Raw genomic sequence first — 105,495 nt, forward strand, 5'->3', positions numbered from 1 at the left:
TCAAACCACAAGAACACTTTGGGCCACTGCAAAGGACTCCTTCCTCCAACCCTTTGGTGCAAAGGAGTTTAGCTGGGTAGACAGGAGAAAAGAGGGGGCCGTCCTTTTATTTCAAGCCTTATTTATTTATTTATTTATTTGACACAGAGAGATCACAAGTAGGCAGAGAGGCAGGCAGAGAGACAAGGGGAAGCGGACTCCCTGAGGAGCAGAGAGCCCCATGCCAGCTAGATCCACGACCCTGAGACCATAACCAGAGCTGAAGGCAGAGGCTCAACCCACTGAGCCACCCAGGCACTTGATTTCAAGACTTTTTTAAACTTTTATTTTTATTGTTATTTTTAAAAATTTTATTTATTTGACACAGAGAGAGAGAGCACAAGGAGGGGAAGCTGCAGAGAGAGGGAGAGAGAGAGAGAGAAGCAGGCTCCGGCTGAGCAGGGAGCTCTACGTGGGTCTCCATCCCAGCACCCGGGGGGTCCTGACCCGAGATGAAGGCAGAGGCGTCATCCACGGAGTCCCTCAGGTGCCCCTTTCTTAAACTTTGATGTGGATTTATTTAATGCTGAATTTCATCCCGGCCCATAAGCGCTTGTTTCTTCTGTAACACCTTTTTCTTCCGCGCAACCTCTACTCTACTCTGGTTTAGGAACACCTCTTTTTCCCCGTAAATCGGCCTTTTCAGTCCCCGACCTGCCCATGGGGCGGTGGCCCGCAGGGCAGGGCTCCAGGGCAGGGGCGGCCACCCCTGCTGAGAGGACCTGCCTCCTTCCTTCCGCCTCCCGAGGGCGTCGCTGCGCGGGGCGGGGCCAGCAGGGCGGGGCCGGACGGCGGGGCGGGGCCTCGGCGGGGCGGGGCCTCAGCCCGCCGGGCAGCCCGCGCACTCTGCAGGAGCTGCAGCTGCCGCCGGCCGCGCCTTCAAGGTCTCACCGCTTCCTCAGCAGAGACCCGGGCTCGGCCGCCATGTCCGCCGCGGACGAGGTTGACGGACTGGGCGTGGCCCGGCCGCACTATGGCTGTGAGTGCGGGGGCTCCGCGGCGCCGGGGCTTGGGGGCCGGGCTCGCTGCCTCCGGGGCGCCGGTTTCCCGGGGGCTCGCGCGGGCGGGAGGGTGCGGCAGGGCGGCTGCGGGCCGCGCGGACCCGGAAGAGCCGGCCGGGCCGGGCGGCGGGAGGGAGGGGTGGCGGGCCGCGAGGCGCCCAGCCGGGTCTCCGAGGCGGTGGCGAGGACGCGGGCGGCCTCCTCTCCGGGACCGGGACGCCGCGACCCTCGGCCCCACCCAGCGCCTCCCGCCTCGGAGTCCGCCTCCGGGAGCCGCCGAGATTTGGCGCGGGGGGGACGACCTCGGGTGAGGTGGCAGGAGGCCGGGGCAGGGCGTGTCCCGGAGACCCGGGCTCCCTCGCGCTTCGCGGGGAGGCGCTGCCCCGACTGCTGCCTGCGAGCTGGCCTTGGGGTGCGGACCTGCCGGGCCCCAGGCCGGCGGAGAGGGGCGGCCCCGGGCGGGCCACTTCACCTTTCTCGGGTTTAGTTCCCTCGCACAATTTCAAAAATTAAAACAAGAAAGAAAGAAAAAAACCAGAACCCAACCCCATGACTTCCTCATTTTCTGAACCTCATTTTCTGCCGCTGTCCGTGGAACGTCATTGAACTGTAGGAGGTGGGAGAGCTGTGCCACCGGCCGAAGGCGAGCCCTTCGGAACCTGGAGATTTCGTTTTTAGTGTGTGTTCTCGGGATAAGGGTCCGTTTTTAGGATCATTTCACCCAACAGTTAGGTGTGCGGTACTGTGTCACTTTGTGAAATTAAAGATGAGTAAGATCAGGCCCTGCCTTCCAAGAACGTTTTAATCAGACAGTGACAGGTGTACAACCTAATGACAGGCAGGTGCCATAGAGATAAAAGGGGCAGAACCGGCCTGGCAGTAGGGTCGTGCGGAGGAGGGTCTTGGGGGAAGGCAGTGGGAACACAGGTAGCCTTCAGCAGCGAGCCTTGAACGCAAAGTCCGACGGGGCAGGGCGGGGTCAGAGAGGAAACTCGAGGAAAGAGCGTGAATTAAGGTCTTGAAGGGTAGAAGGGCACAGTGGTGGGATGAGAAGGGGCAGGGAGAGGGAGAAGAGTTTCTAAAAATAGTTGGGGCCAAACTGGGAAAGGCCTTGAGTGCCATCCCAAGGAATTTGGAGTTTATGCCCTACCCTGGGTGTCCATGAAGGAGGCAGGTTGACACGGATTGCCTGGGTTTGAATCTGGAGCCAAGCGCTGATTAGCGGTGGAGCGAAGAGCAAGCCAGCCTGTTACCTCATCTGTGAAACAGGAGGGATGATCACAGGACTGCTGTGGGACTTCAGTGAGAGGATGCACGGAAAATGCTTCGCACAGTACTGCCATTTAGTTCTCAGTGATTGCTGGCTTTGGTTATTAATAAAAAAGGGAAAATGACATGATCAGCTCTGTATCAAGACAGAGTCTGGCAGATAGACCAGAGCAGATCTGGGCCAAAATCTCAAGTCCGTATACTTTTTTCAAGTTACAATAAAATTTATTGTCTATATAGTAAACAATGTTTATGTTATCATAGGGGTTAGATGAATGTACTTGAAACCCCGTAATTGCCGTTCTAGGAAAGTCATTGTAGTACATCTGGCTGTCCATGTATCTCCACAGGTTACCCTGCCTCTTTCGGTGACTAACAGGAATTTGATGCTGTGGCATTCTTTTATTGCTCAGAAGGGTTATAGGTCCTTGTGTTTACATTCTTTTCTTTCATGTTTTAGCTGTCCTGGATAATGAGAGACTCACTGCCGAGGAGATGGATGAGAGGAGACGTCAGAATGTGGCTTATGAGTACCTTTGTCATTTGGAAGAAGCAAAGAGGTAAAGATTGGCGGGCTGGAGAGAAGGGAGCTGTTATGGTGTGAACACAGATAGAGATCTCTTTGAATGTGTTGTAGGTGTGACTGGAGGAGGCTGGTAGTTTGAAGGAGTAAGTATAGGTAGGGTATTTATTCATGGGAGCAAGTAGCCTTGATGGCAGTTTATTGTGAAACTCTTTGATGGGCACTTAAGTATTCTGAAAAATTTCCAGATATGTGTTGTTTGGTTTTGTGCTTATGATGCACATTTTGGGCACTACCAGCTGTTTGGGAGAAATAACAGTTTTTTTTTTTTAACTTTTCTTTTCTTTCTTTCTTTTTTTTTTTTTTTAAAGTAGGCTCCATACCCAACATGGGGCTCGAACTTAGGACCCTGAGATCAGGAGTCACATGCTTTATGCCTGAGCCAGCCAGGTGCCCCAGAAAGAGCATTTTTGAAGTTTGAAGTTCCTGGCCTTAATGTTTCACAGGTTCTTCACTGGTTTTAATATATGAATTGGATTCATTTTCTGCTTTGGTAGTGCTCTGGGAACAGGCCCGTCCATTTGGCAATGTCCAAAGTTTACCAAAGTCAGCATCCTCTGCTTTCTTTGTAAAGTGGGTGTATAGGGCAGCTTTTATTTTTCAGATGCTCCGACACCTTGCCGTCTTATTCTTGGAGTGTCAGTTCGCTATCAGTGGTTCATTTCTTTTGTTCTGTTGCCTGTGCTTCTTTACAAGGCCCCAGGGCAGATAGATGTAATTACAGATCATGTTTCCTATATGTGAGCTTTGGTGGAAAAGGCCAGTATGGGATAATGGAAGGTATTTGTGATCAAAGTCTCATGAAAATCAAGGGTGTTTCAAATGGTGCTAATAAACAAAGGTATTTTTGTTTGGTTTGGTTAATACTGAAAATCTTAAAGCAGTCTAGGAAAGTTCAGAGAATAATACAAAAAAAAAAATCCTCGTATTTCTGAAGTTACAAGTGTTAGTCCTTTTCCTTTTCCTCTCAAAAGACCCAGTTGGAGTCCCTTTTGTGCCCCTCCCTGGTCCCGTTTTCCTTTTTCTGTCCCTGGTGTTCCCTCTGGCGTGCTTTAGGTGTCTTGAATCGGGGCTGCTGCTTTTCTGAGCTTTAAAGCTTTTCCTTTAGACTAGGGGGAGGGGATTAATGATGGTTTAGGTGGGAAGAATGATAATAACACTTATTTTTCTAAATAGAAGGTTTAAACAGCAGGAAGTGAATATGTAATTAGAAAAGGGGATGTTTCCAAAAAAAAAAAAAAAAAAAGGAGGGGGATGTTTCTCATACAGAGTTTGTAAGGGCCCCATGGAGGGGGAGAAGGTTAAGTCCTCTGTTACTTAAACTGAACTAGATCTGGTTTTGGAAGGTCAAAGAATCTGAAAGCTGCAGCTGGCATCTGGGAGACCATCTTGTGCTCTGTGAAGCCTCTGGTGTCTCTGTTGAGGTGACTTGGGAATGAGAGGGAAGAACCCCAGCGCCCTTCCTTCCTCCATCTGAAGCACTTCTGCTTTTGTTTTAATCTTGGGTTTCCACACTGAAATTCCCTTTTAACACAGGCTCTCTTGGCTGCCACTCCCTTGCTCCACTGATGTAGTTCAGCTACTCCTCTGCTTGAACTCTTTCATTTCAGCGAGGACACCAGAGCCTGCGTTTGCATGGTCTACTTGTAGTTTTCTTGACTGAGCAGTAGCTTTTTTAAAAAAAGTCAATTCAGGGGTGCCTGGGTGGCTCAGTTAGTTAAGCATCCGCCTTCAGCTCAGTTCCTGACCCCAGGGTCCTGGGATCCAGCCCCACATCGGGCTCCTTGCTCAGTGGGAAGTCTGCTTCCTCTCCCCACTGCTTGTGCTAGCTCTCTCTCAAAAAAAAAAAAAAAAAAAAATCAATTCATACAGTTAGTTAGATCATCTGGGGAACTTAAAAATACAGATATTTGGGCCTTACCATAGAGATTCTGGTTCAGAAAATCTGGGCTGAAGGTCTAGACATCTGTATATTTTTGTTTTTATTTATTTATTTGTCAGAGAGAGCATAAGCAGAGGGAGCAGCAGGCAGAGGGAGAGGCAGGCTCCCTGCCGAGATTGGGATTCGATCCCAGGACTCTGGGATCATGACCTGAGTCAAAGGCAGTTGCTTAACTGACTGAGCCACCCTACATCTGTATGTTTTAAAGGCTTCCTGTGGTTCTGCTGGGCCCCCTTCACTGAGAAGCAAGATCCAGAAAGCTTTTAGAACTCGGCCTTATGCTGGGTTATGACAATCTGACCAGAATGGTGTTTTCTGTCAGTCACATTTCCTTCTCCGAGTGCTGTGGCAGCAAGGCACATTTCCATCTGCTCTGGAGTGCATTCCTTTCTGTCAGGTGTTTTTCCCAGAATTGAAAAGCAGCCTATTTCCTTAACATCCATGATCCCCTGGAGGGTTCTTTAGCTGGACGCTTTTGCAAACTTAGGAAGTGCAGTGAGACATTGGTTACAGTCTTTATTTTTTACGCTTTGGGTTATAAGGAAGGGTAAAATCGTGGCACATTGCCCTCTTGGCCTGGCGTTGTGGAAATGTGCCTGGTTTGTTTTATGGAGGCAGTCACAGGATGCCGTGGTGGTGGTGGTTATTGTTGAAAGCTTTGAAGAGAAAATCAACTTTGGAGGCGTGTATTTGGATTTTACTACCAGAAAGGGCTTGGAAGAATCCCCTAGAAAAGAAGACTACGATCTCTACTGGCCATCTGAAGTGGGTGCTACCACCCCTAAAAAGCGTTTGAGGTAAACCACAGGCAAATCACCTGCCCTTCCGTATTAGCTGGGGCTTCAGCTCCTCTTGGGTTTTCTGCCCTGGTGAACCGGGCTCCACCTCCTGTGCGGTGAGGGCCACACTTTCCCGTCCAGCTAGAGCCTGGCTTACCTTTTCGGATTGGCCCGGATCCTGTTTCCTTCACAACCTCCACACCTCCCAAGTTGGAGGAGCCCCAGAGTCTGGAATTTACACCCCTTCCAAGTCCAGGGGGAAAGATCAGAGAGATCCAAGGGAGAAAAGGTTCCCCTCTTTGGTTCTATTTATAATACCGATGCTCCTCCCCTTCGAGTACAGGGGCTCCATTGTGTATCCTAGGACACTCCGTTTTCTCCCGTACCTGTAACAGAGCTCCTTCCCGAGAAGAGAGGAGATTGTGTAGAGAGCATGAATATGAGTGTGTGGAAACAGTGAGTGGAAGGGTGCTTATAGAGAAATGACAGTGTGTTGTGGTGTGGGTTTACGTTTCCCTCAAAGGTTAAGTGGGATAATTCAGGAGTGGTTGGAAAAAAGAGAATATAGAGATTCTGCTTTTTCCTATGTTTTGGAGAGTAGCTTTAATATGGAAATGAATAAAATATCATCTGAGGATTCAGGGCTTTTTGCTAAGGACTGCAAAGCAGACCAGGCATTTTAAATGTGGGTTTATTTTTTTAATTAAAAAAAATTATTTATTTGACGAGAGAGAGAGATCACAAGTAGGCAGAGGGAGTGGGGGAAGCAGACTCCCTGCCAAGTATAGAGCCCGAAGTGGGGCTCGATCCCAGGACCCTGGGATCATGACCTGAACCGAAGGCAGAGGCTTAACCCACTGGGCTACCCAGGCTCCCTAATGTGTGTGTATTTTTATGGGTTTATTTTTATCTTTTTGCCTGTTCTGATGGGCCTTACATTTGTTTTGGCTAAGGGGCAGTTGTAGAGGTGAATAACATTTCCATTTGGGGAGGCAAAATTTAAATGCATGAGGTACAGGAAGTGCTTGAGTCTCGGTCAGAAGGAAGTAATCAAGGGAAAGGTCAGAATGTCTACGTGAGCAGTCCCAAGAAGAGAACACATCGGGCCTGGCAGAGCAGGCAGCGTGCAGGTGAGGACAGTGCCTGAGCGGAGCCAGGAGAGAATTCAGTTAGGTTAAAGGTCACAGTAAGAAGGGTGATCGTAGGGGCTCCTGGGTGGCTCAGTGGATTAAAGCCTCTGCCTTCGGCTCAGGTCATGATCCCAGGGTCCTGGGATCGAGCCCCACATCGGGCTCTCCGCTTCGCAGGGAGCCTGTTTCCTCCTCTCTCTGCCTGCCTCTCTGTCTACTTGTGATCTCTGTCTGTCAAATAAATAAATTAAAAAAAAAAAAAAAAAAAAAAAGAAGGGTGATCGTAGCAGTCTTTGAGTTTGACGATGAAGTGTGCCTTCTTTCAGAGGCTTGCTGTTTTGGGCCACGTTCCTTTTGCTGTGTCCCTACCCCAGCTGAAGGGGCAGGGTACCCTAGCCCCTTGTAGAAGGGGAACTAAGGGTTCCAGCTGGTTGGAGACCGCCAGAGATGATATGGTGTTAACAAGAGCATAGCACCAGATAGAAACACTCTTCCTTCTCTAGTTTGGGGAAATTGAGAAAGGATCGTGAAAACAAATCCAGTCTTGAGAACAAATTCTCTTTTGTGCATATGTCTTTGTTGTTGACATTGAACAGGATGGGCTCTTCAGATCTCTCCTCCTCTTCATGGGATCAGAACTCCAGTAACATCTGGATATATCCAGGCTGGTACACCGCGATCATGAAAATAAGTTAAAGACGTTTAATTAGGCAAGAAAATAAAAAATGGTAGGTGAGGTGGCTCAGAAGAACAGCTTGCCCACCGGCTTCTAGAATCCCCAAATGGAGGAATATCACTTCATTTGTAGGAGGCTGATCCATGCTCTCCTCTTACAGATGGGAAAACTAATTTAGTTGCCTCATGAGACCCTGTGTGAGTAACGGGGCCATGTAAATGTCGTTACTTAATGGCACGTTTGACTGCAAGCTGGGTATACTCATGTATTCATAGTTATTAAAGTATGGGGTGGGATTTAGTCTTAATTTTTTTTTTTTTAAGATTTTATTTATTTGACAGAGAGAGAGAAGAGAGCACAGAGCAGGGGGAGCGGCGGGCAGAGAGAGAGGGAGAAGCAGGCTCCTCGCTGAGCAGGGATCCTGATGTGGGGCTCGATCCCAGAACCCTGGGATCATGACTTGAGCTAAAGCAGGCACTTAACTGACTGGCCCATGCACCCCTAGTCTTAACTCTTAAAATGATGACACAGATGAAAAAATCCCTATTCTCTTTTCTGAAGCTTACCTTGGTGCACCTGCTTTGGATAGACTTACTAATAAGAAGTTGGTTGCATTTAAAAGTGTAGTGGAGCACCTGGGTGGCTCAGTGGTTAAGCATCTGCCTTTGGCTCAGATAATGAGCCCAGGGCCCTGGGATCCAGCCCTGCATCAGCCTCCCTGCTCAGTGGGGAGTCTGCTTCTCCCTCTCCCTCTGCCTGCTGCTCCCCCTGCTATTCTCTTTCTCTCTGTCAAATAAATAAATAAAATATTTTTAAAGAAGTATTTGTTAAAGTTCAAACTAAGAGTGCTTTTGCACATGGTAATAATGTTACAAATGGGAAGATTAGCTCCTAGTGTAGCCAGGAAAATGTTTTACTGCTGTTTACCCTGTGGTGTAGCTGAGACACTTAGCAAAAGTTACAATTTACAAATGTGGAGAGTAGGGATGCCTGGGTGGCTCAGTCAGTTAAATGTTGGCCTTCGGCTCAGGTCACCATCCCACAGTCCTGGGATGGAGTCCTGTGTCAGGCTCCCTGCTCTGCGGGGAGCCTGCGTCTCCCTCTGCCTGCTGTTCCCCCTGCTTGTGCCCACACTCTCTTTTTCTCTCACTCTGACAAATTAATAAAATCTTTTTAAAAAAATCTGGAGAGTAACTTGATACATATTAGGCAGTCATCTGTTAGTACTAAGCACTAAGTACTAAGAAAGGTCATATGACTTTAGTCTCATAATACTTATAATTAAATGAAACAGATATTTTAAAAGTCTGAACAAAACGTTTTTAAAATCTTGACGGTTGAGATACATGAAGTGAAAAGAATGAGGACTTTCAGTTTTGGCAGGTGTGATTTTTGATTCTGGTTTTGCAAGTTGTTTAAGTTGCAAAGTGAGTTGGTTAAGCATCACCTTTGGAGTGAGCCCAAGTTTGTACTTTGCAGAATGGAGACGCCCCGCATCTTACGGAGGTGCCTAAGGTGCCGTGAGGGCTACTTGCCCGGCACAGTGTCTGAGCTATGGTAGGGCTGCAGTGAACACTCAGTGGGTATATTGTCTGTCCTGGTCCCTGGGGCAAAAACAGATGTAATACGAAGATGATGACGTGTTAGTAAACATTTCTGGAGAATTATCTGGGCACTTTCAAGGTCTTAACGGTTGGTAGCTCTAGTTTTTCACTTCAGATTTAAGCTTTTGTTTGGAAGGAAACACCAGAAATAGAGGCTACCTCTAGGGAGTGGAGTGTGGGGGTGGAGGGTGTGAGAAGACTTTTCCTTTTTATTTTAGAACACTTTGGTATGTTTAAAATGCTTTTTACAGTGATCATAAATTTTGTAATACAGAAGAAAGGAAGGGCTTAAGTAAAAGGAAAAACCATCTATAAAATTTTTAGATAGTGGCATTCACAAAGCTAGACTTTTAAATTGCTATAGTATTGTCTTAATTACTATTTTCAGTGGTTACATAACATCCGTAAGTTATTTAGGCTAATTCCAGTTTAAAAATCATTGCTTTGATTGCTGGATAGTTTAAACATTTTTCCCATGTACCTGTTATCAGTTTTATTTTATTGTGCAAACTGTTGATGATGTTTGTCTAGTAGGGTCATGAGGTTAACTTTCATGAACTGTCATAATATGGACATCAATGTTCTCTTGTATTTTTTTTTTTAAGATTATATTTACTTATTTGACAGACAGAGATCACAAGCAGGCAGAGAGGCAGGCAGAGAGAGGAAGGGAAGCAGGCTCCCTGCTGAGCAGAGAGGCCGATGTGGGGGTTCGGTCCCAGGACCCTGGGATCATGACCTGAGCTGAAGGCAGAGGCTTTAACCCACTGAACCACCCAAGTGCCCCCCTTCCGTTGTATTTACTACCAACATTTTCTCTTGGTTTTCCATTTTTTTAAGATTTTTTTTTTTTTTTTAGGTTTATTTGACAGACAGAGATCACAAGTAGGTAGAAAGGCAGGCAAAGAGAGAGGCAGGGAAGCAGGCTTCCCAATGAACAGAGAGCCTGACTTGAGACTTGATCCCAGGATCCTGAGATCATGACCTGAGCCAAAGGCAGAGGCTTTAACTCACTGAGCCAGCCAGGCGCCCCTGGCTTTCCATTTTATTTATTTTTTTCCACTGTATAGAAGTTTTACTATTTTAATTTTTTCTGACTATTTTATTTTCATTTTATTTTTAAGTAATCTCTACACCCATTGTGGGGCTCCAGCCTACAAACCCGAGATCTGGAGTTATGTGGTCCACTGAGCCAGCCAGTCATCCTTTGTACAGAAGTTTTAAATTTTATGCAGTTGAGGTGTTAAATCTTTCTCTTTGTAATTTCTTCTATAAATTCAATGCTTAGGTAGTTTCATTTCTCTAAAGCCTTGCTAAAGTGTGAAGTTTATATTGTTGGCTTTTCTTTGATTTAATGGTTTAAATTTTTTTTAGAAATCTAGGTCTTTAAATCTTACGGTGTTTTCTAAATTATTCTGTCACTCGAAAGCAATCTTGGGGCGCCTTGGTGGCTTAAGCCTCTGCCTTTGGCTCAGGTTATGATTTCCTGGGATTGAGCACCCCCAGTTGGGCTCCTTACTCAGCGGGGAGTCTGCTTCTCCCTGTCCCTCTGCCCCCCCCACCCCATGCTCTCTCTCAAATAAAAACAAAAAACAAAACAAAACAAATAACCCACAATCTTTTTACTAGCTATTAGCAATTGATATCTACTTTGTCAAATATTAAATTGTGTATAGTTCTGTTTCTAGACTCTTCATTCTTCTATGGCGAAATATATTTCATTTTCCTTTTTTTTTTTTAAAGCTTTTATTTATTTATTTGATGGAGAGAGATGACAGCGAGAGAGGAAACACGAGCAGGGGGAGTGGGAAAGGGAGAAGCAGGCTCCCTGCTGATAACGGAGCCCAATTCACGGCTCAATCCCAGGACCCTGGATCATGCCTTGAGCCAAAGGCAGATGCCTAACGACTGAGCCACTCAGGCACCCCTTCTTTCTTTCTTTTTTTTTTAAGGTTTTATTTATTTTGTGGGGAGAGGGGCAGAGGGAGAGAGAGGGAATCCCAAGCAGATTCCCCCACTGTCCGCAGAGCCTGCCCCAGAGCTCAGTCCCACTACTGGAGCAGAAACCAAAAGTCTGGTGACACTCAACCCACTGAGCTACCTGGGTGCACCTGTATTTCATTTTTCTTGAGAAAATGTGTTGGACTTCATTTTCTTGTACTTACTGAGAAATATCTAAATGAAGCTAACTTGATTTATTTTTTATTTTTTTCAAGATTTTATTTATTTGACAGAGAACACAAGTAGGAAGAGAGGCAGGCAGAGAGGGAGAGGGGGAAGCAGGCTCTCTGCAGAGCAAAGAGCCTGCCTGCGGGGCTTGATCCCAGGACCCTGAGACCATGACCTGAGCCAAAGACGGAGGCTTAACCTACTGAGCTACCCAGGCACCCCAAAGCTAACTTGATTTTAGCGCCGTACAAGTAACTTTTTTTTTTTTTTTTAACAATTTTTCATTATTTGAAACTTGGAAAATTCTTGTTTCTCAGTGTTTCCTCAAGTTACATATTAGAGTTGATGTTGGCTTGGTAATTTTGCCTGTTATGTGGAAACTCTTGATTTATGTTATCTTTTTTGTTTTAGCTCTAGGAAGTTGTTGAACCTTTGTTAGTTGGTTCTGATTTTTTATTCTGATTTATTATTGGTTATTATTGGTTTTATTTTGGGGTGTCTGTTGGTAGGTTAGATCTGTATAGTTTGTTTTATGGCTCTTTATCATTTTGTCTGTTTTATCAGCATTCTAGATATGTGTCTCACATCTATCTTCTGATTTACTGATTTGATTTTTTTTTAAAGATTTTATTTATTTATTTGACAGATCACAAGTAGGCAGAGAGGCAGGCAGAGAGAGAGGGGGAATCAGGCTCCCCGCTGAGCAGAGAACCCGATGTGGGGCTCGATCCCAGGACCCTGGGATCATGACCTGAGCCGAAGGCAGAGGCTTAACCCACTGAGCCACCCAGGCACCCCCTGACTTGATTTTCTAATGTCTTGATTTTTTTCCTGGTCTGTTAATGACAGTTGCTCTGTCCTACTGTAGTTTTCATTTTGGACTGTTAACTCCTTTTCCCTCTCTGTTCTTGTTAACAGATGAAATGGTCTTTAATTAGTTCATGAAGAATAGTGTGACACATATAGCATTCTTTTCAGGCAGAAGAAAGGAGCTTGCAGCCAGGAGTTGGGTTTAATACTTCACCAGTTCCCCTTATTTTCAGTAAGTCTTGGAGTGGGTGTGGCCACAGGAAACCAGTGTTAGTTGGCTGGCTAAGTGTATGGATTGTCCAACAGTCAAGATTGGGAAAGTCTAACTGGGCTAAGTGGGCCATCCATCTGATCAAATTTGGCATATATTTCTTGTCTTCAAGGTCAGAGTAACAGTTGTGTTTATATATTTTAATGTTCCCAGTGAAAAAATAGTAAAAATCTATTTGAGGACCTACATTGGCATGTTTAAGGAATTTAATTTTCTGGCTTTGCATGGTGACCTGTCCCTGATTTCAGTGTAATTTCTTCTGCTTCAAAGTTTAGCACTTTGGGGATATCTGTTGGTAGCAGGACCTGTTTTGAACATTTTTAAGCCATGTGGCATTTGATAAACTAATTCCTCGCTGTTTGCAATTGAGCTGCTGAATAAACTCCTTCACGGGAAGTATTTGTATAAGAAAGTGCTGGTAGGCAAAGTGAGACCATCCGGAAGTGATTCATCTGACTGGGGCTGTTTGTTTAAAATTTGGGACTTGGTTGCCTAGAGACGGTATCTTTGAGCAGACTGAGTGAAGTGCCACTTGAGTACGGAGGCTTGCCTCCCCACCTGATTGAATCATGACTCTGCCGCTTGGTTTTTCTCCCAGGTTTTCTGATTTGATCCCTTTGCCTTGACGTGTGTGATTCAAACATCATAAACATATAATAAGTGGAAGATCTGGTTAATGTTTTACCTTGGAGAAAAAGTTTACTTGCTTAAACTTGGATGTTTTTAATTTTTTCTTCTAATTCTATGTCAGGAAGAATTACTTTGTCATTTTTTAATAAGGCATTTTATTACAGAAACCTCAATAGATACTTTTACAACAGCTAAAAGGAAACAGACTAAAACCCCAAAACCCAACCCTGCAGTTTGCAAGGACGTCATACTAGAAGGTATTTTCTGTCTGCCTCAAGATCACGGTCCTCCTCTGCCTCTTCACTGTCACCCTTGGGACCATTTGTTACTATTTCGTGAGCAGTTACTGCACTCCTGGCGCTGTGCTTACTGCTTTCCTTGTGTGCTCTGACCAGCTAGTCTGGAAGCCCCTCGAGGTACTTATTCTTATCTACATTTAACAGAACAGAAAGCAAGGCTGGAGGCTGACTTGCCCATCCAGTAAGTGGTAGATCCGGATTTCAGGTTTGGCAAGTACTTACAGGGTCAGTTTGCCACTTAGTTCTACTGCTTCTAAAAATACTGATAGCAACCATCACTACCGGTAATGCAGCAGAATGATGATGGACTTGATATACAGCACAACTGTGAGATAGGCATTATTTTTACAGAGGGGGAAAAATGAGTTAGTATCCCTCGCCTGATAGTCTTGTAACTCTCCGTGCACTTCTGAGCCTGCTCTGGGTGACCCTAGTACTACTGGTGCTGTCAGCCTCTCTAGGCCTGGAAGGGGCGACATGTCAGCCCACCGTTTAAGTCTACTGGTTCCTGGAGTTGGTAACTGCCAGGCTGTCCTACGGGCGAGGTACTGTCTGCGCCTGCCTGCTGCTTGCTGCGGTCTCTGGCTTGCCCCTCTGACTGTCTCACGACAGTTCTCTGATTGTCTCATGTCTTTGTTTTGTTTTGATTTGTCTCATAGCTTAGTGTCTGACTAGAGTGTTGGATTTTGTCTTATACTTTCTTTATTCAGTGGAGAGCTAAAGATAGTGATGGACATACGTAAGTAGCTATTAAATGTTTGTTGATCTGGGAGGGGCGCCTGGGTGGCTCAGTGGGTTAAAGCCTTTACCTTCTGCTCAGGTCATGATCCCAGGGTCCTGGGATTGAGCCCCACATCGGACTCTCTGCTCGGCAGGGAGCCCGCTTCCCTCTCTCTCTCTGCCTGCCTCTCTGCTTACTTGTGATCTCTCTCTGTCGAATAAATAAATAAAATCTTTTTAAAAAATGTTGATTGGTAAAAGATTTATTCATGCTTATGAGAGACGTAGTAAACATAGGGCCTCGTGGCTGGCTCAGCCATGAACATGCAGCTCTTGATCTCAAGGTTGTGGGTTTGAGGCCCAAGTTGGGTGTAGAGATGACTTAAAAAATAAAATCTAAAAAAAAAAATATGATGAACGTAAAATCTAAGTTTAGGGAATTTTGTAGGTGTCTAGAAGCATGATACTGGCCTGTGACAAATGTGTATGCTTAACTTTTTTGACCTAACTCCTGCTCACAAAGACTTTTCCTGGAAATGGAAATGGATGCAATAGAGATGATGGAGTAAAATACGGGGGCTCTGGGGAGGCCAGAGAGTTCCCAATTGGTTTCCTTGTTCACAGCCTGGGATCTATTTTTGATTTAGCTTAGAAAAGCATTTCTTCTTCCCACTTGCTTTTTTTTTAAATAATGACCTCATGCAGACAGGAGTGGCAAACTGGATTGGAAATTGCCTTGGATCGTTTGGCAAGAGCTGTATTTTTTGGTGTTGTGGGTGGAGGAAAGTCCTGTCTAAAGGCCTCTATTTCTTCTTTACTCAGAATACCTTCCTGTTGACTCACTGGAAATCATAACGAAAAGCAGAAGGAGCACTGGAGAGGTAGCTGCCAGCCCAGGGCTTGGCTTCTGTTGGGGCAGATGTCTGGGGACTGAGAGGATGCTGGCTTGAGGCAAAATTGTAAGACTTTTGTAGTGGAAGGAAAATACTATTGTTGTAATGGGTATTTATCCATAACGTAGAAAATATCTGTTTCTGGGGATAATTACTCAGCCACATCAAAATCAAAATATTCTCTAGAATAGGATTAATTAGTGTTCCTAAAAACTGAAGCAGAAGAAACTGAAGTATAAAGGGAGCTAATGGGGAAAAATTAGAAAAGGAAAAATTGAAAAGAAGGAGGAAAAACCGATGATCATTGTAGTAAAATGATATGAAAATAAATAGAAAAAGCCTCGGGGCACTTGGGTGGCTCAGTCTTTAAGTGTCTGCCTTTGGCTCAGGTCATGACCCTGGAGTCCTAGGATAGAGCCCTACATCATGCTCTCCGCTCAGCAGGAAGCCTGCTTCTCCCTCTCCCACTCCCCCTGCTTGTGTTCCCTCTCTTGCTGTCTCTCTCTGTCAAATAAATAACAAATCATAAGAAAAAGCCTCACAGTATAGCCAGTCATTTCATTATGAATAACATATGCCGGCACTCCTGGGTGGCTCAGTCAGTTAAGCAGCTGCCTTCTGCTCAGGTCATGATGCTGGGGTCCTGGGATCAAGCCCCTTATCCAGCTCCCTGGTCAGCAAGGAGCCTGCTTCTCCCTCTCTCTCTGCTTGCTGCTCTCCCCACTTTTGCCCGCTCTGTCTCTGTCAAATGAAATCAAATCAAAACAAAACAAAACCCAAATAACATGCAGGTCAGATGACCTTTAGAACAGCTATAAGGAAACAAAATATACTTACTACTTACAGGACTATTGCAACAAAATGTCTTTCTGCCCTGAAAACATACTGTTCTATCATTAGTCTGGACAGTGTTTCTTAATCATTGGTTGAATTGGTAGTGCTAAGCAGTGGTTTGACTCTGAGGGTTTTCCTTTAAAAACTTGAGAATTCCCCCAAAAATATTTTTTAGGTAGATTTTAGTTTTTTAACTAAAACTTTTTTCCTAATCATTAAAAAAAAAAAGAGAAAGATAATACATGAACCTGTCTTAGAGTCTATGCTGGGGTATACAGTGAAAAGCTGTGTCCCAGCCACCCAGTTTTTCTCCAGATGGAACCACTGTCATGAATGCATGTGCTTCAGTATTCAGTATGTAGAGATACAAGTCACTTTTATTTCCTTCTTTAGAAGCGATAGTGCACTGTACATTTTGCTTTGCATCTTGTGACTTATTCCACATGAGTACATTAGAGTGCCGCATTTTTTTAAAAGATTTTATTTATTCATTTGAGAGAGAGAGACAATGAGAGCAAGTGAGCACGAGAGGGGGAAGGTCAGAGGGAGAAGCAGACCTCCGCTGAGCAGGAAGCCCGATGTGGGACTCCATCCTGGGACTCCAGGATGATGACCTGGGCTGACAGCAGTCGCTCAACCAGCTGAGCCACGCAGGTGCCCTAGAGTGCCACATTTTTATCTCCACATTTGCACGCTCTTCTGTGTATAGATTTAACCTACTGGTGCACATTTCCCCCAACTTTGTTATTATAAATAGTCTTCTAGTTAGCAACTTTTTGCGTTTGCCATCTCATGCTTGTGCATATTCTTGGAGGGTAAATTTCTAAAAGTGGAATTTCGGAGTGTGTACATTTAGTTTTGATAAATATTGTCAACTTTCTCGGTGGAGGGTTGTTCCATCCTCAATATATGAGAGGGCTGGCTTACCCATAATTTTACCAGCCTGCAGTATGAATAGTTTTTTTGAGTATTTGTGAATTTTGGAGGTGAAAAATGGTATTTCCTTGTAGTTTCATTTTCAGATTATCTAATTTTGAGTGAAGCTGAGCATCTTTTAAAAAAACTTTAATTGGGGCGCCTGGGTGGCTCAGTGGGTTAAAGCCGCTGCCTTCGGCTCAGGTCATGATCCCAGGGTCCTGGGATCGAGCCCCACATCGGGCTCTCTGCTCAGAGCAGGGAGCCTGCTTCCTCCTCTCTCTCTGCCTGCCTCTCTGCCTACTTGTGATCTCTCTCTGTCAAATAAATAAATAAAATCTTTTAAAAAAAATAAATAAAATAAAAAACTTTAATTTTTTCTTTCTTTCCTTTTTTTTTTTTTTTTTTTAAAGGTAGGCTCCACACCCAATGTAGGGCTCAAACTTTTAAAACCATGAGCTGAAGAAAGCATGTGCTCTGCCAACAGAGCCAGCCAGGCATCCCTGAGCATCTTTATACGTGTCTAAAAGCCAGATGTATTTCTTTTTCTGTCAGCTGTTTTAGTTGAACTCTTTGCTCATTTTTCTGTTGAGTCATTGACTTTTTTTTTTATTTTATTTTAAAGATTTTATTTATTTGAGAGAGTGTGCAAGAGAATAAGCACAAGTGGGTTGGGGGCAGAAGGAGAAGCAGACTCTGCTGAGCAGGGAGGCCATTGTGGGCTCGATCCTGGGATTCCAGGATCATGACTTGAGCCAAAGGCAGGTGTTTAACCAACTGAGCCACCCAGGCACCCGAAGTTCTGGCTTTTCTTACTGACTTGTAAGAGCTCTTTATATATTGAGGGAATTGACTCATTAATAGAGTCAATAGAGAATAAAGAAATTGACTCATTAATAGAATGTGTTTTAACAACATAGTTTTATTTCATTTTGTTCAGGTTTCCCACTAATGCTATTTCCCATTAATGGAACTACTTTGTCCTGTACCTAGATACTCCATTTGCAACTATACCCCAGTATAGGATGTCACATTTTATCACTATTAAAGCTCATCATTAGATTCAAGGTATTTTGAAAGCAGAACTGTCATGCAGTGTATTAACCCATCACTCCAGCAATAAGGCAAACTCAAATTCAATCAGTACATATCGCTGATAAGTGCCAATAAAAATGTTTTACCTGTAACACTCCCTAAAGAGCTTTCTTTGAATTTAAAACCTAATAGCTCCTTTCTTCATTGAGATAAAATTCGTAACATAAATTTGCCATGTTTAACCATTCTAAAGTATGCAATTCAATACTTTTTTTCGGTATATTCACAATGTTGTGCAGTCACCATGACTATTTAATTCCAGAAAATTTTCACCCCCAGAAAGCCCACACCCATTAGGCAGTCACTCCTCATCTAGCAGCTCTTTTTGAATATGGTTTATTCAACTGGCTCTATATCTTAACCTCCTTACAGCTTAGTCCACATTTATCCAACCTGTCACTGAAGTTGCATGAGACATACTTGTAAATGCCTTGCTAAAACCTACACATTACTGTGTTTCTCTGATTCACCAATCTGGTGACCCTGTCCAAGAGGAAATGATGTTAATGTGAAAGGGCTTGTCTTGAGAAGTCCTAGCTGAATCCTAAGTGTGACTTCTTTCCTCACTAAGTGCTCATAAGCCATCTGTTTGACGTTATGCTAGGAATTCTGCCCGAGACTCATTTGCTAGACAACAATTTGTGATACCTTCTCTTCCTTTTTAATAATTAATACATTTGCCCTTCTCCACTTTTAAAAACCACATTAAAACCAAAACAAAACAAAGCAAAAAACAAACAAAAAAACAAAAAAACCACACTTCTGCCTAATGCCTTAAAGATTACTGATGACAGCTCATCAGTTATACCTACAATAATGGCTTTAATTTAAGCTAAGCCAAGAACATGAGAACTCTGAAGAATAGAAAGAAACTGCAGATAAAACATGTAACAGTTGAGAACTGACCATAAACATGCCCCAAATTCTTATATGAAGTAGTCTCTCAAATCCATCATTCTGGCAAAGAACAGCATTTCTCAATCCAATATATACTGGAACAGGAGTACCTGAGTAGCTCAGTTGGTTAAGCATTGGGCTCTTGGTTTGGGCTCAGGTCAGGATCTCTGGATGGTAAGATCCAGCCCCTGGACTGGCTCTGCGCTCAGCAGGGAGTCTGCTTGAGATTCTCGCTCTCCCTATGCCCCCTGCTCAGCTTACAGTCTCCCTCTCTCCCTCTTTCTAAAGTAAATAAATAAAATCTTAAAAACAAAACCCCACAATTGTGGAACAAGAGTCCTTTTAAGAAGGATGGTCTGTGAGAAGAGTCTGATAGTAAACTAGGTTTGAGAAATACTGTTTATACTATCTTCTCCCTTGGAGAGTCAGAATTTACAGCCCATGATGAAGATTAACCCACAGAGGAAATAATCTCTTTAATTTGGCTTAATCCATGATTTCTGAAGTTTGACTACTAAACACTTTCTTTCTTAATTCCATAATACTCATTAGTAGAATATACCTCAAAAAATAGTGATCTGGAAAGTCAGCCACACAGTGTTCAAATCCTGAATTGTATTCTCCTTTAGCACAAAGAATAAATTATGTAGCTTGGCAAGTTGATTCATCTCTAAACAGTATATATGCCAAAGCTGTTAATTTAAAACCTGTTTCCTCAATGCCAACTTCATTACACACTATTAATCTTTTTTTTAATGGCACAATACAACTTGCTTGAATGTACTCTGGAAAATTCTAGCTAATTTCTCTAAAATGATCTTTTTATGTTGAATTAATAGAAATGTGGCATATGCAAAAGGAAGAGGTTCTTTCACTGTCCTCTGTGTTGGTCAGGGGCTACCTGAAGTTGGTCTTCAGGTCTGGAGGCCATAATTTAAGAGGGATCTTGACAATAGTCTAGAGTAGGGATGGTAGATAGTGGCGGGATTCTTTCACACCTGCAGCAGGCCCTGCTGATAGATCAGAATCCTTTTCAACATAAGACCTGAGGAGCCACTCCCAATCAGTGGGAGTTGGTCCACTGGTTGAGACACGATTATTGCTCAAGGACTAGGGCATGTTGAATGAGCCTAACCAGAATGATCAGAGGTCTATAAATTACGATGTATGAGGAATCATTGAGAGGACTCAGATTATTTAATATGGAGACAGGAGTTAGGGGGACTCTAGAAATGTAGAATCTCAGAAGTGCAATAGTCATCCAGTATAGGAATTCATTCAACTGTTAACATCTTGCCTATGTTATTTTTTAAAAGATTTATTTATTTGAGAGAGAGAGTGTGTGAGCATGTGTGCAGAAGGGAGGGAGAGGGAGAGAGTCTTAAGCAGACTGTCCTGGGTGCAGAGCTCGATCTCATGACTCTGAGATCACGACCTGAGCCAAAACCAAGAGTCAGATGTTTAACTGGTGTGCCACCCAGGCCCCCCAACATTTTGCATACATCATTTAAAAAATCCCTGAAAAATGGAAGAGGGGTTCAATTTGTCACGTGTGGTCACAGAGGAACAGAACCAAGCAATGGAAATCTGCTTAATATGAGGAACTTTTTTTTTTTTTAAAGATTTTATTTATTTATTTGTTTGTTTGTTTATTTATTTATTTAAGAGAGAGAGAGAGGAAGAACAAGTGGCAGATAGAGGGAGAGGGAGAAGCAGGGTCCCCATGAGCCAAAGTAGATTCTTATTCGACTGAGCCAACCAGGAGCTCCAAATACGAGGAACTTTATAACAATAAGAATAAAGATATGGTGGGGCACCTGGGTGGCTCAGTCGATTAAGCGGCTGCGTTTGGCTCTGGGCATGATCCCAGGCTCCTGGGATCAAGCCTCGAATCAGACTCCCTGCTCAGTGGAGAGCCTGCTTCTCCCTCTCTCTCTTCCTGCTGCTCTCCTGCTTATGCTATCTCTCTGTCAAATAAAGAAATAAAACCTTTAAAAAAAAAAAAAAAAGAAAGATATGGTAAAATCTTTACCAAATATAAGGAACTTTATAATAGTAAGAAATCTCAAAAAAAAAAAATTCCCAAAAAATGTGCTTTGGAAAAATCCATGTTGCAAAAGATTTTTAAGCATAGACTGTACAATAGCTGATGGAAGATTTTGTTCTAACCTAAGTACTTCTTGAGTTACTCAAAACAGTTTTTATTTTCATTTCCTGTGTTACTAAGAGGTACTTTGATTTTAAATGAACATTAAAAAAAAAAAAAAAGATTTCATGATTTATTTGAGAGAGAGAGAGAGAGCACGAGACAGGGGAGGGGAAGAGGGAGAAGCTGGGAGCCTGACCGACGTGGGGCTGGATCCGAGGACCTCGGGATGGTGGCCTGAGCTAAAGGCAGATGCTCAGCTGCCTGAGCCACCCGGCGCCCCTAAGTAATTTGATAACATTCTGTTGCTCTTCTTCTTCTTTCTGACATGGCTGAAACACTGGGGAAAAGCACTTTGTATAAAATAAAACAGGTAGAAAGCATTTCTGGGCTCTGTTCAGGCCCCTCTGAACTAGAACTGCAGAAGATGACAGCAGCTCAATTCAGCCTGTCCTTAGTGGGTGTGCAGATTGATCGGACGGATAGGGCATCACCATTTCAGAAGTTACTCAACATCAAAGGCTGAAAGGTCTAACTGATGTCACAAGACGACCTACAGCTGCCAGTGAAATGATGCAGTTAAATGTGTGAGAGTTTAGATGAGGGAAAGGTTATTTTATGGCTGAGTTTTGCAAGATAAGCTGAAATTAGAAGGGAGAGAAGGCAAAGTATAAATACACATGTTTCTGTCTTCCTTTAGAGTTGAGACTGTCTTTTTCTCCTTGGTATCCAGGAGCGCCCCTTCCACAGGGCTTTTCCACAAAGTAGATGCTCATTTGAATTGGGGCAAAGTGTGTGGAGTGTGGGCGTCGGGGTGGTGAAGGGACTTTCAGTGTTGTGGGGATAGGAGCTTATGATGATATTAGTATTAGTACTTGGTTATGATTGAGACCTCAGTACTGTAGTCCTGAAGCCAGAGGGAAGGAACACTTTGTGTCGTTCAGTTACTTACCGAGCCCCATGCTTCAGAGATAAATCAGAAAAGGATTCCACCCTTATATACTTAAATAACTATATTAAGAGGTTAAGAGGTCAAGTTTATTTATTTTTTTAAAGATTTTATTTATTTATTTGACAAAGAGAGCACAAGTGGGGGAGAGGCAGGCAGAGGGAGAAGGAGAAACAGGCTCCCTGCAAAGCAGGGAGAGCCCAATGTGGGACTCGAACCCAGGACCCCCGGATAATGACCTGAGCCGAAGGCAGTTGTTCAACCAACTGAGCCACTCAGGCACCCAGGAGATCAAGTTTAGAGGGAGTTTGGAGGAAGGAGATCTTATTTCCAAGGGTAGATCATGGAAGAGTGCATGGAGGAGGTGACTTTTGAAAGTAACATTTGAATTGTCACATGTGAGGCTGATCAAAAATTTTACCAATCTGTATTCTCAGTAGTCCCCTCCATCCCTAGCTTCTCATTATGGCTTGATGACCTTCACTCTCTCTACAAGCTCTCTTAATTTCTCTGATCCTAACAAATTTATCCCATGTCATTTAGCCTTCCAGCTTTACCTTCCCTGTAGCAATTGGAGAAGTATCTTTCTTCCTCTTTTTTTTTTTTTTTAATTTTATTTACTTATTTGAAAGAGAGAGCACAAGAGCAGGAGTGGAGGGGTGGGGTGGTTGCAGAGGGAGAGGGAGAATCAGACTCCCTGCTGAGTAGGGAGCCAGATGTGGGGCTTGATCCCAAGATCCTGGGATCATGACCCGAGTTGAAGGCCAGTGTACCTGACTGAGCCATCCAGGCACCCAAGTCTCTATCTTCTATGCATGGTTTGGATCCTATCCCTTCTGTCTTCTAGGGTTGTTATTCCAGTATTGTTTTCTTAACTATAACTAAGGTTTTTTCTGCTGATTCTTTTCTCTGTAGTAATAAACATCCTCATCCATTCAAAATCTACTCCCTTAATACTAGGCCCTACTCTGATTATATCCCTTCTTTTTTTCTTTTAGGAAAAATTTGTCTTTACTCCCCGTTGTCCACTTATTTATCTTGAACTCCTGTGGGTGTGATTTGTGTGCCCTCTTCCCCCACTGAAATTTCTCTTGCTCGAATCACTGATGACCTAATTGTTATGTCCTTTGGAAAATTTTCAGTACTATTTGAGAGAGAGAGAAAGAGAATGCACCCACACACACACTGAGAGGGGAGGGGCAGAGGGGGAAGAAGAGAAAGCATCTTAAGCAGGCTCCACACCCGGGGAGAAGGCCAGTGCAGGGCTCAGTCTCCCGACCATGATTTCAGCTCATGGACCTGACCTGAAATCAAGAGTCAGATGCTTAACTGACTGAGCCACACAGGTGCCCCAATATGTAGCTTTCTTAATCTCGGTGGCATATGACACTCTACTCTGTTCACTTCATGAAATTTTCTCCCCTTTAACTGGGTGGCTTTTATACCTTTTTTTTTTTTTTTTTTTAAAGATTTTATTATTTGTCAGAGAGAGAATGAGCACAGCGGGAGGGGGGCAGCAGGCAGAGGGAGAAGCAGACTCCCCACTGAGCAGGGAGCCTGATGCAGGACTCCATCCCAGGAGCCTGGGATCATGACCTGGGCGGAAGGCAGATGATTAACTGACTTAGACACCCAGGCCCCCCAGCTTTTTATACTTTTGAATTTTAACCTTTGTATATATATTGCCTGTCAGAGAAAGTAAAGTGAAAGTAGCACCTCCTCCAGGGAACACACTCCCTTACTCCAGGTCTGAATTAGATGTTCCTGTCTTGTGTTTCTGCCACTCCTCACCACCGTATCTTTTTTATATAACTTTTCACAATATATTATAAACGCCTTATACTTTTCTCTTCCCCAATATACTGTGAGCCTCAGAGGGGAAGGAGTATGTCCTCAGTGAGTATGACAGTTAACCTCTCCATGATCTGTTCTCACTAAGTACTAGATCTGAAAATTAAATTTCTGACCCATGACTTGTTCTGCAGGCTCCCCTTGTTCCCCCAGGGCTCCAGCAGCTGCAGCCGTAGGCGCTGAGGACTGAGAAGTGCTTTTGCGAAGAAATAACTAGCTGTCTGCTGCCTCATAGAGGACTCTGTCCTGGTCCTTTTCTCCCATGCTGCTCACGGCCAGCCGTGACCGCAGCTGCTGAGATTTCGGATCACCTGAGGTCAGCTCAGCTGGAACATTTATTTTATTTTTCCACTTAAGGTTAAAAGGTCTTTCACGCTTTGTGATAGATGGTAAAGTAGAGATGGAGGGCTTGGTAGGTCAGCGTGGAGGTGTTTCCCTGGGGTCTGCATCTGAAGACTCTGGGAATGTACAGTTAATCCTTTTAGCTCAGGGACTCTAAAAAAAACTTCATTGAAGTAATAATTTACATGCCATAAAGTTCTCCTATTTTTTAATGTACGACTTAATGATATTTAGTAAGTTGACCAAATAGTGCAGTTGTTACCTTAGAGTAGTTTCCATCACCCCAGGAAGAAAGGGGCTCTTGAAAGAGGATAACCATTAACGTTTAATTTCTGCCTGTGGACTTGGTACACTTTATCTGGTTCAGCAAAGAGTAGTTTCTCTTCTGTTTCTCACTCTTTCTTACAGCTGTTCAAATTGGCTTAATTCACACTAAAGTTTCTTTTAAAGGAGAAATTGTCAAGGTTTCTCATGTGCTTGCAGGGCTTGGAAAACAAGCCTTTATCATTTCTTGGATTACGGCTGGTGCTTCCCTCGATCTTCCTCACCCCTTAGGATACCTCCTCATCCATATGATCCGTACTGCTTGGAGTGACCGCTCAAGTTATATCCGATCATTTCATTTTTTTTTTTTTTTTCAAAGGAGCCTCCTTGCCCAGTGTGGAGCCCAGTGCCCAGTGCAGGGCTTGAACTCAGAACCTTGAGCTCAAGACCTGACTGAGCTGCCCAGGTGCCCCTGATCATTTCATTCCCATTTCAGATCCCTCAGAGGGTCTGCACATTCTCTCCCCTTGGCCTGACTTGTTCGCCCCCCTGACCACCACCACCCCCCCACCCCACACATAGTCCTTCAAGACCTAAATGCCCTTCTCTCTGAGAAAGTAGCGCTAATGCCCTTCCTTCTTTAGCTGGTCAGTTCTCAGTCGAATACTCTGCCTTTGTTTCTCTTAAGACCTGTTCCTACCATGCTGGGTTGAAATTACTAGGCTTTTTCCAGTGCCTCAATGGTGCTTAGACATGTTAGCGTCTGAGTAAAATCCTGATTGCCAGGAAGAGACTGCCCAGCTTGGGACGTTTTCAGCAGCGAGTAACCCTGGCATGTGGGGGTATCTGCTGTGCAAGCGGGGTGTGGTGACCAGAGGAGCGGCTCCTGGAGGAACCGAATCTCGATGGTTTGGAGTAGTCATTTCCGGCATTGGTATGTTCCCCTCTGTATTGCACCGAGCTGGGAAACCACTGAAGTCACGTGCTCAGCAGAACCCGTTCAACTTGTTTCCTCCTCACAGACCCCTAATTCACATTCCCACCCTGATTGTTTTCTCCCAGTGCATGCTGGAGGTCTGGGCTTGTTTCAGGGCTTACCGCACCAGTTCTCTGAATACTGGTTTCTTTGTCTTGCTGCGGGCTGGAACTGGTAGGGCCCAGCCTGCAGTCCCTTTGACGGATGCTCTCTGCAGGACAAGGAAGGTAGGGTACTGGGTGTTCCTGGGATCTGGCTCTTGCACACACGTCCTCCTGTATGTGGAACACGGGTGCACAGCGCCCATGACTTAGGGCCATGGGTGTGGGTTTGCATATAGCATCTCAGTTAATGCTCACAACTACCGTGTTTTTACGGACAGGAAACTGAAGCTCAGAGAGGCTAGTTAGGTAAATTGTCATTCTTACTTCCTTCCCTCATTACGCAGGGAAGAACTGGGTCTGTTCCTCCTCAATAACTAGTGCCCCCGTGTTCTCTAGAACGTTGCCTTCTTCCTTGGCTCTTTATGTCTCGTCTCTTCAGTCCCCTCAGCACTTGTTGCTTTCTTGCAGCCTGCAATTAAGTGCCTCCTCCTGAGTCATAAAGAGAGAGAGGTGCCTTCCTAGGACATGCCACCACCTCAGACCAACCCTTTCTCCATTCCTCCAATTTCTCTTCCCTTCTTAAACTTCCTGAAAAGGAAGTCTGCCTTGGCTGTTTCTAGTTCCCCCTAGAATTTGCTTTTCTGGTTGTAATCTCCCTTCCCCTGCTCACCACTCCACTAAGATGCCCCTTCATGGGGGTCACAGATGGCCTTCTTCCGTGTTTGGTACATCCTTTTCCCTAGGCCATCCGTCTCTCTGCAGCGTCGAAGTTGGTGACCTCTCCCAGCTTCCGGCAAAGTTCTCCTTCCCTGTGGTCATGCGATTCTCTCATGTTTCTCATTTTACCTTAGTAGCCCCTGTTTGTAATACATTTAAGTATTGGTGTTGGTGTTCTCTGAGGCACAGTCTTGACTTTTTTTTTTTTAAGTTATTTATTTATTTATTTATTTATTTATTTAAGTCACCTCTACACCAAACATGGGGCTCGAACTCACGATCCTCAAGATCAAGAGTCACATGCTCCTCTGACTGAGCCAGCCAGGCATCCCCTGGCCGTATTATATGTTGCTTTACAGTCCGTTTCTCTGGTGAGCTCATCCACCCCCCTACCCCCCCATGGTGTCACTCTTCACGCCTTGTCTCCAGCTGGGTCTGCCCCCTGAGTTTTCCAGACTTGTGTTTCCACTGCCTGCAGGTTGTTACCACCTGACGTCCTGTTCGTGTTTCGAGCTGAACACGTTTCCGGCCTGAATTTATCATTCTGGCCTGCTTCTGCCGGTGGCCCCACCTCGCTGCCTGGCATCCTCTTTCATTTAGTCATCCGCGCCACAAGTCACCACATCATCTTTTAAAATAAAACAACCAAAAAAAAAAAAAAATAAAATAAAAAAAATAAAAAATAAAATAAAACAACCTTTTGCCTTTTATAGAAGTTTCTGAAAGTTTACTAAACATGGTACATGTTGCCAGATTTTCTTCTGGAACAGTGTGAGAATGTGGGGTTTCCCCACATATTGGACAATAATAAGTCACTATTGTTCCTTATCTTTGCCAGTCTGGTAGCCAAATAATGGTGTTATTGTTACTTTAATTTGCATTTCTTTGATTAGTAGACTAAGAATTTTTCCTGTAATTATGGCCATTTACTTCTTTCATGAGTTGCCTGTTTCTGTTTCTATATTTTTCTAGGGAAATACTTGTCATTTTATTTATTTCAAGCATTTAAAATGTATATAGGAGATTGTTAATTTCTTGTTATGTTGCAGAGTTTTCCCTCCAGTTTATCTTTTCTCTAAAAAAAATTTTTTTAATTGCCTTAAGTTTAATTTTTTAAAAAATTTATGTATTTACTTGTCAGAGGGATAGAGAGAGAGAGAGAGAGCATGATAGTGAGCACAGGCAGGGGGAGTGGCAGGTTGAAGGAGAAGCAGGCTTCCTGCTGAGCAAGGAGGCTGATGTGCTACTCGATCCCACCACCCTGGGATCATGACCTGAGCCAAAGGCAGACACTTAACCAACTGAGCCTCCCAAATGTCCTGAAGTTTAACTGCTTTTTATATAGCCACTTTATTCCCCCCTCACTTTTTCTTTTCTTTTTTTTTTTTTTTTGTAGAGCCCAACACAGGGCATAAACCCAGGACCCTGAGCTCAAGATGTGAGCTAAGATCCAGAGTCAGTTCCTTAACTGACTCAGCTACCCAGGCGCCCCTCCCTCTTCCTTTATATCTGCTGCCATAAATTTGTTTGAAAAGGCTTTTCCCATTTCAGGATTGTACAACCATTCATCTGTAATTTTTCCCTCCTTTTATCTTACTCTTTAAATTCTCTAATCCATTGTTTAAATTTAAATTAAAATTTTTTTCAGTTAACTCTACCCCCAGCTTGGGGCTGGAACACATGACTGAGATGAAGAGCTGCATGCACCACTGACTGAGCCGGCCAGGCCCCTTGAACCCGTTTGATGTTCTGTGTCATTAGCAAGATGTGAAGTCAGGACTTAACTTTGCTTTTTTCCCCCCCTTTTTCTTTTCCTGTTGTCTATAAAGCCATTGTCTCCCACTCCTAGCCCTTACTCCCAGCTGTTTAACCAGCTGTCAGGAGGGGTCAGTTTTTCCCTTGTAATTGCTCACCAGTTTTCTTTCCCTTCCCACCATTGCCCTAGTCAAGGACCTTACTGGATTCCTCTGACCAACCCACTCTTCTGTTCGAAAACTTCGGTGGTTCCCACTGCCTGAGAATTAAAATGCTGGTGCTCCAGATACATCTCTACTACAGTAACTCATCATTCCCCAAATACACCATTTATTGTCATGCCTTACTTATTTATTTTTTAAAAGTAATTTCTACATCTGATGGGGGGCTTGAACTTTCAACCCTGGGATCAAGAGTCATATGCTCTGCCAACTGAGCCAGATGGGCGCTCCTGTTTTTGTACCTTTTTGCCCTTCATTTTTGCTTTATCTCAGATGTCTCCTTTTCCCATTTTTCTTCTCTCCAAATACAATTTATGTTATAAAGCCTAGTTGAAATATCATCCCATTGTAGCTAGTTGTTTAATCACCTCTGTTCCCGGGGGGTGATCTCCTTGAAGGTGGTTGCAGGCATTTAGCACATCTCAAGCTGCTGATAGCTCTTGCATGGTGTAGTCTATTAGAAATGTGTCCTACAGGGGACAAGGGTGCCTGGGTGGCTCAGTCAGTTAAGTGTCTGCCTTCGGCTCGGGTCATGGTCCCAGGGTCCTGGGATCGAGCCTCACATTGGGCTCCCCGCTCAGCAGAGGACCTGCTTCTCCCTCTCCCTCTGCCTGCTGTTCTGCTTACTTGTGCTCTTTCTTTCTCTGTCAGATAAATAAATAAAATCTTAAAAAAAAAAAAAAAGAAAGAAAGAAAGAAAGAAATGTGTCCTGGGGCACCTGGGTGGCTCAATTGTTTAAGCGGCCCACTCCTGATCTCAGCTCAGGTCATGATCTCAAGGCCCTAGGATTGAGCTCTGGCTGCACTGGGCTCCGAGCTCTGCGGGGAGTCTGCTTGATTCTCTCTCTCCCTCTGCCCCCGCCACTCTTTTTCTGTATATATAATAAATCTTAGGGGTGCCGGGGTGGTACCCCTAAGCATTTGCCTTTGACTCAGGTCATGATTCCAGGGTCCTGGGATCGAGCCCCAGGTCGGGCTCTCTGCTTAGTGGAGAGACTGCTTGGCTCTCTCCCTCTGCCTGCCACTCCCCCTGCCTGTGCTTTCTCTGTCAAATAAGCAAATAAAATCTTAATAAATAAATATGTATATAAATAATCTTTAAAAAAAAAAAAAAAAGAAAGAAAATGCTGCCCTGAATGGATGTGTAGCCGTCAGAGTGGACAGGTGTTTTTTTGAGAGGTGATTTAAGGGGCGCCTGAGTGGCTTAGTCGGTTAAGCTTCTGCCTTCTCAGGTCATGATCCCAGGGTCCTGGGACTGAGTCCTGCGTCAAGCTCCCTGCTCACCGGGGAGTCTGCTTTTCCCTTTCCTCCCCACTTACACTCTCTCGCTATCTCTGTCTCTGTCTCTCACATAAATAAGTAAAACCTTTAAAGAAAAAAAAGTTGATTTAAAATATGTATAAAACAGAGCTCCATAGAAATAGGCTATATGTGAGAGGTAGATAAGATTATTATTTATGAGAATTGTGATCTATTTATATTAAAAATAAACCTTTATATAAACTCTCATTTTTCACACTAATTGTGTCATTGTCACCAGTGCTTAGTGTTTAATGGGCTTTTCTCCGGGTGCTTGATACAGGAAAGTCCACTGATGAGGTTGGGTACTGTGGGGCAGGGTGCTTCAGGAAGTCCAGCTTCAGAACCTGAGGTTTTGTTAGTGAATGTTCTGAGGTGGCAGCTATTACAGTTATTGAAGGAGACAGTAGATTGTAACAAGAGTTTGGGTTTTATTTATTTATTTGACAGACAGATCACAAGTAGGCAGAGAGGCAGGCAGAGAGGGAGGGGGAAGTAGGCTCCCTGCTGAGCAGAGAGCCCAATGTGGGACTCGATCCCAGGACCCTGAGACCATGAACTGAGCTGAAGGCAGAGGCTTAACCCACTGAGCCACCTCAGCTCCCCTTGTCATTCCTTTTTAACAAACAAAGAAACTGGCTACGTGACTGTCTTGATAAGGGACAGGTTATAAATCCGCGTCTCTCTCTCTGTTTATTTTAACTCTTTTTTTGAAGATATATTTATATATTTTAGAGAGAGAAAGTGTGCAAGTAGGGGAAGGGACAGAGAGAAGGAGACAAGCAGATTCATTGCTGAGCAGGGAGCCTGATGTGGGGATTAATCTCAGGATGCTGAAATCATGACTGAATCAAAACCAGGGGTTGGATGCCCAACCAGCTGAGCCCCTAAACCCAGGTCTCTTAAAGTCCAGTGCAGGCCACGTTATATACATGTGTGTGTGTGTGTGTGTGTGTGTGTGTGTGTGTACTACATATATTTCTTTTAATTTAAATTGTGTATCATGCATCATTGGTCTTGGATATAGAGTTCAGTTATTTGTCAGTTGCATATAACTCCCAGTGTGCTTCATGGCCACATTATATTTTGAATTCCATGTGTTGTCTTGCTCCACAGGGCGGCTTAGGGTGCCAAGGGGGAACAGGTGCTGGTTTAGTAAAAACTTCTGGCTGGTAGAATCCAGAAATGAACGTTTGGTTATACATCAGCAGCAGTCAGGCTCATGAGAGGATTTGAAAGCATTCAGGCATGAAAGTGGTTGAGTAAGTGGGAGGTGGAGGGAGTGGAGGAGTTGGGGCAGAGGAGGAGGTCTTTTTTTTTTTTTTTTTTTTTTTTTTTAATTCATTTGACAGACAGAGATTACAAGTAGGCAGAGAGGCAGGCAGAGAGAGAGAGGAGGAAGCAGGCTCCCTGCTGAGCAGAGAGCCCAACTCGGGGCTTGATCCCAGGACCCTGAGATCATGACCTGAGCAGAAGGCAGAGGCTTAACCCCCTGAGCCACCCATGCGCCCCAAGGAGGAGATCTTTAGTGAGATTTCCACCCGAGGGATTCTGTGATGAACATAAGAACTGGCAAAAAGTTGTGTTACCATTGATTTATAGAGAATGCATAGGCTGGGGGAAGGGCAAGGGGAGAGGGAGAAGCAGGTTCTGCACTGAGATGGGAGCCCCAGGCCGCAGGGCTCTACCCCAGGATCATGGGATCATAACCTAAAGGGTTATGATCATAACCTAAGGGTCTAAAGCAGACGCTTAGCCAACTGAGCCACCCAGGCGTTTCTAGGTTTATTTACTTTCTAATTTTTAGCTTTATGTGGTATAATTAACATAAAATTGTAGGATATTTAACATGTACAGAAATAACGTGTACATTGTGATTTGTCATACGTGTACATTATGAAAGGTTTAGGTTTTATTTTCTTTTTGTGAGAATGTTCAAATTCTACTCTCTTGGCAAATTTTAGTTACACAAGAATTGTGGTCCACAACAGTCCCCGTGTTTTACATTAGAGCCTCAGATCTCATCCTCTTATATGTGAGAGTTTGTACCCTTTTGGCAACCTCTCCCTATTTCCTTTACCCCATGGCAACTACTTTTAGACTGTGTTTCTATGAGTTTTCTTTTGGTTTTTTTTTAGATTTTATATATGAGCAATACTGTGAAGTATAATGCCCACAGGTTCATCTGTGTTGTCACAAATGGAAGGATTTCCTTCTTTCTCATGGCTGAATAATAGACCAGTGTGTGTGCACGTGCGCGTGTGTGTCACATCTTCTGTATCCATTCATCTGTTGATGGGCACGTCTCTTGTTTCCTTATCTTGACTATTCTGAATGATGCTGCAGTGAACACGGGAGTGCAGATAATCTCTTCCACAGTTGCTTTCATTCCTTCGACTATTTACTCAGAGTCGGGATCGCTGGATCGCAGGCAGTCCTGTTTTTAATTTTTTAAGGAAATGCCACATATCTCCTTAGTGGCTGTACCAGTTTACACTCCCACCAGTAGTGCACACGGGTTCTCTTTTCTCACATCGTTCCCAACACTTGTTGTCTCTTGCCCTTCTGATGACGACTGTTCTAAGTGTCAGGTGATGTCTCGTTGAGGTTTTCATTTGCATTTCATTTCATTTGCTGACAGTTAGCACCTTTTGTACATCTTCTTTGGGAAAATGTCTGTTCACTTTCTCTGCCCATTTGTAAATTGGATTGCTTGTTTTTTTGCTCTTCAGTTGCATGAATTCTTTAATTTTTTTGGATATTAACCTTTTATCAGATACATGATTTGCAGATGCTTTCTTCCTTTTCGTAGGTTGCCTTTTCCTTTTATTGGTGGTTTCCTTTGCCTGTGCAGAAGCTTTTTGTTTGGTGTAGTTCCACTTCTGTTTATTTTTGCTCTTGATGCCTTTGCTTTTGCTGTCAAATCCAAAAATATTATTGCCAAGACTGACGCTAAGGAGCTTACCTGTGATATTTTCTTCTAGGAGTGTATGGTTTCAGGTCTTAACGTTAAATTTGTAATCCATTTTGAGTTGATTTTTGTGTGTGGTGTAAGGTAGGGATCTATGCAGATTTATTTAAAAATGTATTTATTAAGCAAGGGGTACCTGGCTGGCTAATTTGGTAGAGCATGTGACTTGATCTCAGGATTGTAAGTTTGAGCCCCACAATTTGGTGTAAAGATTACTTAGAAATAAAATCTTTAAAAAAATAAAATGTATTCAAAAAGCTAAATTAAATGCTTATGTTTTATAAGAAAGCTTTGTGTCTGAGTTGAAAATCAGTGTGAACTTACACTAAAATACCTAAAACCCCATTTAGTGGACAGAATCTGGAGAGATACTAGACTTTTTCCTGTATAGGATACCTGCAACTTGGTCCTGTTCATTCTGCTCTGTGGGGCTCAGCCCTGTTAGGTTTTTGGAGTGATGGGATAAGAGTAACAGTGGTCTAGTGAAGAGGATTATCAACTAGGAATCAGGGACCTGATTGATTCTGCCTTTGCCGGTAGCTAGTAGTTGACTTGGACAGATAGACCTTATACTTATAAAATGAGGGGGTTGTATAAGTAGATACAGCCTTTGGACAAGCTTTTGAACAATAAAAAAAGTTTCTTTAATGTTTATATTTCTTTAATTTTGGAGTTAGACTTCTAAGGTCCTTTCCTTAGGAGTTAATTCTAAATACAGCAGAACATTGTGCACAAAGATGTTCCTTGCAGTATTATTTAATACCTGAAACTGTTTGGAAGTGACATAAGTGTCCAACATAGGTGGCCAGTTAAGCACTTTGGAGAATTTTTGTGTAACTCAGTCTTCAGAAATTATATAATAACATGGAAAATATTCATAAAATATTGAGAGGTGTCTACTAATTTTCTTTAATGAATATGTATTATTATATTGAAAGAACAAAGCAAAACCCAAAGGGATTTGCCCTAGAAGTGCTTTAAGTTCTTGGCTATCATCTTGTGATTCTGTGGTTTAGTGGCAGAGGGGGAAATCTCAGATGGGCTGTGGAGGACCGAAAGGGGGGTTTGTTGAATCTTCTCAGGATTATAGTAGAATCTCTACTTCAGCTAATATTAACAATTAGAGTAACATAGCATCCTACTGAGTGCTCTTCATTTTTCAAAGCAATATGGTCCCAATTTAACTTACTTTTTAAACTTAATTCTTATAAATGAAACCCGCTGATACTCTCTTGTGAGACAGAGGTTCCCACCCTGTGTGTGGAATATGGAGGGCAGCTTTGGGTTTGGGGCATGGAGAGACACTTCTGTATTTTGCCTGTTTATTCTGGCTCTCCCTTACCCCTTTTCATCAGATCACAGTTGCCTCTTCTTCTGGCCTGACATTTCTGTGATGTGCAAGGTATTCTCTTCCACTCTACAAAACTAGCTGTTAATCAGGCCTGCTATACAGCAGTTTGCCTCAGGAAGGCGTGGATAAAAGCTTGTGGGAGATGACGCTGTGGTTCCTCCTTTGACTTTGACTTTGATGTAGTCATCTCAGAGAAGAACCGAAACGCCTTTGGTAGCTAGCCTCATTCAAGGCAAAAGTATTGCGCTGTGCTCTTTATCCACAGTCTATGTGTTTACCTTGTTTTGAGGAGAAAATAAGTAATTTTTTCTTCATTACATGGTGAAGGGCTGTTCTTGGATTAGACTGCAGTTGTTCTAGGCTTGTTTCTGTTAATGAGAACACAAGTTCCACTGTCCCTTGAGAGCTGGGATTGGCAGGAGCCATTTGCTGTATCCTTTTTAGCAAGAAAATATTGGAAGGCTGGTAACAGGAGATGAATCCTGGACTACAGCTCTTTTCCATACCAGTGAGCTGTATTCTTTTCCACTTTGCCCTTCTGGTCGTTGGGCTCTTGCAGAGGTTTGGATTTTGTAGCTCTTACCCATTGGTATCTGTCTTAACTACCGTGGCAGCCCTTCTGGAAAACTCATTTGTGTGCTCCTACCACCACCCCCCGCCCCCACCACCTCCAACCGCCGTGATTTAAGTTCCCAGTACCTGAAAGAAAAGCCAGAGGTAAAAACTTATTATCACTGGGTATAGGGAATGATGAGAAAATTCTCTGGCCCATGCATACACCCCAGCCAGTATTTATTTAAATACATACTATGACTATTTTTAGAACTTGAGAAACACAGAGAAATTGTTCCTTTTCCTTACTGTTTTGTAAAAATTCTGAGCAGTAACCTCAGTTTGGAAAGTCAGAATTAATACAAGAAAGTCTATTCTGAATTATAAAAGTAGCAATTTATAGAACTATCATAAATCTAAGGTCTGTTGTGTATCATTCAAGCAATTTATTAATAAAAGAATTACATAAACATGCATACGGGAAGCCTGGGTAGCTCAGTTGGTGAAACATCTGCCTTCGGCTCAGGTCATGCTCTCAGAGTCCTGGTGGTCCCAGCATCAAGCCCCTGCTCAGCAGGGAGTCTGCTTCTCCCTCTCCCTCAACTCTCTCCTCGCCCGCCCCCTTGGTCTCTCTCTCTCAAATAAATAGTCTTTAAAAAAAGCAGAACCATCGGGGTGCCTGGATGGCTCAGTTGTTAAGCATCTGCCTTGGGCTCAGGTCATTATCCCAGGGTCTTGGGATCAAGCTCCACATGGGGCTCCCTGCTTGCTGGGAAGCCTGCTTCTCTCCCTCTGCTGCTCCCCCTGCTGTGTTCCTATTCTTGCTCTGGCTCTCTCTGTCCAAAAAAAAAAAAAAAAAAGCCAAAGCATCGCCTTTAAATGACTTTTATTTTCCTACACGTATGTTGATAGAAAATACATGCAGATGTGCATTGTTTTATCTTGAGCCTCCCTGAAATCTCTTGAGAAATGTTTTAGGGGGAAATGCAGTCTCCTCCCCCACCTCTGACAAACACACATTCATTTTTACTGCATTTCCTTCCCTGTTTCAGTTGAGATCATAGACTATTCATGTAACCCCCAAACAGCCTTAAAAGAATTTCTTAAAAGAAATTCTTTGTGGATTCTGAAACTGGAAGAGAACATACATTTGAATTTTTGAACAACTGAAGTGCTGCCGTCAGCTACACATGGCTTTTCTTAGGAGTTCTGCAGGAGTGACCTCGGGTTAGGGCCTGAGGTTTCTGGGCAGTCAGGGGCTGGGGAGCCAGTTGGCTCTACTGCCACAGAAGAAAGCAGGGTAGAGAAGAAGGTGGCTTTGTTGCTCGGGAGTTTTCCAGTCTTTTCCTAAGACTGGGTCAGGACAAGGATGTGTGTGAAATTGGATCTTAAAAGAGTGTTGCTTATGTGGAACTTAAACTCCAGGGAGAATGGAAATGAGTCTCAAAAGTCTCTTAAGGAGGGGATCAGACCCTTCCTCTGTTGTCACGTCCTCTCCCTTTCGTGCAGGTGGATGGAAGCGTGCCTCGGGGAAGACCTGCCTCCCACCACAGAACTGGAGGAGGGGCTTAGGAATGGGGTCTACCTTGCCAAACTAGGAAACTTCTTCTCTCCCAAAGTGGTATCCTTGAAGAAGATTTACGATCGAGAGCAGACCAGATACAAGGTGAGTCCTTCCTTGCTTGGGGCTTAAATTTCCTTAAACTTGAAAGAGAAGATTTGTGGACTTTATCCTGTCCCAGAGTTATTGAGAAATATGTGTGAGTGTGTGTGTTCCTTTAAAATAAAACACCTGGTGGAGAGTGGAGAAGATAATGCAAAGTCAGGTATAGTAATGAAAGGTGGCTCTCTGTATTTTTTTTTTTTAATTAAAGATTGTATTTCTTTATTTGAAAACAGAGATCACAAGTAGACAGAGAGGCAGGCGGGGGGCGGGGGGAAGCAGGCTCCCTGCTGAGCAGAAAGCCGATTCGGGGCTCCATCCCAGGACCCTGGGATCATGACCTAGCCGAAGGCAGAGGCTTTAACACACTGAGCCATCCAGGCACCCCAACTCTCTGTATTTTTGATACAATTCCTGTGATGGGGTATGTCTGGAAATCTTTATGGTTTGTGATGATTTTTTTTTTTTTAATTTCTTAGAAGGTAGAGGAAGTAACTAGGGGGAATTACAACTTTAATTTTAGCCAAGCACTGAGATCTATTGGCAAATTAAAGCAATAACCTTGCAACTTTAGGGGGAATAAAGATCCCTCTGTGACATTAAAATTTGAGGTAAATTGGAAAAGCAGTCCAATTTATCGAGGTCAGTGAGAGGCTTTGATTCTTGTGGCCCAGGGCCCTGAAAAAGAAAAATCAAGTTGGGATGTTGACAAGGACCAAAATCTGCTGTGGGGGAGCTTTCTTACGAGCAGCTATTTGGAAAAGGATGAGTGTAAAAGATAGAGGAAGATTGCAAAACCAAGGGCAGATGTAAGCGGGTTGACTGTGGAGTTGGGCCAGAACTTGGAATGAGCTAAGGATGAAGACAGAGTCCAAGGAGGTTTTTATGTTCCATGTTTATGTTCAAAGGACAACAAGGAAGGTCCAGGTCCTCAACTAAAATTAACATCTCAAAGAGAAACTTTTCTTTTCTGAAGACAGTTCTGGAGCTGTTCTGTGGAGCACTCTACAGTGTGGACAGAGCAGCGAGACATTCATTCATTAATTTAAAAAGATTTATGTATCTTTAGAGAGAGCACTAGTATGAGTGGGTGGAAGTGGCAGAGGGAGAGAATCCCAAGCAGACTCCCCACTGAGCACTAGAGCCCAAAGCGGGCCTGGATCCCATGACCCTGGCTCATGACTGAGCCAAAACCTAGGTCAATACACTCAGCTGACTGAGCCATCCAGGCAACAGGACATTCAAAACAAGAGTGAAGACTGCTGGCGATAGAAACAGTAGTCCTGCCCATCTTCCTCTTGAGAGTAAATCTTTCTCTAAAATAGCAGACCTAGAGATGAGTCCTTTCCAAACACCATGTCCACCACATGAGTGGGTGTTTGTGTGTGTAGTATGAAAACCCTGATTGATATATTTAATGGTATCTGTCGGTTTATGAGTATTTTCTACATGCCAGATACCACCCTGAGTGCTTTATGTACATTTTCCCATTTCATCTTTACAACAAACTGGTGAAGTAGGTGTTACAGATGACGAAGCTCAAAGAAGTGAAGCGACTTACTCAGTGTCATCAGTAGACAGCCAAGCTGGGGACTGAATCCAGGATAATTGAATTCTGAAGACCGTGTTCTGTAGACCACGTTACACAGGCAGATTCTCCAGATGGTTCTTAGATGAAGGGAACTGAGATGTGGATTCGACTTTTTAGGATTGGAATGTGAACATAATGCTATAGACTTTCAATTTAAGGGGCCCTTGCAAAGTTGCATAAGGGAAGTTTTGCAAAGAGAGTCTTTATTTGGTATTTGCTTCAATATTTCCAACAGTGCCTAACTGTCTCTTATTTGTTCTAGGCAACTGGCCTGCACTTTAGACATACTGATAACGTGATTCAGTGGTTGAATGCCATGCATGAGATTGGATTGCCTAAGGTAACTTACGTGAGATTCCGAGTTCTGGCTTACATGAGGCTGTGTTGGCGCATAGTTGTCATTCTGCCTATCAAGTTATTCTTAATTGAACCTTTGATGATATTTTCTTTCTTTCTTTCTTTTAAATACTAAAGGATCTCTTTCTTCTGTTTGTTTTAGGGAATAGTTTTGTTCTTTCTCTTTTTTATTCCCCATCCCTGCTCACCTCACCCTAGAGAAGTTCCCTATGATGTCATTGACTTTTATTACATCAAACTGTAGACTTACATTAAAATTCACATGCCGTGAAATCCATCTTTTTAAAGTCTACAGTTCAGTGTTTATATTTATTCACAATGTTGTTACACTAAAATTTGACTTTAAGAAATAGGAGGAAATATTTTAGAAGTGTCATTTTACAGCTACAGAATACTCTTTTGTCTGTAAGAGAACATGATAGGCTGTTGTTTTATGTTTCAAGTTGTAGAGGCAATATGATGGCATTTACCTCCCGTATCTTGTTTTGGTCAAGGCTGTAGTCTTCGTGTTTTTTTATTTTTATTTATTTTTATTTTTATGACACAGTGATTGGGAGAAATACATTCTTTTTTTATTTTTATTTTTTTTAAAGATTTATTTATTTATTTGTCAGAGAGAAAGCGTACACACAGGCAGGCATAGTGGCAGGCAGAAGCAACAAGAGAAGCGGGCTCCCTGGGGAGCAAGGAGCCCGATGCGGGACTCAACCCCAGGACGCTGGGATCATGACCTGAGCCAAAGGCAGTGGCTCAACCAACTGAGCCACCCAGGTGTCCCTGTAGTCTTTGTTTTTTAAAACATCTTTCTTGAGGTACGGTTGGTATGTAGAACCTGCATGTTTACAGTTGAATGGGTTTGGAGTGAGTGTGTGTCCTCGAGTGTTCTGCTCAGGAATTTATTTTATTTAGCACCACTCTTAGTGAAATTTGCCATCTCCAGCCTCCACATCCCCCTCTGCCCCCCATCCCTGGTCCTGTCCTGAACCCGGAAGGCCATGCAATATCATCAACTCATAGAGGCATGGACATCTTTTTTGTTTTCCATATCCTTTGACCTAAGAATTCTACTTCTAGGAATTCATCCCACCCCCGAAATCAGACAAGCCCGAAAAGATGGGCACATAGAGTTTTTCAGCATTGCTTAGAATAGAAAAGATAGCAGCGACATGTTCTTTCACTGGGGGCATTAACTGTGTGGCAGCCAGTCGAATACTAGTACAGCTCGTTGGAAAGGGTGATGTTACTCTGTATTGACAAGAGAAGTTGTCTGTGAGGTGTTAAGTGGGAGAAAAAACCCGAATGGCCTAAGGTTATAAAAGTTTGTGTTCTAGCTAAGGTGAGATCACTATTTTTATGTAAAAAAATAGATCTCTATTTTTATGTATGTATCATTTTATGTAAAAAATTTCCCTTTTATTCTTGGGAAAAGTCTGTAATGGGATGGGATTTCTGTGTGATGGGATTAAGGGGCGTTTTTATTTTCTTTATAACTCCCTGTGGCGTCTGAATTTTTATAACCAAAGACAGATTGAAAGAAGTGAGGTAGGGAGGATCCGAGGTCCAAGAGGGGCTAGAACCACTGGGAGACGAACATTCGAACATTCGGTACTTAGCATAGGGCCAGCGCAGTTTTGCATATCTGTGTTTTGAATTGAGTTAAATCCAGAGCCAAGTCTTGGCAGAAGACTAGCCTTTGTCCTCTTTTTTTCAGAGCAGAATGCTGAAGCTCTCTTCCTCTCACTGGTAGGTTTGAGAATTAGGCCCACAAATGTCAGGAAATGCAGTGTGTCAACTTCTTACGCCTACTTGGCCTTTCTGTGCACCTGTATCTTGTTGTACCTGTTTCTTTTGTAGTATGCCTAACGGGCAATGATGATTTAACCTCTTTTAAATGGTACTAAGAGCTTTGTTAATATGTGCTATTACTAGTAGTATTGTTACTACAAAATGCTTTTTTACTGATATAATTTTACTACTTCTTTTGTTTACTAATGGTAGTATATTGTCCTGGACCATAGCTATAACAAACATAGAGTTCCCCAAAGGCTTTCAGAGACAATAGGGCCATCATGGCTATCAGCCTGGAAATGTCCACTCTATATGATTTAGGTCCAGAAGACTTGTAATGTGGATTAATGATACTTAGTCTAAAAATTGTTGCCCATAATACAATGTATGATATATAATTGAATATATATATTATATATATACAATATATATAATATAATAATATATATAATTGACAATACATATATAGTGTCTGTAGGGATATTTTTCCTAATTTCTTAATATGGTACATATAGGCTAATTATAAAAGCTTAATGTGGAAAGTTTTTGGTTCTTCTCACTTTTGTCTTTTTGTTATAATTGGTCTTGTTGGCCACCTCTTCCAGAAAATACTTTATGATTTTTGTCTTTGATTTTTTTTTTTAAGATCTTATTTTTAAGGGCCGCATGTGTGGCTCAATCATTAAGCGTCTGCCTTCGGCTCAGGTCATGGTCCCTGGGTCCTGGGATGGACCCTGCATCGGGCTCCCTGCTCAGCAGGAAGTCTGCTTCTCTCTCTCCCACTCCCCCTGCTTGTGTTTCCACTCTCTCTCTGTTTTTCTCTGTGTCAAGTAAATAAATTTTTAAAAAAATCTTTAAAAATAATTTATTTTTTTTTTTTTTTTTTTTTTTTTTTTTTTTTAGATTTTATTTATTAATTTGACAGAGAGAAATCACAAGTAGACAGAGAGGCAGCCAGAGAGAGAGAGAGGGAAGCAGGCTCTCTGCCGAGCAGAGAGCCCGATGCGGGACTCGATCCCAGGACTCTGAGATCATGACCTGAGCCGAAGGCAGCGGCTTTAACCCACCGAGCCACCCAGGCGCCCCAATAATTTATTTTTAAAGTAATCTCTACACCCAGTGTGGGGCTCAAACTCATAACCCAAAGATCAAGAGTCGCGTGCTCTCCTCACTGAGCCAGCCATGCACCCCTTGACTTTGATTTTTAAATTGTTTTCCATCTACTCAACTCCTGCTCCATCTTCCTCTTGTGTTCTGCCTACCATTTCCTAGTCGTGGGGGTTCCTTAAGCTGCTGTCCTTATTTACTTACATTCTTGTTCTCATGCGTTCAGTTATTTTGAAGGCTTTGCTATAAGTTAAACACACGGTTTCACATGGCTGCTCGACAGCTCTCGGATAGTTTTCTATTAACTAGAATTCCTCCTGTCTGAGCGTAAACCTTCCTTTTCCCCCAAGTGAACCTCCCCTCCTCTATACTAAATGGTAGCCTGTCCTCAATTCCCCTGTCATCCCATTTCAGAATCTTGAGGTTACCTTGAACTCCTAAATGCAGTTATGCCCCCAGCCTTCCTCATGTATTTAAATGTTTCTTTTATCTGTTCAGAGAGGTTATCAGTGTGCCTCCTGAGCTTCAGTTTCTCCGTGATTCAATGTACCCTGTGTCCTGTCTCCAGTCAGATCTTCTGAGGCTCTGTTTTTATCCCTGGCTTCACAGCTAGGACTTCTCTGGCGCCTACATATCAAGTTCAGACTTGTCTGACTTTCGAGGCCCTCATAATTGGATTGCATCCTACCCTACCCAACTGTATCTTTCTGTTACTTTCTAAAATATATTCTGTGCTGTTTTCGGAAAGGGTGGCTCAGGGAGACCATGATCTTCACCTTTCAGGAGATGATGATATCTCTATCTTGGAAAGTGAGCATGCGGAGTTTGAGAAATGATCAAAAGACAGTTCTGGTGCATCCCATCTCTCGAGGGGGGCGGTTCTTTCTAGTTGAGAGTCATAGGTATTGTGGGAAATGCATGAAAACAGACAAACACGGTGGGTCAAGGGCTCTGACAGGCCCACGGCGCTACAGGCCTTCTCCTGCTGCCTTTCACTACTCATCCAGATTCTTCTGACGGCCTCAAAATTCAGTCTTTCACTTCTCCAGACCATTATCATCTCCTTTCTCCCTACATTATAGAATGAATTTCGTGGTGCCACATCACCATGAAAATAGATCTTGAAATTCAGGATTATACTCAGTCTAAACCTACTGTGTTCCTGTTTGACCTCATTTGTTAATTCATTAAATGTAGAATCCCTTCCATGACCTTGGCTCTGGGCTTGGCATTGAAGATATGGCAATGAATTGCATAGACCTGATCCCTGCCTTCATGTAGTGTCTAGTCAAAGAGATAATAGCACAAGTAATCGATTATTTGTGACAATTACTAAGGAGAACCACCAGTCTTCCACATTCCCATACAATATCCGCTCTTTCATCTACTTTATCTGTGTATTTTTTTTCTTCTCCCAAGCATGTAACACATTTTTTTTTTTTTGAAGATTTTATTTTTAAGTAATCTCTGTACCTGGTGTGGGGCTCCAACCTCACAACCTAGAGATCAAGTCACACACTCCACCAGCTGAGCCAGCCAGACTTCGCTGCATATAACACATTTTAATATTTTATAGCTTTTTTCCAATGTCTAAATGTAGTAATTCACACAACCGAAAGCACCCCAGTAAATGCTCATGGTTGAGTTATTCTGTGTCTAGATATGGTAGATGGTAACTGGGCAGATCACGGTCCTCCGGAGCTTCCCACATTGGTCGGTGATTTAAACTGCTCAGCGCTGTGTGTCTTCTGCCCATTCTGAGTCTGCAGGAAGCAAATCCCTTTCACATACCTGGTGAAACTCAGTGGATTAACCAAATAAGGCTTTTCCAACTCGTGCTTTTTATTCTCTATTATAGCGTTTTATTCTTTGCATTACTTAAGATGAATTGTCTGTTCCCCCTAATGAAGTTACTTGCTGAATGCCAATAATGTTTGCTGATCGTTTTATTTGTATAATTGGTGGTTGGTGAACGATCCAGTGGATGGATACCTTATTCTGCTTCTTTTATTCCTCCTTAGATTTTTTACCCAGAAACTACAGATATCTATGATCGAAAAAACATGCCAAGATGTATCTACTGTATCCACGCACTCAGGTAATCAGATTTTCTTGGTAAAATAGACTGCTAAACTGCCAGAGGTGGGAACTTGGGGGCAGGCGAAATGGGTAAAGGGAGTCAAAAAAACACTTCCAGCTGTAAAACAACTAAGCCCTGGGGTTGTAACTTACTTCCCAGGGATTTGCGTTACTAATGGTGTAGTGTATGCTTGAAAGTTGCTGAGACAGTAGGTCTTAAAAGTTCTCAGCATGAGGCGTCTCAGTGGCTCAATCGCTTCAGCATCCAATTCTTGGTGCTGACTCAGGTCTTGATCGAGCCCTGCATCAGGCTCCCCCCTCGGGGTAGGGGGAGTCTCCAACCCCCCCCCCCGCCTCCATCCCTCCCCCGACCCCACTTTAGCACACATGCTCTCTCTCTTTCTCTCTAAATTAAATAAATATATCTTCAAAAAAAGTTTCTCAGCACAAGGAAAAAAAATCTGTAACTCTGTGTGGTGATGGATGTTAGTGAGACTTACTGAGGTGACCATTCTGCAATATATACATGTATTGAATCACTATGTTGTACCCCTGAAACTAATGTGATGTTACATGTCAGTTCTGTCTCAGTAAAAAAGAAAGCAGTGTAGGAATAATGTCTGACTTGAATGTATAGCTTTTTGTCCGTGGTGCAACGAGAAAGTTCTTGCATTAGCTTCAGGATTTCCAAATAGAATGGGATACTTTTATCTTAACAAAGTGGTGAGAAACAGCTGTGTTTTTCTAGGGAATAGGGAGAAGGGATTTATTTATCCCCATAATAGCAGATAATTTGGCTCTGAAAACAAAGTATAGTCTTTCATTGTTGATCTAGTATTCCTGTGAACTGTACATTTCAGCTGGGATGCAGTTCTTTTCTTTTTAATTAAAATCTCTTAAGAATTACAAGAAGCATGTACATTTCAAAACTTATTACTGTTTACTGTTTTGCCACAAGCCAATAGCTGAATTACAAAATTCAATCACCATGTCTTAATAATTTAGTAGTGTAATTAAATTTTATCAACATCTTCAGATAATGCCAGCAACTGTCAAATGGTTGATTTTTAATTTACTTAGTTTTCTAGGTCCTCACCAAGCCATTTGTTCATTAAGTAATGTTTATGTGAAACAGATATGACAAATAGGAACTGAAACAAAGTATAATTTTTTCATAATTTCATAGTAGATTCTGAAGATGGCTTAATTTCAGGCCCTTGGCTGTTAGAATCGGCGAAATACTGTATTGGAAGGAAGAGGCAATGTGTGTGGAGGGAGGGTGGGGTTCAGTAGATATGACAGCACCACGCGGAGCGGGACAGATTTACCTGGTGGCCGCAGGGCTATATGAGAAGGTAGAAGTGAGTGGGACATGTGGCTGTGGTTTCTTTGCTCGGGCTGCTCATTTAATGAAATTATAAGGCATCCTCTATGTGTGCTTAATAAATGTTAATTACATACATGGATATATGTATCATATTGACCTGTGAGAAGCCTGTTGTCTCAGGTCTGATCAAATATGTGCCAGACCCTTTGGATCCCTGGAAGCCGTGTGAAACCCACAAAAGAACGAATGTAGCTGAGGACCAGTGCATAGCCACGCTCCTGTGCCTTTGTTTATTCTGTTTGCAAGGCCTGGATGCCCTTTACTCCCGAGTTTAACCCACTTTCTTCTTCAGATGCTACTGTGGATTGCCACATTTCTGGATGCCTTCTTTTACTTTTCTCCCTCAGACTGAATTAGCTGCTTCCCATCTTTGTGCTCTTCTGGTGTTTGCACAGACCTCTTCGAGTGCATGGCTTTCCATCATCCTTGGGTTTTTCGTTCTTGCTGCTGGCTTTCCCTGCACTCCTTGGGGGCAGGACTCCCCAGATCTTTGTGTCTCTAGTACTTAGATGCCTCACATGCACTAGGTAGTCAAAATCATACATTGTAACAAGCCTTCCTTCTCCTTCTCTAGCTCAAGGGATTATCTTCTGCCTTATAAATGAGAAAAGAAAATGGTACTTTCTTTTACCAGATGACTGTTCATGTTTGTCTCAGTGTATCCAGTCAAGTTTTAATTCAGTTCCCATCTTCTTGGTGAGGGTTTGTGATTTCAGTGACTCTTGCTCATTCCTCTGTCTAAACACCTATGTTTCTTTGTTTCTTAGTTCTGTTGTTTCTTGCATACGTTCACTGTCTTTCTCTCTATTACATTATTAGCATCTTAGGGACAGAGGTCATGCCTTACATTGCTTTTCCAAGGTACATGTCATACATTTCCCTCCAAGGTACATGTCATAACGGACAAACAAAAGTAACCCAAGATTTAATAGAAAACACTTAGAAGTGGGTGTTGTTTAGGGGAATGTTCAGATTGTAGCAATTTCAAGTGTATCTGTCTGAGCCAAAATCAGATTAATTCTGAGTGTTGTGATTGGCTCAGTGTTAAAGTGAGGTTTGCCTTTGTTGATAACCTTGTGAAGGTTGTACCTACAATGGATATCTGAACGTGGCCGGCAAAAGGCCCCGCTGGCAGAGCTCCTCTCTGTGAGTTCTGCAGCGACGGCTCTCTCCAACGTCATCTGGGTCCCAGGCCCCCAAAGTCCCTGAATTGGAGATGAAGAATTAACTGTGCCTTTCTCAGAATTGGAAGGGGAGGAAGTCTGCTATTGTTATGCAGCCTGTGCTTGGAAATTATATACAGAGCAGTGTGTTCTGGTTGGTGATTTATGATTTCTTTCCTCCCTGGAGTGTTTTTCCCAAAGGGCTGGCCGTTGTTGATAGGCAGGCAGTGTATACCTGCTGGGAGCCTCCTCTTCAGTGCATGGTACAGCAGTGTTGGAGAAAGGCACCTTGCTTCACTGTGTGTGGTGAGGCCCCTTCTCCCTTTTGGATTTGCAGTAACAGAAAGTATTATTAGCTCCCTGTTTTCTCCCTTCCTGCCTTTCTTTCTTCTTCTCTTTTGAGATAGTCACTGTATTTAGTCCTGCTAAATTACTTTTCTGGATTACATTCCACCCTCAGATAAGACCCCAATTCTTTTTTTTTTTCCTTTTAAGATTTTATTTATTTATTTGACAGAGAGAGATCACAAGTAGGCAGAGAGGCAGACAGAGAGAGAGGGGGAAGCAGGCTCCCTGCTGAGCAGAGAGCCCAATGTGGGGCTGGATCCCAGGACCCTGAGGTCATGACCTGAGCTGAAGGCAGAGGTTCAACCCACTGAGCCACCCAGGTGCCCCTATTCTTTTTTTTAATTAATTATTTTATTTATGAGAGCGCGAACACAAGCAGGAGTGCTGGAGAGGCGGAGGGAGAAGCAGGCTTCCTGCTGAGCAGGGAGCCCAAGTGGGGCTTGATCCCAGGATGCTGGGATCATGACCTGAGCCACCCAGGTGCCCCAAGACCCCAGTTCTTTATTTCCATTTCCTCTGATGTTTTATCTTTCTAAGAACTGATTTTGGGATTAAATTAGCCCATAATCCTAAAGAAATGTAAAAGCTGAAAATCATCTTTAAGTTTGTTTCAAACTCATTTGTTGGCAAAATCTGATCAGAATTAATTAGTTATTTAGAATATTTGTCTCCTTACTGTAATTATGTGTATGTTTCTCTGCAGAGTAATATATTATAAAATATATTATAAAATTATAATTATAAAAAAATAATATATTTTTTCAGGTGTGCTGCCTCAAGGCTTGCTGGTGTGTTTTGTAATACTGTATATACTTAAGTAAACAGATACTGTATAATACTGTATACACTATAAAACCTTTCTAATATCTGAGAAATCTAAATTCATATCTGGCCTAAAGAATTTAGATCAGGGACTGTGGACGGTACTAGATTCTGTTTCCTAAGCAACTGCTGTGTTTGTGTTTAAGAGCCTTTATTAACAGTCTTTGAGATCAGCATAGTAACTTCCAGGTTGCTCTGCAGGCAGCAAAGAGAAGAGGAATCCACACCCTCCTTTTCCCATTACCATGAAGTACAGCTTCAGTAGCAAAAAAAGAAAAGGAAAATGAACCTGAGCTCAATCATAGGCTCACTGTTGTAGGCAACTAACAGTTACCTACAGAACAGGAGCAAAGATTGGAAAGGGGTGTTTACTGGTAGGATTGAAAGTTTCAGCTTTGAAGTTGACTACTCTTGGTTCTGGGCAAAAGGGTCAAAGTGGCCATTGTAGTTATATTCATAACTCCATCACCTCCTTAAAATATTCTCAATAATTGAGATAAAAGAAAGATGGTGCCTCTGTCTTAGCTTCTCTTCTACTTTACTTGTAGCAGCTTGGAATGTCTTAACAACTTTAATTTACCTTTGAAAAACCTAAAAAATGAACTCACTATTCTTGGGCTTATAAAAGTGACATTCTTGAAGTTTCTTGATGTGTGGCAATCACTTTCTGCTGTCCACATAGAAATAAAAGAGTGAGAAATTCCTGAAGAAATTTGGAATCTGGGTAGGATGTATTATATGGGAGAAATAATATATATTGTGGGTACATGGTATAGATCTAGAATGTTATTGGCTATTTTGCTTTGAAAAATTTTGTTGAGAGGAACATTGTATAGTTCCATTTTGAGCATCTTACTCTAAAAAACACTTAATCATATGCATATGATTCATACTTGTAATTATCTGAGAAAATAATTAGCTACTCTGAATGTATAAATTTGAATGTCTTTTCCAAAAACTTGATTTTTTTTAGATTATACATTTGTGTTTATCATATACAGTTCAAGACCTGATCAGTTCTGTGAATGCAAAATACACGATCTGTATTCGTGTTTAGATCAAGCTGAGGTTTACAGATTATTTACACAAATTGTAGGTCACTCTGTTGAGTTTCTGTGATTTGTTTCCTAAGCGTTTTTAATTTATTCCCTTATTGCTAGTCTGTCGGTGTCTTGCTTGTGTCCATCTCTGTCAAGTACACTTCTTACTGTTGATTCTGATCTGCTGGGTCCTTAGCATCCAGTTATGGTCATTCAGGCTTATAGACATTTTCTTATCCACCTGTCTGTCTGTGAAATGTTAATATTTATTAATACATGTCAGGTTCCAGGTAGATAGTGGTGAACAAGACTTTTATTGTTCCTGCCTTCATGAGATTTAAAGTTGAATAGATTCCTTTTTTTTTTTTTATTTAAACAGTAAAGATGGGCGCCTGGGTGGCTCAGTGGTTAAGCCGCTGCTGCCTTCCGCTCAGGTCATGATCTCGGGGTCCTGGGATCGAGTCCCGCATCGGGCTCTCTGCTCGGCAGGGAGCCTGCTTCCCTCTCTCTCTCTCTCTGCCTGCCTCTCCATCTACTTGTGATTTCTCTCTGTCAAATAAATAAATAAAATCTTTAAAAAAAAAAAATAAATAAACAGTAAAGATAAGATGTTTATTTAAGACTCATGAATTACCTGAAACTTTTCCATCAGTAATATGAATTCAGTTTAAATAAGACTTTTTATTTGAATCATTTTCATGACACTTAAAAAAAATATATTTGTTTATTTGACAGAGATCACAAGTAGGCAGAGCGTGGGCAGAGATAGAGGGGGAAGCAGGTTCCCCACTGATCAGGGACCCCGACGTGGGGCTCAATCCCAGGACCCTGAGATCATGACCTGAGGTGAAGGCGGAGGCTTAACCCACTGAGCCACCCAGGCACCCCCATTTTCATGATACTTTCATAGATATCTTGTTAGTTAAAACTTATTGATCACAGGAAGGTGTACAGAAGTGAAGGTTTCTCCACCTAGATAGACTGCATTCACACTGCACACTGGATTTGTACCAGAACTGGGACTTGAACTTGTGTCTTCTGATTCCCAGCCCAGTGCTTTTTGCATTGCATGAAGTGACTTTCTAGAACAATATGATGTAGAACTCAGAAAAGGTTCTGAGATGAAGTGCGGTAGCTGCAAAAGGGGGGATAGGGCAGCATGCAGGGGTATATATGTTCAGAATGTTTTTTCTTTTTATGCTGACTTTCCTCCTTAATCTAAGAGCAGCCCCTGGGTGCAGCTGGGAGGCCTAACTCTTTTTGCATATCGTGTCTTCTAGTTTGTACCTGTTCAAACTGGGCCTGGCTCCTCAGATTCAAGACCTATATGGAAAGGTTGACTTTACAGGTAAGGAGTTACAGACTTGGCAGGAAATGCTTGATTTATGTGGAAATAGCCTGGAGAGTCAACAATACCAATCTTAAAGACATAGAGCTTAAAAAAACACTCTGGCAACAGAGATCAAAGAAGTGTAACTTGCTTCTCCGGTGCATTGAGAAGACAGGTAAACTGGGAATTTCACACTTTGTTCTCTCATTTTAGGAAGTACCTACAGTGGGCATAGAGCAAGGAGTGACAATTTAGTAATTTAAAAATTGAACTTGTTTACCTTATTCTGTATGTATTTACTTTTGTCAGATGCTTGAAGAGATGGGGACTTGGTGAGAAAAAGAACAGTGGTACTATTGGTTGGAGTAATATAGATTCAAATCCTTTGAACTGGTCATTATTCTATAGACTTGGGAATTTTAAATTTAATAAAACTTTTATCTGTGACATTTTTCCTTCTGGGGAAGTTGTTCACCAGACCTGGGGCAATGGGCCAAACCTTACATGTTGTTTTCTTTATCATTTGGCTTCCTGCCTTGGAAGCAGAATGGTCCCATAGCAGCTTGTGACTTGGTGTGTAAAGACATCTGGCTGGCTTGTGGGCCATTTGTTCCTGGGCTCCCTTCACAGCTGCTCCTTCCCAAGTACATTGTAGGAAATGCCACAAGTAGCAGTTTTGAGCAACTCTTTTCTGTAGGGCTCTTTCTCATGTTACACTGACTTTTGGTACTCTTGATAATAGTAATAATAGTTAATGTCTATAGAGTGTATGTTTTGTGCCAGGCACTATGTTCAGTGCTTTCCGTATATCATCTCATTAAATCCTCGTAACAGTTCTAGGAGGTAGCCGCCACTTCTTCCCATTGTGTAGTTGGGGAATCTCTTTCCTTCTCTGAGTTCTGGAAAGGTGCTTAATTTGCTCGCCTGGGTCTTCATCTTTTTCTGTAGAAGAGGAAATCAACAACATGAAGATCGAGCTGGAGAAGTACGGGATCCAGATGCCTGCCTTCAGCAAGATCGGGGGCATCCTGGCTAACGAGCTCTCGGTGGACGAAGCTGCGTGTAAGCAAGGAGAAACTGTGGGTTCAGATGGGTTTGTTGCTACCGCCTTCAATCAGGAATACTGTGATGGTCCCAGACGTTAGGAGTTTTGCTAGCAAGTTTAGGTCGGTAGAGGGAGGTCAACACTGCTGCGGTCTTCTCTGCTACTGTTATTTGGAAGTGAATGATTTTGATGAAGATGAAAGCATTAGAAAGTGAGTTCACTGTCTCTGTGGGTTTGTTATTTTTATCATGGTATTTACACGATGATTGAGGGTGAACATTGCCATAATACCTGCTTGCAAAGCTCTTTAACAAATATTTCCCTGTGAGATTCCAAACTCAGCATCCCAGACATGGGATCACAGGGAGAGCTGTGGCTCTGTGCATCCCAGAGGAGACTAGGCTTACTGGATTCAGGGAGCCATTCCTCCAACTCCAGTCCTCATTTCTCTATCACAGTGAGCCTTTTCCTGCAGTAGGGGGCACGATGTTGTTCTGGGTGTGTCATGTACCTCCCTTACTCTATATAACCCCAGTGTTCTGTGTTTTGATTTTTTAATTTAATTTTATTTTCTTAGTGCATGCTGCCGTTATTGCCATTAATGAGGCTGTTGACCGTAGAATTGCAGCCGACACATTTGTGGCTCTGAGAAACCCCAATGCCATGCTTGTAAATCTTGAAGAGCCCTTGGCTTCCACGTACCAGGATGTGCTTTATCGGGCCAAGCAGGAGAAAATGACCAACGCTAAAAATAGGGTAAAAATGGAGCACTTCTTCCTTCTAATTGATTTATATTCTTTCATTGTTTGATATGAGTCCATTTTATTTTTTTTTTTTTTTTTTTTTTTTAAAGATTTTATTTATTTATTTGACAGAGAGAAATCACAAGTAGATGGAGAGGCAGGCAGAGAGAGAGAGGGAAGCAGACTCCCTGCTGAGCAGAGAGCCCGATGCGGGCCTCGATCTCAGGACCCTGAGATCATGACCTGAGCCGAAGGCAGCGGCTTAACCCACTGAGCCACCCAGGCGCCCGATATGAGTCCATTTTAAAAATCACTTTTCTTGAAGTATAGTTTATACACAGTAAAATTTACTGTTTTACATGTATGGTTCGATGGGTTTTGACAAACGTGTGTGGTTACAAAACCATCAATCCCAGAGTCCCCCGGTCCCTCTTCACAATCAGCCTCCACTCCCCATCCCTAACCCCAGGCAACCTCCAGTCTGAATCGAACACTGTATTTACCTTTTTAAGAATTACGTATAAATGAAATGGATTTACATAGTATGCAGTCTTTTGGTATTAGATTCCAATTTGACTTTTATTCTTTAATTTTGTGTGAACCGATGAGAAGTTCTGAGATCTGGTCCTTGGGTGTGCCCTTCCGCTCAAGTCTAAGGCAAGGATGCAGGCTCCTGAGTGAGCAGAGTTCACCAGGGCTTCCTGCTCCTGCCCAGTTCTGGAAGCTTCCTTGGGCTTGTTGTTAACAAGTGGGTCTGCTTTTTATGTTTTTAGTTAAGGGCTGTGTAGCATTGCACTGTGTGCTCCATTAATGATTTTAAGCCACACCCTTACTCTTTGTTCTCTCCTGGCTGGGGAAGCAGTATGTTTCTGAGGTCTTAGAGAACTGAACTGATTCATTGCACTTTTTACTCACTTTCAGACAGAAAACTCTGAGAGAGAAAGGGACGTTTATGAGGAGCTGCTCACTCAAGCTGAAATTCAAGGCAATATAAACAAAGTTAACAGTAAGTATGTTCCTGAGTTGGGTACCTTCAGGGATGCTGCAGAATAATGTGGGTGTTGATCTGTTCTTGGACTGACGACATGGCTTATTTACCTTAATTTTATTTTTATTTTTTTAAGACTACTCATTTATTTGTCAGATTGAGAGAGAGCGAGAGAGATCAAGCAGGGGGAGGAGGCAGGTTTCCCGTGGGGCAGGGAGCCCAATTTGAGACTCAATCCCAGGACCCTGGGATGGTACCTGAGTCAAAGGCAGATGCTTAACTGACTAAGCCACCTAGGCATCCCTAAGTTTATTTTAGACATTAGTGGATTTGCTTACGAACTATTGCTTCTGCCCTTTTTTGGTACATATGTCTTCTGTTTCAGATGCTGTCTTCCTTAGGCAGGCCCTCCCTCTATCTGCTATAGCTGCTAGAACTCCTCTTGTTGGCTAATTTCACTCTTTTACCCTGTATTAACACACTTAAAAAAAAATCTGAATAGGGATTTTATTTTTCCTTATTTATTTTTTTAAGTAGACTCCATGCCCAGTGTGGAGCCCAGCACAGGGCTTGAACTCATGACCCTGAGATCATGACCTGAGCTGAGATCAAGAGTCGGACACTTAAATGATGAGGCACCCAGGTGTCCCTATTTTTCCTATTTTTATTTTTTAAAAAGATTTTATTTATTTATTTAGAATAAGAGCAGGGAGAGGGACAGAGGGGGAGAGAGAGATCTCAAGCAGACTCCATGGTATGAGTGGAGCCTGGTGCGGGGTTTAGTCTCACAACCCTGAGATCAGGACCTGAGCCAAAACCAAGAGTTGGAGGCCTGATGAACTGTGTCACCCAGGCGCCCATATTTTTCCTATTTTTGAAAGTAGTATTATAATTTCATTTTTACTTCAAAGAGTAATAAAAGTTATCCAGATATAAACCAAAGCCACACAAAAAATTAGACCTCCATTCCCTAGAAATAACCAGTATTGATTTTTTTTTTTTTAATTTATTTGAGAGAGAGAATGCATGCACAGAAACAGTGGGAAGGGGCAGAGGGAGAGGAAGAAGCCAGCTCCCCACTGAGCAGGGAGCCTGACTGAGCCACTCGGGTGCCCCACTACTATTGAGATTTTTATGCATATCTTTAAAAATATATTTAAACAAAAATGAGATTATACCATTCTTACTGATTTTTCTCTATATGTGTTACATACTTTTGAGGAATTTATGTCTTAAAAATGTCATTTTCATTTTGTCACTCTTCCGCTATAGAACCTGCATTGATTGGTCCCTCATTACTTGCCTAGCAAAAAGCAGATTCCCTAGCCTAGCGGAGTTTTTAATGTGGTATTTTATGCATACAACTCTCTGTGAACTCATTTGCCTAATTGTATCCCATATTCATTCTGTTCCTTTCTTGACTCATGAAAGAGTCTCCCTCTGGAATGGCATGGACCTGGGACTTGCTCTCTGGGCTTCTTACTAATAGCTGTGTGACATGGGACCCCTGTGGCATAGACTTGTTTTGCCGATGGTGAGATAATGCATACAAATTGCCTGGTATTTAGTGAGTACCCATAAACATTGGCATTATCACAGCTTTTGCTGATTGTGTATGCTTGCTATAATGCCCTCATGCCTGACCCAGATTATACCTGGCATTCACGGTCCACCTCACTTTTCACCTGCGCCCATTCTCGCTCTCCCGTGGCATTTATAGACTAACTGCATAATTTTCTATGCAATTATATGTTGTCTTATATTGTTTGCCTTTGTTTCTGACATCTCTAACTCCTTGAAGTACAGATTACTTAGGAGTCCTGCTTCTTTTGAAATCCCTGTAATTCTTAGTGTAATGGTTAGACTCACCAGAAGAACTAAAAAGCTTATTTGATTTCAACCAGACTTGACCTTTATTTGCTCAAGAGGATAATAACTATAGTAATAGTAATCTGTGTCCTCTGTGTTCACTGGGAGGCACTCTTTTGAACCAAGAATCTGAATAACTAGAGAGAACTTGACAGGATTTTACCAGCTCCATATGACTGGGAGCTTTAAATCTCGACCAGCAGTCTTTGTGTTCTGTTCCATCCTGATTCATTTAAGATAATGGTTTTCTGAATAGAGTAACAGTTGTTCCATTCACGTGTGGGTGATGTGTTGCGCTGTATCTACCTATGAATCCTAAGCCAGCAGATACAAACCAGAGTGTCCTTTTATCTTTAGTTTTCTGTGTGAGAAGAAAGTCCAGCATGTTTCTTGCTGTGTACACTGCACAAAACACTCTTTGTTTTAATAAGGCTGTTTTTTTCTTACTATGTTGTTTAGGATTTTATAATCATTGTAGCTTTACCTGGCTAAGTCAGTGAGAGTCGGTTATAAACCTCTGGGGGAAGAGCCGTAGCCATATGTGATTACAGTGTTCCTTTCAGGGGTGCCCAGGGTGGCTCGGGGTTAAGTGCCCGACAGGGTCTCATCTCAGGTCACGATCTCAGGGCTGTGAGATGAACCCCCGTGTTGTGCTTGAGATTCTTTTCCTCTCCCTCTGCCCTTCCCCCTCCACTGCCTCTCTCTAAAATAAATATTTCTTTAAAAACTTCCCCCAAGTTGCTTTCAGTGTAGCAGGGAAGATGGACCTGCAAGTGAGTAATTTCAGGGCAAGTTGCTTAGAACAAGGTATCAAAGGTGTGTGCGGTGCAGTCATAGAAAAAGAAAGGAACAATGACTTCTCCTTGGAGGTTTGTGTAAAAACCTTCACTGCATAGACGAGGGAGGATAAGGCAGGATTCCCCAAAGAGGGACAGTCTTTTCCTAACCGGACAGCAACTCTGGAGCAAGAGAAGGTTGCGTGCTAGAAAGATAAGGGAACTTTAGGTCCCAGGAATTATCTTAAATATAGATAAGATTCTTTCCCTGAGGGTTTGAGACCAGCATTGAAGCCACTGCCCCAGGAGAAAGCTGCAGGCCGGATAGTTAAAAACGAGAACAAGCTTTTATTTACTTTTTTAGAAGAACAAGGAAAATTAGACCTTAGTGAAAGAAACTATTTAAATAATGTTCTAAACTTCATCATCTTTATAGTATGAGCGTTAGTACATGCTTATTTAAATTTATTTATGTAGTAAGAATGCTTCTAGTAAAAGCATAATCAGCCAGATGCTTTTGTAGATAGATAATCTCAAATTCTACATCGCATACCTAGAGAAGGGCTGGTTGTTTACCTGTATTGGTTTTATTTTCTGTCCCCACTCCTGTAAAAGCTCTACCAGGACGGACATCATTTGTTCTGTTCACAGCTGTGTTTGAGGCACAAGGCAGGTGTTGGGTAAATGCTGTTGAGGGAGTGTGGGCAGGTCGTTGGCTAATGGTCACAGGGACCCGCAGCCTGGACTCCAGGAGCCGGTGCCTTGGTGTGGTGATGAGTTAGCTGAGCTGCAGGTGTGATCACTGGGAAGAAGTGAAGAGCCCCTTAGGCATCTACAGAGATTTAAAAATTTTTAAGTTAAGTTTTATTTTCCTTTTAACACACCTCATATTAATTTTCTTTTTATTTTTTGTTTTTACTAACATTGAAACATTTAAAATTTTTAAGTGCTGCTATGCTCCAGATATTTTGATTTTTAGTATATTATTATTGATTTGTTTTGCTACTTTGGAGATAAAATCAGATCCTTGGGTGGAGAATGGTGGGAGAACTCTGTTTTCTTCTAAAAATGGGGAAACTGAAAATAATACAGTAATGATTACTTCCCAGTGGCTGTTATTTTTGAAGTCAGAAAATACCTATTTTCTGACTGCCAACCTAAGACCTTGTTGATTTTACAATATACAAAGTGCTTTCATGTGTGTGATTTCGTTTAATTTTAACAACAACACAATAAGGAATGTGTCTTTATTATTTTCAGATTAAGGAACACCTAGGTTTTCACTGCCAGATGTTAAAGATCTCTTGTGACCACGATCCTCTCGGAGTAGAGAGTTCAAGAGGGTGTAGACAGCCGCTACCATTCCCCGGGGTCAGACCACCCTTGCTGTCTGGGCACTCACTGTCCTGGTGTGTTTAGGAGGTAGCAGGGTAGTGAAGGGATTTAGACTGGTGCTGTTAAGGAATGAGGGCTCTTTAGTCTGAGCTGGACTGTCAGAGGGAAAGAGGGACTGGATGTATTTAAGCATCAGCAGTAGGGTGAAAGCTTTCAGTTTGTTTTGTTTTGTTTTTAAGGAAAATTGCCCAAAGATGTAGTAAATTCCTGTGGGAGAAACATTCTCTTGTTCAGGAGTTTCATCTAAATAATAACTTGGTGTTTAGAGAGTATTTAGACATGCATTGGTTTAGGTTGTTGCGTCTTCTGTTGCTGCCCATATCGGTGCCAAGGTGTCTGCATCTGGAAGCTCTTTAGTAGGCCTGAGGCGTGTCCAGGAATCCATTAACTGACTAACAGCCTTACTGGGGACCCCTGGACCTGGTGACTTTAAGGTTTTCTTCCAGTCCCAAGATCTTGTGCTTCCGTGATATTCCAGAACAAAGGCCATCTGAACTATATTTCCCTCATCTGAAATCAAGATTGGTTTTGGGGAAGGAAGAATATTTTAGGCTGTGATGCTCCCATAGTGTTCTCATAAACTGTGGCCTTTTTCCCTCCTCAGCGTCTTCTGCCTTAGCAAATGTGGACCTGGCTTTGGAGCAGGGTGTGGCACTTGCCTTGTTCAAGGCCCTGCAGTCTCCAGCTCTGGGCCTTCGAGGGCTGCAGCAGCAGAATGGGGACTGGTACCTCAAGCAGCTCCTGAGTGACAGAGAGCAGAAGAGACAGGTAAAAGTCGGGCGGGCTGAAGCCACAGACATTCTGGCACAGCCATGTGAATCGTGCGCTGTCCTTTAAAGATTTTGATGGGGCCTTTTCCCCCTGTAGTTAGAATATAACCTATGGTTTTTAGTATGACTTTTTTCCTGCATATAGATGTAGGTTTTTAAAATATCCTCAGGTAAAAAACACACTGTCTTTAGCTCTCTTGCTTTTTCCAGTTGTAAGCTCTCTTAAACAGGTCGTACCTCTCTCCGAACCTAACCACCCCTTCACTGGAAACATGCTGCTTGTCCCCCAACTAAAAGCCGTGGGGAAAACCTGAGTCTCTTTTACTTTCTGACTTTGGGGATTTCTACTTAAAAGAAAGCACACGTCACTAGTTTTCTCCAGCCAGCACTGGGAAATGCTTAACGTGCAGGAAGAGTGGACTGTGGAATTGTAGGAATTTGTAGGACAAATGCGAGTGGCTTCCTTTTTTGTCTGAATGAGGACAAACAAGTGTACATTTTGCAGACTCCCAGCATATCCCAGCCAGAGTAAGCAGCATTAATGTGCTAATGAGTCTGTAAACCTCTTGTGTCAATATTTTGATGCCTCTCATAGACTGTTGTTATTTTTTTTAATGTGCTGGTATCTGGAAAGTCACTCTACCCCAGATCTGGCGGGGGCTTTGGCTCTTAGGAGGACTGTCGCTTTCTCCACATGGAGCCCGATGCTGTCACTTAGTGCCGTGGTTCTTCCCCCCTGTGACTGCTGTGAAGATACCACGGTAAGGCCTGGAGGCAGAGGCATGAGAATCTTCACGTAAATGTTCTCTGCTTTTCTCAGGGTGGCCAGGCCGATCCCCTGCAGAAGGAGGAGCTCCAGTGTGGCGTGGACGCTGCAAACGGTGCTGCCCAACAGTATCAGAGAAGTACGGGGCCCTTCCCTGAGATCCTGAGTGGGGCTTAGGTCCCTGGGGCGTCTGAGGTCAGCTCCCATCACTCCAAGCCTGCAGCCGTAATCGGGTACAGGGTGCCTCTGGCAGGAGGGCTCCTCTAGTTCTCAGAGTAGAACCTGAGTCCGTGTGGGCTCACTTCAGCTAGCAAGCGCTTGAGCGTTGGAGGAGACGACACTTCAGGGCTTGGTGGGTACCTTCTGGACGGTGAAAGAGAGAGAAGAACGTTCCCAATGTGTGCAGAGAGGAAAAGGAAGTGTGAGCAGAGATGCGGATGGTGAAAGATGTATGGAGGCAGCAGTGGTTAGAATAAGATCTTTGTAGATAGCTGGGCCCGAGCTGTGTAAGACAAAGGCTTGGAAAGATTGTGGAAACCTTTGAATGGCAGCTTGAGAAGCTGGTACTTGAGTCACCAGGCCGCCCGGGATGGAAGAGATGTTTTAGAAAGAGGTGCAGGACAAATTGGAGTGGAAACAGCTTTATTAGGACGTGGTTGGCGTAGCGGACAGTTGCCCAGTACACAATGGGGGAGGCTATCTTTTTAAAGATGAAAGTTCCACTTTAGACATCACAGTTCACAGCTTATCTGCAGAATATAACTCTGTCCTGTGAGAACTGCGTCTCCTTCCCCTCGGGCCTTCCCAAGCCAGCTGCATTTCTGGCCCGTTCTCTGCACAGGGCTGGCAGCCGTGGCAGCCATCAATGCTGCCATCCAGAAGGGTGTTGCCGAGAAGACCGTCCTGGAGCTCACGAATCCCGAGGCCCAGCTGCCCCAGGTGTACCCCTTTGCTGCTGATCTTTATCAGAAAGAGCTGGCTACCCTGCAGCAGCAGAGTCCTGAAGTAAGTCAGCCGCGCCTGTGTTGGAGAGCGGAGTGGGGTGGGGGTGAACTTAATCCCCACTTCTCAGTGTACTTGGCAGAGCTTTTTTTTTAAACCAGAAACTTAGACTTCTTACGGCTTAATTGAACCTCTGACCTCCCTCTGTATCCAAGACTGTCTGTCCTCACCTTTTTCCCCTCCCCTTCTCTGTACAGCATAGCCTCACCCACCCTGAGCTCTCTGTCGCCGTGGAAATGCTGTCCTCGGTGGCCCTAATCAACAGGGCGCTGGAGTCAGGGGACATGAACACAGTGTGGAAACAGCTGAGCAGTTCTGTGACAGGCCTTACCAATATCGAAGAAGAAAACTGTCAGAGGTGGGTGCCCAGGGCGGTAGATGGGATCTGTGGGACACTGTTCCTCTGTCTGTACTCTGTCTGTTGGGGGTCAGCTCTCTCTCTCACAACTTTGGGGTTGTGAGTTTGAGTCCCACATTGTGTGTAGAGGTTACTAAAATAACAAAAAAGCACAACCTTAAAAGAAAAAGTGCTATTTTTGCATTTTCTCATTTTGCTGAAGGTAACTCCCCAAGTCTCAAAGCTGCCCCCCAGGATATGTGAGGCTGTCGGAGCGTCTTAGCTGTCTTTCTTTGGTCCTTGGATGCTGTGTCTCCAGTCTTCTCATTCCTGTCACCCCTGACAATCCTGAAGGTCCCTTTTCTTACATTGTGCTTAATTGCTTTTTTTGTTGGGGGGCGGGGCAGGTATCTGGATGAGCTGATGAAACTAAAAACACAGGCACATGCAGAAAACACTGCGTTTATTACGTGGAATGACATCCAGGCTTGCGTGGACCATGTGAATCTGGTGGTGCAGGAGGAGCACGAGCGTGAGTAACGGGCCCACCCATCCCCTCAGAGAATGCCCGTGCCACGTGGTGGGGTTCCGTGAGCTGCTTCTAAACGCTGCTCCAGCCAGGGTGGCACATTGTTTCCAAAACGTCAGGCAACCGCTCCAGTCAGGTGGTATGTAACCAGAACTAAAACTCTCAGGAGTGACTTGAGCGTGATCTGTCATTTTTAAATGTTTCATAACAGGTAGTTTAGTTCTGACACTCACCACCCCGCCTTAGGTCTTCCCTAAGACTCCTCTCTTTTCAGTCACCAGCCTGGGCTCTGAGGCACTCCCAGGTCACCATGCTTCTGAGCCGCTGGCTGTAAACTCAGAGCTTCCCTCAGCAACCCCGCCTCAGGTCCAGTCGTGTGCCGGAATGACTTAGAGAACTCCAGAAAGTGCTGTATTTATGATTATCGTTTTTAAAGTAAGGATACAAATCAGGACTGGCCAAAAGAGGAGGCCAACAGTGATCCCAAATATAGTGGGGACCCAAATGCCAAGCTTCTGTGTCTCAGGCAGTGTCCTTGGGATGTGAATCACAATGAGGGAAGCTCTCCTGAACTTTGGCCAGGCAGAGGTTTTTAAGGATGATTGTGAAGGATTGATCAGTGGCCATGTAATTATACTCCATTTCCAGTCCACCCCACCCCCTCTCTCGAGATAGGAAAGCTGGGCTGATACCACAATATCAAGGGGCTCAGAGCCCCCATATTCTGCTCGCAAGCTTGGTCTTTCCAGCATGACCAGCCCCCAAACCTGAGACTATGAGTGGGAGGAGGGGAGGCCACCTCGTAGGCCTAAACTCTGGGGTGGTCCTAGAAGCTGGGGTGGGAATAACAGATAATTATAGATAATCCAGTCATTTAGGAAAATTTTTTTTTTTTAAGATTTTATTTATTTGAGAGAGAGAGATCGAGAGAGTATGAGATGGGGGAAAGATAGGCAGAGAGAGAAGCAGACTCTTCGCTGAGCGGGGAGTCCAACGCTAACTCAATCCCAGAACCACAGGAGCAAGACCTGAGCCAAAGGCAGTCACATGACCAACACAGCCACCCAGGCACCCTCATTTAGGAAATTCTAATGGGGTTAGTGGCGCCTTCCCAGGAACTGAGGTCAAAGGTCAACTGAGTTTTTATTATACCACAGAATCTTTACAGAAGTAGCACAGCTGCCCGAGATACCTAAGGAGTGAACATTTCTAGTTTTAATTTGTTTTCCTGTGAAAAACAGTGCATTGATTGAGAAGAGCCTTGCCTTAGGGTTGGGGAGCCCTGGGGTGGGATCCGCTGTCCACTTATTCATAGTGGAATTTCGAAATCTCTGAGCCTAGTCTTTTCTTAAAGATGTTGAATCAGGGGACTTTTTACGAGCCCTTGAACACTAACATTTTGTGAATCAGAAATGGTTTCAATCACATTGGAATGTACTTGAAAGCTATACTATTAAAGCCAGTTTCATCAAAATTCTCTTTCATGTTAGAGCAATTACAAATAAAACAGAGACTTGAGGTTTCAATGGGACTATGGATACCAGGGAGTTTATTTTAAATGAAACAAACCAAAAATTTTTAAAAATTTAAATGCTACTCAATATTACAGGCGGCAAATTGTAATTTGAGTCATGATAGTGTTTGGGTAGATTTCTGATTACTTAGCATGTTTAAAAATTGATGTGTTTATATCATTTCTTAATTTAAAAAATAACCTTTGTCACTTCATATTTAGGGATTTTAGCCATTGGTTTAATTAATGAAGCCCTGGATGAAGGTGACGCCCAGAAGACTCTGCAGGCCCTACAGATTCCTGCGGCCAAACTTGAGGGCGTCCTTGCAGAGGTGGCCCAGCACTATCAAGACACACTGATCAGAGCCAAGAGAGAGAAAGCCCAGGTGAGTGGAGTGAACTTGTCCCTTTGTGTTCAGAGAACTTCCTCCCTCCGGGAACCAAGATAAAGGTAGGGCTGTTTCCTGGACACCTTTAGATTCAGAGCACTGGAGGGACATGAGATGTGACAGTACAGGTTCCGACTTTGTGTGTGTGTGTGGTTCTCTGTTGTTCTTGTTGTAAACACATCCCTATTTCTATCTCTTTCTCTTTTTTTAAGAGAGGGAAGGGGTGGGAGGGATAGAGGGAGAGGGAGAAAGAGAATCTTAAACAGGCTTCATGCCCAGTGTGGTCTTGACTTGGGTCTTGACCTCACGACCCTGAGATCATGACCTGAGCTGAAATAAAGAGTCAGACAGATGCTAAACCAATTGAGACACCCAGGTGCCCCCATTCTTGTGTCTCGTTAAGTAAATTCTGTGTCAAAGTGTAAGATCCAAAAAATGTGTAAGTTATGTAAGTATGCAGTTGTATAAATTTTCAAAAGTTGAGCATACCTGGGAAAAACTTAACAGAATAGTGTGCTGCATCCCATTCTGCCCTCGTCCATCTCCTACTTCCCCACCTGCTGGGAACCACCATCCTGATTTTTAACACCACAGTTGATTTTTTGCCTGTTTTAAAATGGTATTAGAACGGTATAGGAGTCCATACATTACATACTCTTTTGCTTCCGGCTTCTTCTGCCCAAAATAGTATTAGTGAAATTCATCTGTGTGGTTGCAAGAAGCAATAGTTTGTTCATTCTTACTGTTGTGTCCCATTCCCCTCTGTGGTTCTAGATTCTGTTATTGGAAATTTTGAATTGCTTCCCACTTTTTGGCTATTACAACTGATGCTTCTTTGAATATTTTAGTACATGTCTCTTGGTAAATACATTATCATTTTTATTAGGTGTACATTTAGGAGTAGAACTTACGCACCATAGGGAATGTACATGCGTTAAGCTTTAGCAGATAATGTCATGTTTTTATGATAACTTTATTGAGATATATAACTAGATCTCACCATTTCAGAGTATACATTTCCATGGTGTTCAGTCATGACAGAATTGTGCGACCACCGCTGCAGTCAACTTTAGAATACTTTTATCACTCCAAAGGAAACCTGGCTTTCATAAGTCACTTCTCATTTTCCCTCGATCTCTCCAGCTCAAGGCAACCAGAAGTCTACTTCTGTCTATGGATTTGCCTGTTCTGGACATTTCATGGACATGAAATCATTAACATGTGGTCCTTTGTGATTGGCTTCTTTCACTTAGCGTGGTTTATCCAAGTTGTAGCATGTACTGGTAGTACATCATTTCTTTTTACGGTCAAATTATATTCCATTGTGTGGCTTTAGCTCCTTTTATCTATTCATCAGTTGATGGACATGGGTTGTTTCTGTTTTATAGCTATTAGGAGCAATGCTCCTATGAACATAGGAGCATAGGAACATAGGAGGACTTTTGTAGCTGATTATAACACAAGCATATCATTTAAAAAGTTTGTCTTACCTCTCAGCCAGCTTGTTGAGGATATGGACAAGATTTATACCTCCTCTTATCATGTTGCTGAGTAGGAAGTTGCTTTGTATGTAGTAGACCCTCAGATATTAGTTCCATGGTTAAGGCATAGTTCTGTTTTCTAATTGTGATTGATCTCCTTTTAGGTTCTTCCTAACTAATAACAATTCATTGTTGGAAGGACGATACTTTTCTTTTCTGACTTAGAGGCTCCCTATAATGAGGTTCTCGTAACAAGCAGAAGAAATAAATGAAATTCTTTTTTTTTTTTTTTTTTTTTAATTTTTAAAAAAATGTATGTAACCTCTATACCCAGGGTGGTCCTTAAACTTCCAACCCTGAGATCAAGAGTTGCTCTACTGACAGGGCCAGCCCAGTGCCCCTCTAAAAGAAATTCTTAATTTAGGGGGTCAGATTCTTTCTGGAAAATCAGAGGTAGAAAAACAGACCAGGGCTTCTGTGTTTATTGGAGCTTTTGTATACTCACACCTATGCAGGCTCTGTTAAGTTTGGGTTGGGATAGAAGAGTGTGGGTAATACTATAGTGTTGACAGGTCCCCTTTGATTCCATTGTCAGGAGAGTAGTTGGCATTACCATGTCCTAATCATGTAAATGTGGCAAGTAGGAGGTTTCATTTAAGAGGCACATGGTTGTGCTGAATGTTGAAACACAGCTCCTGTTGTGTAGTCAGGAAACTTAGAAAAAGGGATCAACTGATTTCATTTACTTGGGTGAGAAGCAGTTGGCTGTAGGGAAGTTGTAAGTGGAGTTCTCTGTCTTGGTTATTAATTTGGGATCATTTGGATCAGAGCCCCTCAAACTTGGCTGATTATTAAAACACTTGGAAAGTCATTTTTAAAATACAGATTTCTAAGCTTTAACTCTGTTCCTGCTGATTCAGAATCTCTAACTTGGGGCCTGGCTGCAGTAGTTTTGGGAAGGCAATGGTGGCGGTGTTTGTTTTTGCTACCATATAAGTCTGGAAGGAATCTTGTGTCTGATGGACAGAGGCGTGGGCTTTGGGCGAATAACCTAGATCTGGTTCGCTAAAAAAAAGGCAACCTCTGAAAAAGGAGAGAGTCGTTGGAGGGTATAACTTGTACCTGCTCTCACTCATGCTGTAAGCCTGACTGTTCCTTTTGTTTGGGTCCTGGCAGTTAAAGTTTTAGAGGATGTGACTAGAGTTTGAAGCATTTCCTTTTGCTGGGAAATAACTTTGAGAGTTCATCAAAGGAGGAGAAGGGAGGGGGGCAGGTTAGGGGGGCAGTTGCTTCACACTGCCAGGCTTGGCTTTAGTAGACTGCATATTTGGTAAATTGGCTTTTTTTTAGGCCTTAGCTTATTAGTTCCTCTAGCCATTTTGGGAGTGGTTTTAAAAATAATCATCTGAGTTCTAAATTTAGCAAGCAAAATATCTTAATTTAAATTTGGTCTGTAGTTTTCTTGTGATATCTTTGTGTCTGGTTTTGGTATCAGGGTAATTACTGGCCTCATAGACTGAACTGGGAAGCTTTACTTCCTCTTGGAGGTTTTAGAAGAGTTTCTAAAGGGTTGGTGTCGACTGCCTTTAAACATTTGGTAGAATTCACCAGTGAAGTCATGTGGTCTTGTGTTTTGGGTTTTGTTTTGTTTTGTTTTGTTTTTGTAGAATGTGTTTTGATTACTAATTCCATGTCTGTATTTGTTATAGGTCAGTTCAGATTTTCTTCAAGTGTTCTGTATGCTTCCTACTGTTTCACATTGCCTTCTGGGAATTCCATTATGCATAGATTGGTATTATAAATGGTGTCCACAGGTTTTTGAGGCTTGGTTCATTTTTCCTCATTTTTTTTACTGTTCCTCAGTCTGGAGATTACTCCTCAGACTAATTTAAATCGACCTGTCTTCAAGTTCACCGATTATTTCTTTTGCATGCTGAAATCCCTCTAGTGAATTTTTCATTGCAGTTACTGCACTTTTCAACTCCAGAATTTCATTTCGTTCTTTTTAAATAAATTTCTGTCTCTTTATTGTTATTCTTTGGTGAGATATTGTTCTTATCTTTTTGGTTCTTTAGACATGGTTTTCTTTAATTCTTTGAGCATATTCGAAATAGCTGAGTTAAGTCTTTGTTTCCTTTTTTTCCTGTTTGAACCATGCTTTCCCGTTTCTTTCTTTCTTCCTCCCACCCCCCACTTTGGTAGTTTCATAGAATTGTCTTTTCTTCTTCCTTTAAAAATTTTAATTCCAGTATAATTAACATACACTGTTACATTAGTTTCAGGTATACAAGACAGTGATTCAGCAATTCTGTGCATTACTCAGTGCTCATCATGGTGGTGATCTTTAATCCACATCTCCTGTTTCGCCCATTCTCCTACTCCCCTCCATTCTGGTAACCATCAGCATGTTCTCTATAATTGAGAGTCCAGTTTTTTGGTTTGTCAAAAAACTGCTCATTTGCTTTGTTTCTTAAATTCCACATATGAGGGAAATCGTATGATATTTGTCTCTGACTGGCTTAACTTACTTAGCATCATACTCTCTAGTCCCATCCATGTTATTGCAAATGCAAGAGTCTATTTTTTTATGGCTTCGTAGTATGCCGTTTACACTATCTCCTTTACCCATTCATCTGTTGATGGGCACTTGGGCTGCATCTGTAATATGGCTATTGTAAATAATGCTGCAGAAAATATAAGGCTTTTCACGTAGTGTTTTTGTATTCTTTGGGTAAATACCCAACCGTGGGATTACTGGGTAACTCTAGAAATAAGAGTCTATCCCTTCCTCAGGGTTTATTGTTGTGTTTGTTACTGTTGTTTGTTTGGTGACTTTCAATTCTATTAAGTCATGTGTGGCTACTGAAGTCTGCTCGATTGCTCGATTAGCTACAGATCAGCTAATGATGATGCAGAATATTTTAATTTTTTAAAAAATATTTTATTTATTTATTTGAGAGTGAGTGGGGTCAGGGAAAGGGACAAAGGGAGGGGGACAAGTAGACTCTTGGCTGAGTGTGGAGCCCAACATGAGGCTCCGTCCCACAACCCCAAGATCATGACCTGAGCAGAAACCAGGAGTTGGACCTTTAACTGACTGAGCCACCCAGGCACCCGTAGGCAGAGGATTTTTAAATGCCTAGAATCAGTAAAGCTCCCAGCCTTTGCAGAGGGCCAGTGTGCATGTTGGGGCACACCTTCACTACTCAGCCAGGCAGTTTACGGTTCTGCCTTAGCCCTCGCTTCATGCTTGCACAGAACCTCAAGGTCAACCAGAGATGAGCCCTTACAGCCTTACCAGATGTCTTCTGAGCATGCGCACAGCTTGCACTTGCATCTGGCCTTCTGGATTTCCATCTCAGGAGCATGTCAGAGACTTTTCAAAGCTCTCTGCACGTCTCATTCTCAAACTTTTTTTTTTAATCTTTTGGGTTAGCTTATTGTTTGCCTACATTTTTATCCACTGCTGTAGACATCTGTGATATTAAACAAGTGCCTCTTTCTCTTTTTGGTAAATGCCCCTGGAGAAAAAGCTGTTTGCACTGGGCAAGCTCTAAGTTCAAAGGAAGACAGCCTTGCTGTGGCTTTCAGTCAGTATTGGTCAGTAATATCTGAATGCCAAGCCATGGGTATCAGGGATTCTGAAGGAATGACTGGTAAATCTCTGTTCTGTTCCCCCACCCTATAGTATGTGTGTACACAGACAGACATGCATGTAGCTAAAAATAAGCTGGTATGCACCTGTGTGACTGTCGCAGTTGCTAGGATATTGAAATACTTTTGTTTGGCACACCGCTTCTGTGCCGTAACTGGAGGATTACTGTACCTAATCCAGCGGGCCACACGATTCTGCTGCATTCTGGATGTTCAGTGCTTGTGGTGCGTAGTTGATGCATCTGTTGTAGAGATTCAGGTTCATGTATGTGTGTGTCTACATGTGTATATGGCATGTGTGGCAGAGTTTATATGCAGCATGGTTTGCATGTGTGATGACAGATAAACTCTTACATATGTTGCATACATGTACACATGATCCGCTGCAGCCTGCTGCATATAACAGGAGAGACTTCTAAGGACGTATTAAGGGGTAAGAAGTGCCCTCTCAAGGTGTGCGAGTCTGTGCTTTACACACATGTGCGTGTACGTGTATGATAGCTGTTCTTTTGCTCCTTGTCCCTTTCCTTTTCCCATAATTTGTGGCTTCTCCACCTCTTTTACCTACAGTCACTGCCCACTTTTTTGGCTCTTATTTCTGGTTTCTGTCTCTTCACCTTTCCTGAAATGGAGCCAGTTGGCTCAGCATTAGCGTTGTTAGTGGCAGTATTTCAGCATATTTTATGTAGCATTTTCACTTTAAATCTTTTTTATCTCCGTAATCTCCATAGCACCTAGCCCAGAGATTGTAACTCTCTGCTCAGTGATTTGTGTTAATCTTGGGTGATCTCTTTAGAGTGTGCAGGGGAATCTGGGGCTTTTGTCATCTTACTGGATCTGATCGGAGCTGAGAGAACCTGTTCTTTCCTTGCCCTGGGATGAGGGGGTGTATGCCGCCTCTTTTTCCCAGTATTTCTGTATCATTTTCCCCCAGACACACCTGCGACACCCATCTGTTCTCCTTCTCTTGCCTTCCATACTGTAGCTCTGCTCCCTGCTTCTTAGGGGAGGACACTCGGATATGCATTCATGGTTCTGCTCTAGTCCGCCTGGGGCAGAGAGAAGGCACGACTCTGAACAGGCAGAATTCTTAGTAAGCTATGCCTTCCTGTGCCAAACCTCCTGGCTCTGCATGTAGCAGATTCTGCTCAGAGGTATCAGTCTGATGGGTAATTAACTTAAAAGCGAACCCCAAAGAGCCTGGTTCTGTGGAAATACTTCTGTTTTTACATGAGAGGATTTTCAGGCTTCCTCTGTTGGAGCCTGCGCCTCCAGCCCTCTCACTGAAGATCTCTCTGTTCACACCGTCTCCGAGCTGTGGCTCCCTCATCCTCCTGTGTCACCCTAAAACTCGTGCTTGGCATTTCCGGAATTTGTTCGGAATTTGTGTGATTTTAGGGGGATCGTGTGTGGCCATTTTCTATTTGCAGTAACGGACAGGGACAGGCAGTAGAAGCTTGTGAGCTTCTGCAGCTCTGTGGTGATTTGTTCCCCACCATCATTTTCTTAAAATTGGGACAGTGCCCCCTTGGGATTTGAAGCCCAGCACTTACCATAGTTTGCTTAAATGATCTTTCTTTGCTAACTGCATTTCAAAGGAGTAGATCATTGCTTTCAGTGTCAGTGGCCTGCCTTGGGCCTTCTCTGTCATCAGTGTGTTTTATAAATGGCAGGAATTGGGGACGGCTTGGCTTTGCTGAGTGAAACATTGTGTCTCCCTCCACAGTAATGGGGCGGGGAGGTGAGGCCTTCTCTGAGCTTTGGCGACTTCGGCTGGTGGGCCTCCTGCGAGTGGTGAAAAGTTCCACTTGGCCTCGGAGCCCAGACCCTGCTTCATCTGGCACCATCGTTGTGGTTCCTGACCCACCCCCACCCCGTTGTCTCACTGGCAGATCATATTTACACCAGACAGTCAGAGTGGGGTTTTGATCTGCCATTTACCCCGAAGGCTAGTAGCTCGAGCCCGAGAAGCAGTTAATTTTGTTGGCTCTGCCAGGATCGTCTCAAATGTGATGCTGTCAGCCTGGCCGTGTGAAAACCTGAGGTTCCTCACCTCCTGTGGAGAAGACTCCCATCTTCATCTACCGAATTGGAAACATGAGCGAACAGACGACCCTGTTGGAGACAGTTGAAACCTCTGTAACCCCAGTATGACCCCTGAAAGCTACGTCAGTGTCAAAGGTTTCCATCTCTGACTCTTGGGCTGAGACTAGGCAGCGGCAGGGTATGGACCGTGTTGCCCGTGCCCCCAGAGCATGGAGTCCCGGGGCTGCTCCCGAAGCCACTTGCCCAAATCAGAGAGTGGTAGCCAGATTCGTGGACACTGGAAGGCTATTTCTGGCAGTCCAGTTCTACTTAAAATGCCTTTCAGAGGGCGTGTGGGTGGCTCAGTGGGTTAAGCCTCTGCCTTCAGCTCAGGTCATGATCTCAGGGTCCTGGGATCGAGCCCTGCAACAGGTTGTCTGCTCATCGGGGAGCCTGCTTCCCTCTCTCTCTCTTTGCCTGCCTCTGCCTACTTGTGATCTCAAAATCTTTAAAAAAAAAAAAGCCTTTCAGAGCAAATGATTTCCAGTAAGCTCTGAAAAAAAAAAAAAATTGGGGGTGCTTTGGTCAGTTAAGCATTGACTCTTGATTTTGCCTCAGGTCATGATTTCAGGGTGGTGAGATCGAGCCCCATGTCAGGCTCTGTGCTAGGTGAGGAGCCTGCTTTAGATTCTCTCTCTCCTTCTCCCCTTCACCCCCACCCCTGCCAGCTCATGTGGTCTCTCTCTTGGATAAAGAAAAAAAGCCCAAGACATATTTAGAAAGGGAAGTAAGCCAACACTGCTATTTCATTTGTGTCCCCAGTATTCAACTCAGACCACACTATGGACCTGTGAGGCCTTTGTTGGCCATACCAAGGAAACTAATCACCATTTATTATGTTTCTGTGTGAAAATGTGTTTTTAAGTTTCCCAAAACTGATTTAACATTCAAGTTTTAGAATCTAAAGGGGTGGGGTATGTTAGATTACCTGTAATGGCTCCTGGCTTTACCAGTGATAAAGTCTGATGCTCTTAAAAACTGTCGTCATAAAGAATGTCAGTGTTGTTGCCCAAGGAGGCTTTTTAAAAAGTACCACATGTTCATATTCATAGGGTGGCCCCTGTCACACTAATGAAGTCCCTGGGCCCCTTGCCAGTTGGTCCTTTTGCCACTTCTAGCTCCTCTTGACCTCCCAAACCATTCACCTTCATCTTCCCGCACACGTCAGCTGCATCTGAGGCGTGTCTCTTGTACTCTTCTACCAGGTTGTTGATGCCCAGCCTCTTTCATTTGACTATTTGGTGTGTCTGATGTGTTTGAAACTCCTTCTTCATGTGATCGAGTCCCCAAAACCCCATTGATGTCTTGTACCCTAATTCCTTACCTCTGATGTTGTTTTGCTTTCTCGTGGTGCGTAGGAAACCCAGGATGAGTCAGCTGTGTTGTGGTTGGATGAAATTCAAGGTGGGATCTGGCAGTCCAACAAAGACACCCAGGAAGCACAGAGGTGTACGTATCCCTGGTTTATTTCTGTTCCCATGGCGAGTGGGGTGACGCCGTGCTCCTGTTTCAGCGTTCAGCTTGGCAGAGAGATGGGGTGTGGGCAGGGGCAGTTTGCCAGGAGGCGGACAGTGGGTAAAGTAGTGTGTGACTTTAGACACTTCCTAAACTGTTCTGGTGACGATTCTTTTCCGGGATAGTTGCCCTAGGAATCTATGCCATTAATGAGGCAGTGGACAGTGGTGATGTTGGCAAGACACTGAGTGCCCTTCGTTCCCCTGATGTCGGCTTGTATGGAGTCATCCCCGAATGTGGTGAGACTTACCAAAGTGACCTTGCTGAGGCCAAGAAGAAGAAACTGGCAGCAGGTGAGTTTTGGGGACATAAATATATGCCCTGAAAGGAAAAGCTTGACTCTAGGGGCATGGGGGGTAGAGGCAGCTGTAGGGAAATATACTTTAGTATAGAGGCACAGTATTTAGGCTTATTTTAGAGCTCCTAAAGAGATAATATCCCTATTTTAAAAATACATGTATATATATTCCCACCTCCCCACCCCCTTTGAGAGCAGCTATGTTAAAAAGGTCAATTTTCTGAAAAAGCAAGAAGGATCCAAGTATTTGACAATTTATCTTTAATAGGGCAACATTTCTTTTTTTTTTTTTTTTAATATTTTATTTATTTATCAGAGAGTGAGAGGGGGAGAGAGCGAGCACAGGCAGACAGAATGGCAGGCAGAAGCAGAGGGAGAAGCAGGCTCCCTGCTGAGCAAGGAGTCTGATGTGGGACTCGATCCCAGGACGCTGGGATCATGACCCGAGCTGAAGGCAGCTGCTTAACCAACTGAGCCACCCAGGCGTCCCTAATAGGGCAACATTTCATAGGGCAATCAGAGTTCTGATCACCTAAGTCTACAAAGAGTTAAAAGTCGTTTATCTGCAGAAAGAGGGGAATAAAGATAAGATTTTTCATCCTGTTGCATGGCCTTCTTGTTTATTAACTGGAGAGGCCGAATGGTTGCAGATCTTTTTATTGGAATGGTTTTCTGACATGGAAGGTCTTAGATGCTGATTTGGAAGAAACAAAGTTAGTCAAGGTCAGATCCACAATTGGACTTCATATTCTCTTTTTATAACATAAAAATGACTGAGCTAAATGAGACACCACAAAACTGTGATTTAGAGGGACTTAGGATGCCCCTTACTCTTATGGATGCGAGGTACAGGGTTTGGAATGGTTCTGTTTGGACTGTTACCCGGGCTAGAATAATCCTGCAGTGTTGGATGCATGAGTGTGGGATGTGGCTCCGGGTCTCTTTATCCACCCTTTATTTTCTGTCAGGAGATAATAACAGCAAGTGGGTGAAGCACTGGGTGAAAGGTGGATACTACTACTACCACAACCTGGAGACCCAGGAAGGGGGATGGGAGGAGCCCCCGGACTTCGTGCAGAATTCAATGCAGCTTTCTCGGGAGGAGATCCAGGTAGGTCCCATTTCCTCACAAAGAGAAAAAGCTGAGAGAACGTGTTCTAGAGCCAATACTAGTGAGGAGGACAGGGCCTGTGCTTAGAAGCCCTGGACTAAAATTAAGGCTATATAATGAACTGTGTGAGCTCGTTTTTTCCTAGTGGTTGAGGAGATGACTAAGTACGTAAATTAGTAAGGCATCTGAGCTATAGAATGAAGTTTGGTAAATTATGTGCTCACTAAAGTAAAGTTGGATGATCAGGAAAAAAGAAAAATGAAAAGTTGCTTGAACTGCTTGTTATTTTTTTTTTTTTTTTTAAAGATTTTATTTATTTACTTGAGAGAGAGACAGTGAGAGAGAGCATGAATGAGGAGAAGGTCAGAGAGAGAAGCAGACTCCCCATGGGGCTGGGAGCCCGATGCGGGACTCGATCCCGGGACTCCAGGATCATGACCTGAGCCGAAGGCAGTCGTCCAACCAACTGAGCCACCCAGGCGTCCCTTGAACTGCTTGTTAAATGCAATGACTATTAATCTCTGATTTACCTTTCCAGTCTTTTCTGACTATCCCACAAACTCCAGGCTATGCTGTTTTATTTTTATTTATTTTTTTTTTTAAGATTTTATTTATTTATTTGAGAGACAGAGATCACAAGTAGGCAGACAAAGAGGAGGAAAGAGGCTCCCTGCTCAGTAGAGAGCCCGATGTGGAGCTCGATCCCAGGACTCTGGGATCATGACCTGAGCCGAAGGCAGAGCCTTTAACCCACTGAGCCACCCAGGTGCCCCCAGACTGTGCTGTTTTAAAATGTAATCTGCACTTTCAGATAAGCTCAGTGTTTTTATAGCTGCTTTTTAAAAAAATTTAAAAAAAATTTTTTCTAATAAACATATAATGTCTTTTTATCCCCAGGGGTACAGGTCTGTGAATCGCCAGGTTTACACATTTCGTAGCACTCATCATAGCACATACCTTCCCCAATGTCCATATCCCCACCACCCTCTCCTGTCCCTCCTCCCCCCAGCAACCCTCAGTCTGTTTTTTGAGATTGAGTCTTTTATGGTTTGTCTCCCTCCCAATCCCATCTTCTTTCATTTTTTCTTTTCCAACCCCCCACCGCCCCCACATTGCATCTCCATGTCCTCATATCAGGGAGATCATATGATAGTTGTCTTTCTCTGATTGGCTTATTTTGCTAAGCATAGTACCCTTTAGTTCCATGCATGTTGTCACAAATGGCAAGATTTTCATTTCTTTTGATGGCTGCATAGTATTCCATTGTGTATATATATACCACATCTTCTTTATCCATTCATCTGTTGATGGACATCTAGGTTCTTTCCATAGTTTGGCTATTGTGGACATTGCTGTATAGCCGCTTTTAAAGTGCTTTTCCCCCATCCTCTGTGTGTTTTCTTATGCTGGTCATTCTTACTGGTTGCTCATGGATTCAGTGGTTACTCCCACCTCCATGAGTGTAGCAGGCTCTCGTCTAAGCAGTAGGGCTGCAGTCGTGGACAACACTAATCCCCACTGTCATGAGGTGTCCCTTCCCTGCCATGTATATCTGTCAAACTTCTACCTATCTCAAGTTTCACCTCCTCAATGATTTTTTTTTTAAGTTTATTAAGTAATCTCTATACCCCATGTGGGGTTCGAACTCATGATCCCGAGATCAGGAGGTGCATACTCTTCCCACTGAGCCAGTCAGGCTTCCCTCCTCGATGAATCTTTTAAAAATTCCCTTCCTTTCCCCCTCCAACTTCATTTGAAGCCTCCCGCCCAAGAAATTAATAGTAATTCAGAATTGAACCAACTTGGATTTGAATTTTAGTCATGTCTGTACTTGTCTCATGCCCACTTCTGGTTTTTAAAGTGAGCCTCTAAGTTTGCAGAGTTTGTGTCCTTGATGGGCTGTTGTGCACTTTTAACATTACTTGGTCCTGGGTTCATGTGCATTAAACCAGAGTTGTCTTATAACATTAAAAGAGAGGAAAAGATATGGAGGGGAGATGTTCAGGGAGCTCCCCTAGGTCATAGTTAGAAATGTTAATTTTATTTTAGTTCATTTTTTTAAGTAATCTCTATGCATACCGTGGGGGGGCTCAAATTTATGACCTTGAGATATTGTCAGGTGCCCTGCGGACTGAGATTCCTAGAAGGAGAGGACAGTACAGGCCATCTGCTTCTGTTGGGCAGCACTTCCCAAATCCTGGGAAGAAAAACTGCGGTGCCCACCTGTGCAGAAAGTGAGATAGTCCCCTTATTCAGAACACCTAGCAGAGGGATGCGTTTCTGCTTCGGGCTTGAAGTTCTCTTCTCACCTTCTTGGTCAGTGTTGCACCTTCTTTGCTGATGATTTCACCATGAGGAAATTTAAGGAAAGCGCTCAAACTCTGTGATGGGATGTAAAGATGTGTCAGTCTCTGGGTTCCTGTTCTTCCCAGAGTGATGGTGAAGATAGCACGGGACTGAGGTCCTGCAGTAAGAGGCAGACAAAAACAGATGCTCGAAAATAGTGATGTAGAGGGAATGTAGAGGAAGCAATTAATTTTGTTCTGGAGAAAGATGGCACAGATCATATTTTAGCAGGCGTGGAGAAGGGGAAGGGACTTTGTGGGGAAAGAGACTGGGGGAGCATGGGCCATTTATGGGGAGACGAGCAGTCCTGGGCCTGTTTACTGGCATGTGAGGAAAGGCCTTGGTGAGTTTCCAGGGCCTGACATACCCCAGTAAGGAACCAGGCCACCTCTTCTAACAGTGATTTTTAACTTTGAGTCGCACACCCCTTCAATTATCTCATTAACTTCCACAGAGATGCTCCTACTTAATGTTTTGCATATAGACCTAATAGAATTTTAAACAGGGGAGGGATGTTCCTTCACTTTGGTGCAGGCACTAACCTCCTTAAAAAAAATAGTGGCCCTCAAATTGATTTCTCCCACTTTCCACTTCTGCCCTTTGAGTCAGTTTGGATCTTCATGGAATCCTTAGTCATTTTCTTCTCCAAACCTTATCGTTCATATTGTCTCTGATTTTATTCTCCCAGTTCTTCAACCACCTTGTGCTCCTTGTCTTCTCATAGTTCCAGTTATTCTCATAGGGAACCTGGATCTGTGCTTTTCTGAATTGTCTGTGGGTATGAGATGAGGCCTAAGAATCTGCATTTCTGACCGGCTCCCCCTTCCCGACGCTGATGCCGTTCTCCCCCTTCCCGACGCTGATGCCGTTGGCCCCAGGGTACATTTCTGATAGTAGCCTACATATGTAGGCATGCTGCCATCATTGTAGGAAAAAAAAGGACAAATATTTTTAAAATCCTGTGGAATTTTCCTCATGTGGCCTTGCCTACAGATTTGTCATGTGTTTCTTCATGCTGAATGCCTTGAAAGTTAGTCTGGCCCCTCACTAATTCATCCCCCATTACCATTCACTTCTTAGCTCACAGCAGTGTGGTTTCCCGTCCTGCTTTTACTTTGGTAGAACTCTTGCTTTAGAACTTACGGATAGCCTTTTAACTGCCTGGTTCACTTAGGAGATCTCCTATTTGACCTCTCACTGTGTTTTCTTCCTTAAACTTGTGGCTCTTTTGGCCTCTTTAGTGCACTTCTCTTCTGGTTTTCCCACTTTCCAGGGCTCCTTCTTAATCCGCCTTCTCTCCCCCCACTGAATCACGACAGGATGCCCCTGGCCTCCTTCCCTTCTGCTTGATCATCTCTGGGGCCTCATTCAGGTCCGTGGCTCTAGCTCTCTCTTTGGAGCTTATGAACCCCCAAATCTTGTACCTCTGGACTTCAGTTCTCCTAACTGCCAGGTCTGCCTTTCCATTTGCAGTCTAGACGTCCAGCAGGCATCTCAAACACAGTCTCAGAAAAACAGGCCCCAATAGTATATAAAGGTGTATTTTTTTCTCCCATTAAGTAATTCTGGAGTCTGGCAGTCCAGCGAAGGTGTCGTGGCTCCATAGCCGTCTGTTCCCAGGATCCATCTGTCTGTCTGCTCTGCCATTCTTAGCACGTGTTTCTACTCTCAAGGTCACCTTGTCATTCAGAATGACCTCTTGGAGTATCAGCTATCCAGTTACCAGTTCAGGCAGGAAATTGGAGGAAGGGAAGGAGAGCAGAGAAGGCAGGATGTCCCCTATCTGTCTCTCTTTGGGAGCCTTCCCTGAGGTCTCCCCAGACAACTGCGTACACTGCATGGGCTGCTTCCACCCCCAGCTCATGGAGTCTTTTACTTGCACATGTTGGTGGCCAGAAAACGATACCAGGACTCTGATACCAAGGAAAAGGGGAACATGGATATGAGGGGGGTAACCAGATGTTCCTACTGTCCTCGCGGCTGCCGCCCCTGCTCAGCTCTGGGTCACCCCTCACTTGGATTACAGTAACAGCGTTCTGATTCACCACTGCCGGCTGCTCTGATAACAGTGCTGCTTCTCTAAAAATCAGTCTCCTGGCTCCGTTCCTCTCTTGGAAGGCGTGCTGGTTCTCCGGTGCCTGTGGTCCCAATCCACACACTCCGGGCTACTTTGAAGGCCATTTGCAGTCCTGCCATTTCCCTATGGTGTCCTTCCTCGACTGTGGCATTCTAGGGGCTCCTGGGTTATACCTGCCATCCCGTTCTCTTGTCAGCAAGCATGCTTCTGGCAGGCAGGGTTGGGTTGGTGAGTGTGTAAAAGTCACATGTGTGTTTGTAACTTTTTTTTTTTTGGATGTGAGAACAACTTGGCCCTGGGAAATAGCCCTGAAGTCTTCATTCCCACTGCTTCATTAGAGACGTGGGACAGACTTGGGTGTGAGGGTTGGTGTGTGTGCAGGGGAGGAGAGTGGTTAAAGTGTCTGTGCCCCCCGTGTGTGTCCTCTAACGTGACCGGCTGTTTCTCCAGAGCTCCATCTCGGGGGTGACGGCTGCGTACAACCGAGAACAACTCTGGCTAGCCAACGAAGGCTTGATCACCAGGCTGCAGGCTCGCTGCCGTGGATACTTGGTTCGAAAAGAGTTCCGATCCAGGATGAACTTCCTGAAGAAACAAATCCCGGCCATCACCTGCATTCAGGTATCTCAGAGCCCATTCTGCAGACCGCGTGGGGGCAGGGGGCTTCAGGAGCAGGGGTAAGAAGCACTAGCTCTTACGATCCAGTGGGAGTGGTTTTTGCCCTCTGACTTCTTCTTGGTCTCTCCCTTTTTTGATAAGTACTTCCTCTTTGTTATTGTTGTGATCAGAATGATTGGCATGGGCTGGAGGGTTTTCAGGGTGAGTAGTCTGGCCCAGACAGGGTTCTTCCTAGGTACCTCGTTGTCTTCCAACACTGCTCCTTTGTGTCAGATCTGAATCTGGTCTGACAGCAGTGACAGGGTAGTGTGGTGTCACTGGAAGAATTCCAAGTTAGCAATCAGGTCCCCACCCCTGCCAGATGGGGGTGAGCCCCTCTCAGTTTGCTTCCTCGTTTGCAAGTGGGGATACTAATACTTACCTTCCTCACCTGATTTGTTGTAAGGAGCCAATAAGAGAACCTGTGTGGGTGGCCTTGAAAGGCCTGAAGTCCTGTACTAACATAGGGGAAGGGGGAGGTAACCCTGTGCTCCCCTGATGGAGGGACAGCCCACGCCCTCATTCCCCTGTCACTGGGTATGGTTCTTTGGAAAGCTTCATTGTGAATTGCATTTGGGTAATTGACAAAGATGAGACTTTTTTTTAACTCCCTCTGATCCTTGGACAATAATATGTCTGCTCATATTTGATGGTTTCAGTCACAGTGGAGAGGATACAAGCAGAAGAAGGCATATCAAGATCGCTTAGCTTACCTGCGTGCCCACAAAGATGAAGTTGTAAAGGTACGGTAGTCCAGCAGCATTTCTCAGCGCGGGACGTGAATGTGCTCTGTGTTGAGAAGGGGGACTGTTCTAATATCCAGGATCCCTTCTCCACAGATTCAGTCCCTGGCAAGGATGCACCAGGCTAGAAAGCGCTATAGAGATCGCCTGCAGTATTTCCGAGACCATGTAAGTACCCTTGAGGATAAGGACCAGTAGAATTAGTTTTGCTCTATTTTTGGTGAGCAGATGAACAAAAGAATTTCTTCTTTGTTCCTTAGATAAATGACATTATCAAAATCCAGGCCTTTATTCGGGCAAACAAAGCTCGTGATGACTACAAGACTCTCAGTGAGTAACTGTGCTCGACAGACAAGAGTTGAGGCAGTGGTTGAGAGCTACCAGGTTCTGGGTATTCTCCACGGATCTCTTTTCGGGTTCTGAAGGCAAGGCTTGGGAGCTGGGGTGCTGCTTTGTGATGTAAGTCGCTTTGCTAACCCATGGCTAGATGTCTTGATGCTTGCCGTCTTAACCTTTGTTATAATAACATAGCGATGGCATGACCAAGAAGGCTACACTTGCCAGTTGCCTTTGCATGTCTCAAAAATAAACAAGTATCTTATGTGTGTGTCGAGTTATTTTTTCAAGACAAAGCTGACGTTTCCCCAAGACTTAGAACTTCTTCTGGTAATTGCATTATGTGTCTGACACACGCTTTCTTTCTGTCAGTCAATGCTGAGGATCCTCCGATGATCGTGGTCCGAAAATTTGTCCACCTTCTTGACCAAAGTGACCAAGATTTTCAGGAGGAACTTGATCTGATGAAGATGCGGGAGGAGGTCATTACCCTCATTCGTTCTAACCAACAGCTGGAGAATGATCTCAATCTCATGGATATCAAAATTGGACTGCTCGTGAAAAATAAAATCACACTGCAGGTATGATCTGGCACCTGCAAAGGTCTTGGGGCCCTTTGTCCTGCTTTTGGTTCCCTCTGTCTTACCTGTTCTGACTTGCAGGTAGGGTGGAGGCTGGCTTTCTTCTCAGCTAATGCCTTCTTTAAAAATTATGTAAAAAACAAAATAATTCAGTAGCAAAATTTTAAATAGAGGAAAAGATACAAAAATCATCCCAAAATTCCACCCACCCCCCCGCCGCGGTCATTTTGTATCTTCCATTTTCGCTTACTGTTAGAGGATAAGATGCTTCACATGTGATCACTAGTTCTAAATACTGTTTTTAATGGCAGCACCTACCTGACATTTCATTGTTTTCAAGTTTTTATTACAAATAACATTGTAGTTAATGTCTTGTGGTATTTAAGACTTTGTTTTTAATATAGATTCCCAGAAGTTGGTTTTCTGAGTCTATGGACATTTTTGTGGTGCAGGTTCTTTTTTTTTAAAGATGATATTTATTCAGTTGAGAGAGAGACAGAGACAGAAGGCACAAGCAGGGGGAGAGACAGAGGGAGAAGCAGGCTTCCAACTGAGCTGGGGGCCTGATGCGGAACTCGATCCCAGGACTTTGGGATCGTGACCTGAGCCGAAGGCAAATGCTTAACCATCTGAGCCACCCAGGAGCTCCTGCTGCAAGTTCTTAAGAGGGAGCTGGAAGTAGGAGATTTGATGGGTGTGCTGAAAATAGGCTACAGTGTAGAAATTCTAAAATAGTTAATGGGATCTACAATTTTTTTTGGTGTTCCAAGGCCTTTCCCGCAGTGCCCAGTTTCATCTTTCAAAGCTTTTTGATTTATGTGTATGTTTTCATTTCCAGGATGTGGTTTCCCACAGTAAAAAACTCACCAAGAAGAATAAGGAGCAGTTGTCTGATATGATGATGCTAAATAAGCAGAAGGGAGGGCTCAAGGCTTTGAGCAAGGAGAAGAGAGAGAAGCTGGAGGCCTACCAACACCTCTTTTATTTATTGCAGGTGAGTGGTTCCTGGAGCTGCTCTTATAAGGCTTAACCTGCTTCTTTTCCCACAAGAAGACCTTAGCTAACATGCATCTCTGTGAGAGCATTTCTGGCTTCCACTGAGGGGTGCAAAGGAATGTCTACTTTTCTTGATTACTTCCACACATCCTAAGGCTTCAAGTTCAACAGAGTGTGAATATCCGTGCCAGCCCTTATATTACCTAAAAATTATGTATCCCTTGGTTTTATTTCAGACGAACCCAACCTATTTGGCAAAGCTGATTTTTCAGATGCCCCAGAACAAATCCACCAAATTCATGGACTCTGTAATCTTCACCCTGTACAACTACGCGTCCAACCAGCGAGAGGAGTACCTGCTCCTACGGCTCTTCAAGACGGCGCTCCAGGAGGAGATCAAGTACGAGCAGATGGCTGCCGGGCCGGGACCCCGTCACACTCACTCACAGTTTGAGATTCAGGCCTGCCCGTCCTCTGCTTGATCTCAGTTAACACTATAATCTAGGTGAAACACTGACTCGAGAGAAGCTTCCAGTTTTTAAATCACAAGTACAAAGTGTTGCTGCTTCAAGGAAGTGGTAGAGTAAGAGATTCACTGAAGTGATTTTAGGAAGATTCTATATTAAGATAACGATTTTTTTAAAAAGCAGATCCGAACATGAAAATGCCACATTTTAAAATTTTTTTAAAATTTTATTTATTTATTTGACACAGAGAGAGATTACAAGTAGGCAGAGAGAGAGGGAGAAGCAGGCTCCGCTGAGCAGAGAGCCCAATACGGGGCCCAATCCCAGGACCCTGGGATCATGACCTGAGCCGAAGGCAGAGGCTTTAACCCACTGAGCCACCCAAGCACCCGAAGATGCCACATTTTTATCTTAGTAAAGGTCCTATTCATGTTCCCGTGATTGAGTTTGCAAACAGCAGGAGAGTCCTGGGTTCAGGTCAGTGTCAGGCAGTGTTTTCTAGACAAAGAGCACATACCTCCTTCCTTCCAGTGGTTTCTCTTTTCAGGGGATGGGGCCTTCTTTGAGTAAATGTTCTGTCTGTACGTTGATAGACTCCATGATTAGTTTAATTTGAATTTGTGTCTGATGTTTTGTAGGTCAAAAGTAGATCAGATTCAAGAGATCGTGACAGGAAATCCTACAGTCATTAAGATGGTTGTGAGTTTTAACCGAGGCGCCCGGGGCCAGAATGCCCTGAGACAAATCCTGGCCCCCGTCGTGAAGGAGATTATGGATGACAAGTCTCTCAACATCAAAACTGACCCTGTGGATATATACAAGTCTTGGGTTAATCAGATGGAGTCTCAGACGGGAGAGGCAAGGTAAGGCAACTGCAACACCTTTTTGGTATTTTTGTTATTTTCTTTTTTAAGCATTTAACCTTTGATTTATAAAGTAATACTTGTTCAGATAGTTTTTCCTTAGAAGCCTCCTCTTTACATTGTTGACCTGGTGATTTATCCCTGCACAATTTATTTATTATCCACAAATATTTATTGAGTGCACAATTTATTTATTATCCACAAATATTTATTGAGTGCTTGCCGCGTGCCAGGCTCTGTGTAGGGCATACGTACAGTACAAATGGAACAGACAAGCTCTCTGCCCTCTGTTCATGGTTTCTTGCATGGGAGAGACAGGCACCTGAACATGAAATGACGGATTGAGAGTTTTATGAAGTCTTGCCTCGGGAACTATAATGGGGAGTACAGGACGGAAGTAACTTAGGTCTAGTGGTTAGGGAAGGCGTCTCTGAGAAGGTGGAATTTCACATAACTGTGGCCTGAAGGTTAATAAGATGGGGCCGGTCTTGCTGAGAGCGAGGTGTAGGCGCTTCATGTCTGAGCGCTCTGAGGTAGAACGTGCTTGGGGGTCCCGGACCTGAAGGACACTGGCATCTTTGGAGATGCAGTTGGACGGGAAGACTTAGGTGCGTGAGATCAGCGTGTTTTGTTAAAGGGGAGGAGATGGTGTGGGGCGGCCCTGGAACCCTAGGGGCAGGATGGACTAACATAACTCAGGATTTCTGGGCCAGGGCAGCCGTTTAACCACCAGCATGAACACATCTAGAGAAAGGTGTGTCAGTAGAGTGTGCGATGCTGGGAAATTACAGTTCCTAGAGCCAGCATGTGTCTGGTTTTCTCCAGCTTGAGTGGGAGCAGAGAGGCTGAGCAGCTTGGTTCAGGTGCTTTTGGTTTTTCCTGGCAGTCGTGGAGCAGGTCGAGATCAAGGTTGTGTGTGAAGTTCCCTGGAGCTGAGCAGGGTTGGCTCTTCGTATTGTCACTACTTAGAGCGTCCTCTGTGGGCCAGTAGCTGAAAATCCTGGGCGCCTCAGCACACGTGGAGTTCAGCTGGTGTTTCTCATAACCACGATTTCTCAGGGAAGGAAGCAGGGCGCTGACTCCATCCTGGCTTGGGCTCCTTCTCGTCCCAGATGGAGTCGTGGACTGGCACAAGCTCCCGCTCTGAGCTCTGCTGCCCAGTGTCATGCTGTCCAGGTGCCTGGCCCCCAGGCAAAGGGGAAGGCACACTCTGGATTGAGGACTGACACTCTGCTGACTCTGAGAAAGGCCTTATCCCCTCTGGATCACTGAGCACCTGATCTGTTCTCAGTAACCTGTGTCTGTCACCAGGAGGCGGGTCATTGCTGGGTGTGGTGGAAAGTGCATTTGTGTTTTGCCCTGAAACCTGAGGCTCAGATCTGGGACTGTGGTTGACAAATGCCGTGCCAGACTGAGAAGTTTTGCCTGCAACCCAGGGTGTCCCTGCCCGACAGGACACTGGCTCAAGGGTGCAGAGTTACCCTTTCTCATGGTCCATGAGTCAGGCCGTTTCAGATCAAAGTTCTGGTAGGCATGCCAGGGTTGTTTCCCCCACCCCACCCCTGTGAGTGCCTGTCACAAACTGGTGTCTTACTTTGTTATATTTTTCATAAAATGGAAATTGATTTCAATACATTTTTTGCCAGTGATAACTGGGAGGTGTAACAGTGCAGTGGGAGCTGATCCTGCCTGATCCGTGTCGCGGATCCCTGAGCTTCAGACGCTAGACACAGGGACTGGGACCTGGTCCCCTCTTGGGAATGTTTGCCTCTAAAATCTGAGAAATGTAACGTTCTGTTCTCTGACTTCACTCATTGTGCTGAGCACTTTCATTCCCTTTGCTCATTACTGTTTTTTACCAAATGTCAGTTACACATAAAGTTAAACATTTTGTTGATATAAAATGTACAGAACACATAACTTACAAATAACAAAACATATGCTACTCTTACAAATTCCACATAGCCAGTTTCAAACAGAATGCTTTTACTGATTTTCGCTGAAGTCTGGTGATGGTAGTCTGCTTAGTTGTAATTCAGACATAACATGACAAATGCCATTGTATCCCTATCTGCTTGTATCTGTTTGCTTCTGCTCCTGTGACAAATTGCTACAAACTTGGTCGTTTACACTAACAAATTTACTCTCTTAGTTGTGGAGACCAGAAATCCGAAATCAGTATCAATGGACCAAAAGCAAGGTGTCGGCAGGGCCAGGCTCCCCTGGAGGCTCTAGTGGGAAATCCATTCCTTGCCTCCAGTTTACCTGGGGGCTGTTGGCATCCTTGATTCGTGGCTGGATCACTGTAGTCACATCACCCTCTCCTCCCTGTCTGTCAAATCCCCCCCTGCCTTTGTCTCGTTAGGACACTTACGATTGGATTTTAGCCACCCAGATAATCCAGGATAATCATTACTCCTTTTTGACCTCGTTGGCAGTACCAGAACCTTGATCCCAGCATTTCGTTCTTGTCTTTTAGCCCCTCCTATCCTTCCCAGTTAAGCCTAGCATGTCTACTATATTTTCTTGCCAGTTTCTTTAGACTCTCTCTGAGGGATCTTATCAGCTCCTCAGGCTTCAGTTTCTGTATGTAACTGTCACTTCCCTCACCAATACCCAGAGAGTCACCACATCCCACTGATTGTGTCCCCGTAGCATCTTAGATCTGTCCCCTTGGTCCCCACTGCTGCAACCATGCTCATGCCCTCATTATTTCTTAATCAGGCTATGGCACTAACCCATCTTTCTCATCAGGGACTGTCCGTCTTTAATGCATTCTTCATGGGGAGCCACAGAAATCTTCCTCAGGCTCAGGTCTCCTGTCCTCTGGTGGCTCTCCCTGGCATCCAGGGAAGTCCAGACCTCTCAGTGTTACCTACCAGGCCCTCCACAGCCCAGCCCCTCTTTACTTGACCACTTCATTTCTCCTCTTCCATTGCTCTGCATTTGAGCTTCCTTCCTGGAGGACAGTGTTTCTCCGTTTCCCCGAGTTCAGGTGTCTCTTCCGTTCCTCCCTTCTGAGTGGCAGCCCCCTACCCTGTGGCACCGGTTGGCTTATTGTACGGCGTAGTATGTTTACCAGTATCAGCGTGTCTCCGACCAGACTGTGAGAGACTCGGGAAGCTGTCGTGTCTTATGATAGCTTTTATCCCAAGGGCCTGTCACAGTGCCTGGCACGTAGTTCTAGGCACCCAGTGCACACCTGAAAAGCCCTAGCTCAAATTCCAGCCCCACCGTTGACCGGCTGTCTGAGCATCAGCACCTTAGCTGATCTCTCTGGGTCTTTCTGTTTCTGAAAGACACAGTCCTGCCTCGGGCTCTTCCTGGTTGTTACCTAACCCAGTTGGGGGTGATTTTTGCTTTCCCAGCAAACTGCCCTATGATGTGACCCCTGAGCAGGCTCTGGCTCATGAAGAGGTCAAGACACGGCTAGACAACTCCATCAGGAACATGCGGGCCGTGACAGACAAGTTCCTCTCGGCCATCATCAGCTCTGTGGACAAAATCCCGTGAGTGCCATGAGTCGGGAGCCCGGATAGAGCCCAGTGTGAGTGCCCTTCTGCCCCCCGGCTACTCTCATGGAGTTTTGTCTGTCCCACAGCTATGGGATGCGCTTCATCGCCAAAGTGCTGAAGGACTCGTTGCATGAGAAGTTCCCTGACGCCGGTGAGGATGAGCTGCTGAAGGTAAGACCGGACGCTGGCCCGTCCTTGTCCTCCGGCAGACTGTTGAGGAGAGGCCCAACTGAGACCTTCAGCTAGTGTGGAAGCGTAGATTCCGACAATAGCTCCCCTTTGGTTGTGAGCTCTTGAAAGTGATCGTAAATCATAAATGATACCTCTCTTAGTCCCTGTGTAGCTCCTTTACTGTTTGGCACACAGATGTCCAACAAGTAGAGGAGGAAGATTTTCCTGTCGGAAGAGAAATTTCTTGGGTCCTATCTTTTTGCTGAAGAATTTCTCCCTCTGCTGGTGGTCGGGTGAATGGTATCAAGTGCCGTTTCTGCTAAGGCTGTTGCTGATAACTGTCTTTCTTACTCGGCTATGCTCCTTCCCTTTTTTTTTTTCCCTCCCCTTAATCTGAACGCTTTTTTCTTCTCTCTCCTAGTTCTGTGCTTTCCTACAATGAGGCCTCGATTCTAGACTTTCTATTCAGGTGAATTAATTTTTTTTTTTTTTTTTTAATGAAACTCCTAGGGAAATGCTATAACTATCCTTGAATTCTTCTGTGGAGATGTGTGTCGAGTGACTTTAATTTCAGAGGCATGAACTTGTCCACCGTTGAAGTCTGCAGCATGAGGATGGTGGGGGTTGAACAGATGACACTATGCTAATGAGGTCATGCAGGCTACGGCAGCCCGATTTGCTGCTGTGATAATGTGAACAGAGGATGCCCTAAAACACTCAGTGACAGACTTTAAGTCTGTCATTGTTACCTCCTAAAGCTGCTCTTTCCTTGTAGTGATATTCAGTTCTGTTCTTGTTCTCTTTTTCTCTGTATCCAACTGTGGGATGTTTGGTCGTGCTAATTTCAGACCCTGAGAGGAAGTGTGTGCATGTATGCATGTGTGGGCGCGTGCATGGTATTTACTTTTCCCCACAGGACTGCATTTTCTGGTTTTCTTTGCTAGCAAAGTCTTTTGTGGCTTGCTCGGTAGAGTGGTTTTTAACACCCATCTCTCTTTTCCGTCTGTTTGCAGATTATTGGTAACTTGCTTTACTATCGATACATGAATCCAGCCATTGTTGCTCCCGATGCCTTTGATATCATTGACCTGTCAGCCGGAGGCCAGCTCACCACAGACCAACGCCGAAATCTTGGCTCCATTGCCAAGATGCTCCAGCATGCAGCTTCCAATAAGATGTTTCTGGGAGATAATGCGCACCTGGGCATCATTAACGAGTATCTCTCCCAGTCCTACCAGAAATTCAGGTAGGGGGCAAGGAACAAGGTACTTGTGGGCGTGTTTCTATCTCTGAGTGTCGGGACAAAAATAGATACCACACTTGGCTTTCCCTGGACCCTGCTATGCTGCTGGATATATGTTTGATGTGCTCATAGCTTCTGGATGTGAAGAAGAGGCTTTTGAGCTGTTAAAATATATTCCAACAGAGTAGCCCACACTTAGCATAAAAGCAGTGAACCCACATTGGGCAGGTGTTAATTTGTAATCAGAGAAGAACTGGAGAGTGCTTTCAGCATTTGCAAATTAAACATCCAGTTGTGAGTTCAGGACATTGTCTTAAAGATAAAGTTGGTTTGCCTAATGACTCCAGTGTTTGCAAATGGTCTTAAATTACGGGTGAGCAGTTCCTGTGGGTGGAATTAAAACTGGGTGGAGGGAGAAGTTATTAGAACCGCCACCCGGAGGCCAGGAAGAGCAGCGAACATGTGCAACTTCTCTGGAATTTTTGGACTGACAGTCTTCTCTTTGAACGCCTCACTCCGGAGGTTTGTGGGATGTCTAATCGCTGGCTCTGCACACGTGTCACCTGGGGATCTGGCTCTCGTGTTTATTTTCAGACGGTTTTTCCAAACTGCTTGTGATGTCCCAGAGCTTCAGGATAAATTTAATGTGGATGAATATTCTGATTTAGTGACCCTCACCAAACCAGTGATCTACATTTCTATTGGTGAAATCATCAACACCCACACTGTAAGTATTTTTTCTTTAATTACTTAACTTCCTTGTTCTGTCCTTGATTGCCTTCCCTGGGTGCTGCTTACCATCTCTGGAAAGCCGGATACGTCCCCTTCCTTTGGTCTTGCTGACATCACATCTGCCTTGTTTCCCTTTGCGTATTAACAAGATTGCTCAGTGTCTCAAAGTGATCCAAGGCCCTCTGCATTGGAGTCACCTGGGCTGATGGTCACAAATGAAGTTCCTGGACCCCACGACAGGCCCACTGAAACAGAGTCGCCACGGGTGGGCTCCAGAGTCACCATTGTGAGCGCTGATCTATTTGTCGTGGCCCTCGGTGTTGATTTTTCAACATCTAAAATACCCACTTTTTCCTCTGTGGCTCTTAGAGTGGTTTCCCTTGGGTGCTCTTTTTCCCCCCAATATTTTTGTAATTCATTCTTTTCTCATTTGGAGAAACAGAACAGGAAATGAGGAAATACATAAAAAGTAAAGCTTGGGTGGCTCAATCAGTTAAGTGTCTGCCTTCAGCTCAGGTCATGAACTCAGTGTCCTAGGATCGAGTCCCACACTGGGCTCCTTGCTCAGCAGGGAGCCTGCTTCTCCCTCTCCCTCTGCTGCTCTCCCTGCTTGTGTGCTCATGCACTCTCTCTCTCTCTCTCTCTGATAAATAAATAAATTAAAAGGTAAAGGAAATTTCAGGTACTATACTCTCTGAGGGTATCCCTTAGGACAATAGTATCTTAAAGGCTCTGCTTCAGTGTCCCCAAGACACTGGGGTCATAGGTCCAGTGTACTTCTCTCTGACCTAAGAGATGCCGTAAGTAGCACACATTAAGTACGAGTGTGCATGTGAATTTTTTGAATTTGTTGTAGGGTACATTATAACTTTGGATTTTGAAGTCTGTGGGGTTTGTCATTCTCCCCCATGTAGGGTCTGCTTAAATCCCTCCTATCCACGAGGTAGAGACTGTACTGGTATTTCTTCTCCCTGCGTTATCCCCTAAGTCATCCAGCAGAGGCCAGCGTGATGCTTCATGTGTTATACGGTTGACTTGGCTTGATTTGTTGGGGATTGGCCCGTCAGTTCTTTGAATGCAGGAGCTTGGTTATCAGACCCTTCTGTGCTGTCAGGCCTAATTGGTGGGGCTGAGGGCCGATGGGCTGTGTCGCACATGGACTTGACTTCTGGGTGTTCCATGCAGCTCCTGTTGGATCATCAGGACGCCATTGCTCCAGAACACAACGATCCCATCCATGAGCTGCTGGACGACCTGGGCGAGGTGCCCACCATCGAGTCCCTGATAGGTAAAGTTCTGGCTTAACCACCCAGAAGGTGACAGGGAAGGTGCTGGAGGGAGGCTCGACTGCCACCTTCTCCGCCTCTCTGTCCCTCCAGCTCTGAGTGTGCCTGAGGGAAGACAACAGATGTGTCCCACCCCCGTCTCTGAGAAGCTGAGGTCCAGTGGAAGGGGGACTTTTACACATGGATATTATACACATAATCCTATAAGTAAATTAGAAGTCCTATAAAGGAAATGAACAGGATATCTTAGAGATTTGTCATATTACAATGACTGAAATGGCTTGTTAGCATTTATGAAATTGTTATTATGGATCCTTTGCTTTTGTCATTTGGCCTTTAGTTTCTTTATTTCTCAACAAGAAGGTGTCCTTGCCACAGCAGAGCTGCTGGCACGTATCTTCTTAGGCACCTTAGGCTGGCATTCCTATCTCCTTAGGCAAGCATTCACATCTGTCCTCCAGGGTCTCCTCTCTTTGTTATGCTGATCCTCTCTCCTCTCCCCAAACTGCAGGAGAGAGCGCTGGCAATTTAAATGACCCCAATAAGGAGGCGCTGGCTAAGACAGAGGTGTCCCTCACGCTGACCAACAAGTTTGACGTGCCTGGCGACGAGAATGCGGAAATGGACGCTCGGACCATCCTGCTGAAGTGAGTGCTGGGAGTGTCGGGAGTGGGAAGAAGGAGGCAGACACAGCACAGTGATGCCTTGGCCTTGGCGGACATGTCCACTTGTTCATCCCTGAAACCATCACCACGACCTTTTAAGCCTGTCATGATTCCGGCTGCCCTTATCTATTATACTCGGCGCAGGGCTTACCTGCCTCAGTTGCTAATAAGGGGCTGAGGTGAAACTCACACCTGAGAAATCCTCAGCCTGGTACCGTGCTGTCAGCCTGGGGCCTCGAGTGCCTTGTGCTAGCAGCTGCCCTGCGGGACCTGTGTGAAGCGGCGTGTGTATGCTGCTGCTCAGCTCCGTTCAAGGGAAGGTGGGAGACCTGGTGACGGTGACGGTCTCCCCCCATCTCCTTTTAGCACGAAACGTTTAATTGTGGACGTCATCCGGTTCCAGCCAGGCGAGACCTTGACGGAAATCCTGGAAACCCCAGCCACCAGTGAACAGGTAAAACTTAAAGGGCACAGGAGCTCCCGTGATTGGTGCGGGCCATGGGCGAGGGGGTGGGGCCCGAATCCCAGGAGATGCTTCCCTGAGGGCGGCCCAGAACAGTGGTCCCGTCCATCAGCTGTCAGATGACCGGGGCAAGGTGGTGGTTGGAGCCCGCTGAGAAAGTTGTTGGCTCCCACGTCGAGAGGCCACTGCTCTCAGGGCATAAGGCTCATGCAATCTGTGTATGTGTTAATTTAATTAACTGAGGCGGAATTGCCAAGTCTGTCTAATAATCTGTCTAATATCATTAGAATTTTGTTAAGTGCCTTGGTAGATAGAAGAAAATTTCAGAATGTGGCTCCTGAACTCACTGAACTCATGATCTAGTTGGAGAAATGTGGCATACGGATCTGAAATACTTAGAAAACCATTAAAAATTGACTTTGATGTTGGCTTTAAAAATAGCCAAAGCTCAGGAAAGAGGCCAGGGAGGAGCAAAGCGTCAGAAGACATGGACTTGAGCCACACTCAGGAGGCGTGGATGGGACTGGGTGTGCGTGTAGACGAGAGGCGTCTTGGGTAGGAGAGTCCACGCAGAGGCATGAGGGAGGGAAGGGCCTGACATATAGTTGGTCTGACATTTCTAGAATGGAGATGTGGGTGAGGGTGAGCAGGGAGGAGTAAGACTGGAGAACAAATTAAGTAGAACCTCTGCTTAGCACTGGACAGATGCAGAGTAAAGGACTTCTGTAACCCTGGGACCATTTACTACTCTCACAGCAAATGGTGGTCAAGCAATTGAGCTGTGGGATCAAGTCTGGCCCCACTAGTTGGGGGCAGCTTGGCGGTGGGAAGTGGTGGATGAGGCACTTCCTGTCTAAGATCCCTCTTTTGCATTTGTAGAATGTGAAGAATAGGTCATTTGTTTGAAATGTTGAGCGCAAGTATCCTTTTTGTTAGACGAGAGTTTACTGGGAAACCCGATTATGAAGGAGGAAAAACAGGAGCTGCTCCGGGCCCTTGCAACCCCACCCCCAGGGTTCTGGGTACCTGTGGGTGTCCCTTATTGCGGCACCCAGGACTCCTTGAAAACCACTGTTTTTAATGAACTCTCAGCTCTTACCTGCTATGATTGATTACTGACTAGATGTGTGGGAGGGACGAGAAGAGAATCCTAACCAACCACTGCAGCTTGTTTGACAGGAGGAAAGGCAGACCCCGTCTTTAGTGAGAGCCTGCTGTTAGTGCGGGCCTCTCACCTGTGTTCTTTCACGTCTTCCTCCCGCTACCTCTGTGAGGTGAGGCTTTTCATGCCCTTGTTACAGCCGCGGAGTCTAAGACCGTTAGAGGTCACATAACTGGCCCACGGCTGTCCGCGTGTCAAGGCAGAACCAATCTTGGATCAGACTCCGTCTGACTCCAAGGTTTATGCCCTTCGTCTTGTGCGTTGCGGAGTGGTCTTGACAGCAGGAGGAAGGGGCATTCTGGGAGAGGGAGTTGCTCCAGTTCGGGAGGAGTCACAAGCCATTCCAAATGGGAGCATCCCGGTACAGACAGTTCAGAATGCGGTACCAGAGGCTTAGCCGCAGAAATGTGAGATCTGTCCGCATAGATCTGATGAATGAGGTTTTGAGAATGAACAATGGGAGAGAAACTGCCATGGGTTGCTTGGAGGTACCAAAGCCATGCCTAGGGCAGGGAGAAAGTGCAGAGAGTACGAATGAGGGGTGGTAGTTGGGCGTGAGAGTAGAGATGCAGAAGCCAGATTTCAGGGAGCTGAAGAAGGAAGAAAGCACCAGAAAAATGGATTAGTGGTGTGGGTCATGTTGGGCAGAGACATAATGGGCAAACGTTGGATGTTGACTGCCTAAAGAAGAATCACAGGAAGGACTTTCATTCTCTAGACACTGGCATTTACAGCATGCATGAGAGCTGGGGGAGGCCGTCCGCGTGACCCGGCCTGGTCTAGGTGGCAAAAAGCATCAACTGAGTACTGGTATCACCTTGGTGTGGTTACAACATTCACCCAAGGGCAAAGCTGTGTTTCTGGGAAAATTAAATGACTCTCGTGTCTCAAAATGGGATAGGAAAAAAACAAGGGATTTTGTAGCACTGGAGCCCAGTCTTCTAACTGTACGAGAGAATCCAGGACAGAAGTCCCATGAGGCCGTGTGATTTCAGCGATGTAACCTCTTCTAGAGGAGATCCGCCTGTGCACCATGCGGTTTCTCTGTCCATTGTCAGAGGGCAGGTTTGTTCCTTCTGTTTCCAGAATGAACTGTCAGAGCTGTATAAATCCGGGTGTGGATATGCTCTATAGACTCGAGTTTTGGGTTAGTGTGCTGAACTTGCCAGCAACTTCTTTCTCTTCTCTGTGTCTGTAGGAAGCAGAACATCAGAGGGCCATGCAGAGGCGCGCTATTCGTGACGCCAAAACTCCCGACAAGATGAAAAAGTCCAAATTCGTAAAGGAAGACAGCAACCTCACCCTCCAGGAGAAGAAGGAGAAGATCCAGTCGGGCTTGAAGAAGCTAACGGAGCTTGGGACAGTGGACCCAAAGAACAGATACCAGGAGCTGATCAATGACATTGCCAAGGTACTGCGTGCGGCATGGGCATGGGCAGGGGCAGCCTGGCCATGCGCAAACCTGTCTCAGCGGCTTGGAGGACAGCATGCCTTCAGTGCACAGTCAGGTCAGGGACCTCTTCTCTGAGGGCTTGTTGTCAGCTTCTCCAGCACAAGGACCTTGCCTGACCTTTTATGACTTACTCCATGGCCTATGTCACTAGGGAGAGACCCTAATCAGAGCTTCCTATGCCTTGATTTGTCTTTGGCCTTAAGGAAGATGTTTTAATGACTGCTGTGACACATAAATTCACATCCAGTGGGTCATGAAATACTTGATTTGTGTCAGTCTTCCCAAGTAAGGGGCTCTGGTGTGGGCCCAGAGTGTGGGCTGGCGCACTGCTGGCCCAGTAAGGCCGTACCATGCACACTAGGGAGCTTGCTAACTGATACAGTAAGATGATCTTTTCTTCCCTCTCCTGACACCGTATTTAGAGGTTAAACCAGCTTTGCAAGCAAATTATAAGAACATGGAACTCTGTAAAAATAACATATTTCCCGGGGCGCCTGGGTGGCTCAGTGGGTTAAGCCACTGCCTTCGGCTCAGGTCAAGATCTCAGGGTCCTGGGATCGAGTCCCGCATCGGTCTCTCTGCTCAGCAGGGAGCCTGCTTCCTTCTCTCTCTCTCTGCCTGCCTCTCAGTGTACTTGTAATTTCTCTCTGTCAAATAAATAAATAAAATCTTAAAAAAGTAACATATTTCCCTGCCTGTAATACAGACGGGGAAAATATAGACAGGGATAAAGATTAATGAGATCTGAATTTCTTTGCTAATTTTTGAACATAAACTGATGTTGTTGGGACACCTGGGTGGCTCAGTTGGTTAAGCATCTGCCTTCTGCTCAGCTCATGATCACCCAGTCTTGGGATGGAGCAGCAGGGAGTCTGCTTCTCCCTCTGCCTCTGCCCCTCCCCCCACCCATGGCTTGTTCGTGCATGTGCTCTGCTGTCTCTCTAATAAATAAATAAAATCTTTAAAAATTGCTGCGTGTGATCATGCAAACAGTTGAGCACTGCTAGGCTCTGCCATGGATGATATGAGAAGCATGTGACACCTACCGTCATTTTCCTCATTTTGAAAATTGTGTCTTAGGACATTCGGAATCAGCGGAGATACAGACAGAGAAGGAAGGCGGAGCTGGTGAAATTGCAACAAACTTACGCTGCTCTGAACTCGAAGGCCACTTTCTATGGAGAGCAGGTGGATTACTACAAAAGCTATATCAAAACCTGCTTGGATAACTTGGCCAGCAAGGGCAAGTGAGTGTATATATATATACTTTTTTTTTTTTTAAAGAATCAGCATCAAGGGAAAAAGAAATAGAGGCAACTGAAGTGATCTTGGAAGTTCTTACTTAAAACATGTGTGTTAATTTTTGCTTTAATTCTTGATTTTGCTTCTGATTGTTTGCATGATTACCTAGTTCCATTTGTTATTGTGTGATGTGAATAAATAATGGAGGGGGTACTTCAGGGTGCTTATTTCTAAACATCCCTGTTCTAAAATATCTTCTTGACCCTAGAAATGAAAGAATCATGGAAGGGGGTTAGTTAGTGCTCCCCAAACCCGGCTGTGCCTCAAAATCACTTAAGGAATATGATAGACATTTTGATCCCCTGGCCTCTCTCTATACCTCCTGGGGCCAGGATCCCAGACCCCAGCTTTTTCCCAGCTGGCTCCAGTGACGATTAGCAACATGCCCATCTTATAGGGAGGGAAACTGAGGACCCAGAGAGATGGGGTGGTAGGTCCAAGTTCTACTTGCACTGCTATCTAGGGTTAGTTTATTTTGTACTTCTCAGTTTTAAGTTTAAGAATTTTCCAACTTCAGAAAGGTTGAGAGAAGAGAGCAATATGTACCCTTCACCTATTTTTGGCATTTTACCACATGAGCTCCCCTTCTCTGGCTTCGTTACTCTTCTGCCTGCACTCTGGCTCTCTCTTTCCCTCCCTGGAAGACCGAGGTGAGGCAGGGATGAAAGTCGGGCCCACCCAACCCAGCTTGTGGGGCTGGTTCCTGTGACCTTTTGGCCTTTCCCCATCATTCTTTGAGCACTTCTTGACTTCATATAGACACAGGTGTTTTGGCTCAAGTTGTACTTTCCCCTCCCCAGGCTTGGAATTAGCCATTTCTCTAAGCATTCCTGGTGCTTTCTAATGAAGAGTGGTGTTTAGAAACCAAAATCCATGCACTAGATGTGCTCGTTGCCACAGGGTCGTCGTTGCTTATAGGCATTCTAAGCAGACAGAGTGGCTCTGTGGTACCCCATTGCATACAGAGACACAGCAATTGATGTAATCAGGTCTGTAATGGTAGACACTTGTGTTGTTTCTAGTTATTAGAATTTTAAAAATTCTGCACCAAATACCAAAACCTCTTGTACCTAGGTTATTTTGCAGATGTGGGCATATTTTGAGGATAAATTCCTGGATGTGGAATCACTGGATCAAAGATTTTGTACAGGTGTAATTCCTATAGATCTTTCAGTTGCCTTCTATGGTGGTTACTCCCTTTAACTCCTGTACCAGCATTCCCGCCCCATCTCTTGAAGGCCTTCTGTGGAGCCTCAAATCCCAGTTCTCAGGGATCTCTAGTCTTCCCATGTTTATTTTTGAAAAATCACTTCTTACCTTGATTATCCCAATAGCCTCCTAAGGTCTATTTCTCTTTACTTGTCCCCATTCTTCTGTATTTGCTATACTGGTTTAAAGTCTTCTAAACATTACTTATTCTGAGATATATTTATTTTTGCCCTGCCAGGGCACGGGGCTTACAGGGACTCCCCTGAGGTTCAATATAGTTAGTTCCTTTATGTTGGTGTTAGAAGGTTAAATTCATGGTGGGTTTGCAAGTACAATTAAAGGCAAAAGCTATTTAGTGATGTTTCCTCTGCAGAGATTGCTCAGGTTAATCCTAATACTAACTTGCCATTTTAGAATCAGTATGTTACTCAGGCTGGTGTATGGGAAGTTCGTTTTCTGACCTCATATCCTTGAACTATCGACAGACTTGTAGTACACAGTTACATACAGAAAGTGATAATGGGGGCACCTGGGTGGCTCAGTGGGTTGATCCTCTGCCTTCAGCTCAGGTTATGATCCCAGGGTCAGGGATCGAGCTCCACATGGGGCTCTATGCTCAACGGAGAGCCTGCTTCCCCACCCCCGCCCTGCCTGCCTCTCTGCCTACTTGTGATCTCTCTGTCAAATAAATAAATAAAATCTTTAAAAAAAAGAAAAAAGAAAGAAAGTGATAATGGCGTGATTCCCCCCCACACACACACAGGGTCTCCAAGAAGCCTAGGGAAATGAAAGGAAAGAAAAGCAAAAAGATTTCTCTGAAATACACGGCAGCAAGACTACATGAAAAAGGAGTCCTTCTGGAAATTGAGGACCTACAAGTGAACCAGTGAGTATTTACTTTTTTACTTTGTCTTATATTTGACTTCATTACCTCTTTATCTTACTGCCTTTATTTCTGTTACGTGGTTGGTCATTTTCATATATTCTATCTACTTATATATCTGTTTAGGACAGCACTAGGCCTAATAGTCAGAGTTAATTTGTCTGTCATAGAAGGGAAAGTATTTCTTCTCCTTTGTTGTGGAATATTTGCTCCAGGCTGTGTTCGTACCTGCTTGTGTGGGCCCCATCTTAACCTTTCCTCTTTAAAGGAGGATGCCATTTCTTATTCTCCTGTGTCTAAGCCAAGAATCAATAAGAATAACAAGAAGAGGAATTTACTTTATTCCATTTGAGGCTGAGAATCAGGGGATTACCCTCCTTCTCTTTCCTGGAATGTGCCAGCTTGCTGTCGACATGGTTCCTGAACCTGTCCTGGCTATCATTAGCAGGCATTGTTATATACCGACTCAGCTGGCCCTGTGACCTCTGGCAGCTGAGCTTGCTGATTTTGAGTCTGGTAAAACAACAGGTTTGTTTGAGATGAAACTTAATTTCTCTCTTTTTTTTCTTATTTTATTTATTAGATTTTTATTTATTTGATTTATTTATTTGTCAGAGAGAGAGCATAAGCGGCAGGGGAAGGGCAAAAGAAGACAGACAGGGAGAGCAGGCTCCACACTAACCAGGGATCCCAATGTGGGGCCCGATCCCAAGACCCTGAGATCATGACCTGAGCCAAAGGCAAATGCCTAACTGACTGAGCCAGTAAGGTGTCCCTGTAACCTAGTTTCAGAGCCTTTAACAGCAAATTTAAAAGAAGAAAGGCAAAAAAAAAAAGTGGGTGACATTTGAACAGTAGAAAATAATGACAAAAAGAAGGGAAGGGATATAAATATGAGACAAACTCAAAAAATACATAAAGTGCTCAACACAAAAAAAAAACCTCTAAAGGACCAAGGTCTCCAACTGAAAAATGACTGGAGAAAATACAGATAGTATGCCATGATTCACAAACACACATACACATGCAAACTCAGCCAGACTCTAAAAATTCAAAGTTTTAAAATGGGATACTATTCTTTAACTACCGAATTCAAAAACATGGAAAAATATGTATGTATTATTATTAATTACTATTTTTTAAGTTAACATATAATGTATTACTTGTTTCAGGGGTACAGGGCTGTGATTTGTCAGTCTTAGATAATACCCAGTGCTCATTACAATACATACCCTCCCCAATATCCCTCACCCAGCCACCGCATTCCACCCAATCTATTGTTAGATTTCAGCAGTGCCCATGGGGAAGGCCAAGAGAATTCCTGTGATGTCATCCCTTCAGAATACTCCCCTCCAGCAACCCTCAGTTTGTTTCCTGAGATTAATAGTCTATTATGGTTTGTCTTCCTCTTTGGTTTTGTCTTATTTCATTTTTTCCTCTCTTCTCCCTACAACCCCCCACCCTGCCTCTCAAATTCCTCATTATCAGTGAGATCATATGATAATTGTCTTTCTCTGGTTGACTTATTTCACTTGGTTTAATACCCTCTAGTTCTATCCACATCGTTGTAAATGCCAAGATTTCCTTTTTGATGGCTGCGTAATATTCCAGTGTATATGTGTGTATGTATGTATATGCATATGTATATATGCATATATGTACGTATATATACATACTACACACTTAAAAATAGTTAAGATGGTAAATTTTATGTCTTGTAGTTTTTTGTTTTTGTTTTTAAGATTTTATTTATTTGGCAGAAAGAGACACAGCAAGAGAGGGAACACAAGCAGGGGGAGTGGGAGAGGGAGAAGCAGATTCCCCTCTGAGCAGGGAGCCCAATGCCAGGACCTCAGGACCATGACCAGAGCCAACGGCAGATGCTCAACAATTGAGCCACCCAGGCACCCCTGTCTTGTGGTTTTTATAATGAAAAAAATTAATACTCTGACCAGAAATTCCATTTTGAGGCATCTGTCATAAAAAAACAATCAGAGGTAAAAACCAAAGATTTACATATAAACATGTACCATAAGCGTAATAATGTAAACAGTAAAATCAACTTAAGTGTTGAACAGTAGATGAATGGTTAAATTTTAACTCTAACTTGGAATATTGCGTGGCCATTAAAAAGGATGCTTTCAAAGAATGTGAAAAACTCTCATAATGTTACCAGAGGGAAGATGGGTTACAGGACTATATTTATAACTTATGCTTAAAAAAAAAAAAAAAAAAAAGGTAGATAAGTAAGTGGGTGGTTAGATAAACTTTATGTGAACAGAGGCACAGAAGAACATACACTGAGTATTTTAGAGGTTGTCTTTGGCTTGTGAAATTATAGGTGCCTTTTCTTTTTCTTCATGCTTTACCAATTTCCAAAGTTCAATAATGAATATATGTTACTTCAGATCAGAAAACCTAAAGCAGAGGGACGCCTGGGTGGCTCAGTTGGTTAAGCAGCTGCCTTCGGCTCAGGTCGTGATCCCAGCGTCCTGGGATCGAGTCCTACATCAGGCTCCTTGCTCGGCAGGGAGCCTGCTTCTCCCTCTGCCTCTGCCTGCCTCTCTGTCTGCCTTTGCTCACTCTCTCTGACAAATAAATAAATAAAATCTTAAAAAAAAAAAAAAGAAAAGAAAACTTAAAGCAGAGGGAGCTTGCTTCTCCCTCTGCCTGCTGCTCCCCTGCTTGTGCTCTCTCTTTCTGACAAATAAATGAATAAAATCTAAAAAAAAAAAAAAAGATAACAAAGCAAACTGGTTAAAGTAAAATTATCACAGGAAGTTACCTTCAGGGAGTGACCAGTGAGGACCTCTTGTTGAATCAGATGCTCATGTTCCGTGCGGGGACTTTGTGGCCTCTCTCGTAGCTTCTCCTTGGCCTCTTTTGCATCATTCGTGGTTCTCAGCTCTGTTTCTGGGAGATAAGTTTTCTCCATAGTTGAGTTCCAGAAATTCGGGCTGATATAATTTGATCATCTGGGGAACAACACCTTCTCCTGTTGCTATAAAATCTCCAAACTCGTGTAAAAAAAAAAAAATTCCAAGCCAATTCATAACAGGTTGAGAATGAATGATACCTTAAATATTTTCAGGAAATAGCAGTGTATCTTTGGTGGTACTGGGTACCCAGTGCCGTGATATCTAGGGCAGCTCCCCTCATGGCTCTTCTTGTTCTTACTCCTTTTAGTTTCCTTACACACCCCTTGCAATCGTCAAACATGGTGCATTCACACACGCACCCTTCCTCCCTTTCTTTCCTCTTGATTATGCTTTTATCATTAGATTTCAGCAGTGGCCACAGGGAAGGCCAAGAGAATTCGTGTGACATCATCCCTTCAGAGGCCTTCGTGGCCGTCCTCAGTGGTCCCTCTTGCTGTGAACGCGAGGGCTGCAGGCAGAGGTTGCGTCCTCTCCCAAGGTCTTCAAGTGTGTGGCACTTAGAGTGGCGGCCCCTCCCTGCTTCACCTGTGGAAATACTTTGGACCTTTAGTTTGTACCCCTTTTCACTCTTGAAGATTTTTTTAAAATTTTTATTTATTAGAGGAAGCATGAGAGGGGGGAAGGGCAAAAGAAGAGGAAGAAACAGACTCCCCGCTGAGCAGGAAGCCCAACAGGGGGCTCGATCCCAGAACCCTGAGATCAAGACCCGAGCCCAAGGCAGACATTTAACCAACTGAGCCACCCAGGCGCCCCTTGAAGATTGCTAATCTCCTTTCTACATTTCGTAAAATATTTTTATACGAGAACGTAAAAATCACACCCTTACGATGTTATGTTTCAACAGGTTTAAGAATGTTATCTTTGAAATCAGTCCAACAGAAGAAGTTGGAGACTTTGAAGTGAAAGCCAAGTTCATGGGCGTTCAGATGGAGACGTTTATGTTGCATTATCAGGTGGGTACGCACCATGCAGAACCGAAAGCTCTGATGTGAAGTGGTTGTTCTCAGCGGGGCAGGAGAGTAGGTGAAAAGGAACTGGGTCGGGGATGGCTGTCCACACCCGCAGTGAGCTGGGCTGCATGCAGCCGGGGAAGGAGCAAGGGCTGCTGTGCTTCTGCCATGGTCTGCACTCCCGGAGAGCTCTGGCAGGCCGGGATATCTTCTCCAAGCTTTTGTCTGAAGCTTCTGCTTCCTGTTGTTCAGTAGCTTGAAATGTTTTCTCTCATCTTGATTTGATGTAGGGGCTTAAAGGTGTATTTGTGACAAGCTGTGTGCAAATTGCATCTTTGTAAACTAAATCCCATTTTAAATTCAGGAAGAACTCTGCAGTGAATCCTTTTATAACATAATATTAGCTAATTTTTATTCTGTAGTATCTCTCGGTTTTACACCTTAGCAAAGCCCCAGGTACCTCGAGGCCTCTTGGGCTCTGTCCTCATCAGCCCCGTTTCCTTCTCACTGCTCTACCCTGTTGGCCTGGGCAGGGGCCCTCTCTGCACCTGCTGACCTCCGCCTTCCCACAAGTCCTTGTGCTTTCCTCCTCTCTACATGTCACCGCTCTGACCAGCATTCCCCACACTGTGAGCTCCGTAAGGACTGTAGTGTATCTTCATTGCCTTCTCAGTGATTCCATGACTCCATGGTGCACATGCCCAGGTGCTTTTGTGAAAGGAGACCCCGTCAGGCCTTCAGGATCCCCAGGGCTGTGCGGGCTCACTAGCCCGCCTCGGGTGGCATGCTCATCCGTGCACAGGGGCATTAAATATGGAGTGAGGATCAGGTGACCCACCAGGGCCTTCGTTCTCATGGAGCCCCTAGGATTTTTCCAGAAGCTGAACTGGTTGAACTTGAACTTGGGGGTTCTTTCAAGCACTCTGATTCTTGCTCTCTCATCGCCTGCCTCTCTTCTGAAGTTTATGGGTGAGACCGCTCACTTCCTAAAGGTGCTCCGGACAGTGGAGGGCAGTGGGAGAAGCAGGGGCTTTACTCAGGTCCAGATCCACTCCGTCTTTAAGCTTCGTCTTTAAGCTTCATCTTTAAACTTGGGATAATCACACCTCTAAGACTTTTATCAGCACTTAGACACTATCTGATGTGCTTACCCAGTGTGGAGCTCGTACATAGCAGACACCTAAGAGACAGGTCCTTTCCCCCCATGCCTTCAAAACATAAAAGCTTTCTCATGTGAAATAGGAAGTAAGACTCTAGCGGACCCCATCACGACGCCCCGAGTGGCCGTGTCCTGGTTTTAGTGACGCGTGTGTTTATCTTAGATTGAAATGCCTTCACCTTCTGCAGGTGACCCATCAGTTAAACAAACTGGAGACATGATATTGTTGCTTCTGAAGTAGGAAGTCTGTATGTTGAATGAACATGCTGCTTTTTCTTTCCCTGTTTTGTGTATTTTGATATGAACCACGTGTCGTCTTAATTCCCAGTGGACCAGGACGTTCTGTTGAGCAGTGTGCCCTGTTCCTCGGGCTCTCAGGGGGCTTGTGCCGGGGATGGTTCTGTCCTGGGGCACTCCTTTCTCACCCCACTTCATGTCTGTCCTTCCTCGTTCCTTCCGGGTCCCTCCTCCCTACCTTGTGTCTTGTCTCGTGCCACAGACTTGGTTGACGGGCCAAATGTTTCTTTGAACAGGACCTGCTGCAGCTACAGTATGAAGGCGTCGCAGTCATGAAGTTATTTAATAGAGCTAAAGTAAATGTCAACCTTCTGATCTTCCTCCTCAACAAAAAGTTCTACGGGAAGTAATTGATCTGTTGCTGCCAGCCCAGAAGGATGAAGGAAAGAAGCTCCTCACAGTTCCCTTTCTCGGGTCCTTCTTTCCTCATTGGAAGCAAAGACGCAGCCCTGAACAGAGCCTCAACTTGATACACTCCCAACACCACCCTCTTAACCCCTCCCGATCTAATGGGACTTCTACTGCCCTTTCTTCATAGTGAAATTGTATTTCAGGCTTAGTCTGACCCTCTTGTTCCTTCCTTTTTTTCCGTCACTTAGGAAGGAGCAGATGCTCCACTAAAATCCCTCTTGGTTGGTACAAGGCTGAGAGGCTGCATGACCCTCTTGTAGGCTTTGGTGTTTGTGTGAATTAGCAACAGGGTTGGTGGGACTTGAATTCTTATTATTTGGAAGTGGGTGCGCTCGGCACTAAGGACACGCTGGAAGGCACACAACTCGAATGTCAGGTCATCTCCAGTCACTAGCTTGTCATTTAAAGGTGAAGTTCCTGTACGTTTCCATCCTGTCGGTCAGATGAAGGGATCCAGGGTCTCCTTGGTTCTCGTCCATTCTGATCTCCTTTATGCACAGGAGCTAACAGAAGTCCCTGTTCTGGGTTCAAAGGGAACATTTCTAGCAAAGGGAAGAGACGGCTTTCAAATGTCACAATTAAATGTGAGCAGTGCTGTTGGTGTAGCTCTGATTGGGGTGGGAGAGCCCCCACTGATCACACCCGGCTGCGGGGGGGGGGCACAACGGTCCGCCGGGCCTGCTTTTTCTGTGCTGGTGCGCGGAAGGGGGTTCTGTTCCAGAAGGTGCTCCACTCAGCCCTGTCCCTGAGGCGCGGACGGGCCAGCCCTAGCGTAGAGTGGAATTATCTTCAAAACTATTTTCTATCTTAAGAGTGCCTTATTAAAGTGTAGATTTACTTCTTGAAATGTGGGTGATAGAAATTTGGAAGATTTATATAATGCTTTAAAAGCCTTTAGAATACTGTAAGAAAAGTGTTTTTAAAAATTGGCTTATTTGTATATCTGAACTCTTAGAACTTTCTTATATAACTACAACACTAGGATTTATCTGCAGGGTTGCAGGGACTTAATCCTGCCTTAAATAGACCGGAACAAAAACAAACAAAACCAGCCAATGGACATAAACTTGGTATGAAGATCGCTTTTCCCCACTTTTTTCTCTTCTGTTGCTACCCATGCCTGCCCTGCCTTTATTTTATGAGCTCCCATTTTTCTGGGTTTAGTCCAAAACAATTCAGTTCTAAACTTTGAGCTTCAGAAGCTTTTGTTATTACATAAAAAGTCATATACTTGGAAAAAAAAGCAAACAACTGTTTATCCAGGAAAATATGTTGGAAATCATGCTACTGAGCCTCTGTGTTCTCTGATGTTTTGGTTCAGTATTCTTTTATCATAAAACATAAAGTTTAACAAAATAAACTTACATTTGAAAATTTATTGATTATATTGGAAACCAATAAACTGTTTCATTAATAACAAATTACGTGATGTGTCCCTATTACAAATGTAAGCGTTGGAGATGTGTCTTTCCTGAGAGACCGTTTGCTCAGTTGGGCCACCGCCGTGCAAATGTGAGTTGCCTGCATCTTGACGCACCCCAGCCAGGAAGAGGTGAGGTGTGGCGCGCCATCAGCCTGACCTGGTTTTTTCCTGTATTTCTGAAGATCATTTTTCAGTGAATATTTTCCTCAGCTCAAAAGCAGATGCTGTGACAAGTAGCATCACCTCAAAAACTGGGACCAACCAAAGCGTCAACCCTTTCACTTTAACAGGAGACCCATCCCAGATGCCCATCGGGCCTCCGCAGCAGACCGCGAGCAGAGTTTACAGCTCCTTTAGTAAAATACGGTGTTTGGATTATTTGTGAGGATTGTAGTTCCCTTGATACAGCTCCTAATGCAAAGTAGCACAAAACACACTTCAAGATTTTGGTGGTCGCTGGGTAGCATTACGGTTCGGATCGCACGGGAAGCGTCCAGACGAGCTCACGTTGCGGCGTTGACTCCACGTAGCCCTTCGGCCTCCTAATTATTAGCCGCCGCCTTCTCTGTCTCGTCCCTCTGCCTCTGACCTTCTCTTCCATCGGCTATGGTGACATTTCTCGTGAATTTACTTCCAGCTGTTCGGACCGCCCATCAGATCGCTGCACACAATTGCCTTTGTATCTCTGTATGAAATAAAAGGTCATTTGTTCATGTTTGTGTTTATTTTTCTCAGTTTCATTGTTAGCAGTTCCTGTTCAACAGTGTTGACCAAAGCGAGATTTAATGATTGAAAACCACAACAGAAAACAACCACCTTGCCAGTCCTGAAGGAGCCAACCCAAGTCGGCTACCCGTTCACTGAATCACGGCAAAGCGATGTTTAGCCCGGGAGGTTAGCCTTTTTTAAGGGTCATCTGCTTCAAGTAGCCTCCCCAGAGAAAGAAAGCGGGGTGGGAGAGCACATGTCCTCCCGCCGCTGGTGAGCGGACAGCGGGAAGTTTAAAACCGCTACAGCATCTGATCTCTTAGGAGCGGCAGCACCCCAGGTCCCTCGGGGGACGTCACCAGAAGGGACCTGGGGAAGCTGCATATGGAAAGAGTAAACAGCAAACGGGAGGGGGCGTGCTTCCTTTTAAGTAAGGCCCCAGGGCACAGCCTCACTCAAAATACAAGTAAGTATACAAGCATCCCGTTGTGTTTATGAACGGTGGCCAGGGTCTATTGGAAAATTAGGGACTAAGAAATAAGGAAAACAGAATGCTTCTAAAGTAAACAGCAGTGGGAAAGAGAAGACAGCATTCCGTGTGAGTGGAAGCGTGGTGGGCGCCGTGGTGGGAACAGGACCCCCCGGGCCCAGCCACTTGCCCCCTGAACCCCACTTTTCTCCTGAAGTAGGGGAGCTGCTCGCTGTGGCTGTGTCACTGAGGCAACTTGGGCTCCATGTTGTCCTGCAAAGAAATCCAGGGAGGCAGAAAGGTGCTTCTCAGGACCTAACTGTTCGATAAGGAAACCAGGACCAGGGGAAAGGAGAGGAAGCCCCAGTGGTGCAGGGGGACAGTGAGTGCCCCCGGCAGCCGTGCCCCTCCCACCTGGATGCCTGTGCAAACCCATGAGGAATTGGGGCGACCGGACCCCTCCACGGGTTTTAAACCTGACATCTGAACCTTGTAATCTTTTCATTATGAAGCGTGCAAGTGCCCACATACTGTGAATTTCAAGAAAAAAATTCCTCACTTTCGAAGGTATGCAGCAGAACCCGCTGTCCATTTTTCTTTACACCGAGTGCTCACCACAGTAAATGCGGTCCCCCTCTGTCACCAAGCATTGTTAGAGTCTACTGACTAATACCTATGCTGTATTTTCCTTTTTTGTTTTTTTTTGAAGATTTTATTTTTAGACATCTCTATTCCTAACGTGGGGGCCGAACTCACAACCCCGAGATCAACAGTTCAGAGCCAACCAGGCACCCCTGCATGCGGTACTTCCCCTCTCCATGACTTACTCCTTGGCAGTTTATACCTCTTAATCCCCTTTATTTCACCCACCCACTTCCAACCGTCCATTTGTTCCCTATAAGTAAAAATTTGATTTTTTTCTTGCTTCATTTGTTTTGGGTTTGTTTTTTTTTTTTAGATCCTACATGAGTGAAATCATATGTTATTTGTTTCTCTGACTTATTTTTCTCGGCATAATGCCCTGTAGTTCCATCCATGTCATCTCAAGTAGCAAGATCTCTTTCTTTTTTATGACTGAGTGATATTCCATTGTGTGTGTAGCCCATATCTTTTTTTTTTTTAATAAACATATAATGTATTATTAACCCCAGGGGTACAGGTCTGTGAATCACCTGGTTTACACACTTCACAGCACTCACCATAGCCCATACTGTAGCCCATATCTTTATCCATTCATCATTAGGGGCTGCTTGGGCCACTTCCATATTTTGGCTATTGTAGATAAAGCTGCTATAAGGAGGGTCATATATCTTTTTAAATTAGTATTTTTATTTTGTTTGGGTCAAGACTGAGAAGGGGAATTACTGGATCATAGGGTAGTTCTATTTTTAATTTTTTGAGAAACCTCCATACCGTTTTCCACAATGGCTGCACCAATTTACATTCCCACAGGCTGTGCCCGAGGGCTCCTCTTTCTCCACATCCTCACCCAGACTTGTTATTTCTTGTCTTTTTGATTCTAGCCATACTGACAGATGTGAGGTGATAATCTCGTTTTGATCTGCATTTCCCTGATGAATAGTGGTGGTGAGCTTCTTTTCAAGTGTCTTTTAGCCATTTATAAGTCTTCTTTGGAAAAATAGATCCCCCACTCTTCTTTTTTTTAAGATTTTATTTATTTATTTGAGAGGGAGAGAGCGGAGGGACAGAGGGAGAGGGAGAAGCAGACTCCCCACTGAGCAGGGAGCCTGATGCAGGACTTGATCGCAGAACTCTGAGATCATGACCTGACGCTTAACTGGCTGAGCCACCCAGGTGCTCCTCTCTCTCCATTTTTTGATCAGATATTGTTTGCTTTTGAGTCGTGTAAGTTCTTTTTTTTTTAATATCAGGGTTTGTTTTTTTTTAAAGATTTTATTTATTTATTTATTTGATAGACATCACAAGTAGGCAGAGAGGCAGGCGGGGGGCGGGGAGCAGGAGCAGGCTCCCCGCTGAGCAGAAAGCCAGAAGCCGGGCTTGATCTCAGGACACTGGGATCATGACCTGAGATGAAGGCAGGCTTAACCCACCGACAGGCACCCCCAAGTTGTATAAGTTCTTAATGTATTTTGGATATCAACCTGTTACCAGATAAATCATTTGCAAATATCTTCTTTCATTCAGTAGGTTGCCTTGTCATTTTCTTGATGGTTTCCTTCCCTGTACAAAAGCTTTTATTTTGATTACAGTCTTATTGATTAGTTTTTGTTTTCCTTGCCCAAGAAGACATATCCAGAAAGGTGTTGCTAAGGCCAGTGTCAAAGATAACTGCCTATGTTTTCTTCTCTGAAGAGTCTCTTTTCTCCACTGTATATTCTCTTCTCCTTTGTTGTAGGTTAATTGACCAAAGAAGTGTGGGTTTATTTCTGGGTTCTCTATTCTATGCCATTGATCCATATGTCTATTTTTGTCCCTTATCCATTTTTAAAGGTACACTTTATTTTTTTTTAAAGATTTTATTTATTTATCAGAGAGAGAGAGGGGGAGAGAGCAAGCACAGGCAGATAGAGTGGCAGGCAGAGGCAGAGGGAGAAGCAGGCTCCCTGCTGAGCAAGGAGCCGGATGTGGGACTCGATCCCAGAACGCTGGGATCATGACCTGAGCTGAAGGCAGCTGCTTAACCAACTGAGCCACCCAGGCGTCCCTAAAGGTACACTTTAAATGTACCCTTATATCTTTTTCCTCTTTAAACTCATGTTTCCATTCCACTTCCCTGAGAATTTTATCCTAACGTAATATTTAAAGCTTAAATCCTACTTTTTATTAGTCTGTCATGATTATCTAACAGAAATAAATATTTGCTTAATTTCCTTTGACTATAAGGCTATTAATGACATCCAGAAAGATACTTGTGTCATTTTAGTTCTCATTAGTGAATATTTTATCAAAGTCCTGTATTGTCTGGACAGTTGTATAAATAAGGTATTTGAAATGCGTTTCTTAGTGAGATAA

At 44.1% G+C, this 105,495-nt stretch overlaps 1 protein-coding gene across 1 annotated transcript; it reads left to right on the plus strand.

Moving 5' to 3' along the window:
* The first annotated feature begins 859 nt into the window (after window positions 1-859).
* On the plus strand, window positions 860-102,037 carry IQGAP1 (IQ motif containing GTPase activating protein 1). Its single transcript, XM_059179946.1, has 38 exons — window positions 860-1,018; window positions 2,770-2,869; window positions 35,564-35,720; window positions 37,571-37,648; window positions 42,582-42,658; window positions 48,680-48,747; window positions 49,678-49,791; window positions 50,352-50,530; window positions 51,439-51,523; window positions 56,150-56,313; window positions 57,136-57,220; window positions 57,923-58,086; window positions 58,281-58,441; window positions 58,828-58,952; window positions 60,685-60,848; window positions 69,430-69,520; window positions 69,712-69,879; window positions 70,853-70,995; window positions 75,869-76,039; window positions 76,735-76,818; window positions 76,915-76,986; window positions 77,079-77,148; window positions 77,527-77,735; window positions 78,574-78,729; window positions 78,968-79,131; window positions 79,837-80,061; window positions 83,430-83,570; window positions 83,663-83,747; window positions 84,761-84,993; window positions 85,585-85,717; window positions 86,908-87,010; window positions 87,520-87,655; window positions 88,040-88,127; window positions 90,497-90,709; window positions 91,832-91,998; window positions 94,026-94,148; window positions 97,929-98,037; window positions 99,727-102,037. The coding sequence occupies exons 1-38, from the start codon at window positions 964-966 to the stop codon at window positions 99,838-99,840; spliced, it is 4,974 nt and encodes a 1,657-aa protein (XP_059035929.1). The 5' UTR covers window positions 860-963; the 3' UTR covers window positions 99,841-102,037.
* The last annotated feature ends 3,458 nt before the right edge of the window (window positions 102,038-105,495 follow it).

The sequence above is a fragment of the Mustela lutreola genome, chromosome 7 (genome assembly GCF_030435805.1).
Source record: "Mustela lutreola isolate mMusLut2 chromosome 7, mMusLut2.pri, whole genome shotgun sequence".
Classification (NCBI taxonomy): domain Eukaryota; kingdom Metazoa; phylum Chordata; class Mammalia; order Carnivora; family Mustelidae; genus Mustela; species Mustela lutreola.

Coding starts and splice junctions, on each gene's coding strand:
- IQGAP1 (XM_059179946.1), top strand. CDS start 964: ATGTCCGCCGCGGACGAGGTTGACGGACTGGGCGTGGCCCGGCCGCAC. Junction 84,994..85,584: donor CAGTCCTACCAGAAATTCAG/GTAGGGGGCAAG, acceptor GTTTATTTTCAG/ACGGTTTTTCCAAACTGCTT. Junction 90,710..91,831: donor TGATCAATGACATTGCCAAG/GTACTGCGTGCG, acceptor ATTGTGTCTTAG/GACATTCGGAATCAGCGGAG.